This window comes from Piliocolobus tephrosceles, chromosome 8 (assembly GCF_002776525.5).
Source record: "Piliocolobus tephrosceles isolate RC106 chromosome 8, ASM277652v3, whole genome shotgun sequence".
Classification (NCBI taxonomy): Eukaryota; Metazoa; Chordata; class Mammalia; order Primates; family Cercopithecidae; genus Piliocolobus; species Piliocolobus tephrosceles.
Window position 1 is genome coordinate 91,807,693 of NC_045441.1, and position 128,286 is coordinate 91,935,978.

Sequence of the window (128,286 nt, forward strand, 5' to 3'; positions counted from 1 at the left end):
AGGAAAAATCCAATATTAATGAGGTGCCCCTTCCTTTCAATTTTTAAAAAGTGACATTTCAGAGATTGTGTGAAAGAACATTCTCAGACTTTCCCAATCCTCCTATAAGTATTTGAGACAAAACCTGCAATGAATTTCAGATAAAAATGAAGTACAAACAATATCAATGAATTCACCAGACAACCCCCCCCCACCTACACACACACACACACACACACACACACACACACACACACACACCCTAAATTCAGGGTGCATGCTCTGTGTTGCAAAATACGTATCTATTTCTTGCTTTTGATCATGGATCAAGTGGCCTAATAACTTCTGACATGATTAAATTCAGAGTTTTATTGAAACCTCTTTCTATCAGCAAAGTGTAACAGCATGGTTGTATCTATTGGGCTTCCAGTGCAATGTGGTAGCTGTTCTGTTCATTTCTTCTTTTCCCGTTTACTTTGCCTGTTCCTTGAGCTTCCTCTATTCACTTTGTCCTGTGCCACAGTATCTGATTACATGATCAAGGCACTTATGCAATGTGCTGACTGACACACCTCCTGCCTTCCTGGCATTGTGGTCAACATGCTTAAGGTAGAGATTACCATGGGAATTTCTGACTGGGTCTATGTATTTAAAATAATTGAGCAACACACATACGATATCAGCAGCAAAGTGCAAAAAGTGCTGGAAAATAGAGGAAAGGACAGAGAAAAATGGTGAAGCAGTAACAGAAGCAAAGATAAATGGATACAAGATGGAAGAAAATATGACAATGTCTTATAAAAATCATGTCTAAGGTCTAAATTGTAGTTACTGTTCACAAAGAGCAATGAGAAATTCTGAATTATAATTTTTGTTGTATATAGTGAAGTATTTTTTAAAATTTTATCAAAACCACAATGAGATACCATCTCACACCAGTTAGAATGGCAATCATTAAAAAATCAGGAAACAACAGGTGTTGCAGAGGATGTGGAGAAATAGGAACACTATTTTACACTGTTGGTGGGATTGTAAACTAGTTCAACCATTATGGAAAACAGTATGGCGATTCCTCAAGGATCTAGAACTAGATGTACCATATGACCCAGCCATCCCACTACTGGGTATATACCCAAAGGATTATAAATTATGCTACTACAAAGACACATGCACACGTATGTTTATTGCGGCACTATTCACAATAGCAAAGACTTGGAATCAACCCAAATGTCCATCAGTGACAGACTGGATTAAGAAAATGTGGCACATATACACCATGGAATACTATGCAGCCATAAAAAAGGATGAGTTTGCGTCCTTTGTAGGGACATGGATGCAGCTGGAAACCATCATTCTTAGCAAACTATCACAAGAAGAGAAAACCAAACACCGCATGTTCTCACTCATAGGTGGGAACTGAACAATGAGCTCACTTGGACTCAGGAAGGGGAACATCACACACTGGGGCCTATCATGGGGAGGGGGAGGGGGGAGGGATTGCATTGGGGAGTTATACCTGATATAAATGATGAATTGATGGGTGCTGACGAGTTGATGGGTGCAGCACACCAACATGGCACATGAATACATATGTAACAAACCTGCACGTTATGCACATGTACCCTAGAACTTAAAGTATAATAAAAAAAAAAAAGAAAAGAAAAGAAACATTTACACTGTTTATTTAATTTTTATGGTAGGTAAAACTTAATCATGGGTCATAGAGATAGTATGTTAAGGCTCAGTTTTATTTGGAGAAAGGGCTCTCTTTATTTCATAGCTAAAGCCATGTTTTAAATTATTATAGCACCGTACTGCTCAATTCAAAGGAAGACAAAGGGCCTGAGATCAGGTGTTAATGGCCAAAAAATGTGATCAAAGAGAACTGTGTGGGAAGAAGCTGGGAAGGTAAGATTTCAAAGCAGGAAAGTTCAGAGCTGGAATTACAATGCAAAGAAGGAAACCAGTCACACAGAAGACACAATGTCACTCTATACTCTACATTCAGGTTTCTTTGGGTTGTCTAATATTTAAAGCCTGATGTAGTTCAGGCCCAAATCCAGGAAACTATTTTTAAGGTCTGTATTGAGTGGGAATAGGGGCAAGGCAGGCACAGGGGTAGGAGAACTACTTTCAGTAAAAATTATATATTTGCGTCACAGTTCTCAATAGAATATTACAAATTACATATTCTTGATTTGAAGGGGTAAATTAATTTTGTATAAATTTGATTTTACTTACTTTCTATTAACTAAGACATTCAGTTACATTTTGAGCATTATATATCACTTATATTTTAACTATTTTAACCCATATTATTGAGATCCACACATTTTGGAATGTTTTCTGTTTTAATGGAACCATGTGGTTTAAAGATGTTCTTCATGGGTGGCTGATGTATTCTGCTATTTATTTGGAAGAACTTGAAAATTATGTTATTGTTACCTGTAGGTTTATTTTGTTTGGCTAAAGCCATCATAAACTTCATTATTCGATGAGGCTCTTTCAAACTCTTTAGATTGTGATGTGTATTTTTTTTTAATGTGGTTAACTGAGATAAGTGAACACGATGGCAAAATACATACATTTCATTGCTGCTTATGCTATATTCTTTTCAATGTTAAATATTCTGTAATTCTAGTAAGTGTGTGACTTTATATATTTATGACCAAGTTTTAGTGTTAGATTGAGCCCTTAGAGACTCTGTTTTCCAAGCAATAATTGATATGTTTTAACAGTTTTAATTTGGAATAGTTAAAACATCACTTAGCATGGTTTATTGCCTGTAATAACCACCTGTGAATATTTGTTGTGTGGAGAGACTTCAGTTTAGTAATATTAATATTGAATAAAACAATACAAATATGTTTGCTATTTTGCTGTTTTCTATAAATAATGCTTTCATGTGCAAAGGAGTCTTTAGTTTCCCAGCTTTAGTCCTACTTACCCCTCTAGACTCAAGTGTTACTTCCTAAAAGGTGTCTTCCTGGACCCCTAAAACTGGGACCTTCCTGTCCTGAATGCTTCCTGTGCGTATTTCTGTTCCTGCAGTTGTCATGCTATTTTGTGTCAGTGCTGCTCTCTCTCTGTGCCTGTTTTTTTCCACCAGACTGTGAAATTCTTAAAGGCCAAAAATATAGATTATAATTCTTGTACTCTCCATGCCTGGAATATAGAATGTGCTGCGTATTTCTAGAGTAAATGGATAAATGAAAATATTGACTCTTTTGCTAGATGACAATCCATGATTCCACATCTGTATAAATGAACAAACATGGATATGTAAAAGTTAAAATACTCTAGAAGATGGGGTCGCTACTTCCTTATTTTAATGCAGCCCTCCATATATGCCCCAACATTTCTATCGAGCAACTTTTGTGTAAGATAGATGTATTCAATGTAACTGTCTGGGAAGATAATTTGTAAGAACATTTTTTTTTTTTTGAGAATTTGACATTGTGTTCACTTATCTTGGTTAACGACATTAAAAAATTCAGTTAAAAACTTTATTCAGTTAATAAAGTTTTGTGGACTTTATTATCAGAAGCATAGCTGCCATTGTACATGAGTACATGGGTGTTTCTCTTTACTGTCAAGTTTTTCTGATTAGAAGTAAAATCACATTCCTTTTGGAATCCAGATATTTTTGGTGTAAGACAAGCCTATTTTTAAATTGGCATATCAACACTCTTAAGCTCCAAACGATACTCTCCATCCTCCTTGAAATAACTGTATGTGACTAGATTGGTTCTCCAGGTTCTCACACACGGTGTCCCTAGCATTTGGAGCTGGGGCCACTTATTTCATCAGAGGCTCAGTCATTTCCAATATGCTGGACTGGCCTGGCTCACACCTCTAGGTCACAGGAGTGTCTCATGTTCTGGATCAAGGAGCAGTTATGCTGCCTTTATAATAGGCCTTGCTGCTGATGTTGCTTTTACTTTGGTACTCTGGTTATGGAGTACTGGGGTCCATAATTTTGTCTTCGTAAATCCTTCTAGGTATTAGATTCTGTACCAGAAAAATCACTTTCAATGAACTAAAGTTCCTGAACTTATTTTCTCCTAACAAGGTCTTAGACAGCGGCTTTGCACATTCTCTAATATATCCTATGCCTAATATAAGAATATTGATTATCTGTTTGCACCAGATGTGAAGGCTTTACATAGATTACCTCATTTGGAATATTTTATTTAATCCATAGAATACCATTCAAACCAAATACTTGTGAGTATTTCCTGTGCGAGTTGATGGTAAGGGCTGTTGTTAGGCTCACACAAGAGAACAAGCCTAGAGACTGATATATACCAGTCAGATCTTCCTCACTCTTTGGTACATCCTATCTAGGGACTCACAACTCCATTCACACTTACATGTTTGATATCCACTGTGATATACCTGGTATCAGGGGCCTACATTGCAACCAAATGGGGTAACTTGCTTTTCTGAACCCTATGAAATCAAGACACAAATGCACAGTAGGCTCCCTTCTCCTTGGGCTTTTCAAAAATTTTTCCATAATAAAAATGGAAAATGGGATCATTGCCTTCATCAGCACTAACCTTATATCTCTGGAATTTTTTTTGGTCCAACCAATTATATCATACTGTTAATATTCTGACATCTGTTTTACTTGGTTCTTAAACTCAAATTTTTCTCTTAAAAGCACTAGCTTTAATTCTTAGACTCAGACACACTATAATACTTTGTCCTGTAAATCACCTTGGCTGATGTTCTAACATTTGCCCTCTGGTATCAGGCACAGTGATGGAAGGACTCAGACCTCTCTGTGCTATCATCACAGACTCAAAAATCCTGGCCCATTACTGGCCTGGTCCCCCAATAAGTCACAGAATAGCATATTCTCTCTTTTCCTTGCCTATATGAAGCTCCAAATTTTGTAGAGAAAGAATTTTCTGAGATATTAGTTTGTATCTGTCCCTTCTGTATCTCCTTTCATCCCTCTTCCAAGTAGATGCTAAGAGCTTTGAATTTTCTTGTCAAAAACATTCATTTTTATGAGATAAAAACAGAAGCTGCCTGAGGCCAACTGCTCTCACTGTCTTTTGTAAAAGCTAATGCTCACTGAAAAGTGATGCTAATGACCTGGAGAAAAATGTTAAAAGTATGGAATATTTTTAAGAGTGGGAATTGTGGGGACAATCTCCAGCTTCTAGGAAAGAGACATGAGACTAGTAAGATGACAAAGACCCAGGTTCCCGCTAATAAGGGGAGACACATTACAGAAGGAACAGAAGATAAAAGAACCACAGGAGCAGGTAGTGGTGTCTCACACTTATGGAAACAACTTTATAATCATAGCCTCAGACCTATCAGTTGGACAGTTAAGTCTCTGAATGCCACTGAAGACTTTTGGAAAGGCAGAGAGATGGCACTACTTCAGACTCCCTGAAAGCAGGCTGCCAAGATGGTGGAAACTGATTTAAAATGGAAAAGCATAGTCCTGGGTCTTCCATCAATGTGTGGCCCTGTGACGTGCGCAGATAGTGTGATGTAAAGGAAGAAACCATCAGATCTCTAATAGTCTTTTTTCACCTGAAAAAGACTATTAGGTTTTATCTCTAGTGCTCTGGCACACACAGTGTCCTGAGGTTGCACGAGAAAATCAAGCCCTGGTTTTCACCCATTATGTGCAATAATTTCTTTCTTATACATCTAGAATGGTATTTCCACTACACTGTCTTTTGGAGAATTGTTTTGTGGATCAGATGAGAAACTTGGTTGAGAAAGTCTTCAGCAGGAAAAGAGCACTGCCATCTCTCAAAGAGAAAACATTCCTGATATCATGAAGAGGAAAGGGGAGAAGTTGATGTTGGTGGAGGGGCAGGACTCCAAAAGGCCCCAAAAGAAAACCTTCTTCTAGCTTCATTACTCTTGGGGAAGTGGTAGGATCAAAATGGTTTCAAGCTGAGCCTTCAGAAGCATCAAAATTCTTGGTTTCAATAAAGGATTTTTGAAGCGACAGAATTCCATAAACTCAGAGCACCAAGAAGACTTGGTCATTGAACATTTAATAACCATCAGTGAGAAATGTAGACTAGAGCAGCCTCCAGGGGCTTAAGTGTAGATTAAACTTCAGGACTTGTCCATGACTTGGACAGGAAGGAAGAGAACCTTCACGATCACAGAGATTGAAATAACTTCCAGCCCAGGGGCGTGGGTACTCAGAATATAATTAGAGTTAATATTCTGAGTACCCAGAATATGGGGCCTCCTTTGCATTCTTTGTTTTGTGGCTGTAAGGTCATATCTACTACAAACATACCCACTGATGTTGAAGGCACCTACTCTGAGCCCTATTTCTGCTAATTCCTGCCAGGTGGTTAGGAGAGAAGGACTTAGTAAATCTCCCAGAGAGTAATGACATGTTCACCAATCACCCATAACTCAAGGGCTCCTTCTTTCTTCCCCTTGTAAACTCAGGCTCCTTTCCACAATGAATATAAAGAGTCCCCCTCTTTCTTGATAATGGGGTCCAAACTTCTCACTGTCATGGTTATTAAGATCTAACCCCCGTTGCCCATTCCTGAGCTTCACTATTTTCTTCAATCTTTGTGCATTTCTGTCCTTTCTACAATTATTGATAGTCTGAAATTTCAGTTGCTTCCAGGATATCCATTTTCACGTCTTGCCTTATGCCTACAGAGAGCCCTACATTTTGGATCCTCAATTCCACCAGCCTTTTCTATTATTGTCCTCTTGACTCAACCTGATCTCCCTGATAGTGACCTGCAGTACAATGCGTGTCTTCTGTTCTAAGCTTTGAAACTAAAACTGAATAAACACTCCTCTTAATATTCTGATATGTTACTTGATGTGACATAGAAGCATTTTAAACTGAACAGATGACACTATAAAACCAAAACAATTTAATGATATAAAGGAAACAATAATAGTGGCATAGGTTTTTGGGTTTTGTTGGTTTTACTTTTAAATATTTTCTCAATTTTGTTTGTTTTAAAATGACAGATAATATTATATATATTTATTATGTGCAACATAAATATATATATTGATATATATCATATATATCAATATACTTCAAAACATCACATTGCATATGATGCACATCAAGTTGCATATATATATATACACACACACGCACACACACACACTGTGGAATGGCTCAGTCTAGCTAATTAACATGTACCATGTCTCACATGATTATTTTGTGGTGAGAACACTTAATATCCACTCTTTTGCATTTTCCAAGGATAGAATATATTGTTATTAACTTTTGTTTTAATGTAAAGTGCATCTCTCTAAGTATAATATGGAACCTATCACATTTATTATTCTGCCAACTAATAAGCTTCTGGTAAAACTCATACTATATATCATCAGTGTTTTGTTATTTCTAAAAAACTTAGGTTGCAACAAATATTAGTGAGCAGAAAATTAATGTCTTATAAAGGAACTTCTTTATGGACACTATTAATCATATTCATTGTCCTGCTTTTGAAATTTGGGTTCTCCTCTACTAAATAAAATCTGGATAACTTAATTCAGGAGAAACCACTAAAAGTGGCTAGAAGAAGTATTAGAAAAGTAAAAACACCGTTGGAATAATTAATACATTTGTAGTACGTAAGTGGATATGGTTGGGTGGTGACCATCACTGAAGGTATGGTTTGTTAATTTAAAATACAAATTGATTTAATTTGTATAAACATTACTGAATAATATAAAGCATTAAGCATGGTTTTAGAATTATCTTAAGAATATTCTTTAATACAAAGTAAATCATCTGTCTTAGTAAGTCATCATGATTCAACAGGCAATTAGAAAGATCTGGGAGACCATTCTAGGCAGAGGACACTACAAGTGTTAATACGCAGGAAAAGGCTTTTGGAAACCTTTGGAAAAGCTTTGTATGTTAAAGACTAAGACGATGAGTATTATGAGGATGTAGTAAAGAAGAAGAGATTGATAGGAGATGAAATAGAAGAAAGACAAACCAGATTAGAAAAGGTTTGTAGGCCATGGTAAGAGTTGTGATTTTATCCAATGAATGTTTGGAAGCAATTTCAAAGTAGCACAATATAAGAGAAAGAGTGGAAGCAAGGGACTCAGCTAAGATACTTGTGTAGGAGGCTATGTTATCTTTCAAATTTAGTGTGCAGACATGAATACTAGTAAGGAAACAAAAGGAAAAGCAGTATGCATAGACTGTGCTTTATTGAAACTGATTAGGCCACCATAGTTAATTAAAAAAATTAATTATAAATGGGGGTTTATAAGGAAAATAACCCCCATTTTATAATGATGGAATGTTCCAGTTTGAAGGATCTTAGAAGTCATCTTGTTCAACCACTTCATTTTACATATGGAAGCTGAGCATCAAAATTACTTTAAATTACTTTTAATGTAATTTTGCACAACTTTTTCTATCTTTCCCTAGTCACTTAAAATTACACATTGAAAGGGCCTCAAGATGGCTGAAGAGAGGCATCTAGCATTCATCTCCTCCACAAAGAAGAACCAAAACAGCAAGAAGACAATTGTACTTTGAATGGAGCATTTAATAGTGACACTAGAATTCAACAGAGACGTGACAAGAAATATGTGAGACATGGAAGGAGATGGAAGTGAGACAGCCAGCTTACCTGTGACTGGCTGGGAGCTCAAAGAGGTTCCCTAGTGCAGGGAAAGCATAAGTGAGAGATCTGCAGCAGTCCACACTCCTATTGCAGAATTCTGCAACCCTAGATGTGAGAGAGGCCCCTGACCCTCACAGGCCCTGAGACTAGCATAGGGAGCTTCCTGGAGACCATGCAACAGGATTGCTTCATAGAGGGAGCACAGGCTGGGTCCCACACACCTCTGGAGTCTTAAGCAGTTGCAACACAACACCATTTGAAAGCCCAGCCTCCCCCAGGCTGCATCTTGCCCTGGGGGTCAATGGCCTCTGCATCTCCACTCCCCTGGAGCCCAAATAACACCTCCCCACATCCACCTACAGGGATGCAGTGGCGCAATGATGTTTGGATCCAGCATAGCATCAGGGTCTCTAGTGTTCTGGCACGCACAGTGTCCTGCACCCCATGTAACTAATGGTGTAGTACACTGGGATACTGACCCTTAGAGAAAGGGAACCGAAGCGCATACTCTTCCAGAGCCTGTATGCTGCCTGCCCGGGACTGGTACCTCTGATGGAAACCCTATCTCCCCATCAGCAGGGCTGCAGGGCACTTGCATATACCCTGGAAACTTGCTTTCCCAGCTGCCACCATTTCCACCACTGCTAGAGGATGAAGCACATGCTCCCTAAAACTTGAGAACTGCCTGTTGATGGCTGCTATCACCAATAACAACCCTGCCCCACTACCCCAGCAGCAGGGCCAGAGTGTACTTGTATGTACCCTGAGGAAAGGCTCTCCCTACCCACTGCCACCACTGCTGCCACCACCTGAGCACTCTGCTGGGGTCCTGGGAATCACCTCACCCTGCATATCACAGCCTCCACCTGTGCACACCACTGGGAGTTCTGAAGACTGGCCCTCCCAGCCTGGCACTACTTACCACAATGCCTGAGCATGCTGCCTACAGAACAGATGACACACAAATGAGGAAAAGAAAGGTCCAATTGTTACCACTGCAGAAAACCATCAAATCACAATCATAAACAATAAAACAGAAAGAAAGGAACAAAGATACACAAAACAACCAGACAACAATGAATAAAATGACAGGAATAAGTCCTCACACATCAATTATAACCGTGAATGTAAATAGATTACATTTGCCACTTAAAAGTTATAGATAGGCTGAATGTAGTTTTTAAAATGGCCCAACTATATGCTGCTTACAATAAACTCACTTCAACTGTAAAGATATATATAGACAAAGTAAAGGGATTTGAAAAAATGATATTCCATGCAAATAGCAAGGAGGAGTAGCTATAATTACATCAAGTAAAACAGATTATAGGTTAAGAAGAGTCAAAAGAGACAAAGAAGATCATTATATAATGATAAAGGGATAAGCTCAGAAAGAGGATATAAAAATTCTAATTACACATGTACCCAACACTGAAGCACCTAGATATATAAAGCAAATATTATTAGATCTAAAGAGAGAGATCTCTCAGCAGTAGATAGATTATCTAGACAGAAAATTAATGAATAAACATTATATTTAAACTATACTTTAGACTAAATGAAGATAAAATACATCTATAGAACATTTTATTCAATATCTGCAGAATATACATTCTTTTCATCAGCAAATGGAACATTCTTCAGGGTAGACCATATGTTAGAACACAGAGCAATTCTCAACAAATTTTTAAAAATCAAAATTGTACCAAAAATCTTCTCAGAGCATAATGAAGTAGAACTAGAAATCAGTAAAAAACAGGAACTTTGGAAATTACAGATACATGGAAATTAAACAGCATGTTCCTGAATGACCACTGGGTCAATGAAGAAATAAAGAAAAAAATAAATAAAATTTGAAACAAATGAAAATGGAAATACAACATACCCAAACCTATAGGATACAGCAAAAGCAGTGCTGAAAGGAAAGTATGTGGTAAATGCTCACATCAAATAAATAGAGAAGTTTCAAGTAAACAGCCTAATGGCGCACCTCAAAGAACTAGAAAAGCCATACTCAGAAATCGAAGGAAGAAACGAGGTCAAAGCTAAACAAAATGGAGTGTAAAAAAATGAGAAGTTAGGATTTTGAAAAGATAAACAAAATGGATAAACCACTGACTAGACTAGCCAAGAAGAAAAGAGAAAGAGATCTAAATAAACAAAATCAGAAATGAAAAAGGAGACATTACAACTGGTATGACAGAAAAACAAGAGATCATCAAAAACTACTCTGAATACCTACCTCTATGTTCACAAATTGGAAAACCTAGGGAAATCACATAAATTCCTTGATATGTACAACCTATCAGTTTTGAATCTGGAAGAAAGATAAAAGTAAACAGATCAATAATAAGTACAAAGATTAAATCAGTAACAAAATGTCTCCCAACAAAGGAGATTCCAGGACTAGATTCCTTTCAAATTCTACCAAACTTGTAAAGAAGAACTAACACCAGTTCTCAAACTATTCCAAAAAATTGAAGAGGAGGAAATTCTTCCTAACTTATTCTATAAGGCCTGCATTACCCGGATACCCAAACCAGACAAGTACATACACACACAAAAAGGAAACTACAGGCCAATATCTCTGATGAACGTGTATGCAAAATTCCTCAACTAAACACTAACAAACTGAATCTAACAGCCCATAAAACATAATGGTGCACCATCATCAAGTGGGATCTATCCCAAGAGTACAAACATGGTTCAACACATGCAATCAATAAATATAATACATCACATCAACAGAACGAAGGACAAAAACCATATGATCACCTCAAAATAGACACAGAAGCAGGATTTCATAAAATTTGACCTCCTTTCATTATAAAAACTCTCAAAGAATCAGGTCGAGATGGAACATACCTTAACATAATAAAGGTCATACATGAAAAACCCACAGCTAACATCACAGTGAATAGGCAAAAGCTGAAAGCCTTCCCTCTAAGAATTGGACCAAGACAAGGATGCCCACTTCCACTACTCCTATTTAACATAGTACTGGAAGTCCTTGCCAGGACAATCAAGAAGGAGAGAGAAATAAAAGGCATTCAAATTAGAAAAGAGGAAGTCAAATTGTCTCTCTTTGCATATGAGATAATCTTATATTTAGAAAAAGCTAAAGATTCCATGAAAAAGCTCTTAAATCAGATAAATTTAGTAAAGCTTAAGGATACAAAGCAATATACAAAAATCTGTAGCATTCTATACACTAATAATAATAAAACTGAAAAAGAAATAAAAAGACAATCCTATTTACAATAGCTATAAACAATAATAAAATAACTAGCAATAAATATGACCAAGGAGGTTAAAGATCTCTGCAAGAAAAACTATAAAATACTGATGAAAGAAATTAAAGAGGATACAAACAAGTGGAAAGGCATCTTGTGCTCACGAACCCAAGGAATTAATATTGTTAAAATGACCACACTGCCCAAAAAGTTCTACAAATTCAATAGAATCTCTATCAAAATGCCAATGAAGACTTTTCACAAAAACAGGAAAAAATACCCTAAAATTTGTAGGAACCAAAAAAGAGCCCAAAGAGCCAAAGCAAGCCTAAGCAAAATGAACAAAGCTGGAGACATCATACTACTTGACTTCAAAATACATTACAACTCCATAATAACCCAAAGAGCATGGTATTCGTATGAAAATAGACACATAGACCAATAGAATAGAATGGAGAATGCAGAAAACAATCCACATGCTTATGGTCAACTGATTTTCAACAAAGGCACCAGGAGCATACATTGGGGGAAAGGATACTCTCTTCAATAAGTGGTGCTGGGGAAACTAAATACTCATTTGCTGAAAATTTAAACTAGACCCTATCTCTCATCATATAAAAAAATTAACCCGAAATGGATTCAAGCCTTAAACATAAGACCCAAAACCATAAAACTACCAGAAGAAAAGATGGAAAACACACTACACAACATTGATCTCGGCAGATCTTATGGCTAAGATTTCAGAAGCACAAGTAACAAAAACAAAAATAGACAAATGGGACTATATTGAACTAAAAGCTTCTGCATGATGAAGAAAACAATCAACAGAATAAAGAGACAACCAGTTGAATGGAATACGATATTTGCAAACTATTCATATGACAAGGGACCCACATCCAGGATAAACAAGAAACTGGCTGGGAGTGGTGGCTCATGCCTATAGTCACAGCACTTTGGGAGGCCAAGGAGGGTGGATCACCTGAGTTCAGGAGTTTGAGACCAGCCTGGCCAACATGGTGAAATCCCATCTCTAGTAAAAATACACAATTTAGCCAGACATGGTGGTGGGCATCTGTAATCCCAGCTGAGGTTGAGGCAGGAGTATCTCTTGAACCCAGGAGGCAGAGGTTACAGTGAGCCAGGATTGCGCCATTAGATTCCAGCCTGGGTAACAAGAGTAAAACTCCATCTCAAAAACAAACAAACAAACAAAAGAAACAATATACAAGAAACTCAAACAACTCAACGCAAAAAAATAAACAATCTCCTTAAAAATTGAGCAAAAACATGAATAGACATTTATAAAAAATCATACAAGTGGGCAACATGAATATGAAAAAATTCTCAACATTACTAATCATCAAGGAAATGCAAGTCAAAACCACAATGAACTATTATCTTACCCCAGTTAGAATGGCTATTATTAAAAGGACAAAAAATAACATGCTGAAGAGGGTGCAGTGAAAAGGGAACTCTTGTACACTGTTGTAGGAATGTAAATTAGTTCCCTATTATGGATACAGGTATAGATATTTCTCACGAAACGAAAAAATAGAACTACCATATGATCTAGCAATCCCACTACTGGGTATTTATCCAAAGGAAAGGTAATTAGTAGATCAAAGAAATACTTGCCTTCCCTCTGTTTATTGCAGCACTATTCACAGTAGCAAAGATATGGAATCAACCTAAATGTCCATCCATAGATGAACGGATAAAGGAAATATGATATAGATTCATAATGGAATGCTAATCAGTCATAAAAAAGAATAAAATCCTGTCATTTGCAGCAACATGGGTAGAACTGGAGGTTTTTATGTTAAGTGAAATAAGCCAAGCAGAGAAAGACAAATATTGCATGTTTTCACTCATATGTCAAAGCTAAAAATATTGACCTCACAATAGTAGAGAGTAGAATAATAATTACCAGAAGCTGGGAAGGGCTTTGGAGGAGATGGGATGAAGAAGCGTTGGTTAATGGGTATGAAAATACAGTTAGATAGAAAAAATACGTTCTAATATTCCATAGCAGAGTAGGATGACTATAGTTAACAACGATTCGAACAATTTTGAAATGACTAGAAGAGAGAACTTGAAATGTTCCCAACATATAGAAATGATAAATGTTCTAGAAGATGGATACCCTAAATACCCTGACTTGATCATTTATAAATTCTATGCATGTAAAAAAATTATACAAATGCATAAAAATGTGTGAATATTATATATCAATAAAAAAATTAAAGCACATCATTTACCCTTCTATCTTAGTCTTGATTTCTTAAAAAAAAAAAGTATGGCTTGCAAACTCAAGATACTGGATAATCTACCAATATTCCATATTATTTAAAAGCTAACAAAATGAACAAAAGAAGAACCTTCAGTTTACGGAAGGTTTCAACACACTTCTGGAAAGCGGTAAAGGGATAGGAAATGACAGAAAAATAAAGGAGAACCTGGGGAATCATGCCCTGAATATACACAGAAATAACTGCAGGGAGCAGCCAGACAAACTGGGTTATGTGAGTTAAATCTTCATTTATCAGTAGAAAATATTCTAAACATATAATTCAAAAATAGTGATATAACTATAGTATTTAGAAATCTGGAGGTAATAAGACTAGCTAATACCTATTCTACATGTCAAATACTATTCTAAAATTTATTTTAAAGTACTAGAACTTTTAAGATTGATACTTTCATCTCTATTTTTTGATGACAAAGTGGAGACACCAGAAGTTATGCTCAGAGTTGTCAAGCTAATAAATGGGGAAGCCAGGATTTGAATCCAATAGTTTAGTTCCAGATTCCACACTATTAGCTATCGCATTATTCTACCTGTACATATAATTGTGAGGGTAACTACAATAATAAATAAAACTAGGAATAGTTAAAGGTGGCTATAGGAGATGGGAGTGGGAGCAGGCAGAAATAAGACATAGTTTGCACCTTTGGTTTAAAGGGTCTATGCTGTTTTTTAAAATTAATTAATTAATTTATGCTATCTTATTTTTTAAACATTTGCAACTATTCCTTAGACTTAAACAAATATAATAAAAAAAAAAACCCCAGGATATTACAAGCATTGAATAATACTGAGTAATATTAATGTAGTCAGATTAGCCTAATGTAGAATACATGAAAAGTTTTCTCTCTTTTTCATAGTTTCTACTCTAGGTTCATAAAGATTAATTTCAAAAATTTTACAAAAACTTTTACAGACATACAAAATGGTTCTCCACAAATCAACAGACTCATATTTTTAAGCTTCAAATATTTCTATGACTACACTGGGTAATATTTAAAAGTGTTCATAGGATGAAAAGCTTAGGCCTAAAAAGCCGTAACTTAAAATTACAGAGAGTATATACAATTCAGACCCTCAGTAACATTTATCTCCTTTCCCCTACACACTTAGATTCTAAGAACAAAATACAGAAAAACAAGTTCATTATGTAAAGCAATCAACACTAGGAATTGATGACCTCACTGTGTGAAGGCCACAAAGTCCCAGAGATGATAATTATGTAACGCAAACAATAATCACTTAAATTGAAATTAGTATTATTTACATTGCCCCAAGCCATCATCTCCATGTATATTTCACATGTGTTAGTGAACCAGGAAAATATAACCAAAACAACACTTTGAAGGTGATAGTTTAAAACAAAGAGAAAATTAATAAACTCCAACAGTTTTCAACCAAGTAAGGAAAAATTAAGTATGAAGTTTTAAAATATATATATATATAGATGGCTGGGTCATTACTTGGGGACTCTGTTTAGTAGGCTAAGTGTGCTGCAGAGAGATTGACAAAAATAAAATGAACAATAACAAAAACACCCTCACAACTAGAATTTTAAAACATTGATCTGGTTATTGGAGCACCTAACTTTAAAATAGATTATTTCCACCTGAAATAATCTGGTGATCCTGCTGGAAATAATATCTATTCCAAACATACAAAAAGTGTAATATCCAGCCAAAAAGAAAAAAGTCAGGAGTTTACTTTATTTGTGCTGTTCCCGTAAATTCTAGGAGAAATAAAACAACAAATAGGATAATAGAGAATATATATATTAAAGAGTACCCTTGGGTTATTTTCTGAAACAACTAAAATCAGACATTTTGTTTGTTTAAAGTTTGCCTACCAAGTTTTTGATACTTCTACCTTCAAGAGGTGGATCTTATTTCCTTTCCTCCTGGGTGTGGGGGCTGAACATGGTGACACATGTTTCTGAGGTGGCTGTGTTTAAGGGAGAGCCTGCAATGCTGCAGCAAGCACGTACAATAAAATACTCCACCAATCTTTCCCCAAGGGGACCACAAGCCATTCACCGGAATAGTTGTACAAAAGGTGGGGGAAATATCTAGACCTTTTTAGGGCCTCAAGATATAATTTGACATTGATACCCTGGAGACATAAAAGGAAGGATGACTCCCCAGTTAGGGTGTGGGTTGAAGTAGATCCAGGTGATAAAAAGACTCTAGAGCCCAAGTCCAAAACGCTCTGTGGTTGTTTCCTCCATCTCTAAGTGCTGAATGGGGGTGGATACATTTTGCAACTGACAAAACTTTTATATTGGTTTCTTCGCCTATGGAATAAGAGTCGTTAGCATAGGGTAAGAAAAAACAAGAGAATGCCCATAGAATTTCTCACTTCTGAGACTTCAGAAACAAAACCATATTCTGAGTAGAATTGCAGGGATTAGTACCTTTCTCAATAATTTATGTGTGATGGTTATCATGACATTCCCATTAAATTCATTTGAATGGCTTTTGCAAAAACGCTATGGTTGGTAATGGTCTACCATAGACTAAACCAAGTGGCCTCCATTGCAGCTGCAATGTGAATGTGTTGTTTTTATTTGAACACTTCAACACAACATATAGTACTTAGTGTATATCTATTGATCTGGCATATATTTATATATATATGGCCATCCGCATCAATAAAGACAATAAAAAAATCATCATGCTCTTACATGGGAAGGGCAGCAGTAACACTCATGGTCATGGACCAGGCTATGTTAAATTGCTTGCTCTCTGTCTCTTTCATAATACAGTACACAGGATGCATGATCATCTTTACATTCTGCAGAATGTCACTCTGTTTCTACAATGAAAGAGAATACAACATTATGCAAATTGGCCCAGGTAAGTGTAAAGCACAAGTATTCTAAGCCTAATTAGACACAGTGATATTGTGATTTATAATAAAAAAAAATATACATTTGGTCTTTGTCCCATTTCTGGCACAGAGTTTCTAAAACACTTAGAATTTCCTAAGTGATAAGAGCAATAAAGGTAAAGGAGCATTTTCTATTATTCATAACAATCCCTTTTTAACCACATCTGAGTTTATGTTAACGAGGTGATTTCTTGAAAATTCACTAGACCTAAGAAAAGAGATAGATAGCAACATAATAATAGTGCGGTTGGGGGAGAGTGGCCAAGAAGGCCGACTAGAAGTAGTTCATGTGTGTGGCTGTCATGGAGAGGAATGGAAGAGGTAAGTAAATACAACACCTTCAACTGAAACATCCAGGTACTCACATTGGAACTAATCAAGGAAACAATTCAGCCCAAGGAGAATGGAGAAAGGCAAGGCTGGGTGAAGGCCCACCCAGGGAGCCAAAGAGAAGCTCCCCTTCCCTGAGAAGCAGTAAATGAATGTGCAACCCTGGAAACCTACACTTCTCCCATGGATCTTTGCAACCCTCAGATCAGGAGGGCCCCTCATGAACCCAGCCCACCAGGGGCTTCAGTTTGACACACAGACCTATCTGTCTCAGCAAAGGAGCCACTCATGCATACATGGGGACCTGGGAGCTTTAGATAATCTGGCTTTCTGGGCATCCCAGCAAAATTAACTGCAACTTTGGCAAAGTGGGTGGTTAGACCGCTATACATACCCCTAGGAAAGAGGCTGAATCCAAGCGGCTGATTAGTGATGGTTTGCAGGTTCTGCTTCCACCATATGTAACATGCAGGCTTGGAATTCCAGCCAGCCACTGGTAACACCTTTGTGCTTCCCTGGAACTGAGCTCCCAGGGACAGGGGCAGGCCACCATCTCTGCTGTTTGGGTGACTTAGCCATTATGGCCTTTGGGCTTTGGACAGTCCAAACCAACTGAGGACAAAAGGGATTTCCCCAGCGCAGCACAGCTGCTCTACCAAAACATGGTCAGACTGCTTCTTTAAGTGGGTCCCCAATCCCATTACTCCTCACTAGGTGGGACCTCCCAACCAGGGCCTCCAGCCACCCCCACCAGTGTTCTCTGGCCAACAGAGACTTAAAAACTCCCTGGGACAGAGCTCCCAGAGGGAGGGGCAGGCCACCATCTTTGCTATTTGGGCAACGTAGCCTTTCCAGCCTTCAGGCTTTGGAGAGCCCAAGCTGACCAGGGTTGGAAGTGGTACCCCAGCATAGCACAGCTGTCCTACAAAAATGTGGCCAGACTGCTTTCTAAAGCAGGCCTCAATCCCATTCCTCATCACTGGGTGAACCCACCTAATGGGTCTCCAGCTATCCCCACCAGTCTTCTCCAGCTTACAGAGGTTTCAGGCCTCCCCTGGGACAGAGCTCCCAGGGAGAAGGGTGGACCTCTATCTTTGCTGTTTGGGTGAATTAGCCGTTCCAGTCTTTAGGCTTCAGAGTATCTGAGGTGACTGGGGACTGAAGAGGACCCTAAGCACAACTCAGCAGCTTTACAAACACATGGCCAGGCTACCTTTTAATGTGGGTCCCTGATCCCATTTCTCCTGATGGGTGAGACCTCCCAACCTGGGTCTCCAGCTACCTCCCACATGTGTGTTTGGCCTGACAACAGGCCCATACCTTCCTGGGACAGAGCTCCCAGAGGGAGGGGCAGGCTGCCATCTTTCCTGTTTCACAGCCTTCACTGGTAATATCTCCAGGTACTAGAAAATCTGAGGTGACTAGGGACTGGAGTAGACCCCCAGCATAACACAGCAGCCCTAAGGAGAAGTGGCCAGACTGTTACATGAATACCTGTTCCCCTGTCTCCTCACCAGGCAGTTCCTCCAGGTCTGGGCCTCTAGCCACTTCCTGCCAGAGTGATCTAGCCAGTAGCAACTCAGCAACTCCCCAGACAGAGCCTTTAGGGGCAAGTGAAAGCCCCTCTGCCACTGCCTCTGCAGTGGAAACATTCTTGCTACCCTTGGACTAATAAAGGAGCCAAGACCCTAAGTACCTTGTCTACCCCTCCAACAGGCTGCAGTCGAACCAAGGAGATGAGGCAAGTCCATCTCCCACAGTAGGGTCCCACATACCCACAATTCTTGTCACCAGACAGGGAACCCCTGGCTTGGGCCCACAGCACAACCCAGGGCTGATTACACTGAGCGATTACTAACCCGCATCTTTCTGGGGTTGAGCCCCCAGGAGACAAGTAAAGTGATGGATCAGCAAGCCAGCTCATGTTGTGCCCAGAGTGTTTGGTGCAGGAGAGTCTGTAGTTGGGAAGTGGCCAGGAACAGCCATCCCCCTAGGCTCGACTTGCTCAATAAAAGACATTAGCCCTTGGGGAGTTAACAAACCTGATCTCTGCAGGGAAGTCTTGCACGTCAGATAGGGCTGGTCTGACCTGAGAACTCCTTAGTCTGCTGGCCTCTCTTGGTGCCCCAGCCTGGCCACACCTGTTTACAAGGAAGTCTTGGGTGGCCTGGGGGCCCATACCATAGCTTCTGTGCCAGTGGACCATGCCTGACCAGTAAAGAGTTCCAGTAACACAACCCCTAAGGCCACGCACCAGCCCTCACATTTTCTTCCCATACTGCAGCTTCCCCTGTGCCTATGGCATTTCCCCACATCACTTTGCTGGCACAAGTTTGCACAGGTGGGTTTTGCTTTAATTGTCCCACCAGTACATGTAAATGCAATATTTCCTCTGACCCCTGTGGACCACCATTGCAAATGGAGAATGATGGGCATAGAGCCAGCAAGCCCCATCCCTGCCAGCACCCTGCTTTTGTGCCAATGGTGCACAGAGAACAGGGGATCCTCCCACACAGGTGGCCAGCACCTCATCCCAAATCAACACCACATCCTGTGCAACAGCACACACAGTCTCCATCAGGGGCACCACCCGCTCCCCCTCTAACTGCCTTGTGTCTACCACTGTGGTGAATGCCCACAGGGAGGCAGGCACCCCTACACCCACTAGTACTTGGTTGTAGCTGCTGCACCTTGGTTCTCCCAGCATGAGGTTTGAAGGTAAACTTCAAACCTCAAGGAGCCAGAAAACAAAGCCAGGGCTCAATACAAGTCCCCCAGAATTACAGCATACAGTCCGGGAGCTGGGAGCTGAAAGTTCACTCCCTAAAATCCTCCAGAAACAAAGCCAGTTAGCTGAATCCACCTTATATCACAATCAAACCCTCAAGGTCATCAGATAAGATAAAAGAAAAAAAACATCCAAAGGTCAGCAACCTCAAAGTTTGAAGGTAGATAAGCCCACAGAGATGAGAAATAATCAGCACAAGAATGCTGAAAACTAATAAAGCTAGAGTGCCTTCTTTCCTCCAAATGACTGTATCACCTTCCCAGTAAGGGTTCAAAATTGGGCTGAGGCTGAGATGGCTGAAATGACAGAAGTAGAATTCAGAACATGGATAGGAACAAAGTTCACTGAGCTACAGAAGTACACTATAACCCAGTGCAAGGAAGTGAAAGATATAATAAAACATGGCAGGAGCTGACCGACAAATAGCCAGTATAGAGAAGAAAATAACCAGTCTGATAGAGCAGAAAAAACACACTACAAGAATTTCATAACACAATCACAAGTATTAATAGCAGAATAGAACAAGCAGAGGAAAGAATCTCAGAGCTTGAAGACTGTCCTTCTGAAATAAGACACGCAGAAAAAAATTGGGAAAAAGAGTGAAAAAAAAATGAACAAAACCTCCAAGACATATGGGATCATGTAATGAGGTTGAGTCTATGACTGACTGGTGTACCTAAAAGAGATGGGGAAAATAGAAACAACCTGAAAAACATATTTTAGGATATCACCCATGAGATCTTCCCCAGCATAGCTAGAAAGACCAACATTCAAATTCATGAAATGGAGAGATCCCCAGTAAGATACTCCATGAGAAGATCATCCCCAAGACACATAATCATCAGATTCTCCAAGATCAAAATGAAAGAAAAAATGTTAAAAGGCAGCTAGAGAGAAAGGCCAGGTTGCCCACAAAGGTAGGCCTGTCAGACTAACAGCTGACCTCTCAGTTGGAACCCTACAAGCCAGAAGAGATTGGGGGTTAATATTCAACATTCTTAAAGAAAAGAAATCCCAATCCAGAATTTCATATGTGGCCAAGCTAAGCTTCATAAGTGAAGAAGAAATAAGATCTTTTTCAGGCAAGCAAATGATGAGGGAATTCATCACCAGTCCTGCCTTGCAAGAGCTCCTGAAGGAAGCACTAAATATGGAAAGGAAAGACCTTTACCAGCCACTATAAAAACACATTGAAGTACAAAGACTGGTGACACTATAAAGCAACCACATAAACAAGTCTGAAAAGTAACCAGCTAACATCATTATGACAGGTTCAAATCTACACATATCAATAATAACCTTAAATGTAAATGGGCTAAATGTCCCAATTAAAAGACACAAAGTGGCAAGCTGAATAAAGAACCAAGACCCATTGGTATGCTGTCTTCAAGAGAACCATCTCACATGCAATGACACACATAGGTTCAAAATAAAGGGATGGAGAAAAATCTACCAAGCAAATGAAAAACAGAAAAAAGCAGGGTTGCAATCCTAGTTTCTGACAAAACAGACTTTAAACCAAAAAAGCTAAAATAAAAATAAAAATAAAAATAAAAATAAAAATAAAAAGACAAGGACATTATGTAATGGTAAAGAAAATCTAACAAGAAAACCTAACTATTCTAAATATATATGCTATCCTAAATATATATGCTCCCACACAGGAGCACATAGATACACAAAGCAAATTCTTCAAGACCATCAAAAAGACTTAAACTTCCACCTAATAATAGTGGGAGATTTTAACATCCCATTGACAATATTAGATATTTCAATGAGAGAGAAAATTAACAAAGGTATTCAGGACCTGAACTCAGCTCTGGATCAAATGGACCTATGGACACACAGAACTCACCACCCAAAAACAGCAAAATATACATTCTTCTCATTGCCAGTGGCACATATTTTAAAATCAATCACATTGTCAGAATAAAACACTCCTCAACAGATGTAAAAGAACTGAAATTATAACAAACAGTCTCTTGGACAACACAATCAAATTAGAAATCAAGACTAAGAAATTCACTCAAAACCATACAATTACATGAAAATTAAATGACCTGTTTCTGAAAGACTTTTGTTTTTGTTTGTTTGTTTGAGACAGAGACTTGCTCTGTTCCCCAGGCTGGAGTGCAATGGTGCAATCTCAGCTCACTGTAACCTTCACCTCCTAGATTCAAGTAATTCTCCTGACTCATCCTCCTGAGTAGCTGGGATTACAGGCATGTGCCACCACACCCAGTTAATTCTGAATGACTGTTAGGTAAATAATGAAATAAAGACAGAAATCAAGAAGCTCTTTGAAACAAATGAGAACAAAGATACAACATACCAGAATCTCTGGGACACAGCTAAGGCAGTGTTAAGAGGGACATTTATAGCACTAAATGCCCACATCAAAAAGTTAGAAAGATCTCAAGTTAACAATCTAATATCACAACTAAAAGAACTAGGGAACCATAAACAAACAAATCCCAAAGCTAGCAGGAGACAAAAAATAACCAAAATCAGAGTTAAATTGAAGAAGACAGAGACACAAAAAACACCATTCAACAGATCAATGAATCCAGGGGCTGCTTTTCTGGTGCAAAAATTAATAAAATAGACTGCTAACTAGACTAACAAAAGAAGAAAATAGAGAAGATTCAAATAAGCACAATCAGAAACAATAAGGGGGATATTACCACTCACCCCATGGAAATACAAACAGCCATCAGAGAATATTATGAACACCTCTATGCATATAAACTAGAAAATTTAGAAGAAATAGATAAATTCCTGGATATATCCATCCTTCTAAGATGGAACCAGGAAGAAACTGAATCCTTGAACAGAATAATAAAGTACTATGAATAAATAACCTACCAACCAAAAAAAGCTGAGGAACAGACAGATTCACAGCTGATAAATTCAGATGTGCAAAGAAGAGATGACACCAGTTTTACTGAAACTATTCCAAAACATTGAGGAGGAAGGACTTCTCCCTAACTCATTCTGTGAGGCCAGCATCATCCTGAAACCAAGAGCTGGCAGAGATACAACAAAGAAAGAAAACTTTAGGCTAATATCCTTGATGAACATCATTGTAAAAATCCTCAACAAAATGCTTCAAACTGAATCCAGCTGCACATCAAAAAGCTTATCTACCACAATCAAGTAGGCTTTATCCCTGGCATGCAAGGCTGGTTCAACATACACAAATCAATAAATATGATTCATCACAGAAACAGAACTGAAGACAAAAACCACCTGATTGTCTCAATAGATGTGGAAAAGGCTTTTGATAAAAGTCAACAGCTATTCATGTTAAAAACTCTCAATAAACTTGGTATTAAAGGAACATACCTCAAAATAACAAGAGCAATATATGACAAGTCCACAGCCAACATTATACTGAAGGGGCAAAAACTGGAAGCATTCCCCTTGAAAACTGTCACAAGACAAGGATGTCCTCTCTCACCACTCCCATTCAGCATAGTGTTGGAAGTTCTGGCCAGGGCAATCAGGCAACAGAAAAAAGACATCCAAATAGGAAGAGAGGAAGTCAAACTATCTCTGTTTGCAGATGACATGATCCTATATCTAGAAAAGCCCATAGTCTCAGCCCAAAAGCTTCTTAAGCTGATAAGCAACTTCAGCAATATCTGAGGATACAAAATCAATGTGCAAAAATCATTAGCATTTCTATACACCAAAAACAGTCAAGCTGACAGGCATATCAAGAATGAACTCCCAGTCACAACTGCCACATACACAGAAAAGCAAAATAAAATAGCTAGAAAAACTAGGGAGGTGAAAGATATCTACGCCTATTGAACTACCATTGGCATTCTCCACAGAACTAGGAAAAGCTATTTTAACATTCATGTGGAGAATAAAAAGCCTGAATAGCCAAAGCAATCCTAAGCAAAAAGAACAAAGTTGGAGGCATCATGCTACCCAACTTCAAACTATACTACAGGTCTACAGTAACCAAAACAGCATGGTACTGGTACAAAACAGGCACACACCCCTAAAGCTATTGAAATAGAAATAAAATAAAATAATGAAAAGAAAAAAAGGAATTAGTGAAGCTAAATAAAAACATTAGTAAACAGGCCAGGCGCGGTGGCTCATGTGTGTAATCCCAGCACTTTGGGAGGCCGAGGCAGGTGGATCATGAGGTCAAGAGATCGAGACCATCCTGGCCAACATGGTGAAACCCCATCTCTACTAAAAATACAAAAAATTAGCCAGGTATGGTGGCAGGCGCCTGTAGTCCCAGCTACTAGGGAGGCTGAGGTGGGAGAATCACTTGAACCCAGGAGGCGAAGGTTGCAGGGAGCCAAGATTGCGCCACTGCACTCCAGCCTGGCGACAGAACAAGACTCTGTCTCAAAAAGCAAACAAACAACAACAACAACAAAATCAGTCAACAGCAAAAGCAAAAACATAACACTATTAGAAAATATTTTTCAACATGAGAAACAAGTGAAAAAAATGGAAAGAAAAATAAAAAATTTTTATAAATTTTTGATAATTTTCTAGAGAATTGAAAAAAAATTGGCAGTTAGCATTATTCCCTAGCAGATTACTTTGTTATCCAAAAAGTATCTATTGAGATTTGAATATGAGTTTTCAGCCAAGTGGAATCAACGTTTATATATCCTCAAACTCCAAAGCCACATAGATCACATGTTTCAACATGTGCATGTCATAGGACTCTGAGTCACATGCGGAGAATTGAAGGTCATAAAATTTAGTAAATTGAGCAAAATGAAAAGTTTTTATTGGAGATGTGGAAATTGACTGAACAGAAGAGACATGGATGGATAGGAAAAACAGTGTTTAGATAAATTACTAAGTTACATAAGAATACATTTGGTCTCATAAATAAAAGTCACCATGGAAGAAGTATTGAAAGTTGAATTAGAACTTTATTTTTGTACTTTTGTTTGCATGAAAACTATTCCTAAGTTCTACAAAATGCTTATTTCAAACTAAGTGTTCAGTCACCCTGAAGAACTAGTTGACTCCTTGAATTAGTCCCAAGTTAGCCACACTATCAACTTGACCTGACTAAATTATTCAAGGATTTGTGACCCAGAGTTGGTGACAGCAGTAAAAACAGATCTTTTACTATATTATGGAACCATATTGATTTCTGGATGTCTTATACATTATGAATATAAGTTATACATCCTGATAGATTATTTAGCATATTTAAAGCATCAAACAATTGAAAGTCAGCATTTTAGAGTAGTATTTTGAGAAATATCAATACCAGTAGCCCCCATTTCCATAGCAACTCAGTCCTTATATGAGAAATTGTTATGGAATTATTCTTGCTGGAAAAACTTATTATCAGGAAAGGTTATCTCTGGGCCAGTGGGATGAAGGCTAATTCTAAGAGAACAGGAAGAGAAACAGAAGGTCTTTCTATATTCCTAATTGAAAGGCAGGAAGTAGCAGAATGACTTTTCCTCTTGATTTTTGTCCCGGTAATTACATGTTTACAATTGTTCAGCTGTTCGTTAAAGATGCAGAAAGTTCTCTTGACCTAGATAGCAAGTATTTCTATACCATCAAAGATGAAAATTAATACTCAAACGGGGTTTTAAAAAATCTCTCCCTGATTTGTGGGGTTTTGCCTACAAATTACACCTTTCTGGCTGGTTTTACTTTTACAAAGTTCATATGATGCATCAAGCAGTAAAATGAAATACTTTTCTGTCAGCTGTCCTGGGGAGGAATGAGGCCTTTCTCCTCAATAGTAATCATGTGTTGCTTGATTCTGAGCACCAGATTCACTAAAAATGCTTTAGTGTTTCATTTCTTCAATATAAATTTACACAGTAGCTTAAGAAAGTCTTAAAAAGATATAAATCTTTTAAGAGCCATTTGAGGTATTCCTAACCTCTCTGAAAATTGCAAACTAAATTAAGAAGGGGTTTTGAGACTACATGAAGCAAGCACTGTGCTATGCCTATGACTATGCCTATGAAGTTGTAGAGGGAAAACTTTCTGTTTTTCACTATGAGAGACCGAATGGCTTTACTTTAAAAGAGTATCCTTCTTCCTCTAAGCTTGCAGATGAAAGACACAATAGGAAGGAGAATGGAGCAGGAGAGTCAGAAAGCAACAAACCTGAAACAGAAGTGAGACTTGAAAAGAGGAGTGGCATCCACTGATCACAAAATGGAATGAAACATCTCATGTATGGATGGGATGTGCTTCAGACAAGTGCTTCATGTGTGAAGATGTAGTGTCTTCCTCACATTCACATTGCACATATGCTGGGAGATGGTATGTGGGGTGGAGAATATTAAAGCAAAAGGAGACACAGATTACAAACTTGGACTTTGGAGTTAGAGAGACATGATTTCTAATTTTGGCTGCTCTACTTACTTCGTAAAATTGAGCAAGTTACTTAAACTGCTTAGCTTCAATTTCCTCAGTATTTAAATGTTAAGAATTACCTACCTCATAGGACAACTCTATTAAGTAATATATTGATGTATAATTTTAAGTAATATTTAATGCATAGAAATTACTACATAGTCAGCACCGTTCAAAATGCTTTCTTTATTTCACACAACAAAATAATGAGGAAAATACCTCTATTATCCCCTTTCTACATGAGAAAACTCTAAGTTGAGAATAGCATATCCAAAGTTCTTAGCATAGTGACTTATACACAAGTGGTCTGAATAAATAAGAACAATTGCTACTTAAAATAATGTCTATGTATTTTATACTACATAGGGAAGGAAAGTTTCTTAAATGATGCAATAATCTAATTGCTGAAATTATTTGGAAAGAGAATGTGACCAGTGACAAAACATTTGGATAGAATGAAAATATCTCAACAAATAATTGAGGAAAACAATAATCGTATCTGCCTTAAGACTTATTGAACTAGGAATTGATATAAATTGATCAAGTCTTCCTTGAAAAAAACAAAAAACAAAAAACAAAGAGACTCGAAAGAGATTATTCACTAAAAGAATAGAGTCATAGAAAGGTAAAACTTCCTTCTCTTATATTTAGCATAGATTTTCCCCTCTAAGATTAAAGAATGCAAACCTTTGTTTTTAATTTTGATGTCAATAAAATGTAGAACCATTAAGTGTAAACACTATAGGGAGTAAATATCTAGACAATACCATTTCACACATAATCAGAATGGAGCAATAGATATTTAATGATTTTTGCTTTTTTTTTTTTTTTTTTAACAAATCAAAGAAATGAGTCAACTTTTTGAGATACATAGATTTTCAGAAGTCCTTCTTTCTTTTTCTTCCAGGAAGCAGGAGAAACGGCTCAGAAAAATTAGTGGGCTCCTTACAATTCTCTGTCAACTGCCCTTTCCAACTTAACATCCTCGTAATTGTTCAGAAAATATTCTGAAATGCAAATCCCAGTTTTTGATATCTCAACAATGCTCCACGAATTTCCGTCTTCTGTTTGTAATTAACTTTTTCTTCTGGGTTACATTGCAGGTGAAATGTCAAACAGTTCTTTTTTTTTTTTTTTGACACAGCTGTTTTACTCCAAAGTTGAATTGTGAATCTGATGATTAGCCTTAGAGAAGTATTTAGCCATTTGGCTATATCAGTTGTCCTGTGCCTGGTAAAAATATTTGCCAAGTTGCTCGTAGGAGTCAGCATGATTTAAACTTTGCCATTAAAGGCAGGTATCTGGAATCTGACTATCACAGGGGAAATGGAGGAGGAGATCACTCCCACTGTACAAGGAAGACAAAAAGTGTTTATTTCCTTTCGTGTTGATTAAATTTCAAAGGGAAAGGTTAAAATGGAGAATACGAAAAACAGAACTTTGGTCCCATATGTTCTCATTGCCTTGTCCTATAAATTTGAAAACACTATGTGAACTGGCAGCCTCCAAGACCTCCAATAGCAGGAACTGATATAATCTAAAATTAGATGTTAATGGGGAAAGTTTCTGGGGTTATTCAAAAATGTCCTTTTGTTTGTTTCCTTTTGTGTCACTAAGTAAATGTTATAAATCTCAAGTCAGAGGTTCTGGGATGCTTCCAAAAGACAACTCCCTCTTATACTGAGCACAGATTCCAGGAGAATTATGGACAACGAATAGGAGTCCATTATGAAAGAGAAGAAGACTCATCACAGTAAACTAGTTGTGTTAAAGAAACAAGTGAACAGAGAGAATTACCACTTAAGAAAATGAAAATGAGGTTTTGTACAATCATAAGGGGTAAATAGTAACAAACATTAATAGTTGGGAAGCTAATGAAAAAAATATTTATGATATTTACCAATTTGAGAATAAGAATGAAATAAAGCTAAAACTAAGAACCTTAGTGAGTAATTGTTTCTGGACAAAATCCCTAGCCTTCAGTCATAAACTCAAACCTGACTTGTCACTAATTCAATAACACCTCTCCTAAAACTACCACTCATCCTTGTAGAACAAATATACTCTCTGCAGTTCCTCTGCATAGAATATGTATTTCTGTTTCATGTTTATATTATTTGGCTTTATACTAAACAAAGTGGACAAATGCCATTCAATTATGCATATTACAAATAATTATTGGTCACATTCTATTTAGCAGGAAAAGGTACCAGGGTCTTGGTAAATGCAAGTGCAATGGTACTGCCACAGAGGGTTTTACTAGCTGGTGGGGGAGATGGATAATAAATAAAATAATAAATTTATGAAGAAAGGGCTTATATGTCTATTAATTTGACAAACTGGCATGGCATTTCAGATAGAATTAGGAGACTTAAGAATGCAAAAATGTATGATTGGGAGAGAAGGGGACAGAGCAGGCTGGTGAGGAGATGGTGCTAGATAGGAAAGCCAAGACCTGATACAAGAGGCCTGAGTGCCAGGCCAAGGAATTACACTTGATTTTCTAGGCCAGAATCTCAATTGGTAGGGATTCAGAAATCTCTATTTTAACGAGCTCTCAGGATGATTCGTATGCTAAACTACCCAGCCTAATCAAATAAAATGACCCTTTCATCATTATCAGAGATCAATAATATGGCTCATAGATTATTTTCCTAAAATGATACAGCATTAATATAGTCTTCACATTCTTAGAATTATTTGTTGTTAAAGTTATATCAGTGATTTTTAAATTGAAACAAGAAACTGTCATTTTCATATCTCAAACATTAAAATATCAGCAGCTAACATGTTTCAAGCTAGTTACTAAAATTTTACAAGTGTTTAAAGAAAATAGCATCACATATTATAGGGCTTTCATACCCTGGACCTTAATTATTTAACCTGTGAGCTTTATCACAAACCCTTCAAAAATTAGGTCTTAATGAATCAATGTATTTAGTGCCCATTCATGTATCTCACTAACATTAGCTGAGTGCCCAATACAGGGGTCAGGTCTAGTTCTGGACTCTAGAGATACCACAATGAAGGTGGCAAAATCTTTGTGATCAAAGAGCTTATGTTAATGGCCTGAAAGATCCTTTTAAAGTGATCTTCCACTAGACGTGAAGTAGGAAAACATGGATTCTAATTTTGTCTTGGACCTAAATTTAATGATTTATCTGAGAAAAAATCCAGATTTTCAATCCATGATATAAAAACGTTTATACGTACTTTTACATAATCTCTATCTCCTAGGCATAAAATTTCAAGCTTCTGTTTTTCTGCATATTTCATAAACTTCCAGGCTTTTCTCAGGTATTTATACCATTAATTTTAATACTTTACTTCACAATATCTTTATTTCCATTTTATTCTTTCTCCTTATAGCATAGTTCTTATAGTTCTATTTTATTTATTTCTTTTATCACTTTTGTCAGTTTTTACAAATTTTCAGATAAAATCACATGTGTTTATCCTGTACAACATGTTTCAAGGTGTATATACATTGTGGAATGAGTAAATCCAGCTAATTAATATATGAATTCATTCACGTAGTTATAATTTTTGTAGTAAGAACACTTAGCATTTTTCAAGATTTCTATATATTACTCTTAGCATTTTTCAAGAATTCTATATATTACTCTTAGCATTTTTCAAGAATTCTATATATTACTAATCACCATATTGTGATACATAATAGTATCACCATATTGTACAATAGAGCTCTTGAACTTATTCCTCTCATCTAACTGTACTTTTATATCCTTCGACCAGCATCTTCCCAGACCCCTTTCCTCAACGGCCGCAGACCCTGGTAACACCATTCTACCCTCTGCTTATATGACGTCAACTTTTTCAGATTCTACATATGAGTGAGATAATGTGGTATTTGTCTTTTTGTGCCTTGCTTATTTCACTTAACATTATATCCTCCAGGTTTCATATTTTAAAATGTGTAACCCTGACAAGTATATTTACTGTATTAGTCCATTTTCACATTGCTGATAAAGACATACATGAGACTGGGCAATTTACAAAAGAAAGAGATTTATTGGACTTACAGTTCTACGTGACTAGGGAGGCCACACAATCATTGCCAAAGGCAAGAAGGGCCAAGTCACATCTTACATGGATGGAGGCAGGCAAAGAGAGAGCCTATGCAGAGAAACTCCTGTTTGTAAAAACATCAGATTTCATGAGAACCAAACACTATCACAAGAACAGCATGGGAAAGATCTGCCCTCATGATTCAATCACCACTCATTGGGTCCCTCCCACAACACGTGGGAATTATGGGAGCTACAAGATGAGATTTGGGTGGGGACACAGAGCCAAACCATATGATTTCACCTCTGGCCCCTCCCGAATCTCATATCTTCACGTTTCAAAGCCAATCATGCCTTCCCAACAGTCCTCCAAAGTCTCAACTCATTTCAGCGTTAACTCAAAAGTCCACAGTCCAAAATTTCATATGAGATAAGGCAAGTCCCTTCCGCCTATGAGCCTGTAAAATCAAAAGCAGCTTAGTTACTTTCTAGATAGATACAATAGGGGTACAGGCATTGAGTAAATACAGCCATTCCAGATGGGAGAAATTGACCAAAACAAAGAGCTACAGACCCCCTGCAAGTATAAAATACAGCAGGGCAGTCAAATCTTAAAGCTCCAAAATGATTTCCTTTGACTCCATGTCTCACATCCAGGTCACGCTAATGTAAGAGGTAAGATCTCAAAGTCTTGGACAGTTCCAGCCCTGTGGCTTTGCAGGGTACAGCCTCCCTCCCAGCCGCCTTCCCAAGCAGATATTGAGTGTCTGTGGCTTTTCCAGGCCCATGGTGCAAGCTGTCAGTGGGTCTACCATTCTTGGGTCAGGAGGATAGTGGCCCTCTTCCCACAGCTCCACTAGGCACTGCCCCAGTAGGGACTCTGTGTGAGGCCTCCCACTCCACCTTTCCCTTCTGCACTGCCTTAGCAGAGATTCTCCATGAGGACCCCACCCCTATTGTAAACTTCTACCTGGGCATTTAGGCATTTTCCTGGTTCTTCTGAAATCTAGGCAGAGGTTCCCAAATCTCAATTATTGACTTCTGTGCACTCGCAGGCTCAACACCATGTGGAAGTTGCCAAAGCTTGAGGCTTACACCCTCTGAAACCACAGCTTGAGCTCCACATTGGCCCCTTTCAGCCATGGCTGGAGCAGCTGGGATGCAGAGCACCAAGTCCCTAGGCTGTACACAATGCAGAGACATTTCCCCCATTGTCTTAAGGATTAATGTTTCGCTCCTCATTACTCATGCAAATTTTTGCAGCTGACTTGAATTTCTCCTCAGAAAATGGGATTTTCTTTTCTGTTGCATTATCAGGCAGCAAATTCTCCAAACTTTTATGCTGTGTTTCCCTTTTGAAACTTACTGCCTTTACGAGCACCCAAGTCACCTCTTGAATGCATTGCTGCTTAGAAATTTTTTCCACCAAAATCCCTAAATCATCTCTCTCAAGTTGAAAGTCCCACAAATCCCTAGGGCAGGCACAAATTGTCACCAGTTTGTTTGCTAAGACATAACATGAGTCACCTTTGTTCCAGTTGCCAACAAGTTCATCATCTCCATCTGAGACCACCTCAGCCTGGACCTTATTGTTCATATCACTATCAGCATTTTTGTCAAAGCCATTCACCAAGTCTCTAGGAAGTTCCAAATTTTCCCACATTTTCCTCTCTTTTTCTGAACTCTCCGAACTGTTCCAATCACTGCCTATTACCCAGTTCCAAATTTGCTTCCACATTTTTGGGCATCTTTTCAGCCATGCCCCACTCTACTGGTGCCAATTTACTGTATTAGTCCATTTTCACAGTGCTGATAAAGACATACCTGAGACTGGGCAATTTACAAAAGAAAGAGGTTTCTTAGACTTACAGTTCCACATGGCTGGGGAGGCCTCACAATCATGGTAGAAGGCAAGGAGGACTAAGTCACATCTTACATGGATGGCAGCAGGCAAAGAGAGAGGTTGTGCAGAGAAACTCCTGTTTTTAAAACCACCATCAGATCTCATAAGACCCATTCACTATCACAAGAAGAGCATGGGAAAGACCTGCCCGCATGATTCAATCATCTCCCACTGGGTCCCTCCCACAACAGGTGGGGATTATGAGAGCTCAAGATGAGATTTGAGTGGGGACACAGAGCCAAACCATATCAATTACCTATTATTTCATTCCTTCTTCTTATAACTGAATTTGTAGACTTTCTATGAGACAGAAAGCGAAATAAAGCATTGCTCAATTGTTTAAGGCTTACAATTTCTGGATGTTCCTTCTTGAAAGTCTTATAGGAGCAGATGAAGAATCATAAGAAACTGTACTCTACTCTCTATGAAAAATATTTCCTTTACTTAAACAAATTGTGTTTTCTTTCAGCATAATATTTCCAAAGCACAAAGGAAATGAGAAGAAAAGAGAGAAAAAGAAAACAACGTTGGTTTCAAATATTTATGAGAGCATACTAGTTTTGAAACTAGACCAATTGTTCCATGGAATGATGTTTATAATTTCTTGGAGTAAACATAGAAATTAATCCTCCCAGTCTTAACACTTGAGAGTTACATTGGTCTTACCTGAGTTACCTTCTCAGGAAACCAGCCATCGGGCCTCCCAGATTATATCACAGAGCTGAAACTTACCAGATCAGTGCACCTAGACAAAGAGAGGCCAGACTCCTCACCCAACATGACTGCACCACCTGCTGCCTGTTGACCAATTTCTCTGCCTTGTCCATCTCTAATTTCCATTTTCTCACACATGGTTTCATGTCTTCCCTGCTATATAAACCTCTAATTTTAGTCAGTGAGGGAGACAGATTTGAAACTGACCTCCCATCTTCTCAGCCACAGCACCCAGTTAAAGCCTTCTTCCCTGGCAATACTCATTGTCTCAGTGATTGGCTTTCTGTGTGGTGAGCAGCAGGACCTAGACCAAATCCCCAGTGTTTTGGTAATTTTTTTTTTGACCTAGTCGTCAATTTAAGGCATTTAAATTAACAAGTATTATTAAGTTATAAATTAAAATACTGTTAAGAATTTTTTTTAAATTTAAAATACAGTGAAGAATAAGCAAATAGTTAATTACTGTGACTGTTTTCTTAAAATCACAGGCAATAATATAAGAGAGGGCAAAGTAGGAAATTATCTGTAGCAATAAATATGCTCAAGCATTCATTTATTTTCTCACTGATAGGGACCTTTAGTTAGGAATGCAGTCAGATAGCCAACAAATATGTTTTAAGGACCTCCTATGCCTTAGGGACTCTGGAGGAGATAAACGTTTAAAAAATATTTTAAATCTTTTTTAAGACTATGTCAGCATGGGCATGGCGGCTCGCTGCTTTAATTCCAGCACTTTGGGAGGCCAAGACAGGTAGATCACTTGAGCCCAGGGGTTCGTGGGCATCCTGGGCAACATGACTGGGTAACCCCGTCTCTACAAAAAATATAAAAATTAGCCGGTCGTGGTGGTATAACCCTGTAGTCCCAGCTACTAGGGAGACTGAGGTGGGAGGATCACTTGAGCCCAGGAGGTCAAGGCTGCAGTGAGCTGTGAGTGTGCCACTGCATTCCAACCTAGGTGACAGAGCAAGACCCTGTATAAAAAAATAAATTGAAATTAAAATTAAACATGTTTTCTGTTCAGAAGGATCTTCCAGGTAAGTGGCCTGACTTCCATAGTTTGTTATTTGAGAAGTAAGAAAGAAAGAAGACTCTTGGAATCCAGTGGGAGGGAGAAGGAAGTACAGAAAGGGTAGGTTCTAACAGAAATTACAGCCTTAGGAAGATGTAATGGGTTTCAAAAAATTTATAACCCCCAAACCCCCAAATTGCCTGTTCCATACATTTTTCTATGGATTTTAGCTAAATGAAATCAAGAATAACTTCATACCCAGAAAGGCATTCCCAAGAGTGTAGAAAAAGCTGACTGCGACTCTTCACTTTGTGTTTATCTTGAAATTCCTTTTGGCTGGTTGTCAAAGATGAGTCAATAGGCAAAAGCCTTAAGGAAATCAGGCTATAGGCAAATTGCAGATTTCATCAAGGAAAGAAAATGTTTTACAGATTCTTATCAGTCCAATAATGCCCAAGTATTGTGCTCTGCATGCCCATTGCCTAAGAAGAGAATAAAATGCAAGAAAATTTATGGTAAGTAGTATTCAAAAGGATATAAATGAACAACTTGGGATTTCTCTGCAAAAATTTCAAGCAAATGTTAGCAAAAACAGTATCATTTTTATTCTCATCTGTCTACAACTATTTATATAAGAATGACTAAATCACTGATTGAGGGTGAATTAGCTTAAGGTTTTGGAATCCTTTGATGTCCTAAACAAAACTGAGTTTTTAACTAAATATTATCTTTCATGTGATTCCTTTGCATTTTTGTCTTAGAGATCTAATACTAGTCTGCACCGTAAGGGTTTTTTATGCCTTTGAAGAAAAGTGAAAGAGCATGTTCATAAATACTTTTTGCATTTGTTTACAAAGATAGTTTCAACCGTGTTTAAGGGCCCCAGAGTTGATGAATTGAGGACAGTTAAAACTAAATATAGCCATGTTAAAGAAGTAACTGGACAGAGGAATAAAAGCAAATAAAATAACATAGCAGATCCAAGGTGGATTGATTCAGTGAGAAACTCATTAGTCATATAATTCTGAAGCTACTGTGATGTCCCTTCAAAAAAGAAGACCTCAAATTAACCTTTATACACAAAAGCCTCCCAGAAAGTGTGATTAATCTTCCCATGTGAGATTTTTGGTGCCTCCCTTATGGTCTACTTGGATTGATGTGGATGTGATTTGCTTGATGGAATTGGTCAGCAGATTATCTGTACTTTATAGTTGGCATATCATGGCTTATTTGTTGAGATCTTGGAAAACACTTTTTTTTAAGGGCAGTTCACTTATTGAGTACGTAGTATCTTTCACAGATAAATACTTTGTTAACCTATATTAAAACATTTATTATTTAAAAATTATTTATTTCTGTTGCTTGTTTATTTTTATTAATTATTACCTTATTGATTACTCACAACAATCTTGTGAATTTATCTGAGTATTTTGAACTATCTGTTTATTGGGAAATCAATTTGAAATCTTTAAAACCACTCAAAAGAACAGATTTTCTATGACTTTCAGAAATCTCTTTAACAACTATATAATGTTTTAAAGTACTCTCATCAATTCATATGTCCATTCATTACTCTAATAAGACTTATTGAAGGCCTTGATGTGCCAGGTACTATGAAAGCTTTTTAAAAAATACAATCACTCTACTCAGGAAGTCTTCAGTTCAATTCAGGAGACATATAATCTTACCCAAGCAGTGTGGCAATAATTTCAATGGAATAGAGTGACTTCTACCACCATTTACTTTTTATCGATTAGAGAGATGAATTATTGGAAGATGCTGAAATAAGTGAATGAAATGAGGAGTAAGAATGAGGAGTATATATATATATATATATATATATATATATATATACACACACACACATATGAAATACAATGGACACAATATAATTCTCTGTGTGTGTGTGTATATATAATATATATATTATAATACATATAATTTATAATATATAACATAATATTATAATATATTATATATATACACACACACACAGGAGTAAGAATGAGGAATACACACACACACACACACACACACACACCCCACATCGCTTTCATCATAGGAAAGAAGATGTATTTCCAAATCGTGGGAAGAAAAATAGCTTTCCTTGACCTTTTCTGACTGTCCCTTGAGTAGTAATTCCTATGGAACAAGAAAGACAGTGATTGATTTCAGCTGTGCTAATAGCTTTTGGCCTGTGACTGAAGCCTCTCTCTTCCTTTCCTTTCTATTTACAGTTTTAAAATAGCTCAACAATGTGACACTGTTCTTTAAAATTCTGAGAAATGAAAAGTGAAAAGAGGGGAATAACATAGAGAAACCAATAACATAGAGAAACCAAATAAACAAATTTATTTAATGAGTTAACTTTGTAAAAGTGCCAAAATAGCTAATTTTTAGAAGTATAGCTAATGTGGGAATGTGAGACACTGGGACAAGTTTGTGGAGAAATTTGAAATCACTTACATTCTATCAGCTATCTGTCAATCTGCCTCTTCTACTCATTAGCAGAATTCGTCCTGCCTTGAGAATATTGCCTACAGAAGAAGAAAGTCAAGGCTAAACTAGAAAAAAGTTGAGCAATAGTAGGAGATGATTCATATTGTCATTTAACACAATGCTATAATCTGCATTCTCAGTAGTTAAAAGCATTAACAATAAAATTCTGAAAGTAAGACTTTCTCTTTACCTGTGAGAAATAATCTAGAGAATACCAGCACATCAGTTAGAAAGACAATTCCACAAATATCTGGAAAAAACTGGTATCAGTTAGGAAGACAATTCCACAAATATCTAGAAAAAACTGGTAATAAAGAAATATTTCAAAAAATAAAAAAGGTCTTAGAATTTGACTAGCACTAATCTAAAACATAAAACCTGAAATAAATATAGTAACTTGCAAGCAATCTACAAATTGTCATCAAAGCCTCCTGTGATAAAGATTTCCATTTTCACTAATGCATATACGTAAAAAGACTATATCCTTTTATATGGGTTTATTCTAGATGATCACTGGAAATTTAAATAAATACTCACTTCTTTTGAGAAAATAGATAAATAATGCAAAAGATAAATTACTTAGTTTTATAGAAGAATTTCATTAATGGCAATAGGTTGGATATGCAAATATGAAACACCCAATTATTTACTTTTGTTCACATAACTGTATATAAACGCATTTCTGTGCAGCAGAAACTGATATAAATGATTATCATGTAATTACACTTAAATACACATAATTTCTTATTCACTTTTTAATTATTCCCCAATACTCTACCATCAGCATTCTGTCCTCCTCATTCTATGAATAGTCTCCGTGTAATTGTATTCACATATAATATGTCTTAATCCATTCTGGTTGCTATAAAAATAAAAAAACACCAAAAACTGGTAGATTCATAAAGAGCAAACATCTAATCCTCACAGTTCTGGAAGCTGGGGACCCCATAATCAGGGCACAGGTGGATTTGATGTCTGGTAAGGTCACTTCCTCATAAAAGAAGGCTTCTTGCTGTGTCTTCACCTGGTAATAGGGGCAAAGAATCACCCTGGAGCCTCTTTTGTAAGGGCACTAAGGCCATTCATGAAGGCTCCGCCCTCGTGACCTAAATACCTCCCAAGGCTCCAACTCCAAATACTCTTGCTTTGGGGATTAGGTTTCAACATATACAATTTGGGGTACATAAATATTTAGACTATAGCAGTGAGCAAGAAATAAATCATTATTTCAAGTCACTGAGTTTTGGCATTGTTTGTTAATGCAAGTACGACTTGTTCTATTTTGACAGATGCAGAACCATACAATTCTATTAAATCAATAATTTCAAGAGAAAAACATTCCAAAAAATTAATGTTCATATCTTAGGGCCATGTTTAACCACATTCAAAGCAACAACTTTATTTTTTCAAGAAAGCAAAAAGAATACTCATTTCAACACAGAAACCACTCATTCTTTCAAAAAAATCTGAATGTCTCTGATATATCAGGCATTATGTCAAGATCCACCGCTACAATGGTGAATAATATTTAACATTTCTAGTCCTTTTGGAGCCTAAGTTTGAAGAGTTAAAAATTAAATTACTCAGTTTTATGTATTCATGAATGTTATTAGCATGGTAAGCCAAGAGTTTTAGGGGAAAACGTAAGAGAATATTTGACCTAGTCTAGGGTAGAAGAGAGGGTTTTAAATTTTTTATTTTAAGAGGATAAGACGTCAAAGCTGTCACTTGAAAGATTAGAAAGAGCTGTCCAAATTGGGGGAGTTTAAGGCAGTGAGGAAGTACAAGGCATAGGCAACAGTTTGTCCAGTATCCTAGAGTGCAGACAAAAAATGTATATCTGTGAGGCTAAGACGCTTAGTGTGACTAGAGAGGGAGTGTGGTGTTAGAATTTCCTGTTAGTGTCACAACAGGATACTTATGGAGAATTCTAACAAGGTCTCAGCCAACCCTACAAGAAGCTCTGGGATGGTGACCTGAAAAGAGACTAGAAGTTATATAAGAGCTGGATAATGCAATAAGTAATAAGGCAAACTGCTGCTGGCTGAATTGAGAAGCCAAGTCAAGCAAGCTTTCAATCTGGCAGCTGCATGAATGATGTGTATGTGTATGTGTGTGTGTGTGTGTGTGTGTGTGTTCCCCAAGGTATGTGTCTGAACACATGCAGTTAACTTATGATATTCCTTACTTGTGAGTTACTTGGAAAACTGTTAATGCAAGCAAAACCATAGATGTGCTTTTCTCCAAGGACACTCAAGGAGTGTCATAGTGAAGGAAGATGATGAGAAGAGTGTAACAATAAATAAAATCAATTGATTTCAGAAGAAAATGAGTGGTAGGAAGCCCACTTCTCAGTAAACTGGACATTTACTGTTGTCAGTTGTGACACCAGTTTATTATTCTGCCCAATTGCTCCCATTTCATGTCCTCCTTTCTGTATCTTTACATGCTTCTGAGTCTTCACGGCCTTCTGCTCTAATTTTTAGCAAGACTTGCTTTTACAAAGTGATCTTTAACCCATTCACTGCCAAGTGGAAACAATAATAACAACACAAATGACTTTAGTTTCTGGAATACAACATTCATTGGAAATTTATCTAAGGTTATTTAAAAGTTTATATTTCTCAATATCTTAATTTTTGTGTGTGGAGGAAATGGTGATCCTCTGATCAGACAATCTAATAATCTTCTGTCCTCAAAATTATTGTAAATCACAAGTGTGTCCATGTGGCTTTGGTGAAATCACTGTGTGCTAAATACTCCATGTGAATCAATAATAATATATTTTAAACATATGGAACAGGAACTATAAGAAAATATGAAACCAGTTAATACGCTACTATAATAAGTCAGGGATGAACTGTCTGAACAAAAGCAGGAGAAATATGAATGGAAATGAGCCTTAGGCTGTAGAGAAATTATAGAGTTAAAACTAGAAAGATCGTTTCCTCGAATGTGGGAATGAAGTGAAAATGAATGATACATTGGGCAGTTGAGTCAAAGTACTATTTAACTCATAAAATGCAGTGTGAACATGTTTGGTGGAGGTGATAGTGGTGGGGTGGTGGTTGCCTGCTTTGGACATACTTGGCTTGAAGTATGTTTCTGATGTGGTTCTCTGGGAAGCTGACTATAAAACAGGATAACATGAAGGAAGCTTAGGTTCAGCACCTGTGGGGGAAGTGACAGCAGCAGAATTACACAGAGAAGGGCTGCAAATGGGCTTCAGTGCAGTAGTAACAAAGTCTCAGCCAACTCCACAGGGAGCTCTGAAGCTGGGATGGGCCTTCAGTTGTATCCCAATTTGAGGCACCAGTCATTGGATGTAGGCTATCCCTCATAGAAGTATGTGACCACGGGTAAGGTAGATATTTTTGGCTAAGAGAAATTTCTAGAGAGAAATGACAGCTCTCTGCTGTTAGCATTCTAGCCACTGGGGGGTGGGGGAGGTAAGTCCAGTCTTGTCTGGCTGGGCACAGCATCTGTAACAGGATACTGATGGGAAAGTCCAACAAACCTGTCATTAGGCTACTCAATATAAAAGAACTGTGTTGGAGATATAATCATTGTTAATTATTTAGGCAGGTGCTATCAGGACAACTCTTTTTGGCACAGGACAAGGAAGAATACAATTTTGAATAACTGCCATGTGCCTGTTCACTCACTTGCAACAACAGATTTTGACATCATCATGTGTAGATAAGAAAACTTAAGCCCAACAAGTTCTGTCTGACTTTCTATCACCCCATTTTGCTTACTAAGAAAGCTTTGATAACTTCCATTTTCAGGGATAGAATAGGTCTGAGTTATGGTGTTCTGTCTAGTGGAAGAGTTTGGATGAAGTGTATTTTGAAAATGGGAAGTTCTGGGAAGCCTCTGAGTTTTAAGAAAGAATGTGCCAAGAGAGGAGAAGAAAAGAACTCTTAAAATGAGGTAGAATGATGCAAATAACAATTTCGCTCACTTCACATTAGGGTAGCACTCTCTTTAAATGGATTGGTTTTAGGTAAAATAAAAGCCAGTTATTATGCAGTAATGTCAGCTGCTCATTCTATGCAAACTCCATGGAGGATAACAAAGACTTTCTCTACATTCGCCCAGTGGTTTGTTGTTGCCCATTGTAGGAAAAGGTTGGGTTTGCACTACTTCTTGAAGCTGAAACAAAGGACGGTCAATCTGATTCTTACATATTTTGCATCTGACTCAAATTGTTTGAGTCAACGAATAACAAAATATAAATTTAATTGACTGCTAGATCCATGCACACCTAGAAGGAATATTCTATTTTACATTGCACAAATTTTCAATTTTAAAATAAATACACTCTGATACCCTGAAAATGCATGAGATTTATGATGATATTTCACATTTTAGGACAAAGAGCATGTTTTGATAAATAATTCAAAAGTCCTGGGAGATTTTGCCTGGAACAGCAAAGAACATAACAGAAATGTGATAAGATATAGGACGAGGAGGGTGTATTAGAGTCATATAGCAGAGAGATGAGAATGTCAACCTCCAAAACCATGGGAGTGTTTAAAGGGGGCATAGGAAAATATACTTAGCCATATTATGGAGACTGAATGGGAAAAGCGACAGCAGCTGGCTAGAAAAACTATTACCATGATCTAAATAGAGTTCATCATGGTTCGAAACTGAAGATGAAGAGTTCCATATTTATTTACTTTGCAATTTGGTGTCATCCCAGCCTTAATTCTCTCCCCATACTTCTAAAACATACTTCACTTTTAGAATAACGTAATGATCTCTCCCTTGAGTATTAGTCATGAATTTTCAAATGCCCATTATATGTTTTCTTATGGAGATCCTGCCATCATATCAAATCAAACAAATAAGTGTTAGTCTTATTATTTTGCATTTCAAATGTGTTTCCCTTTACCCCCAATCTGGTTCATTTATATTAACATTATCCCAATTTAGAATAAAAAAGAGGCCTTACTATTTTGTTATATTACAATACCCATAGCAAACTCACCGGCATGATTACTTTTGTTTTACAGATGAGCTGAGGATATGATTAAATCCACAAAACCAGGGAAGACACAATTTAAACCCAAGACTCTCTGACTCCAAAAATAGTGCTCCTTTCACAGCACCAAATTTTCATTCCATATTCTTTTCCCATGAAGCATCTATTATTATCTTTTTCTTCATATTATTTCTAGTATTTGGACATTTTAAAATTACTTTCCCATATTCAGTTCAGTACCCTAATTCTCATCCTTATTTTCTAATGTTTTAAATATTGTAATAGAACTCTTACTTGATTCTTTATTTCTATTTTCTTTTCTGTCTACCTATGTAGTATGGCACTGTTATATTTTTTTCTTAAAATGCTGCTTCTACTTGGCCATTCCCTTACTCAAAAATATCTATTAGCTCCTTCCAACCTGTACCATAATCCCTTACTTCAGAATTTGGTGCCAGCCACAATCCTATTTGAATCAATTTTTTAAATATGTATTTGTCTTTTATTGCTCTTATACACACACAATTCTCAAATCAAACTGACCTCTTCATGGTAATTCACCACACTGTCTCTCAATGTCACCTATGTCTGTGGAAATTCCTGCCTCCAGATCTCAGGACATGCAGTTTTCTTCAACTGGAAAAATCATAAATGTTACTCTATATTGGTCTTCCAGGAACCATGCTAGGAGTTTCTAATATTCAAAAGAGCTTTTAAGTCTCTAATTTTATAAAGAAGGAAAATAAAAATTTTCACAAGATTACATAATAACCAAGAAAATAGTATATCCAGGGATGGCTACAGAGGAAAGACCACGTGAGGACACAGCAAGAAAGCAGTTATCTGCAAGCCATGGAGAGAGGCCTCAGAAGAAATCAAAGCTCCCAACACCTTGAACTTGGATGTCCAGGCTCCAGAACTGTAAGAAAATCAGTCCCTGTTGTTTCAGCTACCCAGTCTGTGGTATTTTGTTATGGCAACTCTAGCAAACTAATATATGCTAGTATTTTCGGGGTTTTTGTTTGTTTTTTTTTTGACAGAGACTCGCTCAGTCACCCAGGCTGGAGTGCAGTGGCACGATCTCTGCTCACTGCAAGCTCCGCCTCCCGGGTTCACTTCATTCTCCTGCCTCAGCCTCCAGAGTAGCTGGGACTACAGGCATCTGCCACCATGCCCGGCTAATTTTTTGTATTTTTAGTAGAGATGGAGTTTCACCGTGTTAGCCAGGATGGTCTCGATCTCCTGACCTTGTGATCTGCCCGTCTCAGCCTCCCAAAGTGCTGGGATTACAGGCGTGAGCCACCGCACCCTACCTTATTTTTGTTTCTTTATGTTAAAGTCAATATTAATTGAAGTTGATAGATTAAATATACCTAAAACAATTTAATTTCCACCAAACATTTTAAGAACATTCATTTCTCCATATCATAACCGGTAACTGAACTTATTAATCCTGTTTTTTGGCAAATGTGGTTGTCCCACAATTCAAACATCCTCAGTATTGCTGGTAGAAGTATGAACTATGTCTCCTGACAAAATTCTCTCCATCTTATTACCTAAGGAAATTCATGAAAGGATCAAACATAAATGGCTATGGACTGACTTACTCCATTTGTGCTGCTATAACAAAATACCATGGACTGGGGAATTATAAATAAAAGAAATGTATTTTCTCACAACTCTGAAGACTGGCAAGACCAAGATCAAGGTGCCAGTAGGTTTGGTTGTTTGGTGAGGGCTGTGTCCTTTAGAGGGAGGAACATTGTGTCCTCACTTGGCAGAAGGTGGAAGGAAAAGTGAAAGGTGCCTGAAGCCTCTTTTATAACAGCCTTAATCCCATTTACCAGAGAGGTGCCCTCACTGCCCAATCAGCTCTGTATTGTTGGGAAAAAGCTGAATGTTGGGGAAAAATACTAAGGCAGAGCTTGCATGTCTGACATAGTATCCTCTGGAATGTGTCTGGACTTGCTGACTCCTTGCTTCTAGCCCTCCTGGGCACCTAGATTCATTGTATTCCCGTTATCTCAAGTAGCAGAACATGTTCCATATAAGTGCTAAACCATCACATCTGTAGATCATGCACCTGCCCTTTTGACCCCTACATCCTCACCACCTGTTTCTTTGTTGGATTACCAATAAATAGTGTGGGCTCCCAGAGTTAGGGGCCTTCACAGCCTCCACAATGCTGATGGCCCCCTGGTCCCACTTTACTTCTCAAACTGTCTTTTTCTCAATCTTTTGACTCTGCCGGACTTCATCGCCCCCACAAGTTGGTGTGAGGTCTGATCACCCCAACACTGTATTATTCTATTTTCATGCTACTGATAAAGACACACCCAAGACTGGGAAATTTACAAAAGAGAGAGGTTTATTGGACTCACAGTTCCACATGACTGGGGAGGCCTCACAATCATGATAGAAGACAAGGGGGAATAAGTCACATTTTATATAGATGGCAGTAGGCAAAGAGAGAGCTTGTGAAGGGAGACTCCAGCATTTAAAACCATGAGATCTCATGAGACCCACTCACTATCACGAGACTAGCATGGGAAAGACCCACCCCCAGGATTCAATAGTCTCCCACCAGATCCCTCCCAAAACAAGTGGGAATTATGGGAGCTACAAGATGAGATTTGGGTGGAGACACAGAGCAAAATCATATCATTCTGCCCTGGCCCGTCCCAAATGTCATATCTTCACATTTCAACACCAATCATGCCTTCCCAGCAGTCCCCCAAAGTCTCAACTCATTTCAGCATTAACTCAAAAGTCCACGGTCCAAAATCTTATCTGAGACAAGGCAAGTCCCTTCTGCCTATGAGCCTGTATAATCAAAAGTAAGTTAGTTATTTCCTAGATACAGTGAGGGTACAGGCATTGGGTAAAGACAGCCATTCCAAATGGGAGAAATTGGCCAAAACAAAGAGGCTACAGGCCCCCTGCCAGGCCAAAATCCAGCGGGGCAGTCACATCTTAATGCTCCAAAGTGATCTCATTTGACTCCATGTCTCACATCCAGGTCACACCGATGCAAGAGATGGTTTCCCATGGTCTTGGGAAGCTCTGCCCCTGCGGTTTGCAGGGTACAGTCTCCTTCCCAGCTGCTTTCCTGGGCTGGCATTGAGTGTCTTCAGTTCTTCCAGGCACATGGCGCAAGCTGCCAGTGAATCTACCACTCTGGGGTCTGGAGGACAGTGGTCCTCTTCTCACAGCTCCACTAGGCAATGCCCTAGTAGCGACTTTGTATAGGGTCTCTGACCCCACATTTCCCTTCCGTACTGACCTAGCAGTGGTTCTCCATGAGCGTCCTACCCCTGCAGCAAACTTCTGCCTGGGCATCCAGGGGTTTTCATACATCTTCTGAAATATGAGTGGAGGTTCCCAAACCTCAATTCTTGACTTCTGTGCACTGGCAGGCTCAACACCACATGGAAGCTGCCAAGGTTTGGGGCTTGCACCCTCTGAAGCCATGGCCTGAGCTCTGTGTTGGCCCCTTTCAGCCACAGCTGGAACAGCTGGGATACAGGGCACCAAGTCCCTAGGCTGCCCACAGTATGGAGACCCTACCCTGGGTCTGGCCCCCAAAACCACATTTTTTCCCTAGGCCTCTGGGCCTATGATAGAAGGGGCTGCTGTGAAGACCTCTAACATTCCCTGGAGACCTTTTCCTCATTGTCTTGGGGATTAACATTTGGCTCCTCGTTACTTATGCAAATTTCTGCAGCCAGCTTGGATTTCTCCTCAGAAAATGGAATTTTCTTTTCTATTGCATTGTCAGGCTACACATTTCCCAAACTTTTATACTCTGCTTCCCTTATAAAACTGAATGCCTTTAGGAGCACCCAAGTCACCTCTTGAATGCATTGCTGCTTAGAAATTTCTTCTACCAGATACTCTAAATCATCCCTTTCAAGTTCAAAGTTCCACAAATATCTAGGGCCAGGGCAAAATGCCACCAGTCTCTTTGCTAAAACATAACAAGAGTCACCTTTACTCCAGTTCCCAACAAGTTTCTCATCTCCATCTGAAATTACCTCAGCCTGGACTTTATTGGCCATATCACTATCAACATTTTGGGCAAAGCCATTCAACAAGTCTGTAGGAAGTTCCAAACTTTCCTACATTTCCTGGTCTTTTCCTGAGCCCCCCAAACCCTTCCAACCTCTGCCTGTTACCTAGTTACAAAGTTGCTTCCGCATTTTTGAGTGTCTTTTCAGCAACATCCCACTCTACTGGTACCAACTTACTGTATTAGTCCATTTTCACACTGCTGATAAAGACATACCTGAGACCTGGTAATTTACAAAACAAAGAAGTTTAATTGGACTCATAGTTCCACATGGCTGGGGAGGCCTCACAGTGACAGTAGAAGGCAAGGAGAAATAAGTCACATCTTACGTGGATGGCAGCAAGCAAACAGAGAGTTTGTACAGGGAGACTCCAGTTTTTAAAACATTGGATCTCATGAGACCCATCAACAATTACGAGAACAGCATGGGAAAGACCCAACTCCTTGATTCAATCATCTCCCACTGGGTCCCTCCCACAACACGTGGGAATTATGGGAGCTACAAAATGAGATTTGGGTGGGGACACTAAGCCAAACCATATCAACCTCATAAAGAGCCTGCCTGTTAATACTATCCCATTGGTCAAACCTGAATTCAGGTGGTGACACATTTGAACCATAGCATGGTGCGTGTATTCACTAAGCCACTTATAACTAATGATGTAACCAGGAGTACAATTCAGATTTTTTTGGTTCCAAACTCTACAGTTTATCAATTAGTATGGGTGATAAATGGATATATACATAATTTAAATAAATTGAAATAAGTTTCTTAAACAGATATATTGTTGAGTATTGAGTCACTCAATTCTGGAGACTAAGAAGTCCTACAATCTGTTGCCTGCAAGGAGGAGATCCAGAAAAACTGGTGATGTAGTTTGTAGGCATGAGAACCAGAAAGCTAGCGGTGTAGATTCTAGACAGAGTCTGAAGGTCTAAGAACTAGGATTTGATCCTAGTTCTTAGACAGGAAAAGATGGATGTTCCAACTCAAACAGTAGGCCAAGATACCCTTTCTCCTCCTATCAGTTCTGTGCTTTGCCATGATGGAACTGTTATTCTCCTGAGATTCTCCTGCCTCAGCCTCCCAAATAGCTGGGATTATAGGCACCCACCACCATGCTTGGCTAATTTTTATTTTTATTTTTTGTATTTTTGTATCTTTAGTAGAAACAAGGTTTCACCATGTTGGCCAGGCTGGTCTCAAACTCCTGACCAAGTGATCCGCCCACATCGGCTTCCCAAAGTGCTGGGATTACAGGCCTGAGCCACTGCGCCCAGCCTCTACCTTCCTCATGTACTACTCTTCCTATACCCATTCTACCCCAGACACCCAGATTCCCTTGCAGTTCTCCAAACACACTAGGCAAGTGCCTGCCTCACAGACTTTGCAATTATTATTGTCTTGGCTTAGATTTGTCTTTCTCCTGATGTATGTGTTTTTCATTTCCTAATTTCTTTAGTGTCTTTGCCCAAATGTTACTGGAGTTAATATTCTGCTATACCACCTAGAACCCCTTTCATGACTAAGACTCTCATTCTTACAGCTACTGGAAGTATTAGCAGCTGAGTTCCCCTCCAGAAATTGTCCTTAACAGAAAGGACTTCCCTGGCCAGGGTTATAACTCGTACCTGAGGGCAGACACATCCAATGACTTGGATAACAGGAGCGTGAGGGTTCACGCTCCTTTCAGTTTTAATGCTGAAGAGTTTTTCCAGTTACAGACTCCCTTTAGAATCAGCAGAGGACTCTCTTCCACCCCCACTGTAGTTCAACTGTTTCTGTTGCCCGTCTTTTTCACTCCATGCAGGTATATCGGCCGATGGTGTATCTTATCACTCTCCCATGTTATGCAAATATCTGTCTTAGAGTCTGTTTCCAGGAAACCTAATCTAAGAGAGTTGGTGCCAGGAGTGGTCCTAGGATGCAGACTCTAAAAAGGGGTATTGAAACCATATTATCCAACCCAAACCCCACCCCTCAGCCAGCTGGGCAATTAGGACCTCATTACTACTCGTAGGTGTGTTACTTGTAGTTCCTGATTTGCAGTAGCAGAACAATTTTTTAAACTTTCATTGACGGTGACCTAAAATGGAATCTGAGTAAGAGGCAATGATGGGCAAATTTCAGAGTTTGAGAGGTGTAGGGAAAGTGGAAATTATAAGAACTATAGCACTGATGACTGTTGCTGAAAACTATCAATTCACTGGAGAAAGACAACGGAAGGCCAACGGTGGTTAGTCACTAGTTTAATATAAAGTGTAAAAGCCAGAGGGCCTTTTTGGCTGCATAGAAACAAGCACTTATCTCCTTCAGTGGAGAAGAGGCTTGAAAACATACTGGTTAGGTGCAGGACTTGATGAGAAAGATAGCAAGTTCCAGAGAGGACTGAATTTTCAAGCTTGTTAAATCTACTACAAGAAGATCAAGGTCTTCACAGGGAAGGAGTGGGACCTTGAGATTTAGAATAAGGATGCCTGGGCTGATGCATCAAAAGATTGAATTCTTAAATTCCCCTGGACCCTTTGGGCTGGAAGACCTGGCATATTTCCTTTTTAAAGGCTAATAATCCCTCTTGCATGAAGCCAATGCCCAGGCCCTTGTCTCATAAGATAACATGCACTTTAAACCTTAGTGGGGATCCATGTTTTCTTCTCCTTCTGGAGAACAAGTTAATAAGTATAATCTACTTACACTATACCTAGCCAGGGAAGTTCTGGACCTGCTAACAGAAGAAAGAGACCATGTACCACCATATACCAAAAGAGCCGCAGGAGCCAATGTGAAATTTCAGGAAAGATACTGAATTCTAAGAGTGCTAAATTAAAGGAAGGTAACAAATACAGTTGGATAAAGGATACATATCAGAGAGAAGCCCTTTTTTGTATCAGATTCAACACCCTGAGAGATAGCATTAATGTTTTCTATGATGACTCTTGGAAGCCTGAATATAGTATTATACTATGACAAATGGCAGAAGGCAGCAAAAGACTCAGTTGACATATTAGAAAGAATAATATTAATACATAAGGCTGGAAAATAAATGACTTCAACAAGTTGCCAGAAAGGTTTATGTGTACTAAAATTTAAAAGGAATCCACTAGCGAGAGGGGTTGCAGCCAGGGTTGATAATAGAAAAAATAGTAACAGACCTCATCTTGTAACTGAAGGCCGGTTCCGCTGCTTGCCGCTTGCAAAGCCAATGAACAAGAAGGAAGTGCAGTGGAAGGAAAGTGATTTTATTCTTGAGCTAGTAGTGGGAAAATGGTCAAGTCTCTTGTCTTAAAGAAACCATTTCAGGCCGGGTGCGGTGGCTCTCACCTGTAATACCAGCAGTTTGGGAGGCTGAGGTTGGCAGATCACAAGGTCAGGAGATCGAGACCGTCCTGGCCAACATGGTGAAACCCCATCTCTATTAAAAATACAAAAATTAGCTGGGTATGGTGGCACGTGCCTGTAATCCCAGCTACTTAGGAGGCTGAGGCACAAGAATTCTTGAACCAAGAGGAGGAGGTTGCAGTGAGCCGAGATTGCGCCACTGCACTCCAGCCTGGTGACAAAACGAGACTCCGTCTCAAAAACACAAACAAAACAAAACAAAACAAACCCCCAAAAAACCATTTCAAAAGTTTGGGCTGAGGACAGGGATTAAAAAAGGGGAAGCTTGACATGGGAGGCATGCAGGAGTGTGTAGAGTATAGGGGCCGTCTGGTTTGCTTCAATGCCTATTTTGAGTTTTTGCCCACCTGAAGTGCGACCTGGTGTCATCTTGACAGCTACCGAGCTGTAGATTATCCAACTTGAGCCAATCTTTACATGGAGGAGAATTACGCAGCTGGGCCTTCATGCCTGGTTTGTTTTAAATTAGCCCCTGGAATTTCTTAAACATACAGTTAGATGTGTGCATTGTGTAAGTTTATCAAACACACAGTTAGATAAATGTGCATGGGCTAAAGGAGTGTACAGGAAAGAGACAGGAGTGCAATTTCATAGTACATTTCAAGGCCATATTTTAAGACTAAGGAAAATATTTTTAGAGTTTGTTTCAAGGTTACATCTTGAGACTGGGGAAAGGAGGAAAGAAAAAATAATTTTAAAAATGTGCTTGAAGCTACACTACTTGATGAAAGTGTTTCTGAACACCTAAGCATCATTTCAAAGCATGGGGATAATATGATCTCCAAATAATAGAGGCCAGGTGCCAGCATTTAATTATGATAACTGAAGTAAATATAATGTGGTCATAAGAGTCAAGATCAGAGCAGCAGCCAGGAGATCCGGACTTGCAGTGACCTATGGAAATGATCGGTAGAATTGATCAGTGTTCTTAGAGCCAAAATAAATGAGCTGCTTATATGAGTATTGCTAAATACAAATAATCAGAAGCATCAAGGGTAATCATTAGGGGGCTAAGGGTAGCCAATCAATAAAAGGGAAGCCATCTACAGTCAGGAAGAGGTTTCACAAAAAATCAACCCCACCTGTACCTTTATCTCTTACTTTTAGTTTCCAGACCTGTGAGAAAAAGAAATTTCTGCTGTTTAAGTCACCCAGTATGTGGTATTTTGTTATGGCAACTTTAGCAGACTAATACGTCATCCAGTAAAATAAATGAAACCTTGTTGCACCCTAGAGGAAATGACACACATTGTTGTCAGCATAAATATATGAAGAACTCAGGAAGGGTGGACCCCATCATATCTTATTTAATTTAGGAGACTAGCTGTACAAGTCAAACAGATCCTGGCAGATGACAAAGTACTGCTACAAGTGGAGCGAAGTAGTAACCTTAATTGCAGTTGCTTTGCCCATTGTGGCATCTTTGCTAGAGCAAATTAACAAAACTTCAAGTACATAGTGTGTGGACACTGATTTAGTGAAAATCTTTTTTTCCACTTCTATCTGGAAGGAGAAACAGAAATAGTTGTATTCATGTGAGATAAATAGCTGTAAGCATTTATGGACTCATCCTGATTTACATTAACATTCTCATACTCTGTCATAAATATTCCAAAGAGTCCTGAACTGTCTTAACATTCCTCAGCACACTGTATAGATCCACTGTATTGATAACATTATGTTAATGAGACAAGATGAGCAAGAGATGACAAGTATATTTGGAAACCTTGGTAAGACACATTAACTCTAGAAGATGGTCAAAAGCCCTAAAGAGATTCAAGGCCTTGCCAGATCAGCAGAGTTTCTAGGAGTCCAGTAGTCTGAATCATGCCAGGGCCTTTCTCTAAAATAAAGAGCAAATTATTGACTCTTGTACCTAATCAAACACCACTTGTAAGTTTCCTTGAGTTATAAAGACAGCATATTCCAGCTCCACGTTATTGATAAAGGTGACACAAAAGGCTTCCAGAACAAAGATTTCAGCAAGTTTAGGAAGTCATATGAGAAGTTCTGCAATATGAGCGACTATGTCCCAGTAGACTTACAGTACTAGAGCTGGGTTTCTTAACCTCAGTACTATTGACATTTCTGATCAGATAATTCTTTGTTGTATGTGGCACAGGGGTGAGGGGGCGGGGTGGAGTGTCCTGGGCATTGTAGAATTAATGGAAAGCTCTGTTGGAGAATCATAAGGCAGAACCATAGGGAGCAAAGTAATGCTATCTATAGCAGAAATAGATACCATTTGGAAGCACTATTTTTATGTTACTGAGCTTTGGTAGAATTGGACTATTGGAAAATAGGACATCAGGTGACCATGTGATCAGAGCTACTCATCAGGAGACAGGTTTCATAAGACCCACCAAATCATAAACTTGGGTGTGCTTAACAGAAATCCATTGTTCAGTCAGAGTATTATATCTGGGATTTGGCCCAAAAGAGGCCACAAGTAATCTGAATAATCAGGTGACACAGTCAGCAGTGCTCCTCCCTTAGCTGACATTTATAGCCAGGTAATGAAGGAGGAAAAAGGCCAAGCTAAGCTCACAGGTGACTCAGCTTGAGAGACAAGTATAAACAACAATGAAACAGCTGTTGTGTCATTTGCCTTCTTTGGGTGTAACCGAAAGTCACCTGTGAAAAAGAAAGCCTTCCAATGAGTGGACCTGTGGTAAATACACCTGGTTATGCACTTTGTGTGAAAAGATAAATTTCTCTTAAAACAAAACAGGCCTGGGTGGTAGCTCACGCCTGTAATTCCATCACTTTGGGAAGCCAAGGCAGGAGAGTCACTTGAGGCCTGGAATTCAAGACCAGCCGATTAACACAGTGAGACCCCATCTCTAACAAAAAATTAAAAAGTTAGCCAAATGTGGTGATGCACACCTGTAGTCCTAGGTACTCGGGAAGCCAAGGCTGCAGAGTAACTTGAGCCCAGGAGTTTGAGGCTGCAACAGCCGTGATTGTGCCACTGCACTCCAGGCCGGGCAACACAGCAAGACCCTTTCTAAAAGAAAGAATTACAAAAAGAATACAACATAAAATGTATGTATGGATAGCTGTGAATGAATTGGCTGGATGCTCTGGATCCTGGAAATGTAATGACTAGAAGGTGAGGGACAAAGAGTTCTGAGGAAGAGAGTGAATGAACCTGCTGAAGGTGTGTAGGGCATGTTAACACCCAGTAATGAGCATCCAGCATGGAAGAGGCTTGGAGTAACCAATAGGCAGACACAAAGATCCCCAGTGCTAGACTAATGGGCTTAGGAATGGAGTAGCCATGGTGGCAGGGATGGAGGTTATGCATGAGCCTGACAGCATGACCTCCCACTTACCAAGGCTGACATAATTACTGTCTCTGCCAAATGTTCTACCTCCCAGCAACAAAAATTAACTGATTCCCCTATAGAGCACAATCCCATCAGAATACCAATCATTTGTCTCTACTCTGGAAGAGACAGACATCCACTTTGACTGGTTGTAACACTCTCCTGGGGTTTAGAGACTATTTGATCTACTGACCCAGACAATGGACTCAATTTGTAGAAAAGGAGACATAACAGTGGACCTATAACCAGGGAATCTACTTGTCCTATTTCATGTGGCACCAACCAGAATCTGTCAGCTTGGAAATGACAGTCACCCTGAGGATACCGTATATATTCTAGATGCATTTTAAAAATGATGCAATGAGGCCGGGTGCGGTGGCTCAAGCCTGTAATCCCAGCACTTTGGGAGGCCGAGACGGGTGGATCACGAGGTCAGGAGATCGAGACCATCCTGGCTAACACGGTGAAACCCCATCTCTACTAAAAAATACAAAAAGCTAGCCGGGTGAGGTGGTGGGCGCCTGTAGTCCCAGCTACTCAGGAGGCTGAGGCAGGAGAATGGCGTGAACCCAGGAGGCGGAGTTTGCAGTGAGCTGAGATCCGGCCACAGCACTCCAGCCTGGGTGGCAGAGCGAGACTCCGTCTCAAAAAAAAAAAAAAAAAAAAAAAAAAAAAAAAAAAAAAAAAAAAAAATGATGCAATGCTTGTGTCCCTAAGGTCACAAGGGACACACCTGAGAATTATGGGATGGAAGTAGAAGTGACCTCACTTACCATCTTTCCCAGTGTCCCATGTGGGGAATCTGTGCTTCCTACGTCTACAAAATTCAACTTTGTGGGATCTAGCTCTGGTTTCCAGAAGGGCAATCCTTCCACCAGGTGCACAATAAGGGTCCTATTAAACTATAAATTACAGCTGTCTTTTTATCACTTCAGGCTTCTTTGTGCCAAGAAACCAGCAGGCAAGGAAAGTAGTCACCAATCAGGTGTGAACAATTGACCCTAGTCATTAGGAGCAGGACTGACTACTGTTACACAATCACATCAGGCCAGCATACATGCGGCACCTAGGTGACCAGGTGAGCTGTTTATTGATAATTCCCTGATCAACCTTAATAGCAAACAGCAAGGGCAGCAGCCACAAGCTGATAAGGGTATGATGCTCAGGGGCCTGCAATTCACCATGAAAGAATCTGCATCATCTCAACAGATAAGTCACATACACAAGTACAAGTGTTAGGAAGATGACCACCCTTTTCCCAGTTTTCCATGGCTTTCCTAGATTTAGCACTTAAAATCTCACATCCTGAGAAACTCTGTAGTCCCAGTCCCAGTGTTGATTTGCCCATTTTAAAAGTAAAGTCCCAAGTCTCAGGGACTCTTTCAGTTCTGGAAAAACTTGGAGAGATGGTCACCCTAGGTGTTAACATAGGAGAAGGAAATCTCGCATGGGTGGAAGAATAGGGAGATGATGAATCACAGTTGCAGTTTTGAGACCAGCAGCATTGACAAGGGATGCTAGTTTGAGTCACTGAACACCTTCTTGTAAGTTTCCTGAGGAAAAAGAGTAATTGCAGTCTTTGGGCATGCCCAGATATAGTGAGTGTACTCAACTTACTTGCATCCAAGTAATACAGGAGGTGAACTGTAACAAAAGCTCAAGTACTTTGCCCATAGTTCCTCTTCAAGATTAAGAAATCACTCCCTTGACTGACAGGTCACAGCTTAGGCCTTGCTCAGAAATGACCCTCAGAGAAAAGGATCAGTTTTATCCTCTTTCCAGGGCAAACACAAATTAAATTTCTGTTTCTTGAAAGAGACACAACAGTCCAGTCTTCTTGTCTCTTTTTAGTATAAATCATACAACTACCTCAGCTTCAGAGCTCGCCACAAGATTGGCTGAGTTCTCTGTTGCAACTCCTCCCTCTTCCAATACTGCTTCCCTCACTCACTTATGAGGGTGGTTTCAAAGAACACTTTCTAATAAAATTCCTCTATGTGTTTTTCTTAAAGTCAGTTTTCAGAGAATGTACTCTAACATGATTTTTTTTTTAGTGAGCTTTTTCTCTGGACACGTTATGTGAAATTCTAATCTTTCATCTTCAACTCCATCCCCATGCTCCTTACATCTGTTCTCTGTTTGGTTTTTCTTAGCAATTGTCACCATCTATAATTCTATATACTTTACAGATGTATCTTATTGTCTGTGTAAATTTTAACCTCACAGGCATGTACGTACACAGGTACAAATACTAGAAATTAAGCTCTATGAAGGCATGTGTCTAACTATTTTGTTTACTGCTGAAACTCTCATTCCTGACACATAACAGGAGAACACCGTTAGGTAAACAGATTCCTAAAATTCCAGAACTAAAATTTCATACTTGAAATCATTTAGGAAAGAGAATTACGCAATTTTAATATGGAGTAAAGAGCTCTTTAATACTATACATCTATTGATCTCCCACCATTCAACATTTCAATAAACAAATACTTATTTTAAGTACTACCAGCGTAGAACCCACAAATCGAAGAGAAGAACTAGAGAGCAAGGGCACTGGAAAGTGTGCTGTCTGGCTGATGAGGAAGGACAAAACAATTGCAGTAGATTCCTCTAGAGATCTGAGAAGTGAAGAATAGCCCAGGCTGAGCCTGGTGGCTCACACCTATAATAATAGCAGCTTGGGAGGCCACAGCAGGAGGATCCCAGGAGATTGAGACCAGCCTCGGCAGTATAGTGAGACCTTGTCTCTACAAAAAATTAAAAAATTAGGCACAGTGCGGTGGCTCACACCTATAATCCCAACACTTTAGGAGGCTGAGGTGGGTGGATTACTTGAGCTCAGGAGTTTGAGAACAGACTGAGCAATATGGCAAAACCCTATCTCTAGCAAACATACAAAGAAATTAGCCAGGCATGGTGGTGCACACCTGTGGTTCCACCTACTTGGGAGGCTAAGGTGAGAGGATCACTGGAGCCTGGGAAGTCAAGGCTGTAGTGAGTTATGATTGTGCCACTGTACTCCAGCCTGGGTGACAGAGCAATACCTTTTCTCACACACACACAAAGAAAAACTAAAAAATTAAAAATTAGCCAAGTGTCGTGACATGTGCCTATAGTCCAAGCTACTTGGGAGGCTGGGGTGGGAGGCTCACTTGAACTCAGGAGGCTGAGGCTGTAAGTGAGCTGTGATTGTGCCAGCACTACAGCCTGGGTGACAGAGCAAGGCCCTGTCTCAAAAAAAAAGGAAGAAAAAAGAACGAAAGAAAGAAAAGAAAAGAAAAGAGAAAAGAAAATATAAAATATCACCCAATGGATGTTAGTAGATGTGAAGTGTAATGGTAGGTTCTTTCTCAATGAATGAGTACTATAATGGTTGGTTCTTTCTCATTAATAATGAGTATTAATATATGAGTACTATATATGACAAAAAAGTCATCTGTGGAAGAGCAAGATATTCCTCGTGAGGAAAAGGAGAATGAGTGAAAACTAAAATGGGACTCCTAGTTCAGAAACAGTAAAAGCCCACCTGTAATAGAGACTTATGAGAAGTACAGACATAACTCATTTTGTTGTGCTTCACTTACTGTGCTTTGCAAATATGGCATTTTTTAAAACAAATTAAAGGTTTTTGGCATCCCAGGTTTCAGCAAGTCTATCAGCACCATTTTTTCAACAGCATGTACTCACTTTGTGTCTGTGTATCACATTTTGGTAACTCTCTCAATATTTCACACTTACAATTATTGTTATATCTATTATGGTGATCTGTGATCTTTGATATTACTATAGTAATCGCTTTGGGGCACCATGAACTGTGTCCATATAAGACAACAAACGTAATACACATGTGTGTTCTGACTGCTCCACCAACTGGCCGGTCCCCTCTCTCTCCCTCTCCTTCAGCATTCCTAGTCCTTGACAGAAAACAATATTAAAATTAGGTCAGTTAGTAACCCTACAATGGCCTGTAGGTGTTCAAGTGAAAGGAAGAATCACATGCCTCTCACTTTAAATCAAAATCTGGAAATGATTAAGCTTAGTGAAGAAGGCATGTCGAAAGATAAGATGATAAGCTGAAAGCTAGGCCTCTTGGAATAGTTAGCCAAGTTGTGAATATAAACGAAAAGTTTTTGAAATAAATTGAAAGTGCCACTCCAGTGAACACACAAATGATAAGAAAGTGAAACAAGCTTATTGCTGATAGGGAGAAAGCTTGAGTGGCCATGGATAGAAGACCAAACCAAACACAACATTCCCTTAACACAAAGCCTAACCCAGAGTAAGGCTCTAACTCTCTTCAATTCTATGAAGGCTGAAAGAGGTGAAGGAGCTGCAGAAGAAAACTTGGGAGCTAGCAGAGGTGGGTTCATGAGATTTAAGAAAATAAGCCGTTTCCAGAAGATAAAAGCACAAAGCAAAACAGCAAGTGCTGATACAGAAACTGAGGCAAGTTATCCAGAAGATCTAGCTAAGATCATTGATGAAGGTGGCTACACTAAATGCTGATTTTCAATGTCATTAAGTAGTCATATTATAAGAAGATGCTACCTAGGACTTTCAAAGCTAGAGAAGGAAGTTAATGTCCAGCTTCAGAGCTTTGAAGGACAGGCTGACACTCTTTTTAGGGGCTAATGCGGCTGGTGACTTTAAGTCAAAACCAATGCTCATTTACCATTCCAAAAATCTGAGGGTCCTTCAAACTGATACTGCTCTGCCTGTGCTCTTTAAATGGAAAAACAAAGCCTGGATGACAGCACATTTGTTGGTAGTCTGGTTTACTAAATATTTTAAGCCCACTATTGAGACTTACTGCTCAAAATATCCTTTTGAAATATCGAAATTGACAATGCACATGGTAACCCAGAGCTCTGAAGAAGTACAAAAAGACTACTATTTATATACTACTACATAAATACTCCTAAGAAGTTATATAACAAGGACAACAAAAAGTAGCAACTATTTCCTTGTTAGGCTTTATGTAAAACTCAGGTTTGTGTTGTTTTCCAAGTTATTTATATTCCTATACTTTAATTTAAAAAAGTATTGAAACCATGTTCAATGGCCAATGAAATTGCACCTCTTGATGTTGAATATATTGTGTTTATCTGTAAACATTTATTTTGTTAATATTTATAGTGATTTATAAAAGATTATAAATTGCTGAAGGCTGAGAGGATTGTTAGTATTTTTAGCAATTTTTTTTTTGTTAAGGTATGCACATTGCTTTTTTAGACACAGTGCTATTGCACACTTAATAGACTACGGTATAGTATAAACATAACTTTTATATGCCCTGGGAAACTAAAACATTTGTGTGACTCACTTTACTATAATATTCACTTCATTGCGGTGGTCTGGAACAGAATCTGCAATATCCTTGAGGTCTGCCTGTGATCAGGAAATATATTTGGATAGTTAGATAGTGCTAACTCTATTATTGAGTACATGGTATCAGGAGTAACACAGGAGGAAGTAGTAAATATAGAATCATTTGTTTTTTTCTCGCCAGAAAGGAGTAATAATTAAACTTGCCTTTGGGGGAATTTAGCCTGGCACAATCAGACAGATTGGACTGGGATAGAGTGGAACCTAGAGCAAGGAAACCTAAGTGAGAGGCTGTTGCAATATTCAGGGCTGAAATAGCTGAGAAATATGATTATGGGAGTTAGTAATAGAAATGTGTTAAAGAGCATTTTTAAAATCTTAAAAGAGACAGAATTTGAGACAGGAGCACCCTGGTAAACAGTTGTGACTCTTATCCAATAATTATATATAAAATTCTATCCTAATTCATAAAAAAATGTAGGAAGGTAGAAATCAAGTCCAATGAATACAAATATACATATTTGTGTTACCTATTAGTACATAAGAGCTGTTTAATGTTGGCAATGTAAACTTATTGCACCATCTGAATGTACTGACTTGAAAGAGTAAGGTTTGCTTTATTCCCTCAAGATCAAAAGATTGCTCTTAGGAAGCCCCAAAAGGCAGGAACTCTCTGGAAGAAATACCATGCTTGGAGCTCCCTGAAGTGCCCCTTTGAGTACCATTAGCAAAGGAGAGATGGTTTGCCTCAAGTTTCATGGGAAAATACAGGGAGAAAGGTCATTGCTAAGGCAGCCATGACTCAAATCACCTAGGGATAGAATGCCTGAAATCAACACCTCCTATAAGATTGGAAACAACAGAAAGAGTAACACCAATCACAGCCTGTTTTGACAATTTCCAGCACTAGCTGAGCCATTGAGACATCCCTAAGATGTAACAACCCCAAGTCATTGAAGTTGACTACATGTAACATCCCCATGAGAAATTCAGCTTGATGACTGTAGAAACACAAGTAATACTGGCAAAAGAGACGTTGCCAAAAACATGGATTGAAATCGGTTATTAAAACCAGGTAGCAAATAACTGCAAGTCACCTCAAGCTACATGTTTAATCATCAATGTAAAATAGTGGTTACTGAAGCTTTTTAAAGGCCAATGTTCCTTTCTGAAGATTCCACAGAGATCCTAACCAAAAATAGCAAGAGAAAATTTATTCTCATCCTCCATGCTTGTGGTATTTCAGTGGCTATTGGAGCTTAAGTGTGGTTCAATCTCTGTATTTGTTCTCAAATCAATTTTACTGTGATGCAATAAAGAAACGATGTTCTTAAATGTCTTTCTCAATGGTTATTCTAAAATACCACAGTACTCCAACACAATCTCTGGCTTTTTGTGGGTGTGCATGGGCTTGTGCATTCACGTTTTTGTGTGTGTCTGTGTGTGCAAGTGTGTGCACAGGGCAACCATCTCTCCTAGCTGGAACATACATTAAGTTGGTACAAAAGTCATTGCAGTTTTTGTAATTACTTTTACAATTGTGCCAAAAGCACAATTACTTTTGCACGAACCTTATATACACGTGTGTGCGTCTGTGTGCGTGTATGTATGTGTAAAACTCTAACATGATGCTGGTGTTTGGCTAGCTTCACATTTGTTGTTTCCAAGAACAAACAAAACTTATGGTCACAGCATCTAATTTAGTTTTTTTTTTTTTTCTTTTTCTGTTGTCATCTTCTATCAGTTTTCCCTCACTGTAGAACAGTGAGGAAAAGACTGAGGAAACAAATGTGTGACTGTTGGACTAATAGCTACAATTGTATATACTGACACTATTTAAAACTAAAATTGGGCTTTTTATTGATTTTTTTTTGAGTCACTCTAAAATTGTAGAAAAGAAATCCTAAGTATACTGTCACTAAGCACAAGAAAGAAAGGGCCTCCAGCCTCTATCAGTTTGTCAGCAAGAAATAATTTTGAACATTTACTATAACTAGTACTGTGCCATATAGCATGTAGGCCATTCAAGCTAGTAAGATATTATCACCATGCTAGCAGAGTTTCCTATTTTGATTTTCCTCATTTCTTTACATACAGAAAGCTATGTGCCTAAGTGAAGCAGTGTGAACCAATAGCTGTAGTAAGCCCAGCTCATTAATGATGCTGCGTCCCAGGCACCCAGAGGAGAAGGTTGAGAAACGAGTCTTTCTTTCCTCTCTAGCTCTCCTGCTGTCTCTCTCTGTAACACAGACATACCTGGACTTTTATGTCAAGAATATTTTATCACTGCTGAAAAATAACATGATAATCTCATAAAGTTGATGAACGTTACTGGTTACAACAGAAAAGTGGAAGTTCATCGTTTTATACAATGTAGAAAATGTCTATTTTTACTCCCGAAAGGGTTGGTCAGTTTTAATTAGTAATCCAGTTAGGAAGCCCTAGTAAAACACGTATGTTCTTAAGAGCAGAGTACGTCTCTGACCAAAAGCTATGAGGTATATTTATACTTGAACGTAAATTATATGATGTAGCCTGTCAGTTCATTGCTGCCATGGAACATGCAAGAATTCAGTTTATTCAGGATGCTATTATATTCAATTTCTATATAAAAAGCAATAGGCAAAAAGAGATTAAATATGCTAAGTGTTGCTTTCAGAGTGGGCTTTGTATCCACAGGTGAGCATTAGGCAGTGCAAATCTCCTTCCTTTGGGACAGGTCATTTGCATTGTAAAAACACCATCACATGATTTGCACAAATCCTTGCCTACCCACCACTGCACCTCTTTATACTATCATAATATGGCTTTGCATGAATGGAACCCAGGAAGTTTTGACTATGTTTATGTATCTTCAGCCTAATATTTTTAATGTGGAAAAAGTAAACAAAGCAGGAATATGTATTTAATCTGGCAGCCTATTTTCTTGTTGTATGAATATGTATGAATATGTAAAAGTTCACCTGTTCAAACTTTGCACATGATCCCACAAGAAGAGCACCACTGACAGGTTGGTGGACTGACTGTAATCTAGCATTTTCTGGTTAAGCACATTCACAAATCCCAAAATGTACACGGAAAGACTTACCTGCTGCCACAGGCAACCAACTCTGATTATAAGGAAAATATTGATTGACTAGCTACCAAGTGCTTTATGCTTCATATAAATAAAAAATTGTGCAACATAATTTCTGCCCTCAATCCTGAAGATTTTCAAGTACATGGTATCTGTTGGGGTAGTTGAAAGATATGGAACATATTTAGGTGTAATTACTGTTTTTAGTTTGTAGGAAAAACCAAATTACCTGCTGTTTCAAAGAACATTGGTTTTTATTCCCTTGGTACCAAATCAATAAAAGTCCCTCCAGCACAGCAGCTGTTGCTTAATGGCCCTAAAGAGTTAATGTGCTGCCTAAATTGAACATAGTTCAGTGTCTACACCAAGTGGGCCCTCAATTAGTGTTGATGGATTGACTTTCTCACAGACGGTAAAAGCTCAATTTATAGAGATGGATCCCATGAGACCGAAATCAATAATTTAAGAAAACCGTGTTGAATTCTATATTTGTAGCAATACAATATGTACAAATATAAAAACTATATGTATTTGTATCCATTGTTAAAAAAAGATTATTTTTGTTCCCTGACAGATGCTAATAGATGCTCAATAGCTTTGAGTAACAATCTAAGCATAGGCAGACCATAAAAGTTGTATAACATACAGTATATATTCTGATTGTGATATAGGAGTGATTATAAAGAAATCGAAGAGCCAAGTATCTGAAGATGTAAGCATCACTGATTAGTAATAATAACTTTTAATCACAGTAATAAAAATTGCCCAGTAGTGAGAAACATTCTATTTGAATTGCTTATTGTAGATCATCTCTAGTGTACAGATTTTTACAACTTTCTACATTATTTTATACTATTCTTTAAGGCAGATAAGCATGTTTTCAAAGATGTACCCAAAGCAGTCATTTAATTTGAAAGCATAATGAACTTCCTCTCTAGCCTCCATCAGGGTGGTATGGTTTTACCACCTGATCAGGTGACAGATGAGAAAGCATCTCCTTAGTCAAAGCAGAATTTTAGAGCATGAGGGAATGGACTGCTGGGTACTTCAGCAGAGCATTACTCTTGCATCCTATATCCAAACCAGAGCTGTGCTCAACGTTTGAAACGTTTGAACATATAAACTGATAAGTATCTACCACCACAAGATGGGAAGTGGAATTAGTTCAGAGAGCAAGGAGTCAGCCAAAAGATCAAAAGAACTGGAGAAAAAGCTTCAGGAGGATGCTGAGCGAGACGCAAGAACTGTAAAGCTGCTACTATTAGGTAATTTCTTTTCCCTTTCGCTTTCAAAAACCTGACTTTTTTTTTCAGTTGTGATACATTTACTTTTCTCAAACTTTAATTTCGAGTATATTATCATATGGGAAATTTATTATAAAAATGTGTTTGGAAACTTAAGGAAACTTTATTTGTACTCTATCAATATTTTATAATTTTTCTGTTTAGTATTTTATTACATATTTTTGTTAAGCAAAGAGGTAAATATTTATCAGCTTATTTCTGTCAATAATAAGATTTCCTCTTATTAAAAGAAAAATCAGGTACATTTATTATTTTGTTGCACCCTAATCACTTTCTGAATGTCAGCTTTTTAATACTGAAAGCAATCTTTTAGTTACAATTTATAAAGAGTTATATCATTTTGTTTAAACAGAAATATGTTGAGTTGTTTGACATTGAAGTTAATGTTTGTTATTTACTTGTGCAGTTAAAAATCAATTAGTCAAGTTAGAGAATAATGATAAGGTACTTTAAATTATATTAATAATATTACTTAGGCTCCTGAATACTGCCTGAAATATTGCCTGTACACTTGATAAATACTCTACCTAAATCCTTTTAGAGCATTTATATATTCATTCAGGTCAGAATTTATGTCTCTTATTTTTTTCCTTCTCTCAAAACTCAACACAGTGTTTTACCTTGACTATAAATTCAATAAGTGTGCAATTAATTGAAAGAATAAAAATAATCTGTATGCAGATGTTTTCTATAAAGCATAAAACATTTTATATGAAGCATAAAAGATTTTACGTGCAATTGTCACTGAAACAGAAATATGTTTTTGAAATAAAAATGATGACCTATTAAAGAATACGAAACAAGCACTTAATTCTGATTCAATTATGAGTTGTACGTTCTCCCTGATTTTGGTTATACACAAAAGGACTTCATTTTATTTCAGAATTGTGCATATTTCACATAACACATTTCTTCATATTGTAAGTATTTAAACACTTAAATACTTAATATTAAATGAATTAAATACTTAAATTTATTTAAGTATTCCTTCAGTGTGTCTCATTTGCTCCCAGTGGCAAGAGTGTTTTAGAAGCCAACTGTGGGATTCCCAGCATTTGCTCCTTAAAGGAAAGGAAACATTCTTGCCCCTTAACATACAGGTTCTGTGCCAGCACACAGGCTCCGAGCACTTGCCACTAACCATCCAGAGATTGGTGACTTAGAAAGATGTGGGTTAAGTGCTAATGACACCAGGAAATATACGCTTCCTAACACATCAGATAATTCTCTTAGTTACTGAGCAAGAGTGAAAGTAATATGGACACAGGCAAAGCAAATGAAAGGTAAAAGGGAAAGATAAGCATTCCTACAAATGTATTTTTATATTCCTCTTGTACTAAGATCAATGGCATAAGAATGGTGATAGCATGTATTAAAAATCTCCATGTTTAAATAACATTTCAATAGACGTGTGTTTTCAATATACCAATTATCTATTTTTTTTTACATATTCTCTTATTTTGTAAAAATACAAATGGAAAGCCAAAACAATGAAAGAGCTAATACCACAATTTAGACTAAGACAAAAACTGTTAAACATGCCAAAAGCAATGACTCTTGAGATAAGCATATCGGAGCTACCAGTCAACTAGAGATTCAGTTCTGATGGAAAAGAACAAGGTAGAAAGGTGGTTTCTAGGGGCAAGAGTGGTTGGGGGGAACAAGGGGAAAGGGAGTTGTTGGTCAAAGGACACAAAATTACAGTTAAATAGGAAGAATCAATTTCAAGAGATCTATTGTACAGCAAGCTGACTAAAGTTAATGATGATATATTGTATTCTTGAAAAATGTAAAGAGAATGGATGTTATGTGCACTTACCACAAAAATAATAACTGTGAAGTAATACATTTGCTAATTAGCTAGATTTAACCATTCTACAGTGTATTTTTACTTTAACATATTGTGTTGTACACAATACAAGCATGCAATGCTATTTGTCAATTAAAAAATAAATTTAAAATGTTTAAAAAGAATATGTATAGATGACTGAAAATACATCATTGAAAATTGAGTCAAAAAGGTTCAGTGTAATGATGGACAAAATAGAGATTTTTTTTTTTTTTTAATTTGGAACTGAAAATCAACAGACTACTGACATATATGGGGTTCCGGAATTAGTAAATTTCACAACTCCACAGAACCATTGACTGAGACCCAACTTATTGTATGCAATGCTATCAAATGAAAAATAAATCAGATCAATTATTTTTAGACTTAAGTGGTGGTTAGATCAAGAAGAAAGAGCAACATTTGTACTGAAAGTGTAAAAGAATCATTAGTGGGACTATTACATGTTTTACTTTCCCAAAGTGATTACAATTTTATACATTCAGTTTCATCATTACTAAGTAAAATACTTGGGTTTATTTGGTTCCAACACGATGTTCACTAAACTCCTTTGTCACATTTTATTTATACAAAATAAATGAAATTCTCTTAAGTTGTTCCTATTTCAATTATATTACAAACATCTGACTAAGTTTCCCTTCTGGAGTCCCATCTGAATTCTACAAATGATGATACAATTGTCAAATTCATAACAGTCTTATAACAGCTCTACTTTATTCTCATGTTTGGATTGAATTCAAATCTTGAAACTGTAATTTTTATATTCAATTTGACCTCATTAAGACATTATAAAAGTGTTCAGTTGAACTAAACCAAAACTTCCTACTCTCCCACCCTCAAACCTCCTCACCAGTGAAATCTATTTAATTTTTCCCATAATTGAAATGATGTTCTCATTCATCAGTGTGGTGTGAACGGCACTTTTAAGTTTATCAGTGAGTACATGTCACATGGAACTAATCAGTTTAACCTTAGTAGTGACCAGATCCTGAGTCAATACCTACATTTACAAAAATAAGAAATCTAAAAACTACTTTTGACAGATATTTTTCCTGTATGTTGATCTTCATCTAATGAATTTCTAGAAGTTTAAACTCATAACACCAACTTTCCACATTTAACATGTACTGCAAAGCAGATGTAACCATTTGGTATTATCGAACAGAAGATTTCACTGAATCTGAAGAGCTATCAAAGTGCGACTTTACAATTAAAGGATCATCTTGCAGACAGATGCCTTTTTTATTACACCTTTCAGACCTTCAGTAAAATTACAGAACAGATGCCAAATCTATGTTTTATTTTAGCAAAAAGTAGGCTTTTAGGAAACACTGGAGATGACTCACACATTGCTGAGTGCATTTGATAACTGCAATCAAGAAAATAATGTCATATGCTTTAAAAAATTCACTTGCAAAGATATTCCAGAAACAGCATGTTTTAATAAGAAAAACAAATTCTAATGGATAAAATACTCTCATTTGTATCTAAGTACGTTTTTAAAGTTTTATTTATAAATGTTTCATTCAACAGTATTTTTATTCAAAGTAATACCTATTATTTAATTGTAAACTCAATATGGATCATGTTTCCATTTTTCCTTTCTCCTCCCTTTATGCTTATTATATCAAATTTCAGTTTGAGTTTATTTTCCTGCATCAGTTTTTTTTGTGTTTTTGCAAATTTCCATCACATGGGCTGGTTAGATTTGAAGCCCCATGGAAAGTACAGGGAAAAAAATAGCTTTCTTTTTTCTTCATATTCAAAACACTCTTTGCAACATTTATATATATAATTAGCATTTATTCTACAAATTTTCACTGTTAGCTAGTGATTTCCAGCATTAGCATGGGAAGTTCATCATAGATGTTCTTTTCTTTTAGTTCTAAAACCCTTTATTTTTATTTTTTCTTTGTGCTATATTGTAAGTATCACACTATTATTATTTTAATGATGTAATCTGAGTTTACTGTTTTAAAATATTATTCCACTGTTCTGCCTTTTGAAACATGAATAGGGATGGGATCTAGAGATCAAAAACTACTTCAAAGGTAATATATTTATTGTAGTTAACATTTTCAAACTTTTCAAATGGTTTCACTTATTCAACAAATGGGTATTCTGGAAGGTATGTAGTAGGAGAATTATGATTTTGACGCTATCTAAAGGCTTGTTACAAAATAATTAGTAAAATAAAACTTACACAGCAGAATTAGCTAAATAGGTTTAGTCATGGAGCAGAATGAGGAGAATACAATTTAATACTAGAACAGAAAGTATTTTTAAACCACCTGAGGTAGAAATTGATTTATTAATACCTTCATCAAGTGTAATGCATTTTGTATTTCCCAGAGTGACCTTAGGCTAGTCACATAAACTCAGAGAAATAATGGATGTCAAAGTGTTATGTAACTTGTAAAGATCTAGACAAATGTGGTTTATTCTTTGGCATAATAGATTCCTAAATCTGAAATAAATCAAATGTCAATAAACATGTATCATTATTCTTCCTTTGTCTTTCTTTAACATGCAACTAAGAGAAGTGAGGACTCAAGACTCAGGTTAAATTAAAGTGACTATTTTTATCCTATGTGTGCTTTTTAATCAGTCTTTATTCTTTTTAATTATCCCTAGATATGAGTGGGAGAGATTCCAGGAAACTAGAGTTGTTTCTGAGTTACTGGTTATACTACAAGTTTATCAACTCTAAGAAATTCTATTTTGAAATTTTATTACACCAACATAGTCCATGCCTGTCCATGGATAAGATCAGATAAACACATTCTTTGGAATAATTATATATTAGGATTAACCAATAAGTCCCCTTCTGATCACTGGTAATAAAAGAAGAACCTTCTTAACAACATATAAAACAAATTCCTAATAATGTTTCCAACATTTTGTTTTGCTTTATGTGTCCGAATTAAAACCATTCTTTCCTCCAACAATAGTACATTTTTATTTTAAACATATTTATAAATATTGCAAAACATTTTTATATAGCATAATGGCTACAGTTAATGACACCATATTGTATTCTTGAAAAATGTTGAGAGTGGATAAGTGTTCTCGCCACAAAAATAACTATGCAAGGTAATGCATATGTTAATTAGCTAGATTTAACTATTTCACAATGTATATATATTTCAAAATGCCACGATGTACACAAAAAATACATACCATGTTCTCTGTCAATTTAAATCACCAAATTATTTATTTTATGTTTCTAGAGATATCCAATCTTTAGGATGCATGAATGTTCTTAATGCAAATCTTTAAGACTGCTTCTCAGTGAAGTGGAAAGAAAACTGTAGGCAGAAAAGACCTACTTGGAGAGTTTAAATTTTTCTCCAAAATGCAAGGGACTGCTTGCACTACAACAATTTGAAAGTTCCAGATATTTACAGTTTACAAAAAGTTGTCAAATATTCACAATGTTGCATTTATCTATAAGAATGGCCCATGGCAGCGTCAAATAGTTTCCAATAATGTCCCTCCTTTCAAACAAGCAAAAGCACATAGACAAATAATTTGTGTACATTTGACTGATTGTTTTAGATGTATTTATCTCAATTGATCAACACATCTTAAAAACAGGCTCATAAGGCACTCACATAAAAGATGCAAACCATTTAGTAAAACATTCTACACTTCGCCAAATGATTGTATTTGCTAAGGAAGTTGAAAACTCTGTCTTATTGACAATGACTCTTGCTAACTACAGTTTAACAAGCTCTCTAGTAATATTACAGAACATATTTATATTCATGTATTTTCGTTCAAGCATGAATTATTGACTCAAGACAAACATTGTACCTTTAAAAATATTTATATAAGCAACACAAGCAGTTTAAAAAAGTTATTTACCTCTCCATACTGTTAGAAAGGAAAGGTAGCAAAACATTTGATAGTGTAAGGACTCCATGATCTATTTCACATAAAATAAAATATACTTCCATTTAACGTATTAGACCCAAGTTCAGAATCCATACCCCTATTTATTAGTTTCGTGCAAAAGTGATTGTGGTTTTTGCCATTACTTTCAATAATTTCCCACCAAATACTGGTGTGCAAATACATCAATGTAGAATTTGAACCTGAAGAAGTAGGATTAAAGGTGAAACTGAGTTTAAGAATCCATAAGATATGAAAAACATCCATTCTGTTTATTACAAGATGCAGTGCTAATTAAAAAAATGGGGAAGTGATGGGTTTGATTCCTGTCTCAGTATTTTACATTCCAATAGAATAAATTTACTACTTAAAATTGTTAAAGATATCTAGAAATACCAGTCTCTAACCAGAATTTTATATTCTATTATCTCTTGTATTTTTCCCTATTTAGTGAATTAGTTGTCTGATTTAATCTACTTCCTTTTAAACAGGGCCAACCATTTCAGCTGTGTTCCTCCTAAAATTCAGGAATATTTCACTTCCTTAATCTATGTTAATTGACATTCAAACCCTCAACCCTGGATAATCCCTCAGAGTTCTCCATTTACGATTGTCCTAATACACTTCTCCCAACTGATTTTCTTGAAAGTAAAGCTGTTTAACAGCTTTTTCAGCTCTTAGTGCTGATCTAACCCTGATACCTCTGTAAATTCTTAATTTCCTTCATTCCCAGATGTTGTAGAATAAAACAATATATCATTTTCAGTCTCCTAGCTGACACATACTGTGTTTTAAATTGAGCTGGGCCAAAAATTATTTTGCTTATTCTTCATTTTCTTCTAAAATGCTCCAAAGGCAGCCGGTCCCACATTTCCAACACATCACTTTCATTGTGACTCTGCCCACAACCTCACCCATCATGCTCACTAATATACAACAAAACAATTCTAAATGATCATCTCCAAATCTCACTAAATATTCATGTATTCTCTTATATTTTCACTACTTTTAAAGAAGGAGTATTCCATTTTCATTTCAGATTAGTTTCAGCCTTTGTGCTAAAAAAGTCTATCACCTTTCATATCTTAAAAATTTTGTTCCATCAATTATTTTTTCATTTTGCCACCTTCAAAATTTTCTACTGGCTTTTTCTTCATGGAAAATACAGATGTTTCCCTTCTTTAGTCTAAGAAACTTTATTTGACTTCAACGCACCCTTGAATTCGCCTTATATAGATATCTTTTAAAACGTTTTTATACTGAAATACTTCTCAAAGGATGCTATGCTCACTGCTTCTATTTTCTTATCCTCTTTAGTCTCTTTCATTAATTGCAATGTAAGTTGTATATATGCTCTTCTCTACTAAAATATTATCTCTCACAGAGTAAAGATAATGGCCAATTCACAAAATTCACATCTCAACAATTTTTCCTTTCTTTTCTTTTCTTTCTTTTTTTTTCTTTTTTTAAGACAGGGTCTTGTCACCTAGGCTGGAGTGCAGTGGTGCAATTACGTCTCACTGCAGCCCCAACTTCCTGGGCTCAAGAGATTCTCCCACCTCAGCATCCACAGTAGCTGGGACTACAGGAGTGCACCACCATACCTGGCTAATTCTTGTATTTTTTGTAGACACAGAGTATCAGCGTGTTGCCTAGGCTGGTGTCAAACTCCTGGGCTCAAGCCATCTGCCTGTCTCGGACTCCCAAAATGCTGGAATTACAGGTGTGAGCCTCCACCCCCAGCAATAACTTTTAAACTAAGTCGGACCGAAACAGTTCTCAATTTTTTATCCCTGTATTCCTCTCTTCATTGAAGCTTGCTTCTTCTTTCCATCCATAAGTGGATTCCTCTACCACAGTTTGTTCTTAAACCTTGGTGGGTTTTAGTCTATACTCCGTTATACTCTCTTTTGAGGATCTCATACCAGGACTTAATTGATATGACTCTAAAATTCTTTCATTTGCTCAATTTGTTGACCCTTATTCTCAAATTTCTTGTATTTGTCAGTGACCTGATCACACTTTGGGAGATCTCAAAATAATTTCCCAAGTTTATTTTGCTGCCCATGTATTTTTACGTTTTCCATGAGGTACCTTGTTATGTCCTTTCCCATTATATCCACTTGATATTTCAATCCTCCTTAGCTCCTATTTGACTCCCTCTCCATTGTCCAAAGGTCAACGTTGTCACAAGATTTAGTTTTAGTTCTATCTCTATTGGCATAAATCTCATATTTTTCTCTTTATCTACTTCTTCTGTTATTGCTTTAATCTAGGAGAAAATTTTATGAAATAGATATTACTTTCATGATATAGATAAAAAGAGAATGACAACTTAAGAATATAGTTTGGTTTCCAAATATCAGATGTTTATTTACAGCCAAGCAAAGCCTTTTGTTTGTATGTGTCAGTTTTAAGTTAGTGTCTGCGTTCTAATTTCTATGAGAAAAAAGAACATATCTGCTTTTGTTCTTTATTGAATTATGGCATAAGAAAGGATGCATGTATGGCAAATGGAAGAAAGACAGAATCAGAATCTAAAATATTCTTGTGATTTGTTCATGGTGGCTAGAACATAAGTATACCTTTGCATGTAGAAATGAGCAAGAAGAAAGTCATTTATATGCTATTGCATAGGAATTTTATTTTGTATCTGTAGTCAATAAGAAGATATTGAAAGATTTTTTAACTATGTAACTAAAATGATAATACTTGACTTTTAAAAAAAATCAAAGACTGCTTTGGCTATACTATGGCTCAAAGATTTAATGAGGAGGATAAATGTAGGTAGGACAGTTACTACTGTGCAAATTCTTGATGCAATTCTGAATTAATACAGAAATTATAAGTTTGAAAATAAGATTTGAAGAATGTTAGGAGACAAAGTGACAGAACTTGGTGGCAGACTGCATGTGGATGGTAAATGAGAGGAGTGATTGGGGTGGAATTGGGTGTGGTTGATTATATTATTCACTAGTATGTGAAATGCAGGATAAATATGAGACTGGGGAAAAGGGAAAGGGGTAATAATTTGGGATATTCAAGCCTATGATTTTTTTAGCAGGACCAAATCAACATATGGGTCTGAAAATTAGGAGGGATAACTCTAATAAGAACTACATGCTTGATAAATTCAATCCTCCATTTTCCTTATTTTATATTTTCCTCTTTCCAGATATCCTGTGAGTATACACAAACCACGTGATTAACCACGGCCTTTTAAAAAATCATTGTTGCAATATGTATTTATACTAAAAAATAGTATACATGACTATTCCCACAATTAATGGACACTTAGACAAATATCTATCTACAACAGACCTGTGTGGGAAAAATCATGTAATTCTGTATTTTAGTGTTGTCATTTTTTTAGCCAAAAATGTGTGTTAACAAGAAAAGAAAAATGAAATATCTGTTAAAATGCTTCTCAAAATCCAAGAAAGCTCATATAACATTTTTAAACCACTTTATTGAGGTATGATTGATATGCAAAAGCTATACATATTTAATGTATGCAACTTGATGAGCTTGGAAATAAGTATATACCCGTGAAATCATCACCACAATCCACACAGTAAACTCTGTCACCTATAAAAGTTGTTTCCTGTCCTCCTATTTATTATTACTATTATTATTATATAAGAACACTTAACATAAGATCTACCCTCTTAGCGAATTTTTAAGTGTAGAGTACAGTATTGGTAACTACAGGCACTATAAATATTATCAGATATTTTAAAAATAAGTATAAAATTGAAAGTTGGAATACCTAAATAAAAGATCATTAAAAACAAAAGATAGTACATAGCCACAATATTTTTTCTCTTAAATGAAACACGCTTAGTTTGACTGATGAGGAATTTTACAGATTCATGATGCTTATTTTATCTGTATCACAGAAGTAGGTATTTATAGTCATATTAATATATCTGACACATGTTTACTGATATGACAAACTGAAAATCCATAATATTATGTATATAGTATTCATCTAAAATATTTACATTAAATCTAGTCATCAGAGAATACAGATAATTGAATATCTTTTAAAAATTGTCTTAGAAAAATGCCAGTGTCAACAAAACAAAATAACGAAAATATTACAAGGGAAATGTTATAAATTAAAAGACTTTAAATAGCATAACGACAAAACAAAGTGTGAAACTTGATTGGATTATGAATACAAGAAATAAAAAAGGTATGGGAAACATTTTTTTGAAACAATCAGATAAAGTTGAATATCGAGTACATAGTATTAGATAACATTTAGAATATAAGTTTTCGCAAGCATGGAAATAGTATTTTGGTTTTGTAGAAAAATTGTCTTATTCTTAGAAGATGCATTTTGAAATATTAATGAGTAAAATATCTCATATTCAGCAAAACAAAAATAAAAATATGTTCATATATGTATATGTAAATTTATACATATATGAGAGAATGCAAACAGGACAACTAATTAATTCAGAACAGTGAAGGGTATAAAATGCGGGCTTCTATAGTACTATATTCTTGAACTTCTGTAGGTTTTTAAATTAATTATCAAAATAAAAAGTTTGGGGAAAAATAAACAAATGTGTTACTTATTTTTTTGGCAAAAGAAAATGTACAAATTTATCTGCAAATTTATGCATATTGCTTTATAAGGGAATTCTATCTAACAGTCCATGGGCAGAGCATTTCAAAATTACGTCAACATTTTTAGAAAATTCTTTTCAATTTATTATTTGACAACCTTGACAACAAAATTTGACAAAGACAATGGGAGGTCAATCATCCTCACAGACATAAATATGAAAACCAAAGCAAAATATTAGCCAACAGATGCCAGCAACACATAAAATGCAAAAAGGAAAAAGGTTAGGGGGAATTTTGGGGGAAGAGTGATTATCTCAACAATGCATTTTTAGAATATGATTAGAACATCAATTAATATTATTCACACTATCAAATTAAAAGAGAAAAATCATAACAATGACGGGAGATGCCAAAAAATAATTAAATAAAATTCCTTATCAATTCCTGATTTTAAAAACACCAATTCAAGTAGAAATAGAAGAGAATTTCCTAGTAGCCGGATAAACTGTAGGTAAAAAAACCTTCAGTAATTATCATACCTAACGGCCAACATTTAGCATTTTTGACTATAGATAGTGAACAAGGACTTATGATTAATGGGTTTCCTATTAACAGAACAGACACTAGAGTATGACATAGTTTCTGCCCTTGACTTTCTTCTCTTCAATACTCCTGTCAGGGATTTGGGTGAAGGTGGATAAAGCAGGCATTTCAAATTTGAGATTCAGTTTGGAAGGATATAGTGACAAAACCAAGTTAGAATTCCAAATGACTTCTACTAGCAGAAATGCTTGCCACAAATAAGCAAAATGGAATTTAGTAAGTATCTTTGTTGAGGTTCAAAATCAATTAGATACATGTGGTTTGTGGAAGAATCTGGTGGGTAAGAGATGTGAAATAAAACAGAAAACCTTTAATTACCACAAGCTCAACATAGGCAAAAAAAAAAAAAAAAAAAAAAAAAAAAAAAAAAAAAAAAAAAAAAAAGAAAGGAGGCAAACTAATCACGGTCTTTATTAAGAAAATTACTTATTTATAAATAAGCACTAGGAGTGAGGCAGATCTAGGCGACAGAATGTCAGTGCTGTTCATAAATCTGGTATCTACAGCACAATTTTCAGTACCACATTTCAGAAAGACATTGGCTCTTGTATGGGGTATGGTTCAGAGGACAAATAATCTAAAAATCATGTTCCACAAGAAAGGAGTAAAGGAGTGGATCATATTATACTTGAAATATTTCTTTAAAAGGATATGAGCACATTCTTCAAATAATAGAAAATTCTTAGAGCTCACTATATATATGTTCCAGGTAAGTTATGTTTGTCATCTAATCCTCCCAAGTCTTAACCCAATTTTGTAATAGAAGAAACTGACTTTCAGAGAGACTGAATTTGATCAAGACACTTAGTCACAGTCAGAAATTAGTGCAAGCTCATATCTATTTAGTTCCAAAACATGATGAATCCAGCTATGTGAGGGGCTGTCATGTGGAAAGGACAGAGAATCTTGATGTCGCTACATGAAAAGGAGAAATAATACGTGGAACAAAATTAAGTTGGCTCAAAAGAGACTACCCTAAAAATCTTTTATACCAACAGTCTACCTGTGAATGACAAGCTGACACAGCAATACCAGTATGTCTCTGAAAGTACACTGCTTTCAAGGCCAGGTGTAGGGGGCTCATGCTTGTAATTCTAGCAGTTTGTGAGACTGAGGCAGGAGAATTACTTGAACCCAGGAGGCCAAGGTTGCAGTGAGCCATGATCGTGCTACTGCACTCCAACCTGGCAACAGAGCTAGATTCTGTCTCAAAACAAACCAACCAACAAAAAAAGTACACTGCTCTCATACTAACTTATAAAAAATGCATTTAAAATAATTTCTAAACTGTTGAAACCATTTTGGTATTTATTAGTGCCTACTTGAAAAAGAAAGTGATATGACATAGCTTTAGTGAGTGTCAGAATACATAGTTTCTTTGTTTGAAGACCTATCTGAAACTTTGCATGATTATCATAATCTCTATTGGATTCATTTTTCTCATGCATAGAGTGAAGAGATGTACATAGCTGGTTGATTTCTAAGGTTTCTTTCTACTATACAATTATGTGATTTTTAAGACCACCTACAAAAAACAAATCTTATGTGTGATTACAAGTCGCAATGTTGTAATCTCATTTTGCCTGTTTGAACAAGTTATCTGAAATGAGCAATCAAGTCTTGTGTGTGTTCAATCGAAGTTCACTTACATGTATAAATATTGGGTAGATTTAAAATTGCTTTTAATATTTTAAGATTTAAAAATGTGGAACAGGATTCCTTATTCTTATTAAAAATAAAATAATTTATGAGTATCTAAGTATGAATTGAGTATAAATGTAAATATTTAATTATTTGTAACATTATCTATTTCAAAGAAACAGATGCATATCTTGTTAAAATTCTCTTGGTACCCCTTGACCCAGAAACTAATATTAGCGATGACCACAATTTGGAAGGAAGAGATTATTTCGGGACACCATCAGCATATGTGAACATGCTGTTATAATGTCTATATTTGGCTCTGTAACATGATCTAATCTTACAAGATTGAAATGACTATTGTGAACTATGACCTAGAATCATTGTGAGAATGGGGCTCAATAATTTATTTTTGAAAGAACTTTGCAATAGAGTTCCAAATAATAAATGAGATTTTAAGTAGATAGACTTTTCTTTAGGAATTTTCCGGCGCGGTGGCTCAAGCCTGTAATCCCAGCACTTTGGGAGGCCGAGACGGGCGGATCACGAGGTCAGGAGATCGAGACCATCCTGGCTAACACAGTGAAACCCCGTCTCTACTAAAAAATACAAAAAACTAGCCGGGCGAGGTGGCGGGCGCCTGTAGTCCCAGCTACTCGGGAGGCTGAGGCAGGAGAATGGCGTAAACCCGGGAGGCGGAGCTTGCAGTGAGCTGAGATCCGGCCACTGCACTCCAGCCTGGGCGACAGAGCGAGACTCCGTCTCAAAAAAAAAAAAAAAAGAAAAAAAAAAGGAATTTTCCTGTTAATGCTGTAATTGACTATACTGGACCTTTACATAGAAGACTGAAGTCACTACATAAAGCAAGGATGGTACAGACACCTTTTTAAAGACTTTCAAGGGAAAATATTAACTTTTAATATGTAGTTTCATTTAAAAGTACATGCCATTTTTTAAAAAGTGATTGATTATTCTGCTAACCTTGCATACAGCATGAATTACCAGCTAAGTTACAAATAATTGTTATATAATAACATACCCTGTAGCCTTAGAAATACTTTTGGAAATGCCACAACTTAGTGTCATCAGTATGATTACCAAATGGCCATATTTATGAAATACAGAAGACCATTCTGAATGTACATTAACTGACATAGTCTAAAAGTCACTTTTTCAGAAATTTATCATAAATTTAACTAGTCAATAATATAGAGTGAATCAAATAAAATTTGGTTGTGATTTTTTAATCTGCCCAAAGGTGGTTCTGAATCAATAAAATATTTCTCTATAGTACATATACTGGTACAATTCTGGAAAATCATTAACACACTTTTTCTCATTAGGCTCAGTATCTCAAGATAGACAATTCATTTACAAGAAAGTGGTCTAAGTTATTTTCACTTCCTTTAAATAAATTTAACTGACATTGAGAAATGAGACTTTTCTCTCATTTCTAGTTGAACACTTTGGTTGAACAAAATGCAACATTAAATATACTTGCATGAGCAAGTACTGCAGTTCCTACTAAGCCCATTGACTTTTCTTCCACATCCCCACTGCTCTGTGATTTAAGACAGTATACGTATATATACACACACACTTATATATATACACACACACACACACACACATATATACACATATATGTAGAGAAAGAAATGAGATATTCTGAGATTCTGTCATTTGTACAGGATGATGCTAGAATTTCTAATATTCAGTTCTATTGTTAGAGGTTTTTAAACAAAATCTATCAAGGACAGTTTCATATTATTGGATGACTCTTTTTTCAAAGTGATGCACTTCCTACAGCAAAATAGTGAATTATTTAAAGCCAGCAAACCAGACTATTGTGCAAAGCTCATTTATTTACTGTTGTCACTCTCACAAACAAATAACTCTCAGCCATACCAAATTATAGGGTCAGTTGTTTTTGGAAAATGGGCAAGGTAATTTGATTTTATTCTCAACTGTTTCATTCTTGGGCACTGCAGTCTCTAGTAAATGAGATGGTTGTTCCCAATCTGTCAGTTTGTGTTTGATTAAGTAAAGAAATTTTAGCAAGTTACTTTGATTTTTGCATCTATCAACTTTGGTGTCATATTTCACTACCTGTGATGGAGAGCCAACTAGCACAAAATCATGGAGAGGTGTGTTCTAGAGGCTTTCTCAAGGGAAAGAATCTATATATCGACACCCAGCAATGAAACATTATTTCCCATAGCTTTACCACTCTTATTTCCTCACTATCACATAAGGTGGACAGCTGTTTCAGACAACTGCAGAAACTAGATACATTTACATATGGCTATGACAAAAAAAAAAAAAAAAAAAATAGTTGTCCTGAATAGAATTAAATTTAGGTGTAGCTAAATCTGTTCACGGAAGCTTAAGAAAACATTGTAAATCATGCAGAAGCATTTCAGTGAGGAAAAAATGATATGCAGTACAAAGGACAAAATCTCATTTCTGAAGTATGAGTCAAAGAATTCATTTTTTTCTATTGAGATTCTACTGAGTTAGGCACTGTTCTAGGTGCTTTGGATAAATCAGTGAACGAAGCAGGTAAAGATTCTTTGCAATGTGAAATTTACTTTGCAGTGATGAAAGACAGGAACATTTTTAAATGATATATGAATTATTCCTAAGCATGTACAAGAAGAAAAGTGTTAGGAAAAATGTGAAGGTAGAATAGGGAAATGAAGACTGAGTGGGTGAGAGTCGAATTAGAAATTTAAATAGGGTGGGTCAGGTGCAGTGGCTCACGCCTCTAATCCCAGAACTTTGGGAGGCTGAGATGGGCAGATCACTTGAGGCCAAGAGTTTGAGACTAGCCTGGCCAAAATGGTGAAACCCTGTCTCTACTAAAAATACAAAAATTAGCTAGGCGTGGTGGCTCACGCTTGTAATCCCAGCTACTCAGGAAGCTGAGGCAGGAGAATCGCTTGAACCCAGGAGGCAAAGTTTGCAGTGAGCCAAGATCATGCCACTGCACTCCAGCTTGGGCAACAGAGTAAGACTCCATCTCAAACAACAACAACAACAACAAAAGTCCCAAATAACAACAACAACAAAAGAAAGGTGGGGATTTGGGGTTACCAAAAGTCATATTAGTTTTGCTTACATAAAATCTTACTAGTTTTAGTAAAACATTCCTGTTGACTACAATGAGTAGTCAAGGATATATCTATGCCTATAATTCCTGAATTTGGGATTTTCCTGAGAAATCTCAAAAATTGGTTTAATTGTGTTACGTTGAAATCTGTCCAAAATTAACAGATACCTTGAGACGTCAAAGATGTCCTGTGACCTAATTTTTGGAACTGCCAGTAATATGTGAACACCTTTGCCTCTCCTAGAGACATAAAAAGTAATACTCAAAGATCATTATTTTAGATTAGATCCTTGGACTATGTAGGTCAAGATCACATTTCTGCTGATAAATTTTGGTTGTAGCCTGAGGACACATTCTAAAGATATGTTTTCATATCAATTATAAAATGCTGCATTTTTCCACAACAACACTTTAGAGATTTACAACTAATTTTATCTAAAAATTTTATGAACTAATTTTTATTATCAGATCTTATCTACTTTTGGTGAATTCCTGGTTTTCTCCTACTGTAAAGCCAAAACTATCAAACTTCAACAAGTTGCCTGAATTTACTCCTTCCCCTCCCCCATCCCCACATGTCCAAGATTCATAGATAAGTTGAAATTTTAAGATTTAATTCTTTCCATAACCTACACATTGTAGTAATTTTCAATTTCTCTTTCTTTAATTCTCAAGAACCATAGTCATTTTTAGTGTGTTTTCATATGGAATTCCTGCATTTAAAAAAAATTTTTTTTGACAGAGTCTTGCTCTGTCACCATGCTGGAGTGCAGCCTGTATTTTTAGTAGAGATAGGGTTTCACCATGTTGGCCAGGAGGGTCTCCATCTACTGACCTCATGATCTGCCCACCTTGGCCTCCCAAAGTGCTGGGATTACAGGCTTGAGTCATGGTGCCTGGCCACATTCCTGTCCTCTTAATCATTTTAAACATCCCTATCTCAATCCTCCCTAGCCCTATTACATTTATGCTACTGGGTCCCTAGCCTATGTCTGATAAACACGTGTTGTTTGTTTTCTCCTAGTCAGTGGCTTGTCCTTTTACATTTTATTTTGATCAAGTCCAATTTGTTTTATTTTTACTTTTCGTTGGTTCAATGTTTCATACACTATCTAAGAAAATTTTGGTGGTTAAAGGTTGCAAAGATTTTTCAACTACATATTTCTCTAGAGATTTTTTGGCATTATTTTTTATATGTAAGTTTATGAGCCATTTCCATTTAACTTTTAGTATGTTGTGATATGAGGCAATATTCTTTTTTCATGTAGATATTCAATTGCTCCAGTATCATTTGCTGAATAAATGTAGGGTATCTACAGTAACGTAGTAGACTTCTCTGCATGAAAAAACTGCAAAGTGTTCTAGATGCTTGTATTCTCAAATAACATTGCTTTGTGTTTGACTTTGTACTGTATCCTGCAAACAACTTTATGCTTATTATGTCTTTAGAGTAATCTTGTGAAGTATGTGTTCTCAGTTTGTAGGTGAGGAAATTAAGGAATTAAAAGACTTACTGAAGATATTACACACACATGCACACACACATACACACACGGACAGAAAAAAATTCTCAAGCCTAGGTCATTACACCTTCAATACTTCTTAGTTTTCATTTCAAAACACACACACACACACACACACACACACACACACACAAATCTTAACAACAAAGTAGATTAAAAAATGTCCTCAAAACAACTTGAGGCATAGCGTGAAGCAACCACTGATTTTTCCCCAAAGATTCATGCTTTTTCTTTGATATTATGCATTTTGTATTCCTGTACATGACGTTTGCAAAGTTTACTAAATACAAAATCAAGCGTTATATTGTCTATCATCAACTAAAACAGCTGTTTTAGATAAATGCAACACATTTCTCTATAACGTTACTGCCAGCTCCTCCTTTGCCCAGGCCCTGCTCCTTCACAGATATGTGTAACCCATTTTGAAATACTCCCATATTGATTCTTACCTGGAGCCTCCTTAGAATTGCTTAGTGTTATTAGCAATATTCCTTTGTTAAAACAGAAGCAATTATAATATCTATATGCCAAGGTAAATGGGATGTTGCAGACAAGCTCCCATCCTCCAATGACAACAGGCTTTGAACCATTCTGAAAAATCAAAAATTATTACCTAGTTGTTGGGTATTTTTTTCTTGCTATTCAATCAATAGTGTATATGAGAGACATTCTGGAAGAATGAGAGTAATCTAGAGACTATGAAGTTGAGGACCACTTTTTTGGGTTGCAAAGCCAGGAGATACAAGCTTCCCAAATTATATTCAAATACAATAATATATGTTTTCCTTGACAGTATATAATGTTTGCTTTAGAAGGTACACTAGGAGAGATATCTGTTAAAGATTTCCCATAATAGGAAATGAACCATATGCAGAAAAAAAAAAAAAATTAAACTGGACCTATATCTCTCACAATATACAAAAATTAACTCAAGATGGATTAAAGACTTAAGACCTGAAACTATAAAAATCCTAGAAGAAAAACTCTTCTGGATATTGGCCTAGGCAAAGAATTTGCGACTGAAACTTCAAAAGCAAATGTAACAAAAACAAAAATAGGCAACTGGGACAAACTAAAAAGCTCTGCACAGAAAAAGAAATAATCAACAGAGTAAACAGACAACCTACAGAACAGGAGAAAACATCTGCAAGCTATGCATCAAACGAAAGACTAATATCCAGAATCTACAAGGAGTTCAAACAACTCAACGAGAAAAAAGCAAATAGCCCCATCAAAAAGTGGGCAAAGGTCACGAACAGACGTTTTTCAAAGACAACATACAAATGGCCAACAGTCATGTAAGAAAATGTTCACCACCACTAATTGTAAAAGAAATGTAATTTAAAACTACAGTGAAGGCCAGGCACAGTGGCTCACACCTGTAATCCTGCACTTTGGGAGGCTGAGGCGGGCAGATCCCGAGATCAGCAGATCAAGACCATCCTGGCCAACATGGGGAAACCTGTCTCTACTAAAATACAAAAATTAGCCAGGCATGGTGGCACATGCCTGAAATACCAGGTACTCAGGAGGCTGAGGCCAGGAGGTGGAGGTCGCAGTGAGCCGAGATCGCGCCCCTGCACTCCAGCCTGGTGACAGAGTGAGACTCGGTTTAAAAAAAAAAAAAAGAAAAAAAAACTGCAGTGGGAGACCACCTTACAACAGGTCAAAATGGCTATTATTAACAAGTCAAAAACAACAGATACTGGCAGAGATGTAGAGAAAAGGGAACACTTATACAATGTGGGTGGCATGTAAATTAGTACAACCTCTATGGAAAAACAGTATGGATATTTCTCAGAGTTAAAAATAGGACTACCATTTGGTCCAGCAATCTCACTACTGCATATGTACCCAAAGAAAAACATATTATTATTTTTAAAAGAATTTGCACTTGTATGTTTATTGCAGCACTATTTATAATAGCAAAGTCATGGAATCAAACTAAGTGTCCATCAATGGAAAATTGGACAAAGAAAATCTGATATATATAATTGAATACTACTCAGCCATAAAAAAGAACAAAATCATGTCTTTGATGTCTTCGGCAGCAAGTGGATGGAACTGTAGACCACTATCTTAAGTGAAACAATTCAGAAACAGAAAGTCAAATACCACATGTTCTCACTTATAAGTGGGAGCTAAACAGTGCATACACATGGACATACAGAGTAGAATGATAGACACTGGAGACTTGTAAAGGTGGGAGCATGGGAGGGGGTGAGGAATGAAAAAAATTACCAGTTGGGTACAATGTACACTATTCAGATTATGGGTAAACTAAAAGACCAGACTTCACCACTATGCAGTTTATCCATGTAACAAAACTGCACTTGTACCCCCTAAACCTATGAAAAATATTAAAGATTATCCATGAAAAGTGATAATTAGTTTTTAATATCTGTACAAATTTGGTGTATCAGTTAATAATATTCCTCTTTTTATGTTGCAGGAGCAGGAGAATCTGGCAAAAGTACTATTGTTAAACAAATGAAGTAGGTACACATCTGTCTCAAATGTTTAATATTTGATGTCTGTCCATGTGTTTGACCATTCTTAAAATACATGCTTTTGTAAATGCTGATTGACTGTCTTTTCTAAATCATGGATTATAACAGAGTGGTCATAGTTCCTGTGCAAATATACTTCGTATCCTTTAGCAGAAAGTGTAGCAGTTGAATAATATTATAATTTCCATTTTTTTATTGTTTTTTTATTTTTATTTTTATTTTATTTTATTGTTTTTTGAGGCGGAGTCTTGCTCTGTCGCCCGGACTGGAGTGCAGTGGCCGGATCTCGGCTCACTGCAAGCTCCGCCTTCTGGGTTTACGCCATTCTCCTGCCTCAGCCTCCCAAGTAGCTGGGACTACAGGCGCCCGCCACCTCGCCCGGCTAGTTTTTGTATTTTTAGTAGAGACGGGGTTTCACCGTGTTAGCCAGGATGGTCTCGATCTCCTGACCTCGTGATCCACCCGTCTCGGCCTCCCAAAGTGCTGGGATTACAGGCTTGAGCCACCGCGCCCGGCCGCAATTTCCATTTTTTTAAATGTGCCTCTCAACAAGACAAATGCTTAAAGCATTATGTATTACTTATATTAATCTGGGTATATCAAGAGCTTTTTAATGTGATCATTAACTGTAAATATTTTAAAATATGTCAATCAATGATGCATTTGTATTTTTAATCTCATTGGCATTTTTCCTACCTGGGAATAAAATGCTTAATTACTACCATGAATTTTGATGTATTTTTGCATTTGTTTTCTCTACTTTTTCCTTTTTATAATGAAATAACTAGATCTGAATTCCTTAATAAGGAAATAATGAAAACCAAAAAGAATGCAGTGTCTACCTGAATAAAATGGTAATTGACAAGTAAAGGTAAATGGGTGAAACCTCATGGCTTTGTTACTGCTAGAGAATTTTAAAGGATAGTTGTTGCTAAAAAGAAGTAAAAGAAGAAGCAGAAGAAACAGAAGCAGAAGCAACAGCAGCAGAAGGAGGAGGAGCCAGGAGGAGGAAAGAGGAAGAGGAGGAAAAAGGAGAATAAAGAGGAGGAGGACCATGTTTGAGTGTATTTTTAAAGTATAAGTTAAAGGATCTTGTTGTTTGGGACATATTTTAAGAGGGAGTGATGCCCGCCAGTCAATAATGAAATTGTTTCCAATCTAAGCCACTGTTTTCCTTTTATGTGATAATGTCATGTAAGTTTTATATCAACCAATATTTAAGCTTCACTTATCTGCGACCAAACGTTTGATCTTTCCTACTATCTCTGAAGAACAGAGCTCCTTTATTCTGTTCCCTGGGATTGTATAATTTTTGAGTTTTTAGGACCATCCTGGCAACTAAGTCATCTGGCATTCATTTATTGCATGATCACAGTATCTACCTGCTCTTGTCTCCCAGGCTGTGATCATGCTTGAACCTTTTTTATCTTTTTTCATTTCTCCATTATCTGTGAGCTTAAATAAAGAAAAAAAAAAGACCAATTATTAGGCTACGTAAAAATGAAAACTTTTAAATATAGTAAACCATAAATAAAATTAAACCAAAATTAGAAAACTAGAAAATATTTACAATAAATATGATAGATAAATAATTGGTGACTAGTATATAAAGGCCCACAGATTGCTAAGTAAAACAATAAGCTTCCCAATATACATAAATAGGGATAGGCTATGAACAGAGAGTATAGAAATGACAAAATTCAATAGATAAATAATGTATTTTAGTGTAACCTCATTAATTATAAAAATTAAAAATCAAATTAATAATGAGGTAATTTTTCATTGTAGTAAATTGACAAACAATAATTTAAAAATAATGTTACCCAATAAGAATGAGATTTTGAGAAATGGATATTTTTAATAGCTACTTGTAAAATTATATATTACAGAAAATTTATAAAAATAATTTTAATATACATAGTGAGCTGGGAAAATTAAAATTATTGATCTAAATATGTTTCTGAGAATTGTCAAAAATGATAAAATATGCAAAAGTGTGAAAATAATTCAAAAATATAAAATATAAAAGCCTGTATGAAAGGCTTATATCACTAAGATAATGAAATATGGGATAGAATAAAGTACCACAAATTAAAATAAAACATATACAATTAGGCTGCAAAGTTACAGGAGTATTCATTCTTCAATTGCAATATTATATAACTATTACAAATCATGTATGAATCTCATGTATATGAGAAGATTTAAATATGTGGAAATGCTATGTTAACTAAAAAAACAGGTTACAAAATTGCATGAGCATTTTAAATTTTATTTTATTGATTTAATTTATTTATTTGAGAAAGGGTCTCGCTCTGTCACCTAGGCTGGAGTGCAGTGGCACAATCTTGGCTCACGGCAACCTCCACCTCTCAGGTTCAAGCAATTCTCCTGCCTCAGCCTTCTGAGTAGCTGGGATTACAGGCACCTGCCACAACGCCCAGCTAATATTTTTTTCTTCTTGATATTTTTACTAGAGTTGGGATTTCGCTATGTTGGCCAGGCTGGTCTCGAAATCCTGACCTCAAGTGATCCACCTGCCTCAGCCTCCCGAAGTGCTGGGATTACAGGCATGAGCCACTGTGCCCGGTGCATGAACATTTTAAACTCAAGTATGATCAAATAGATAATTTTTTAAAATGAAAGAACATACACTAGTGTTCAAATAAATTTTCTCTCAATAGTGGAATTTAAAATTCAAAGCACCTTTGCTTTTAATATTGTTAGGCTTTTCACATTTTCTACAGTGAGCACTTCTTTTATTATTTAAAAAGAGCAAGTTTCCTTGTTCTGCTTTATCTTTCCTTTTTTCAGTAGAATTTCTGTAAAAAATAATCAAAATTTGCTCTCTTTACTTTCCACTTTCCATTTTCAGCCATTTTCATCACACTTTCACCTCTGGTAAGTTGCAGAAGTTGCCCTTATGAAGATTATTTATTATGTCATCTTTGAATAGTCATTTTATTTGAAGTCTCCTTAAGTCCTTATGTTAATTCCAGATTACATCACTTTTCCCTCTTAAAATTTTTCTTCAGCTTCTTTAGAACTCTTTCCCAGTTCGTCTAACTCTATCTCCTTTATTCTTCTAACTCTATCTCTGACTACAGTTAAAATGTTAGTGTCTCTACTGTACCAGGAGACACTGGCACTTCTCTACTTACTCTGCACCTTCAAACAAAAACTTCCAGAGTTCTATGATTTTCACTGGAATCTTCAAGCTGACTGTTTCAGAGTATTTCTTTCAGACTCACACACTTTGTCTAAACTAGGGAGGCAGACACATCTACTGCTATATTCTCTGGCTAGGTCCAAATCAGAATAAACATTAAACCTATCTCCCATCTGGCCTCTCTTGCCCTAAAATTGATTACAACACCACCAGCCTACAACGCAATAAATCTCAGCGTAGTTATACTAAGCCTTCACCCTTTCACTAAGTCATGCCATATCTACACAATTGGTCTCCAAACACGTCATTGATCTCCATTGGTCATCATTTCTGACCTAGATTAATTCAGTATCTTCCTCAGGAGCTTCTACCTCCCTGCCCTTCCCTTCATTACATTATCCACACTGCCATGAACTGATCCATTTAAAGCTGATTGTATCTCCTGAATTCAACTCTTCACCCATGCTATCGAGATCAATCTCCTTGCCATGGCACACAAGACACTGGAGTCCAGTTCTTGCTGATGTCTTCATCCTCCTGACCTATAATTTCTCCCCTCCTTCTTCCTGCTTCACTAATGCTGACCTTTTGTTAGTCTGTAGACTAGCACACTATAGAAGGCTGAGCTTCATGGCTAAGATCATGGACTGTAAATCAGATTGTGTTTGTGGTCCAGCCGTACCACACACTAGCTGCATAAGTTGAGGGTATTTGCTTAATTTATCTATGCTGACATTTCTTATTTATAAAATGTAGAATCTAATTGTATCTACTTTAAAGGACTTATTGTCAGAAATATGAAGACAGATGAAGTGCTTACAACAGTGCTTGGCACATATTGAATGCTTGAAAACTGTGAGCATCTATTTGTTCATACTGATCCTTCTGCCTAGAGTGATTCTCTGCCCTTTTGATCATCTAGGAATAACTATCCTTGAACAATTAGTTGATTATCACTGCTTCCAAGATGTCTTCTTTGATACCTTACACCAACTCCTAGCAGAGTTTATCACTTTTTATTTTCTATAGCATCTTACTATATGCAGCGTTTGGTCCTATACATTATCATAATGTTCAAAAATCTCTTTATATGCTCTGCCTTCTTATAACTCAGTACTCTTCAACAGAACTTTGTGTGATGATAGGAAAGTTATCTATCTTGCCTTAAAATGTGGCAGCTGCTAGCCACGTGTGGCTTTAGTAGCCACTTGAAATGTTGATAGTGTGATGGAGAAATTAAATTTTTAATTTTATTTAATTTTAATTAATCATCTAGTGACTAATGTATTATACAGCAGTGCTCTAGTCTATGGTTTGGGAAGGAGGGACTTGTATAATATATTCTCTTTACCACATAACACAGTATGTCACAGAAAATGCCCCGTGAAAGCTTATGAACTTCAACAGACCTAGGAACCAACTCTGTAGTTGGAGTGCTCTATCTCACAGAAATTGATATATGCAGCTCCTGGAAAAATGATGTTGTTTAAAGTCCCACTTGAACTGGACATGTTAACATCTGTTTTTATAATTTTTCTTTGTGATGAATGTTTCTTCATCTTCTGATAGCAGTCAGAACTTGTTTCATGAAGAACACCTAAGTACCCCACGTTTATTCACAGTTGCCATTTTAATAACTAAAATAATTTTCCAAGTTCAATTTGACAGAAAACTGGTATTTCTTTAGTAAACTTATTCTTGATCTATCCATAAAGACATTTTACTGCATTTTTTCTACGGTCTTTGTCTATTTTATTTACTTAAGTTATTTAATGATTCAATGCAGCAAGACAAACATGACCATGTTTAAAGTAGAAGTTCAGCAATGATTTGTAATCAAATAAAAAAAAAACAACAAATAACAAATATAGGCCCTGCTTTTACTCCTTTCAGTTGAGATTTCTTGTATATGAAGGTTCTAATATCTTCAAAGACATTAAAGAGGCGCTTGTGCTCTTTTCCCCCATGCTAAAGCCTTTCTACGTGTAGACACAATATAAATATTTAGTAATATGACATCCAAAAAGACGCCTAATGAATACAAAGCACTTCAAGACAATAAAAAAATTATAGAAAGGAACAAAAACAATTCTACAATAAAGATGCAAAAATACATAACTGGCACATGTAATGATTTTAGCTTTTGATAGGTAAATCTATTTTAAGCTATTATTCCAAAACTACTAGTAAAATCTTGAGTTTGGCTGAATGAGTGGAAGGTAGAGAAGAGTTCAGCCAAATAAAATGTCAGGCATTTCAACTTTTATAACTCAGTGGCACGTACACAGATGGAGAACTGACAAGAGATTTAACACAGGGCAATTACCTGTACTAAAAACGATGCCTTTGTTGATGCTGTAAATAGAAAGCAGGCACTCCTATTTTCCAGCAATTGGAAAAGTCATGAATGTTCTAAATGACTTAACTTCCTCTAGACTTCAGGTTGTGGACACAAAGCCAAGTTTCAAAACTCTGAATATATCTTTGTCCTGGGAATCTAGAAATTTTTTTCTTAAAAACAAAAAACAAAAAACAAAAACAAACAAACAAAAAAAAACAGGCTTTTAAAGTATAATGCCTATGATTTACTCATTTCAGAAAAGTATTTTTAAATAACAAATCCTAAGTCCTTTCGTATTTATCATGGTAGCCCAGAAAGAAAATATTTTATGAATGAAATGATAATGAAAGTCCAAAGGCATAAAATTGTTTAGATTTAGCGTATACATATGGTCAAAATTCCTTTTTAATGAAAATATACTATAATTGTATTCAAGTAACTTATTTTGATGTGCTTTAGTGTTACAATCAATTATTCAACTCACAGAAACTTTTCATGTTTAAATTATAGGATCATCCATAAGAATGGTTACAGTGAGCAAGAATGCATGGAGTTCAAAGCAGTAATTTACAGTAACACATTGCAATCCATCCTAGCTATTGTGAAAGCCATGACTACCCTTGGAATTGATTATGTAAATCCCAGAAGTGCAGTAAGTATGCAAATAATGACAGCTGTATGTCCTGCAATAGAGTTTGAGCCATAAGAGGACTTAGTAAGTTCATAGTATTAATCTATACCCAAAATTTAAAAATATGAAACATGAATTTTGAAACATTAATCATGTTTTGTGTAAGATTTCTTATTTTCCTTGAAGTGAAACTTTTTTCTGTATATTATTATTCAACATTAGTTGTTTTCCTGAGGATTAAACTTAATATCAAATAATATACCATAACAAATAAAAATATTGTTTACGATTGCTAAATACAAAAGTTTATGGCATAAACACAATTTGCAATATCTCTACATTAATTTTTTTAGTTATGTCATTTCAAAGAGACTAAAAATGTTTAATAATAACACAACAATTGTAATTAATGTTTGATGATGATTACAAAGTCTGCGTGGCAACAGGGAAATGATTATAATGCTAAGTTTTTTAAAAAAGAATTCAAATTGTAGGAGCAAGCAAATGTTTGTATCTTAAGTATATTCAAGTAGTCATAGTTCTGTTTGTAAGGTAACAACAAAATTATTTTCTCCCTACTTTATATTTTGCTATATAGTTATTTTATATTAAAATATATTTGAAATCCACTTACTTTAAAAGTTTATAAGCAAATATATAAAAGCATTTGGCAAATGAAACTTATAGTATTATGCAAAGAACCATAGTTGACCCCACCCAAAAAAGAGTAACTGAGTAGAATCCAAGAAGAACTCACCCATTTCCATATGTCCCCTCCAGGAGCAGCTGGGCATCTGGTTACCTCCAGAGGATGCCAGTTGAATGCCTACCAATGTAATTCTTGGAAACCTTGCTATAGAAACAATAAAAATAGAGAACAAAAGCATAGTAAGGATAAAGAAAGAGGAGTCATTTGAACTCCCTCACCCAGCTTAGTGGACCTTGTAAATGGCCACTGGATCTTGTAAATGACCACGAGAAATCATTACAATTAAAACAAACAAACAAACAAACAAAGGCAGCTTTTCCATGCTCTTAATGTAAAGAAAGGGTAAATCCCCCTTTTTCTTGTCACTTTTCTTCAAAGAACAAAGAAATGCTAATTATGGTCTTCAGGCAGATAGTTTATAAAGCAAGGAGTCAGGTATTTTACTGATTCCCATTCCTAGCTTTCTCCACACTTTGCTCCAATCTATCTCTCTGGCTACAGTTTCCCACTCATGTGTAAAAGGGGAACTTGGAGGAGCTGAACTCCAAGATCCTTTTACTCTTTATCTCTCTATGACTTAGTGATCATGTTCTTATTTAAGTATAGTTCAGTTATGGATCTGAACCTTGGCTTTTTCTAAGATACTAGGATTTTAAATTGACTCTTAAGAGACGACATAGTATAACCACCTTAATTTAAAAAACAAGGCTCAAAGAAGATTAGTTTGGTTTACATTAAGTAGCTAGAGTTTATGGCAAAACCCACTTCTCTTGGATTCCATTATAGTGCTGTTTGCTTTTAAAGGATTTAATGATTAGAAATATTTTATCTTTTTATTTTAGGCAATAATAGTCACTAAAATAGATGTACCTTCTTAATTCCTTTGAGAATGATTTAATGATGTTTAAATTTGTAGATGCAATATGGTATTCCATGCATTTGTGTCAGAGAAGTTGGAAATCACCTTGCCTATTGCTACTTATTTAATTATACTGTATCCTTCATATGACCCAGAGTTTGTGAAAAAGTGATGCCCTGATCACTAAAGACCTGAGATTTGACCGGGTGTGGTGGCTCATGCCTATAATCTCAACACTTTGAGAGGCTGAGGCAAGAGGATTACTTGAGCCCGGGAGTTCCAGACCAGTCTGAAAAATATAACTAGATCTTGTCTCTACTGAAAAAAAAAAAAAAAGAGGAAGAAGAAGAAGAAAAAGAAAAAGAAAAAAAATTAGCTAGGCATGGTGGCGTGTACCTGTAGTCCCAGCTACTTGGGAGGCTGAGGTGGGAGTTTCACTTGAGTTTGGGAGGTCGAGGTTGCAGTAGCTGTGATGTTGCCACTGCACTCCAGCCTGGGCAACAGAGCAAGACCCTGTCTTCAAAAAAAAAAAAAAAAAAAAAAGAGAGACGTGAGATTTATTAGTAAAAGTCTTAATGATTTGACATACAGGGGAAGTGAAAATAATAAACTCTACACATTGCTGCCATCATGCTAATTAAAAATAAAATACAGTTTATTCAAACTGTACCTCGAATAGTGTAAATAGAGCAACTTAAGCAGCACCTCACCATTGCCATAACTTCTCAGGAGTACCTATGTCCTCAACTATCAGAACATCACAATTGTCAGGCACAACGTAGTTCATATTTTTATTTCAACTGATGTAAACTCTAGCAGCTTCAACTGCATTCTAGTACTTGATTTTGAGATTAATATACCTGTTATTAAACAGGTGTTTAATTTTGTTTATTTAACAAAATTAAATAACCTGACCTGTTTAAAATTGTTTATTTAACAGATTGATTGCTAAACACTACCTACATGTGACTTTCAGAGTTCTGATTAGCTCTCAATTATTTATACAAGTACATATGCTTTTACACAACCATTTGCACACCACCACACAGATTGCCAAAGAGAGGAAGTTCTGACAGAAAATTTATGTGAGTTTTATTAGTCACTGGGTCTATAAGTTTGGACAAGTTAACCTCTCTAAATTTCAGTGTCTGCTTCCACGGAATGTTATGGTTTTCCTCCTTGAGTTACAATGACTACTAAAAGAGGAAGCAAAAACATAAGAAATCTACTATAATACAGAGTATTATAGAATGAAAATTTTCAATAAATATTAGGTATTATTATTTTTCAATACTTGTTTTGAATATAGGCTCATTAAAATTTATGTAGTGAAATCTATGCATCCAACATCATTTGAAAAAATTATTTTTTAATAAACTATTTATGTGGTAGACATTTAGTTGGATACTGGGAATGTAGTGAGGGCTCAGCAGTAACTGAGATGGAAATAATATTTGTTATCAGGAGAGGATAGCTTGATGTTTAACAAATAATTACAAATGATATGCTATTTCAAAAAGGCTGTGTGACTAAATGTGGAGCTCCATCCTTGCTGAAAGAAGGTAATACTAAGAAGGGGAACACTAACATTAAGTGTGGATGGAAAAGAACTAATGAGTTTGGTTTTGGAAATGAGTTTGTAAGTTCTATTTGATATCTACATATGTAAGCAATTACAAACGTGCATTTGAAGCCCAAATTAGACACTTTGTCTAGAGATCTAAATCTAGGTGTTTTTGGCATGCCATTATACTATGGCATATAATTCATACTAAGAAAGTAGGATGGCCGGGCGCGGTGGCTCAAGCCTGTAATCCCAGCACTTTGGGAGGCCGAGACAGGCGGATCACGAGGTCAGGAGATTGAGACCATCCTGGTTAACCCAGTGAAACCCCATCTCTACTAAAAAATACAAAAAAATTAGCCGGGCGAGGTGACAGGCACCTGTAGTCCCAGCTACTCGGGAGGCTGAGGCAGGAGAATGGCGTAAACCCGGGAAGTGGAGCTTGCAGTGAGCTGAGATCCGGCCACTGCACTCCAGCCTGGGCCACAGAGCGAGACTCCGTCTCAAAAAAAAAAAAAAAAAAAAAAAAAAGAAAGTAGGATGGAATAGATGAAACACTTAGATTAAGAAGGGAAAGGTATTAGGGATAACAGAGTCTAGGGAAGAGTGTTAAAAAAACAAACACAATATTTTCTGCTCACTTGTTAGGAAAAGAGAACTTTAGGGGAGAGGATAGAGGAGTAAAAGGAAATTAGAAGTATGAAATCATAGAATTCAAGAGAAGTGTTCCAAAGGGAATTATCGACATTGAAAGGTCTTGAGAAGTCAAGAAAGGAGACTATTAAATAGAATCTATTGGATTTAGAAATATGGAGCCATTGGGAATATAGTGAGAGAGGTTTCAGAAGAATAGTGGACTCCTACTCCTGTGGAGTATGTGGAAAAATTAGAATAGGCTATTGGAACAGTTAAGGGCAATATTTTCAGGACCTATAGCCAAGGAGTAGGAGAGAGATGGGATATGTAGTTAGAGGGGAAGCAGTTAAATGGGGCTTGTTCTCATTGGTTGTGGTTTAGTATTTGATAGACTTATATTTCATAAGCATAAAACTTGAAAAGAGGGTTAAACTGAAGAAAGGAAAGGAGAAATAATGAAGATACTTAGTAAATAACTACTTATCCTTTTGCATATTATTATATCCTATTTTGGAGCATGTAGAATCCACTCAACCAACATAAAAGAATGCTGAAAATTATAACACTTCTACTACATAATTTGAGTGGTGTTATAATCATCTTGGACATAGAACCCCACAAAGTAAACTCTACAGTATGAACCAAAAAGCAGCACTGATTCCTCAAGATGTTCTACAACTGAAGTTCTGTGATCAAAGCCATTTGATATATATGCATACAATAACAACTTGGAAATTTCCAACCAATATTACTACTGAAAGATTCTGAAAACCCAGTAGCAACAAAACATGGCATTTTTAACTTAGCGTTTCTCACAATTACTAAGTAAATGACAAAGCCTTCCTTTCTTTTGATGTTTTTTTCATGATCTTTGGAAATATGACTGTAGGGTTCAGAATAAGTTCCACAAAGTTGTAAGACCACCTGGGATACCTAATATTAATGATGAAGATCTGAGTAATCTGCAGGGAAACACACATATTTTATTTTCTATACAATGTAGTCCCAAAGTTACACAATCTTAAGAGAATGAAGATGGGTTGATAGGTGCAGCAAACCACCATAGCACATGTATACCTATGTAACAAACCTTCATGTTCTGCCCATGTATCCCAGAACTTAAAGTAAAATAAGAAATGAATGAATAAATAAAAGAAATATTCTTTAAAAAAAAGAGAGAGAGAGAGAGAATGAGCCATTCCAGGCCCACTGTAATTCCCAAGCCTTTCCAAATACCTCATAGGGAAATAAAACTTATTTGGGATGCCACTCAAATCCACAGGGTGTTATTTGAAAAATGTGGCAGACAGGATGATTAGAGAAGGCTTCATTGAGGAGGTGGTATTGGGAAGAGACTTGAGTGAAAAACAAAGTGAACCACAGGAAGGACATGGAGGGAACAACCGTTGAAATGCGTTGAAATGGGGGCTTGGTGAGTTCAAGAAGCAACAAGTTGTTCGGTGAATCTTGAGTCTTGGGGGCAGGGAGAGAAAGGGAGAAAGGAGGGAAAGAGGGGGTCAAAACACGTCGAGCCTTGTGAGTCACAGTAAGGGATAAGGGATTTGGGTTTTGAGTTTTGAGTGTGGTGAGAAATTACTAGAGATTTTAAAATATAACAATAAAATAGTAGGACTTAAGTGTTCAATCAGTTTGGCCATTATGAGAAGATAACTTTTCATTATACCTAGACATTTTGGTGTTATATATTTTAAAAATTCACATTTGATGGGTAGGCTCAATCCCTTAAAAGCTTTAAAGAATTTTAAATTTAAAGAATTATTTAAATTATACCAGCGTTTCAATAAGCACAGAAGAACATCAAGAATTGAAATACACTATGTTCAATAAAGTGTTATTTATGGTTAAAAAAAATAACAACTGTATATTGCCAGAGATTCTTAATGCAATCAGAACAGTTGCATCACCTTGAAGCTTTTAAAAGCTACCTTTGCAGGGCCTGATATGCAGAGATTCTGATTCATTTTGTTTAGGTTGCAGTTCTGCTATCAGCATTGTTAAGGGTACACCATATGCTGATGATGTGCAGCCGGGATTGAAAATCCTCTCCATGGGCTCTACCTATGCATGCATAAATTTAAAAGTAAAAGGTCTGGAGACACAAAAACCAACCTGATAGGATAACTTGCCTTTGTGGGAGGTAGTAGGATTGAAGTGGTTAAGGGAGACTTTGTAACATTTAAGTGTTTAGAACTATATTCATCATACCTCTACAAATAAAGTATATTGAAATTTAAAATAGAATTTTTTTTAAAAAAGGAAGGCCAGATATGCAAAATAACAAAATAACAACATGCAAAAATAACAATTACAGGTTTACGCCTGTAATCCCAGCACTTTGGGAGGCTGAGGTGGGCCGATCACGAGGTCAAAAGATCGAGACCATCCTGGCCAACATGGTGATACACTATCCCTACAAAAAAAAAAAAAAAAGAAAAGAAAAAAAAAATCAGCTGGGTGTGGTGGCGGACATCTGTAGTCTCAGCTACTTGGGAGTCTGAGGCAGGAGAATCACTTGAAAGTGGCAGGTGGAGGTTGAAGTGAGCCTAGGTTATGCCACTACACTCTAGCCTGGGTGACAGAGCAAGACTCCATCTAAAAAATAAAAAGAAAAGAAAAAAGAAAAAAAGAAAGAAAAGAAGAGAAAAAGAAAAAAGGAAGAAATGAAACAGTGTGTTTGGTTTGTAAAGCTATGCTGAGAAGATGTATAATTTTTTCTCCTTAGGGATAAAACTGTGTAGTGGTTGTTTTATTGCATCATTTGTTCTAAATAGCACTTTAATAGTGGAAGGAGCCAATAGCATGACGCTAGCAAAAGTGACCAGAGCATATTTCGCTGAACTTGCAGTATTCTTTCATATCCATTTAATAGAGAAACGGGGTTTTAAAAATCTATCCTGTGTTGATGCAGGAAAATCAGGTTGAGACTTGATTTGGCCATTTGTTGACAAAAAAGCCAAACTCTGTAAAATACTTGCAGAGATTTATTTTGAGCCAAATGTGAGGGCCATGACCCATGGCATAGCCTCAGGAGATCCTGAGAACATATGCCCAAGGTAGTTAAGTCATAGCCTGATTTTGTACATTCTATGGGGATAAAAGTTACAGGCAGATATCAGTCAATACATGCAAGGACCAGAAAGGTAGGATAACTTGAAGCAGGACCTTCCAGTCATAGGTGGATTCAAACATTTTCTGATTGGTAATTGGTCAAAAGAATTAAGTCATTGTCTAAAGGCCTAGAATGAATAGAAAGGAGTCTCTGGGTTAAGAGGTTGTGGAGACCAAGGTTCTTATTATATAGATGAAGTCTCATAGGTGGCACCCTTAGAGGCAATCGATGGCAAATATTTCCTATTTAGACCTTTGAAAAGTGCTAGACTCTCAGCTAATCTCACAAGGATCAGAAAAGGACATGAAAAGGGAAGGGGATTCTCTACACAGTGTAAGTTTCCCCCACAAAAGACAACTTTTATTTTATTGTTATTTTCTTTTGTTCTTTCATATATGCCAAAAAAATATATTTGGGGATAAAATAATTTATTTCAGGGCTCTATACTGGAGTCAGGTTGGAATTTGGAATCTTATTGCTATAAAGAGTCAGTTTTATCAGTCCTAAGATTATCTGTTTTACTGTTAATGCTGATGAGTTGTGCCTGAATTCCAAAGGGAGGAGGGCCTAATGAGGCACCTCTGACCCCACCCTTCCTATCAGGCCTGACCTAGTTTTTCAAGTTTCCCTTGGCATTCTCTTGGCCAAAAGGGATTTCTGTTGGTTGCGGGGCTCAGAATTCTGTTGCTTGGGGGACTCAGAATTTTGTTTTGGGTTTACACATTGAATATGTGGACCAATGATCATCTGATCAGCTTACTTTTAACAATAAAAGCTGATTATGAAGAAAGATAGAATAAGTTTTTTGTTTTTTTTTTACCCTTACCTGTGTCTCTTTAACAATAAGTGACATACCCTTATTTTTTATACAAAGAGCAAGCAGATTCTTGATAAAATGGTAGAATAAAACTGTAGTCAGTTCAAAATAATAATAATCTGAATTGTATCAGAAAAGCAGCAAGTTCTTATTGAACATACTTCACTGGTAGTGTCAGAGACATTTGAAGTAGAGCAACTTCATCTTAAATAGGAGCTGAGGAAAATGAGACAGACCCACTGGGCTTCATTCCCAGACAGTTAAGGCATTCTAAGTTACAGGGCGAGATAGGAGGTCAGCATAAGATGCCGATGTAACGATGTTGCTGATAAAACAGGCTGCAGTAAAGAAGCTGGCCCAAACCCACCAAAACAAGATGGCCATGAGAGTGACCTCTGCTTGTCCTCACCGCTATACTCCCACCAGCACCATGACAGTTTATAAATGCCATGGCAATGTCAGGAAGTTACCCTACATGCTCTATCAAGGGGAGGCATGAATAATCCACCCTTTGTTTAGATATCATCAAGAAACCATAAAAATGAGCAACCAGCAGCCCTCAGGGCTGCTCTGTATATGGAGTAGTCATTCTTTCATTCCTTTACTTTCTGCATAAACTTGCTTTCACTTTACTCTACGGACTCGTCCTGAATTCTTTCTTGTGTGAGATCCAAGAACCCTCTCTTGGGATCTGGACTGGGACCACTTTCCTGTCGCAGTAACAGCCTGACATGGCACAAAAGGTGCTTGTGTTTGGCTCATATTCTGATGCTTATTGTATATACTGGTTTACTGGTTTCTAAAAGTTTGAGCGTTTTAGATTCCTCACATGTAAAATGGAGAAAATATAGTGTCTATCTCATAGTTGTGAGGATTATGTGAGATATTTTATGTATAGTTTTGTAAACTGTATTAATATGCACCAGGAGGATTATGAACTAAAAAGGATATCAGCTTTGGAGGCTGGCAACAAAGTTAAGTTCAAACTTCTCCATTTGCCTGGACTATTACCACAGTCAATTTAATTATTCTGAAACTCAACCTCTTAATCTTTAAAAAAAAAAAAATTGTCATAAAGCTATTTAGATTATTAGTTACAATAAATCACAGACTATAGTATTTATACTATAAACTCAATATATATTTGACTATAGTATTTATACTTAAACTCAATAAACTTCTATTTCCTTCTTCCCTGGTAAGCTCCAGATCTTATCCCAACAGGACTAAGACAATAATTCCTTGCTTTGCATAAAAAATTCTCACCTCTGCCCTACTGGTTTGTTCCAAAGGCATGCAATCAACAATACCTACAGGGATGTTCAAAAATATTAAATGGATCCAAATGTTTACCATTCTTTATTTGTATGATTAAGAGGAGGTAACCTGATGACAAAAAATATTACATATTAATTTTCTGAAAAAATACAATTTTAGAATAACGAATTCATTTCCCATTTTTACTCTAATTTTTTTTTTTTTTTTTTTTCCCTGGAGACAGGGTCTGGCTCTGTCACCTACGCTGGAATGTAGTGGTGCAATCTCTGCTCACTGCAACCTCTGCCTCCCAGGCTCAAGCAATTCTCCCACCACAGTCTCCCTAGTAGCTGGGACTACAGACATGCACTACATCCCTGACTAATTTTTTTGTAGGAAAAATTTTGCCATGTTGCCCAGACTGGTCTCAAACTCCTGGACTCAAGTGATCTACCCACCTCAGCCTCCCAAAGTACTGGGATTACAGGTGTTAGCTACGATGCCTGGCCTACTCTAATTTTCACTTGGCTTTTTTTTCTAGAAAAATTCATGGCAATGATTAAAAAAAGAAGAAAATACCAGATTAAATCAGGTTAATTTTTCTTTTACCTTGGTATAATATGTAGACCTTCTGCAAACTCAATATGAATACAGCAAAGTATTATTATTCTTCTTGATATCATATTCAGAAGTCAGTGATATATTTCAAAATATGCTAATTTCTTCACATAATATTTTATAGTTTTTGCAAAGGAGAACTCTTCTGGACATCAACCAGCCATGAGAAACTTTAGTTCCATTTACCTCGATATAGTTTAAAAAGATGTTTGGTGGAATTATTAGCTAAAGGAATAAGATTAAAATCATCCCATTAAAATACTCTATTAGAAAACAGTGTATGTGATTCCAAATAATACATTCTTATTCTCACCAAAACATTGTTCTAGGAGGACCAACGACAACTTTATGCAATGGCAAATACCCTGGAAGATGGTGGCATGACGCCTCAACTGGCTGAGGTAATAAAACGGCTATGGAGAGATCCGGGAATTCAGGCCTGCTTTGAAAGGGCATCTGAGTATCAGCTCAATGACTCAGCAGCTTAGTAAGTGAATTCACTTTAAGGGGAATTGAAGGTAAAACATTTAAAATTAAGAAATATAATTCTGCATACTTTGCATTTGTAAATGCAAATGAAGAAAATAAATGGTGTTATATTTTATTAGAGTAAAACAAAAAGCAATTGAAGAGAAATGAAAATGAACAAGGTGACATAATGAGATGTAAGAAAATATAAGCAGGGGAGCATTTTAAATAACTAAGTTTAAAACTGCCCGAGAAGATACTATGTTGCAAATATCTTCTCTTGATTAAAAAGAGTTAACCATTAAGCATAGCCTTTCACACTTATACAGTCTGGTGACATGCACACTGAGGTTTTGGGCTATCCATTTCATCTTTATTCATATAAGTGAAATCATCTCCTAGGTTAATTTTATTAATGATACATGCCTTGGCTCACTGGGTTGATGACCTTGATACAAAATTCTAGAAGAAATTAATGAATTGATTTCCAAAACACTTATATACCAGGGGATTTTTCTGGAGTCTCAAAAAATTGTATAAATTTCACTGCTTATATCATCCATTTAGTATTAATTAACCATAAGGAAATTAGGGGCTTGTGACACTATAATTTCATTCTTAAAGTGATTTAAAATTTTCTTTTAGTGCTGGGCACAGTGGCTCATGCCTGTAATCCCAGCATTTTGGGAAGCCATGGCAGGCAGACAGCTTGAGCTCAGGAATTTGAAACCAGCCGGGGCAACATAGCAAAGCCAAGTTGCTTCAGAAAAAAAATACAAAATTAGCCAGGTGTGGGGGCACATGCCTGTAGTCCCAGCTTCTTGGGAAGCTGAGACAGGAGGATTGCTTGAACCCAGGAGGTCAAGGCTTCAGTAAGCAGAGATTGCACCACTGCACTCCAGCCGGGGCAAAAGAGCAAGACCCTGTCACCAAAATAACCCCAAAAAACAATTCTTTTAGCAAGTGGTTCCTAAGATAGCCCTGCCACTACATGCCTGCAAGATGTGTGCATATGTAAATACAATCTAATTACTCATTTTCTATTTCCATTCATGCATACGTGTGAAAAAGTATAAATATACTTCTTTTGATGAACTCCTCCCACCAACAGAACCTACTAGCATCATTTAATTAAACAAAAGCAAAACAGTAATATAAAAGTGAAACAAATGGAAAAGATCAGTAAAGACAGAACAATGAAGCTTGTATGACACTTCAGATTTTTAATCACTGATGGACAGAATGATTATGGAGAGAAATAAGCTATATAAATTCTAGGGAAAAAATTCTGTAATTATTCATTCTTCTTTATTTTAGACCCCAATTTCAAAGGACACATTGCTTTTGGAGGAAAGAGTTTTTCCTAGCTCTCTGATGAAGGAGAGAATGAGTCTCATTTTGTGATTATGTCAACTTGAATAACTTTTCATAAGTGTCTCAGCACCTACCACATTTTAATAGTAAAAAGGATCTCTGCAGTGGAGTAAAACATTGCTTTATACTATTCATTGGTAAGAGTAGTCACAATGAGTAAGAAGCTGAATTGTGGAATATTCCCATAAAATCTTGCTCAGTAAAGCTCTGGGTAGAGAGCCAGAGAGAAAGATAGATTAAAGTGGGCTCTCATTAATGTATTTAGTCTTGTACAAACCACATCGTTAAAATGGGCAAATAAATGGCATTTTATTGCATTTTATAGTATTTAATTTTAATTTTTTCCTTTAAGTATGTTTTACACTGGGACTATCTACTGCATTATACATTCATAGTAAAATTTTAAATCTGTTCATCAAGTTAAAAACAATTAAACAATATAAATTTGCATTCATTTTGGAAATGTTTCCTATATTGTAATAGTTTTCAACCACCCAGATTACTGCAGGTGCAATAGAATAACAAAAGAAAAGCTGATTTTCCCTGTTACAGAGAAATTTCATACATAAGCCAAAAAGTAATAATAATAATAAAGTGTTAATTTTTTTTCTGCTCTTAGGTGTCCTTAAAATGAAAGCTTGCTGAGAAATGTAGTTGAATGGTCATTGCTTTCTTCCAGAAATTAAGAGCAGATTTTTTTCAAACACTGAATTACACTGGAAAACTAGATATAAAATGAGATTGGTACTACAATTTGTCTATTTCATATACATTATGTAGAGCAAGGTCTCTAATACTTTTTCTTTTCTTTTTTTTTTGGTATAAGTAAGATACTTCTTGCTTCCTCAAATCTAGAGATCCTTCAAGTTAAGGCTAACAAAAAAGTGAATATAATCAGAATAAGGGAAAGGAATGCCATAGTTGGCAACATAACCTCATCAGTTCCAGAAAATTGAAAGAAGAGAGGTATGGCAGGGGCAATCAGAGGAAACATTTTAGTTGACTGCATGGTTTACTAATTGCAGTAAAGCCATGTAGTGTGCCTTTAAAATTCCACATGCTTTAAGAATTACCATAGACTTCACCAGGAAAAATCCTAGTTTAAATAATTGGAAAATAATTTAGTACTTTTCAATGATCAGATTCATATATGTTAAGGGCCTCTATTTGGTCGAAGCTTTAGATTATAGGCTTGAACTCCCACATTCTATATTTGTTTATTTAAATAAGCATTTTAAATGCAAATTTGTCAGTCTGCTAATGCTTCTGCTTTGCTTGAAATCATTTATACATGCAAATAAATGTGTCCTTACCAAGGCTTTCATTTAGCTATTATGAAATGAATGTAATCTTTATTTTGGTAGGTATATTTTTGGTGTTTTTTTGTTTGTTGTTTCTCGTGCATGAACTGACCAACAATATACCTATCACACATGCAGGCTTAGTTAATAGAAAATTCACAAAGGGATTTGCTTGCCAAAATAGAAAATAAATACACTAGCTAATTCTACCAGTACTTTCTCTAATACATTTACATCTTGATGTATCACTCTATTTTCAAAAGAAAACTTAAGCTTTTTTAGACTAAAACAAGGCTGTTTTCGTATTATATATGTTATACTATATATATAAATTTTCATATTATATATGTTATGTGTTTCTGAGGTGTGATTTTTACTCTTGGCAAAATCCCTTTGGGACACTTGTCCACCCTTAATTTGTTTCAGCTTAAAAGGAAAAAGCTCCTCCAAGAATAAATTACCTATATTAATAATGAATTTTTTAAAATAATAAAATGTTTTTGTTTTTTCAATCTTTGTGCTAGGTGCTAAGGCATAACAGCTTCTCAGCATAATCACTGAACAAACAATTTTTAACACTAACATTCAGCTGGATTCTACCTCACACATTCTGCCTCAATGGAAGCATTCGAATCTTATCTTTCTATAAATGTGGTTCAGTGTAATGGTGAAATGTGTCATAAAAGCATTACCATGCTATTACTATTTGTATCTAAAATTTGTACAGAAATAGTGATATTGCTAAGCCACTAAAAGCTTAATATCTACAGTCTAGACCAGTGGCTTTCAAATTATTTTTAAAGCAACAAAACACTTTTTTTAGTATAAAGACATTATCTGGTTTCAAGAGTTAGGAAGCTGAGAGCAGGAAGCTGAGAGCAGGGTTTTTTCCTCTAATTTAACAGACTGTTATAGCATACACAGTTTAATTAGACTTATTCCTGTTCATCACCACACCTAGATCCTGTGAGGAGAAAAAAATACCATATTCAGCCTGATAATACTAGGAATTTTTAATACAGCTTCCTGGAAGGGGTAAAGACACAGTGATGCATTGATGGAAGAGGAGATGGGAGTGGGAATAGTGGTACGTTCACCCTTCTGTTCCCAGGAGTGCGAAGTCAGGGTGGGTTTGCAAATTCATGAGTCACTTCCAGTATAGACCAGGAAGAGAGACAAATAGTGCCTCTTTTATTGCGCTAACTAGATATTACAATGGCATTTAATGGAAATGGCTGAGTTTTGATGAGGCAAATCCATGCAAAAATAACAAACAACCTTTGAATTAGTACATTCAAACCAATCACTCTTATAAAACTGAAAATGTCTAAATTCAAAGTACAGAATTTCGAGGATAATCTAGCCACTACCGTTACAAGGCAGCTTTTAGCTTTGTAATGATCCAGGCACTATAAAGAGAAATTTTCTTTCATACTTCTATCCATATACCAGCAAATTTATCACATAAATCACATAAAATACAGGTTAAGGCAGTGTTGATTTAGGTGCCTTTAGAAGAGGACACTGGGGGTCAGCTGTGTACCACAGTCAGCACTCTGCGCTCTGCAGCATTCCAGCTACCAAACTTGTAATTCTGATGATCAGAGTTTGGAAAGCACATCTACAATTTATCACTTTTAATAGATCCTACACTAAAAATTCATTTAGACTGAATCCTGGTTTCTTCAAATGCAAAGTTAAAAAATACACATATACACACACATATATGTATGTAATATATATACATATGTATGTGTATATATGCATATATGTATGTATTATATATGCATGTATTTATGTATTATATATTCACATACATAATTTTGTTTTGTCTTTATTAGCTACCTTAATGATTTAGATAGAATAACAGCATCTGGGTATGTGCCAAATGAACAGGATGTTCTCCATTCTCGAGTGAAAACAACTGGAATCATTGAAACTCAATTCTCCTTTAAAGACTTGCACTTCAGGTATGATCAAATATCTTTTCTAACTGTGGACAGAAGTATGCATCAGGCTTAATATTCCCTCATGGAGAAAAGCTCTAGCCCATGTTCAGGTTCAATAATCCTTGGATGTACTCCCTAGCTCCAGTTCACCTACAGTACCACTGTCCTTCACTGCCCTCCTATAGCCTCTCACCCCAGCCTCTCATCCTGAGCCTCATCCCTCCTTCCAGGCTAAAATGCCTCTGGCTTGAGCAGGTCGGGGCTAGATTTTACTTTCCTCATTTTTAAAACTGGCACTGTACTTTGGGGAAAAAAAAGAAAATGTATTTAAATAATATACAAGAAATGGGTGCCAGGAATCCTATTTCCTTTGCCTTTCTATTTTCCTATTTGCTTGAAATATTCCTATTACATCTGTTTCCTTAATTTTAAAAAATGCAAATTACCAAGAAGAGGATTATTTGAATATGATACTATTTACTGCAATAACAAGGCATATTTTATAACCATGTTTTGAGCATGAAAATGAATCATTATTTTCATTGCTGTTGTATTATCAAGAGCTTCCTAGAAATTCTACTGCAAAATCACTCATTTACTATAACAAGAAATGGAAACCCATACTATAATGTTAGAAAATATCCCTTAATATTTAAATACCTTTTTGTATGGATTGTGCACAATATGGACTATTAAACATTAATAGCAGGTTCTAGTTGTATTGTTTAGTAACGACAAAAATCAATAACAATATAACTAATAAGATTATTCATACATCGAATAATGACAATAATCTTAAAGAGTAAAAAACTGGAGATAGAGTGGCATGAATTATTCATATCCATTTGTGAGGAAAAAGAAAATGGTAATTCATCAACATCATAAATTTATTTTAGTAAGATAAAAGCTTCAAATATTTTAAAGTATGTGTTATATATAATATCTAAGTAGAATGCCTATTATGTAGATAGTATGTTTTCAACTAATACGGAAAAAAACTCTTCAAAATTCCTATCTAAATTTTAGGTCTACAAATAGTTAATTTTCAGAAAGATGAGCCAAAGATTAAACCAGGGTAAAGGGACTGCACCGATTGGGATCAACATCCTGTCTTGGCAAATGCAGGAAAAGTTTGTCATCAGTCCTGCCTTCACTATTGTATAGTTCTTTTTGGCAACTACTTTTTCAGACTCCTCATCTTTGATCCAGTTTCTGGGTTTTCCTCTGGGGCCTTGAGTTCAGTTGTTTCTCCCCCTCTGCCCCTCTTATCCCAGTGAAAGCATTTTTGACACTGTCCCTTTTCTGTCTTACTCTCCTTTCTTTTCTCCAGATGTCTCACTGAAACAGACTAGAACTGAGTGTGGGCCTTGACCAAAGTTCCAATTCCAGATTATCTAATAATTAGCAGTAGGAGTTAAGAAGCACAGTTAACCTTTTCTTTACTTGCTTACCTAATGAGTTTGTTGTAAAGATTAGATGAAGTAAAGTCCTAGCAGAGAGTTATAAGTTGATGTAGCTTATCTTTCATAAGCCAGTACAACTCTCTGGGTCCTAGATTGTCTGGACCATAAACCGGTTTTGACAATTAATGCTACCCATTGAATACGTAAAAGCTCAGCATCCGAGTCACTCCCTACAACACCAACCAATTTGCTATTGTCTCAAAAATGATCACTCTAAAAAATTATCTTGTTTATATATCTGTTCTTTAACATTTCAAGCCTTTGCGCTTGCTAGTCTCTTTGCCTAAACGTGCTCTGCCCCTGAATCTGCAAGAAACATCTCCTTCTTATCATTAAGCTCCGAAATCAAATGCATCTCCTCATGGAGGTGTAACCATCTTATCTATGTACCATCCATGCTTATCCCTGTTGCTATACACCCTGCAGCATGCTAATAATTGTTTAACAGCAGGGTTTCTGAGGCAGTAAAGCAATGGAGGGCTTGCTGATTTGTAGCTCTTGATTTTTCTGGTGCAAATAACCCCACTGTGGCCAATTTCAGTCAACCAAGGTGATGTCACTAAATGCAGAGTTGAGGAGAAATGCAGATAAACAGCTCTCACTAAACCAGGGTGAGCCATAGTCACTGCAATATTGATATATCACACTGCTTTCTTTTTTTTAAGAAAAAATTATCAATATATGAGATTGCCTTGCTTCTTTATTAGTTTTCTCTTTTTGTTTCTGTTTCTGTCTCATATGCCCCTGAGCTCCTGGACGCTAGGGGCCATGTCTATTTATAGCTGTACCTCCAGTGCTTATCATAGTGGCTAGCACAGAGTAAGAATGCAGGGAATTTTTGCTGAATGAGTAAAGGCACTATGCCAAGCACCATATGTACACAATCTTTATACTTACACAGTAGCATCACGAGCTGAGTATTGCTATCCATACTCAGGATAAGCAATCTTGGTTATCCTGAGGCTAACTGGATAGCCTCAAAAACTGGAGGCTAAACTGAGATAAAAAGTTTCCCCTAAGGTCTTTCACAGAAGTGCTAGAGATAGAACTAAAATGCATATCTTTCTGTCTTCAAAGACCACACTCCTTACACTGTATGGCACTAGTTAGTTGTTAGATAAATTGGGGTGAAAACCATTCTTTTTCTGTAGAGTGTTTTTTTTTCAGTGTTGTTGATTTATAATCTCTTTCAGAGAGAAGGCGGAGGGAGGGTAAAATGACAGCCTCTTGGGGAAATATCTTTTAAGTTGGAGGTCCTGTGGTCCTTTATAAGTCAGTGCTTCTAAAAGCAGGGTACAAGACGACTGTCAAACACATGAACCCTCAGAAAATCATGGTCATTTTCTGAGACATCTATTTCACTCTGAACCAAGTAATATAAACAATCAAAATTTTGAAACAATTATGAATATGTGATGGTTAATACTATCAACTTAATTGGATTGAAGGATACAAAGTATTGATCTTGGGTGTGTCTGTGAGGGTGTTACAAAAGGAGATTAACATTTGAGTCAGTGGGCTGGGAAAGGCTGACCCACCCTTAATCAGGGTGGGCACAATCTAATCAGCTGCCAGTGCGGCTAGAATATAGGCAAGCAAAAAAATGCGAAAAGACAGACTGGCCTAGCCTCCCAGCCTACATCTTTCTCCTGTGTCAGCGCCCCTCAGCTGGTACTGCCACCACATCAGCCGCCCTCCCAGAGATAGAAAGACGTAGGCTGGGAGGCTAGGCCAGCCTCTCTTTTCACATTTTTCTGCTTGCTTATATTCTAGCTGTGCTGGCAGCCGATTAGCTTGTGCCCATCCAGATTAAGGGTGGGTCTGCCTTTCCCAGCTCACTGACTCAAATGTTAATCTACTTTGGCAACACCCTCACAGACACATCCAGGAATAATACTTTGTATCCTTCAATCCAGTCAGGTTGGCACTCAGTATTAATCATCACAGAGTAGAATATAACATTTGCATTAACGTTTAAAATAAAATATTAATTTTAAAATACTTTTTTTTCTTACAATAGGACTCTTCAGTTTAGACCTCCAGACCCCCTTTGGTACATAGTCATTTTCCTCTGTCCTTTTGTAGTTTTGTGGCTTATCTTGTGAAGCACTATCTTAAGTCATATACGAAGGTGAGCTATTTTGCTTTCGCATATTACTGATCCTTATGAAGCAATGAGGAGGGTTTTGCTAACTCTCTATTACAGTATCAATGCTAAAATGTAAGGTGTTTGTGAACTGGATTGTGAAACCAAGCTAGAAATTATTTTGATATAATATTCTCTTGGCTGGGCATGGGGGCTCACACCTGTAATCCTAGCACTTTGAGAGGCCGAGGCGGGTGGATCACTTGAGGTCAGGAGTTCACACCAGCCTGGCCAACATGGTGAAACCCCTTCTCTACTAAAAATACAAACATTAGCCGGGCATGGTGGCATGCCCCGGTAATCCCAGCTCTGCAGGAGGCTGAGGCAGGAGAATCACTTGAATTCAAAAGGTGGCAGTTGCAGTGAGCCAAGATCACGCCACTGCACTCCAGCCTGGGTGACAGAGCAAGATACTGTCTCAAAAAAAGGAAAAAAAAAAGAACATTCTCTTTACTGTGCAACTACCACCTCTTTGCTGTATACTAAAACAGGTTTCAAGATTTTTTTGTTTTCTTAAGAGCATGTGATTTTCCTCTGACTCAAGACAACGTTATTAAAGGCATTTTCAATGAGGAAGAGGTTAGAAGATACAGTACTTCCTTACCCCAATGCAAAGAATTTTTCTAAAAACAAGTCTTTATTTAAACAATACAATTTGGAAATATTTAAATTTTGTTACAAAATATTTTAAAATTTTTCTTGAGGAGCTATTGAAAATTATTTAAATACAGTTTTAAGTTTAGCTAGAGCAATTAAGATAGATTAATCCTTTAATCAATTCTCACCATTAAATAGCTTTTCTTTCAAGTGCTACATAGGATAGTCCAAAAGTGCACAGGGTTTTGGAGTGTACAATTCTGTAGTATTTCAAAATAGGATGCATAAAAGTAATGTACCTTCCAACTTTATTTCAGCAAGTACCCAGGTATTAAAATATATTACATTAGCATTGATTTGTATTCACATAGCATAAGACATCTTATGACTATTTAAAACCAAAGGCTCAATTTACATATTAAATTAGAGAACTCTAAACTTTTACATAGGAACACCAAAATGAAAAATTATCTCTGCCAATGTCCTGGAACATAATTGTGTATCATCTAATTCAATGGCAATTACTGTAGAGTTCTTATCAAACCAGAACTGCAGCTGTCAAACTGATAAATTATCTTTATAGACATTAATATACTATGTAAGTGGAAAATGCGGAGCAAATGTAAGCCCTCCTATTGTTACAGAATAATTCCTCAGAACAAGTAACTTAGACATGTATTTACAGGGATTTAGCAAACAATTACAGAAAAAAAAACTTTCTCCCTAATTTTTCCATGATGGAAAAACAGAATTGAAAGGACCTGAAACTATATGGGAGCTAAGGAGAAAAGGTTAACAACTATTACAACACAGAGCTTTAGATTTCCTAAATTACCATAACTGTTTATAAGAATGTTTGAGCAGATCTATGATATAAAATAACCTACAGTTTTCCTGAGATATGATGTTGAATTGTGTATATTGTGGTCATTTGTGTGGCATATGCATCATCTCAGATTACAAGTGAATCTGGCTGTCCACACAGCAGCTACATTTCAATTTGGCTTTGCTAGTCTTTATAAGATCTCATAGAGCAATAACTCATATATACTATATATTTGTTTCAGGCATGTTTATGATTAGTATTACCAAAATAATAAGTTATAAAATATGATGTCTAATTGATTCTAGTGACAGAACTTATTCTAACGGCTTTATGAATCACATTATTAAAGAATCAGAGAATTATTTGAAGTTTCAAATGCACACACACACATTTAGTAGAAAGCATATAATGGTATTAATGATTCTGATGATTTGGAGACCTTGGCTCCCTTACAGTTATAAATCCTTTTGATTCTGATTTTTAATTGTGAGGATTTAAGAGATTTAGTAAGACATCTGTGCACATCCTTCCTGTCTGCAAGTATCTACCCTTCTCTATTTTCAAGACCAGAAACAAGGGAAAGATTGGTTAGACCATTTGCTATGGGTGTGTAGTGAAGACACAGATCCACCTGGTCTCATATGTAACCATGATGAGAAATTATAACAACTGTGATAGAGACTAACATCTTGAATAAATCCCATTCAATAGAATACCTTAAAATAAATTCCTACTCAGATTGGGTTTTATTTTTATGTAATCAAATACATAGTAGAGAATGTCAGAAAGGGATTTTTCAAAGATAAGTACATGCTTATAGGATAAGCAAAGACATCTAACAAATTAGCTGCAGTAGCGTTGTTGATTTTTAGCTACTCTAGATTATACACTAATTTTACAAGAATTATAAGGGGCAGATTATATTATAATCTATTATGATATGAAATGTGAATAATCTCATGTGATCCAATATTTACCCAACTGTTTAACATAAACCATAAACCTCAAAGCTTTGCCGACCGCTTACTAGAACTATAAAACACAAATGTTTAGTTAACTGTTTAATATAAAGCCATAAAAATCTGATGGTTTGCCCTGTATTAATGCCTTGGGCAATATAACAAATAATCAGTATTCAACTGTCACTTAAAAGACTAGCCTATCAATTTTCAGCTACATCATAAATTTTAGTTATTTAAATTTTTTTAACTTTAAGAATTCCAACCAATGTCAGACTTAATAACAAAATACATATTATCCCTCCTTAAAAAAACTAAATAAATAAGACCAAAAAACCCCACACAAAATCCCAAATAAGAACTGTAAGTTCCATGTAACATCATGGTAGTTAAGATTTATTATTTTATTCAGAGAGTTGAGAGTATTCAAGCATGTCTATTTCCCTCATTAATAATCTACTGTATTTGACCAATCCAAAACTCCAGGCAGCAAATATACTTGTTTTCTCTGATTTTAATTTTGTCTCTCATAGAATGGTCACAATGAAGCTTTTTGTTTTGATGTTTATACATAAGGGAGAATATTTCTTCAGCCAAAAAATATAAGCAATTACTTCACTTTGGGGATCTTCAAAATGTTTTCACAGGTAGTAATACTTTACAATTCCATAAAATGAGGACTAAATTAAAATTTAGGAGAAAGCTAAAACTGAAGAGAGAAGTATGAAAAATAAATGACTACAATATTAGCAAAACAAAATGTCACTATTCTTAGAGCTAACACAGTGTCCAAGAGAATCAATACGAAAACAAAACTCTGGCTATTGGTCTGATTTGCTAATGAGCATTTCAGTTCAATAATAGCAGATGGCATTAGAGAAATGATCAATGCTCTCTGGACCTATGTCTCCTACGTCAATCTGCACACACACAAAAATATTGCTTATCAAATGAGTCATAAAATGAGAAGATTATATGCATTCAACCTAAGATAGGCTTCCCATTTTATCTATATGAACAAAATGCTAAGACTGAGCAATCTTTGTCCTCTCTTCCTTGGGAGAAAGCTAAGCCAATTAAAACATGTTTATTAGAAGCTGCATGATATGCAGAAAGAGCACTAGGCTAAGGGTCATAGTGCATCAGTTCTATCCTTTATTAATTGTGAATTTAGGAACAAACCACCTTAGCCTCTCAAAGGCCAGTTTCTTCACTTTGGTAAAGAAATGGGTAAATACTATTTTCCCTTCAAAGAATTGTTATGAGAAACAGAAAGCCATGGATTTCAGAATTTATTTTTCAGGGAGAGCACACAATTCCAATGTGACTTTTATTCTACCGTAAGTTATTTTTCCTGCAATTGTTACTTATCACAGTTGTACGTATTTATCAGAAGAGGAGAATAGCTACCTCTTACACCTGTTAACACATCATTAGTAGGCTGCAAAGAAGCTGACTCATCAGAGAAAATCAAGGCATAGCCAATGAGTTTGTTGTTACTCTGATTTTCATCTCAGATGCTTCAGATGTTTCAGATATGGGCAAGAACCATTTGAGGACATTATGTTGTAGAAAATAAATATGTAGGAAGTATATGAGGTTCCTTTTTCTTCCTCCTCCTGGGTAGTTTATGTCCCCCATAGAACCCACAAGTTAGAGTTTCCATATCTTAATAATTCCTACTATTATTTTTGTCATTAATCCCCACACATGCCAAAAACAAAACAAAACTATTAACATGAGAGAAATAAGATGATTTTGCTCTGAGATAAAATATTTGGTCACTATGCAGGAAATCTGAGCAATTACAAAGTCACCTTAAAGAGAGGAGTTTCTCAGCCTTTTAAGATGTAAATATAATCTGAATATATAATCTAATTGAAAATGTGACTAAAAGAATACAAATATCAACCGGAATGAAACAGAATGGCATAATTGGGCATAAAAGCAGGGAAAAGGAGACTACAAACAAAGGTTGACAAGACTAACGCAAGTTCTGCTTAGTGGAGAAAACTTACCAGAGGCATCCTAGAATTTGATTCCTACAGCACTGCCATCACTGCTGTGGAAATGGCGCATTGGGCTCCCTTAGCACAAACATTCCATGATTCTTTGTCCTAGCTCCATGACTGGTTTGTCATTAAGCAAGGGAAAGGGGGATTTTTCCCCTGAGGTGGGGATTAGAGTGAAAGAGATTAGGCCTATGGAAATCCTTGCGAGTTAAAAAGTCCGTGGGTGGGGTTAAGAAGGGTGGTTTCACTTTGAAAAGCCCACCAGGAGTTTAAACCTAATAATGGATACTATACCCTCAGGTCCCCCAAATCTGTAAGTTAATCATCATTGTTCAATCACAGTGTCACATTTCTTTGCCAAAAAATGATCCACAATATATTCATATATGACCAAATGGAGCATATATGTACTACATCTGAAACACATTAGGTGATTATCTTCATTAAAAGAAAAGAACGAAACCTCCCAGAGGAAGGGAGTTTAAATTTTTTGCCCAGTGACCTGTTTGACAGCATAGAACTACTGCCTGGTCTGGGAGAAGGATAGACTGCACAGTGAAGATAATTTCTGTCCACTAGTGAGGGTTTGAGCGCTAACTGCAGGCACTAGTACTAGTTGTGCACCTCTGTTCTAAGTAAACAGAGTTATATTTAGCAAGTTAACAACTTTCACAGCATAGCTGTCATAGCCACAGAACCTATTGAACCTATCATGGTGCCACGTACATAGCAGCCTCAACAAATATTAGTAGAAATATAATTCTTAGGCAATTTGCTTAAGGGCTCCTCTGAAAAAACAAGAATGCTAAATGTACCTCCTTGTAAGTTCCTGAAGAGGTTTAAATGAGTTCACTGCTGTAAGGTGCTTATATGCCCGACAAATAGTAAACTCTTATTAGGTGTGTTAAATTAAGATTAATCCATTACAACTGGTGATGTGGAACATGAAAGTCATGATCTCAATGATTTCTAGTTCCACCACATTTTATAGTTTAAATCTAATTTATACTTTAAAAGTAATTTCAACAAAGAAATAAATAAAACTCCAGTTTATGAAGTCTGAAAAAAAACTAAGGTATTTTGTGGATTAACAAAACAGTTGATGAACAATTTAAATATCTGAATGCATATTTATCATCCTTGTTTCTGTAAGAATGTCATTTAATTTTTCAACATTAAAGGCATTGGTTAATTTTCACATAATACAACCGAAAAGTCAAAATTTGGTCCCCTTCCTCCATTTATTTTGCAAGCCTGAAACTGCAATTTGATAATTAGTAGCACATATAATATTCTTTATAAACACCAAATTTAAATTTCCACACTATTAACTATTGAACGCTTAACCATTATCTTCAATGTTGTGAGCAAATTCTCTTTTAGTCTACTGCTTAATGGAGTGATTTTGCATTGGTACATTATTTGGGGAATATTAGTTCTATATATCTTTACTTGGTTCACATATGAAATATGAAGTATAATATATTGTACTTTGATTATTTTCAATAAGCAGATTGGTTGACATTTATTACTCCAAGTATAACTATTACCTTGAAGTCTGTACAACTTGGATGCTTTTTGGTACTTAATACCTTGAGTTTAAACTATTATGATAGCCCCATAATTTATTTCTTTGTTTCTTATCTCTTCCTCATTAAGTCCAACTTCTGGACTCAGATCAAAGTGATCTAACACAACAACAAACAGACAAAAAATGTCAAGTCCCTATCTGAAAATCACCCGTAGTCCTCTATGGTCTGCAATATTAAATCTTCATTTCTCATGTAACGTGAAAGGACCAGCAAATCCACTGCTGGCTGATCATGTGAGGCTCACTCCTGAAGTCCTTTGCTCTTGCTGTTTCCTCTGTCACCTTTGCCTGTAACATTGTTTGCTCCAGATATTCAGTTGGCTTAACCCCTCATCTCCTTAGGTTTTTACACTTCTGTCATCTTCTACAGTTTCTGATCACTCCATTTCAAATGACAACTCACCCCCTCCACTTCCTATATGGATATCTGAAGTCTATTTTCATATGGATATTTCCTATTAAGTCTATTTTCAGATATTCATATAGGATATGAATCCACATCAGATATCCTATATGGATATCTGAAGTCTATTTTGAAACATACACACCAATCACTATTACCACCACCACCAGTTTAAAAGCTTAAGGCTGAATCCTTGGTGCCTGGCATATAATAAGTGCTTAGTAATTATTTGTTGAATAAACAATGAATAAGTGGATAAATGGATAATTATTAGACCATATAGCTCGGTGTTTTTACTTTATTCTTTATGTTTCCAAAACTATAAATAACTTGCTTACCCCAAGCATGCTATGTTCTATCATGCCTTGGTAACTTATACATATTTATAAAAAACATGTGTAAGTTATCAAGGCATGAGAGAACATAGCACGTTTGCTGTGTTTCCTGCCTGTCTATTCAGTTAACATGGAATCTATTCATTTATTTAGCAAATATTTTTTGCGTGCCTGTTATGTGTTGGGCATGGTGCCAGGAACTAGGCATACAGCAGTTACTAATACAGATAATATTCCTGACCTCATGAGGCTGTTATTCTACTATGGAGATGATAGATATTGATGATTACCATAAAGGAAAGAAAGTGATGCTATAGAAGGTAAATAGAGGATTGAGAGAGGTGCAATTTACATGGACACTCCAGGAGGCTTCTTTGTGGAGGAGATATTGATGCTAAGACTTCATAGTTGAGAAAAAAAGCAGGCATGGAAGGAAGAAAGAAATCTTTGTCACAGGAAAAGAAAAGAGACTGTGTGCGAAAGCCCTGAGGTAGCAAACATTAAACAGTTCCTTTGATATAAACCTAACTTTTTGCTGCCTAGCTCCTAGTTTTTAAAATTGAGTCCTCTGTCCACAATGATCTCTCACCAAAATACATAAGTAGAGGAAGGGCTGAGTTTTCAAACACCTCTAAGAGTCACAATCCCTCAGGCTAACTTAAGTCTTCCTATATGCTCACATTTTACCTTGTACATTAGAATATTTTTACATAATATTATAGTAACTTATTTTTTTTCTCTACAAGACAGAACGTTCTTGGAAGATACAGACCATATCTTTTCATCTTTGTGCTAGCAGACCTAGCACAGTGTCTAGTACATAGAATGCAAAGAATAATTGTCTGAGTAAACAAGTGAATGTAGAAAGATGTAAGAAAATAGGCAAGAATCATAGCATCAAAACTACAGTAACTTCCAATCTTCTTGCAGTTTCTTTTCATTCAAGAGAATATGTCTAAACTTTGATCAAAATATTCTATGGCTAATGAATGTTTTACTAAAACTCGAAACTCTTTTAAATTTCACAGTTTCTCAAAGTCAGTGTGTAAATCATTTTACTCTAGTTTGCACGGAGACATTTTTAAAAACTGTTTTTTCTCTGTGGTCCTTGAGCAGCCATTTGACCAAATACATTTTATTTTTTAATCAATAAAAGTCAAACGAATACCTTTTGAATGTATGGGATCACCCATTTATACCTCTAAATAACCTCAATGCACATTTTGGAGGATATTTGTAAGATTTATTATTCATTTGATGTTTTCTTAAAGGATGTTTGATGTAGGTGGACAGAGATCTGAGAGAAAGAAGTGGATTCACTGCTTTGAAGGAGTTACATGCATTATATTTTGTGCTGCACTTAGTGCCTATGACATGGTCCTCGTGGAAGATGAAGAAGTGGTAAGTCTAAAAGAAAAACAACAAAGCCAGGGTTAAAAGTAATCTTTGTGCTTTTCAGTAGTACTACCACATTGCCCAACTCCTGAAGGTTTGCCAAAGATTTATGTTAGTTCTAGATCCTTGTTCACGATGCTCAACATTCACATTTTGCAAATAATAATCCTACTCATTCTCATTTCTGATACCTAACAGAATAGAATGCATGAAAGTCTTCACCTGTTCAACAGTATCTGTAATCACAAGTATTTTTCAACAACCTCCATTGTCCTGTTCCTCAACAAAAAAGATATCTTTCAAGAAAAGGTAACCAAGGTGCATCTTAGTATCTGCTTTCCAGAATATACCGGTAAGATTCTTTTCTTTTAGTTTCATAGTAATACATTTTTGTATAAACATATATTTCCTATCTGGATCTTGGCATTTAATACTTATGAGGATGAAGCTTATGATCATCTTTGAGTCATCTTTATGATCCAAACTGGGAGAAAAAAAAAAACTTACAATAAAGAAGAACCCTCTCTACATTGTCTACATTAAAGCAAAACTCTAATAAAATAAACTGGAAGGGGTTAGATGGACCGGGGTTGCTACTCTATAGAATGTATCAAATGACATTGGAACCTGAATTGTCTTCAAAATTATAACAGGAATGCAAATCTTATTCCAAATTGACATTTTTGATGTATTTCCTACTGAAACCTTGTAATGCTATAGTAAATCTCAGAGGCCCTTCAATATCTGAGTTGTTTCTAGAGATATAGCATGAATGAATTTGAGAATGAATAATGACATCTTCATTTTTTTTCTGGTTTTCTTGGATCCTGGAATTTTAGTGCTAATCCTGTTAGTCAGCGATTGTAAATGTGAAATCCCACAGAACGGCTGTTTCTCCTTCAGAAAGAGTTTTTTTCTTTTTTTGTAAATAGTTGGATGTTCCATTGGTAATAAAATTACATTAAAAAATTTACTTTTTTGAGATGGAGTCTCGCTCTGTCACTTAGGCTGTAGCCTTTGTCTCCTGGGTTCAAACGATTCTCCTACTTCAGCCTCCCGAGTAGCTGGGACCACTGGTGCACGCCACCACACCCAGTTAATTTTCGTATTTTCAGTAGTGATGGGGTTTCACCACGTTTGCCAAGGCTGGTCTCGAACTCTTGACCTCAAGTGATCTGTCCACCTTGGCCTACCAAAGTGCTGGGATTACAGGTGTGAGCCATTGCATCTAGCCATTTTTATGATTTAAACAAAATACAAATCCAGTTTTACCACTTAGGTATGTAAGGCTGCCCAGATGTTACTAGGAGCATGGCATTCTGTCAAAACAAATACTTATATTGGTCAATCTACAATTAGGGCTTATATCTTTTTTCTATAATTATAAATATTTATAATATATCATACATTTATCATGTGATTAAATATATTTTTCATATTACAAATAATATTCAAATACATTGAATATTACTAATTAAATATAAACTCATAATTAAAGGTTTTATATTATATAATATACTAGGATTTATTTCTTAGAGCAGTTTCTAGTTTATAGAGAAATGAAATGTTTCAACAGAAAGTATGAAGAGTTCCCACGTACTTTCTTTCTCATCCCCTCCTACAGTTTCTCTATTTAGAGAACTGCTTTGGTGTGGTACCATTTGTTAAAATTGATGAATTATATTGATGAATTGATATTAACACATTTTACATTATTAACTAAAGTCCACTTATTTTTTTTTTTTCTTGAGACAGAGTCTTACTCTGTCGCCCAGGTTGGAGTACAGTGGCGCGATCTCAGCTCCCTGCTACATCTGCCTCCTGGGCTCAAGCTATTCTTCTGCCTCAGCCTCCCAACTAGCTGAGACTACAGGCACCCACCATCAGGCTGGCTAATTTTTGTATTTTTAGTAGAGACGGGATTTCACCATGTTGACCAGGCTGGTCTTGAACTCCTGACCTCAGATGATCCACTCACCCTCCCAAAGTGTTAGGATTACAGGCGTGAGCCACCGTGCCCGACCAAGTCCATCATTTGATTAGGGTTCACTCTTTTTGTTACACAGTTCTATGTGTTTTGCCAAATGCAGGTCATGTATCCAGCATTACAGTATTATACAGAACAGCTTCACTGCCTTAAAAATTCCCTGTGTTCCCCCATTCATGCCTCCTCCCTCCTCACACTCCTGGCAATCACTGATCTTTTTATTGTTTCTATCCTTTTGCCTTTTCCAGAGTGTAATATAACTGGAATCATATAACATGTAGCATTTTCTTACTGTCTTTTTTCACTTAGCAATATGCATTTAAGTTTCCTCCATATCTTTTTATGGATTGATAGCTAATTTTTTTATTTCTAAATTAATATTCTGTTCCTTAAATGAACCACAGTTTATCCTTTCAGCTACAGAAGGACATCTTGGTTCCTCCCAATTTTTGGCAATTATGGGAAAAGATGCTATAAACATCCATGTGCAGGCTTCTGTGTAGACATAAGTTTCTAGGTAAATGCCTAAAAGTGTGATTGCTGGATTGCATGGTAAGACTATGTTTAGCTTTGTAAGAAACTGCCAAATTGCCTTTCAAAATGACTGCACTATTTTGCATTTCCACAAGCAATTAACTTCTATAACTCCATGCACTTACCAGCATTTGGTATTGCCAGTGTTTTGGATTTTAGCCATGTTATACGGCTTTAAAGTTTGTCCCTCATGGAATTTTGCTTCTAGTTACAATAAAGTAGGAAACAAAGACTTACTTCTTCAGAAAGTTTTTATGCTACTGCTCTATCCTGTGTCAAGTCCCCATAAAGCACATTCTGTTATAAAGCCTATCAACAGGTCATTTTTAGTTGTCCTGTATTTTTTAGCCTACTTGTTTTATGTCTGCCTTTTCTCGACTGATTCATTGTACATCCTGCTATTGGACTAAAGTTTCTCAAGCAGAGCCTTCATCGTACTACTGCTATATAACACATCAGTCAAGAGTACCTCTCTATAGCCTTTTATATCTCATCCTAACTCCTGTTTTGTTAGTAACATAGTCTATAATGTAGCCCATAACACCTATTCTACTTAATTTCCCACAATTCCTCTACAAAAATCTTTCATTTCTATCAAAGTAGATTCTTCAAAGCTCAATCTGTTTCCTGACCCTACCCTCAAGTCTAGCGGTACAATTCTCACTTTCACTTTTTTGCTTGCACTTACTTTTCTCTTCTCTGTTGTAGGTACCTCTCAAAGTCCAGCTCAAATACCATCTCCTCATCTCCTTCTGTACCCTAGTCATCTACCTTTTCCATTCGTTTTCTCTTTTAGTGTGTATAAAAACACCCACACGCATGCCCACAAACACACACACAGTATTTGATGTATATGTAAGTTTGTATCACTCACTTTGTTTTAAAAATATTTTGGGATTTCTTCTGTATTGTGAGCTTTTTTGATACAAAGTTTACTTTTAGCCACCGGGAGCTCCCAATGGGGTGAGCATAGTTCCCAGCACCCTGATAATTGAACCTTGCCTTTATGATTTTGCAATACTTAGTATATCAAAGTAAAATCCTAAAACTTACTGATATTATTTATAGCCTATTCTTTGTAAGATACGATTAATCTTTACCTCTTTAAATATTTTGTTTAACAAGGTCCAAATACATTTGAAGATGCAGGAAACTACATCAAGAACCAGTTTCTAGACCTGAATTTAAAAAAAGAAGATAAGGAAATTTATTCCCACATGACCTGTGCTACTGATACCCAAAATGTCAAGTTTGTGTTTGATGCAGTTACAGATATAATAATCAAAGAGAATCTAAAAGACTGTGGGCTTTTCTAATCAACCATTTTCTCTTCCACTCTTGCTCATGTATGCTTTTCAAAATATAAAAGAAAAGGTGCTGTGTGATGTGTTTAGTTTGAATAGACATTAACTTATTTAGACATATAACTAGCATTTTAAAGCAAAAAGTTTTCCTACAAAAAGGTTTATGTATTATCATCTGTATCTGGATAAGTTTAAATTTCTTTGGAACATGGGGAATGGGAGGGCCTTCGTTGTCCTTATATCTAAAAACTGATATATTTTGGTAACTGTAAGAGTACATATCAATGACACTGAATTTTCTTGGAAATAAACTTCTACATGTGGACTATTTTTACTCATAGAATAATGAAGAAATATGGAATAATATTATTTCCATTGGCCAGATCTTGAGAGGCATTCATTTTTGTTGATAATGTAACCATGCCAGTACTGTAGAGATTTTTTTTTTAAAGATACAGGGTCTCCTTATGTTGCCCAGACTGGAGTACAGTGCCACAATCATAGCTCACTATGGCTTCTAACTCCTCGGCTCAAGCGATCCTCTCACCACAACCTCCTGAGTAACTAGATCTACAGGTGCATGCCACCATGCCCAGCTAAGTTTTTGTTTTTTTGTGAGTTTTTTTTTGGAGTAACAGTGTCTCACTATGTTGCCCAGCCTGGCTTGAACTCCTGGCCTCGGGTGATCCTCTCTTCTTGGCCTCCCAAAGCCCTGGAATTACAGGCTTGAGCCACGGTTCTTGGCCTGGAAAGACTATTGTAAAAGGGCATGAGACATTTATTAGTCAATTACCCTCTGTTAGGCAGCTGCAAGTGAAATGTTCTGTATACACTTCTTTGTTAATAGGAAATTACATTTGCAAAATAAATATATTCAATTTTATCTCCTACATTAGTTTCTTTAAAAAAATCATTAATGCTAAATTTACTCTTAGAGTTGAAAATTTCAATAATTTGTGTTTTTTGCACTAGCCTGGTTGAATAGAGGGGGAAGTGTATGGTCAAATACACAATGTAAGGCTTTATAAGTGAATAACAGTTTTTAATGGAACGCCAGTTCCCCACATTTTATTCCAGATTGGCATGGAACATTATTACAACTGATGACCACATGGGCTTTGGGATGATAACTCTGGACTTCAAGAGAGAAAAATAATTTAATGTTTTAGCACTCATATGTTTTGTGTTTTGTGAATAAGAAGTGGGAAGGAAGAACAAGCAGATTTTTAGAAGATAAATGTTGATCTCCTCCACTGGTACTGTATGGTCCATTCTAACTATCATATTTTATCCTAATGGTCAAAGTCTACTTTTTAAAAAACCAAGTTGGTGCTTTAGAAAGTAAATCATATTATTTATGAAGATTACAGGTGATTTTTTTCTTTTTATAAATTGCCTACCATTTGCAAACATTCTTTTTTTTTTTTTTTTTTTTTTGAGACAGGTTCTCACTCTCTCTCTCTCAGACTGGAGAGCAGTGGCCCAATCTCAGCTCACTGAGACGTCTGCCTCCCAGGCTCAAAGGATTCTCTCGCCTCAGCCTCCTGAGTAGCTGGGATTATAGGTACATGCCACTACTGCCCGGCTAGTTTTTGTATTTTTAGTAGAGACAAGGTTTCACTATGTTGGTTAGGCTGGTCTCAAACTCCTAACTTCAAATGATCTACCCACCTCGGCCTTCCAAAGTGCTGGGATTACAGGCTTGAGCCACTGTTCCTGGCCCTGCAAAACATACTTTTAAAACATGTCTTGGCCAGGTGCGGTGGCTAACGTCTGTAATCCCAGCACTTTGGGAGGCCAAGGTTGGTGGATCACAAGGTCAAGAGATCAAGATCATCCTGGCCAATATGGTGAAACTCCGTCTCTACTAAAAATACAAAAATTAGCTGGGTGTGTTGGCGTGCGCCTGTAGTCCCAGCTACTAGGGAGGCTGATGTAGGACAATTACTTGAACCCGGGAGGCGGAGGTTGCGGTGAGCTGAAATCACGCCACTGCACTCCAGCATGGGCAACAGAGTGAGACTCCATCTCAAAAGAAAAAAAAAAAAAAGTATGTCTCACTATCATTTATCCTTCTATACTTCTGGAAAATAATATATAGTCAGAATACTAGGTCAGCTTATTAGATTTATAATGACTCTTTTAAAATATTTAATTAAATTCTTATAAGCTAGGTGAGTTGCAGGGAACATAAGTTAAACAATTTGCCAATCTGTGGTTTAGGTGGATTTAGACAATTCTGTTTCTCAGTGTTGCTACTTCATTTTTCTATGACATGTTTTCCTTCTAAACACATAAAGATAATCATAACTCATTGAATAATCTTCACTAAAGTGCCTGTGGCTTTTTTCCCCAAAACAAAGCAATTATCAACAAATACAGTCAAATTTTTAAAATTATATTAAAAAATTATTTTGAAATTCCAAGATATCAAGCACACATGAAAAAAAGCATGAGCAATCATTTAGTTCAGGCATTCCATAAAGTTTTCTAGCCGAGAATCACCATCTGTATGACAACCATCCAACAGTTTGTTGGAGACATTCAATACTATGAGATTTTAAATAAATATTACTATATTTGATTCATTGCGTTGTCTTTCCTCCCTTCCCACTCTACTTCAACCTGTTCTCTTCCGTAAGTGTGAAGAGACTCTTCCATGAAGGAAAATATATCATTCGAAATGTTACTGACTTAAGTTTAGGATTCATTTTTAAGACAATGTAGGTGTAAAGGGTGGGGTCAGATGGTTCAATTTGCCTTTCAAAAGTACATAACTCTTGACCTCGTGATCTGTCCACCTCAGCCTCCCAAAGTGCTGGGATTACAGGTGTGAACCACCACGTATCTACTAAAAATACAAAAATTAGCTGGGTGTGGTGGTGCATGCCCGTAGTCCCAGCTGCTTGGGAGGCTGAGGCAGAAGAATCACTTGAACCCGGAAGGTGGAGCTTGCAGTGAGCAGAGATTATGCAACTGCACTCCAGCCTGGTGACAAAGCGAGACTCCATCTCAAACAAACAAAGTACATAACTCATTTTGCCCTGTGCACAAAGTGACAGGCATAAATATTTATTTCTGAAATATTGTTCTCTGAAAACACTAAACAGTATGTAAAATGACCAAAATGAAAATGGAACTTATCTTGACTTATTATTTTTAAAAAGAAAACTGTTAAATTCCTCCCAATATTATGATTTAACTTAAAGAAGTTGTCTTCATCATTGCAAATATTGCCATGCCAAACAATGAATTCTAATTAATAAAAGAAAATTTTTAGTAAAGAAAAAAATTAAACAGATGTTTGTATTGATTCTTTAATGATTGCAACCTTTCAAATTTAATTATTTCAGTTTTCACTTTCAAAAGTTTAATATAAGAAGTTAGAATAGAAACACAGCATTTGGGGCTAGTTTTTAAATATAACAAAATAAAATAAGGACAAGTTTGCTTCTACCCTGAAGAAACTTCCACTGAGAATAGTAATGTTGGTTAAAAGGAAAACATGAATTTCAAGCTGAAGCTCAGGCTTCTGTCTGCGCAGTCAGTGCCCTTGCTTTTTGTGGTTGCAGCTCAGTCACATGCTGAAACAAACAAACAAAATGAATGCCACTCAAACTCGCTCAAACATGATTATAATGCCAACACACTGCACTACCTCAGAAACAAGATGTGGGCTTGTATGCAATGGTGTCATTACCAACCAACCCTCACAGTGATTTTCCAGAAGAAGCATCAACTGGCCAATAGGTTAGGCTTTGCATCCTGGACTAGTGACTAGAGAGTTAAATAAAGATTTACTTTTGTGTCAAAATATGGAAGTGGCTGGGAGTGGTGGCTCACGCGTGCAATCCCAGTACTTTGGGGGGCTGAGGTGGGCAGATAACCTGAGATCAGGAGTTCCAGACCAGCCTGGCCAATATAGCAAAACACCGTCTCTACTAAAAATACAAAAAAATTAGTCGGTCATGGTGACGCATATCTGTAATTCCAGCTAGTTGGGAGGCCGAGGCAGGAAAATCGCTTGAACCCTGGAGGTGGAGGTGGAGGTAAGCCAAGATTGTGCCACTGCACTCAAGCCTGGGTGACCGAGTGCGACTCTGTCTCAAAAAAAATACACACACACACACACATACACACACACACGTTATGGAAGTAATCAACTTCACAAAGATGCTGTACAGAAAAGGGGTTTCAAATTCTGTGGAATCGCCAACATTGATTATGAATATCCAATATCCTGTTGGTTAAAAAAATTATGAACAAATATACTCTTAATAATAGACTTAATAATAGTCTTATTAAAATATCACATAAATGGGCAAACTATTTTCTCGGGCCATAGGCCTGTCCTAATACAAATTTCCTACCAGATATATCATCCTATTTAATTACAAAATGTATTTTTAAACACTTGCAGAGAATGACTTAGGCTTGACTTAACCAAATACTTTAGACATGAAGAAAAATACATCTTTTGTGTTGATTTATGTGTCTTTACTATGTTATACACTTCAGAATTAGAAGTAGACACATTGGTTAAAATGTATGACTACTAAAAATAGTATGTTTGTAAGAATTATGGAAGAAACTGAGAATCCTCTATCTTAGAAAAAGAGAAACAACTCTCTGCTTGGGATGGAGTAAATATTAACAAGATAATATTAATATAACCCATTGAAGCCCCCTTTCCATTAATGCCTTTCTGACGTTCTTACAAACCAATCTATAACCACATGGGGGCACACTTACATCACAGGTTTGTCCCTCCAACTATTAAAAACAATACATCTAGATGACCAATAACTTTAGTGAAACAATTAATAAAATCTTGTTAAGAATCACAGTATATTTTTTGCCTTTAACTCAGTAGTATATGATAACATTTTGAAAACATAATATGTAACATTTTAGTCAAGTTTATGATTAACGAAGCTACTGAAGCTGCTCCAAATCTGTAGAGTGTTACACAGATATATAGTTCTTTTCACGATCTTGTTACTTTTTTGGTCATTTTCTAAGTGCTATTTTAGTCTCAGTAATTATTAATTTTGTAAAGTGTGTCTTTCAATTTATCTGTATTGTGTTTAAAATCTTGATTTGCTCACAGGGACTAGTAGGAGAAATATAATTTGATGCCTGACAACTGTGTTTTGTGAGTTGTAATCAATTGCTTATTAATGTATATCTTTTCAGCAAATCAAAGTAAAATCCCATTCTGCTAAAACATTAACCATTCCACTATTCTGTTTATTACAACTTTTTCCCAATGACCACTTCACCAAATCAAGAGGAAAATGAATGCTCTATGACATTTTTCTTTATCACCACTGCTGCGGCCAGCACATTTTTCATTAATAATGACACAATTTTTATTTTAAGCCACATTTGTCACACTAGTTAAGTAATAAATAGAGTCAAATGAAAGAAAAAGGAAATAAAAAGACCCTAATTTAATTCATGGGGGACAGTAATGGCCTTCTAATTATTATACCTTTCAGATAAGGAATAATATATGAGACACAGGCAAAGCCAGTATTTTATGTGAAAGACATTTATATTTTCTAGAGTGGTCAGATTGGAACAAAACCAATCACACAAATGTGATTGAAAAATCTTTTTTCAAAGTATACTGCTGTAAGTTTTCTCCTTTGAAAAAGAAAAATGATCAAGTATTAATTGCATTACAATATCAAAAGTAATGGAGAATGTTTATATTGAATACATTAAAAGCCTTACCTGGGAGAAAAGAACTAGATGATCGCACTTAGAGTTAGCATAAGAAAGTCTGTCATATAAAACACCCCATCCTGAATGCCAAAGAAAAAGATGATCTGGGCTATAGTCATCTTATTCATTAAAAGTGAATATTTTGTTATACTTAAAATATTGGTATACAAGTGTACATTTATATAAAGCACAGTGTAGGTGAGATAACTAACCAGCGAAAGAAACAATTTCATTTCCCTAGGAATTAGAGGTCTGTGAGTATATCAGTCCACCTGAATCCACAAATGCTTAGCCTCTATTCAAGAAATAATCCCTTAACATTTTTATTCCCACATATGGTGTGTGCTACAATGACACATGTGGCAGAATAGCATAATCATCTACACTTTTGGAAACAAAAGGCAGAGAATTTTATTTAAAAAACGTACATAGGCCAGGTGCAATGGCACACACCTGTGATCCCAGCACTTTGGGAGGCCGAGGCGGCAGGACTGTATGGGTCCAGGAGTTCCAGACCAGCCTGGGCAACATAGTAAGACACTGTCTCTATTAAAAATACAAAAACTTATCAGAGTATGTTGGAATGTGCCTGTTGTCTTCAGCTACTTGGGAGGCTGAGTTGGGAGGATAGCTTGAGCCCAGGAGTTTGAGGTAACAGTAAGCTATGATGGTGCCACCACACTCCAGTCTGGGAGACAAAGAGACCCTGTCTTAAAAATAAATAAATAAAAGTGCATTAAAAAACAGACACAAATGCTTATTTCATCTTCACAATTGTGTTCCTTTTCATATTTAAAAAAGAACAAATGATACTGTGACAGCATTCAGCACATGTACCCCAAAATGTAGCACTTTGGCTTTGAGAAGACAGCTTGAATAAGAAGGTCTCTCTGACTTTCTCTCACCATTCTTCCCTGAAGCAGGCCATAAAAGAATTCTCTGACCTTCCTTTAAAGTAGGATCAGAAAGTCTTCATTCTAGAGAGATACTTTCTACACCAAAAGGAAAGAAATAAAGACACAGAGACACTGAGAATAATTTGAACAGGCCTTGCTAACATCCCCCTTGCTTATTACCATTAGATCATGCCCTCTTTCATTCAATCATACTTCCACATGACTGTTGTACTAGTCCATTTTTCATACTGCTATGAAGAAATACCCAAGACTGGGTAATTTATAAAGAAAAAGAGCTTTAATGGACTCACAGTTCCACATAGCTGGGGAGCCCTCACAGTCATGGCAGAAGGTTGAGGAGGAGCAAAGGCACATCTTACATGGCAGCAGGCAAGACAGCATGTGCAGGGGAACTGCTCTTCATACAGCCATCAGATCTCATGAGACTTATTTACTATCAGGAGAAGAACAGCATGGGAAAAACCCACCCCCGTGATTCGATTACTTCCCACCAGGTCCTTCCCATAACACCGCAGGGATTATGGGAGCTACAGTTCAAGATGTGATTTGGGTGGGGACACAGCCAAACCATGTCAACTGTCCAGCCTTCATTCAATGTAAGCATTGAAACACACAGTTTTTTCCCTGCTTCTTTGGGTCTTAATTTCTGAAGACTCCTGTGTCACATAAATCTTGTACTAAATTTGCATGCCTTTCTCATTACCCTGTCTTTTGCTACAAGGGTTTCAGCCTTGAACCTAGTCACGGATGAGGAAAAGATACTGCTTTTCTCCCCTACAACTGCTTGATGATATAAAGCCACAGTGATGCTGCTTTGCTATGTTTTTCCTAAGATGTTTTTTACCTTAAAATAGTAGTGGAAGCACATATGCAGTTATATTTTGGACTCTGCACAACTGGAAGTCTTCATTAAACTTAGATTCCAACAGCAAATCACTAATCCAGTATTTCATTGTGAATTTGTGGCAAAAAGTTTCCCTGAACTAGGCCAGGCATGGTGGCTCACACCTGTAATCCCAGCACTTTGGGAGGCCGAGGTGGGTGGATCACGAGGTCAGGAGATCAAGACCATCCTGGCTAACATGGTGAAACCCCGTCTCTACTAAAAAATACAAAACACTAGCCAGTCGTGGTGGCAGGCGCCTATAGTCCCAGCTTCTTGGGAGGCTGAGGCAGGAGAATGATGTGAACCTGGGAGGCAGAGCTTGCAGTGAGCCGAGATTACGCCACAGCACTCCAGCCTTGGAGACAGTGCAAGACTCCGTCTCAAAAACAAAACAAAACAAAAAGAAACAAACAAAAAAGTTCCCCGAACTATATTTTCCCTCCTGGGACAGGTGACACAGTCACTATAGGGAAGCCTGGGCTATGTTTAAGGACTTAATTTTAAATCCCAGTTTGAGCACCAACCCACTGTGAGACATTAAATAGTTGTTTATTTTAGGTGGTAATTTTTCTTACCCATGAACAGAGAGATTAAACAACCACCACAGACCAACATAAACTCAGCTTCTGACTCAGCGATTTATTTTGAAAACTGATACCAGAGTAAGCTTGTCTTTTAATAAAAAAGAAAACAAAAGAGGAAGAGGAACGGTATGCAAAAGATTTTTAATGAACATTTAAAATATGACCTTTATGTTTAAAAATTGTGATTTCCTTTTCATTTTAGGTTTAAATTGAAGGCTTAAAAGTGTTATTTATTACTTGGGAAAAGAACCAGATATCTAATGTTGCCCCTAGTAAAGATTTCACAAGGGCAACATTTCATTGTTAAGCCTGGAAGATCATCTCTTGTCATCCAAGGGAAGGAAAATGAATTAATGTATAAAAATTTTATTAAAGAATAATGTAAAAGCTTGGTAAGTTACCAAACATCACTGAATTGAACACATAAAATGGGCCAATATATGTTAGCTCCCAAAACTCATAACGAAAATAATAAAGGTGATTTTTAAAGGAATAATGTGGCATTCATTCATACCCATAGTGTCTCACCTATGTAAGAGAATTAAAAAGTATTTCATAAATTAATAAATAATGAGTCCATATTTTCCACAGTGACCTCTCAGCTTGAAATGGAAATGTTCCAAACTTCAACATCCCTGTCAATATAGGTCTATATTCCCTGCATAGCTGGTTGCCTAAAAGTAATAGTTAAATTTTGCTTTTGAAAACACCTAGAAGGTGAGATCATTCCTGGGTTAAAACAAAGTTTCAGAAGTGCAGGTACTCCGGGAAAGTGGCCCTGACATCACATGTTCGGTCCTTTGCAGGATCAAAGTCCACTTGCAGGATTATCTGCCAGGACTGTCCTCTGCCCTACAAGCCCTGTTGGCACCTACTCATTCTTTAAATCTTAGGTTAGAGTTCACTTCTTAAGACAGGGTTCTCAAACTTCACGGAATAGAAGTTCATTCACCTGTATGTACTTCTACAGGTCTTCAAAATTTTACTCTTTATTTTTTTTTTCTTTTAAGAAGAGTCTTGTTCTGTCACCCAGTCTGGAGTGAAGTCTTGGCTTTACTGCAACCTCTACCTCCTGGATTAAAGTGATTTTTGTGCCTCACTCCCCTGAGTAGCTGGAACCACAGGCACACACCACCATGCCCAGCTAATTTTAGTATTTTTAGTAGAGATAGGATTTTGCCATAATGGCCAGGCTGGTCTCGAACTCCTGGCCTCAAGTGATGTGTCCCTGTCAGCCTCCCAAAATGCTGGGATTATAGGCATAAGCCACTGTATCTAGCCCATAATTTTACTCTTTACTACTTATTAAAGTTTACAAAGAGATATTTATGTGAACAATTTTTCAACTTATATTTACTTGTCCGTATTACTATACACTCCCTGAGATCAGAGACCAGATACGGGTTTTTCCCCAACTGCTGTTTACACAAAATAGAAACTTAATGAATGAATGTGAATTAATAAACAAATTAGCCAATGATTGTTTACCGAGGTCTCATAGAGAGTTTCCTTATTACTCTTGACTTCCAGAATGCCATACTTCCCTGGTTTTTCTCCTGTATCTCATGTTTCCTCTCCTCAAGCTTCCCTGATCATGGTATAAATGTTAGTATTACTAAAAATATTCACTAGACCATCTTCTCTTCTCATTCTATATATTCTGAGAAATGTTAAGTCATTCATGGCTTCATTTTTTTTAGACAAGGTTAGTTTCTTGATCCCTACATGCATATCTTAACTGTCTCTTCCAACATATACAGACAAATAAAATTCAACGTTTCAAAAAAAAAAAAAAATCCCACGATTTATTGCCTCCACCAAGTCTATCCCTCCTCTGAGTTATTCAAGCTGGATTAGTTCTTCTCCTTCTCCTTCTTCTCCTTCTTCTCCTTCTTCTCCTTCTTCTCCTTCT

General features: G+C 36.5%; 1 protein-coding gene across 1 annotated transcript; it reads left to right on the plus strand.

Annotated features, from left to right (window-relative positions):
- The first annotated feature begins 61,877 nt into the window (after positions 1-61,877).
- Positions 61,878-118,305, plus strand: GNAT3 (G protein subunit alpha transducin 3). Its single transcript, XM_023226715.3, has 8 exons — positions 61,878-62,133; positions 81,825-81,867; positions 87,903-88,044; positions 97,943-98,100; positions 102,598-102,726; positions 114,309-114,438; positions 114,631-114,784; positions 118,079-118,305. Exons 1-8 carry the CDS (start codon positions 62,016-62,018, stop codon positions 118,267-118,269), a joined length of 1,065 nt encoding a protein of 354 aa, XP_023082483.1. The 5' UTR covers positions 61,878-62,015; the 3' UTR covers positions 118,270-118,305.
- Positions 118,306-128,286: the final 9,981 nt, after the last annotated feature.

Bases quoted from the DNA above. Each gene is read 5' to 3' on its own strand.
- GNAT3 (XM_023226715.3), top strand. From the start codon at position 62,016: ATGGGAAGTGGAATTAGTTCAGAGAGCAAGGAGTCAGCCAAAAGATCA. The intron at 81,868-87,902 runs GTAGGTACACAT...TTTAAATTATAG, and splicing joins ACTATTGTTAAACAAATGAA to GATCATCCATAAGAATGGTT. The intron at 114,439-114,630 runs GTAAGTCTAAAA...GATACCTAACAG, and splicing joins TCGTGGAAGATGAAGAAGTG to AATAGAATGCATGAAAGTCT.